This window comes from Pseudoliparis swirei, chromosome 20, assembly GCF_029220125.1.
Source record: "Pseudoliparis swirei isolate HS2019 ecotype Mariana Trench chromosome 20, NWPU_hadal_v1, whole genome shotgun sequence".
Taxonomy (NCBI): Eukaryota; Metazoa; Chordata; class Actinopteri; order Perciformes; family Liparidae; genus Pseudoliparis; species Pseudoliparis swirei.
This window is the reverse complement of record NC_079407.1, coordinates 20822672-20944567: the sequence shown is the minus strand read 5'-3', so window position 1 is coordinate 20944567 and position 121896 is coordinate 20822672. Positions and strand designations below refer to the sequence as shown.

At 43.2% G+C, this 121896-nt stretch overlaps 6 protein-coding genes across 7 annotated transcripts in view; 1 reads left to right on the top strand and 5 right to left on the bottom strand.

The window, feature by feature from the left end:
• Nucleotides 1–1660: 1660 nt before the first annotated feature.
• map3k10 (mitogen-activated protein kinase kinase kinase 10) lies at nt 1661–33404 on the top strand. Its single transcript, XM_056441022.1, has 11 exons — nt 1661–4497; nt 22940–23120; nt 24372–24520; nt 26656–26831; nt 27193–27439; nt 28151–28273; nt 28358–28496; nt 29276–29388; nt 29469–29728; nt 30199–30727; nt 31464–33404. The coding sequence occupies exons 1-11, from the start codon at nt 3492–3494 to the stop codon at nt 31835–31837; spliced, it is 3297 nt and encodes a 1098-aa protein (XP_056296997.1). The 5' UTR covers nt 1661–3491; the 3' UTR covers nt 31838–33404.
• A 5457-nt stretch (nt 33405–38861) lies between these two features.
• On the bottom strand, nt 38862–62175 carry ttc9b (tetratricopeptide repeat domain 9B; the record flags this gene model as incomplete). The annotated part of the gene is made up of 3 exons (XM_056441322.1): nt 38862–39385; nt 40540–40722; nt 61620–62175. Coding segments are annotated over 3 exons (834 nt in total), but the record flags the coding sequence as incomplete, so codon positions are not given.
• A 1400-nt stretch (nt 62176–63575) lies between these two features.
• Nucleotides 63576–71165, bottom strand: c20h19orf47 (chromosome 20 C19orf47 homolog). Of its 2 annotated transcripts, none has more exons than XM_056441410.1 (8): nt 71125–71165; nt 69902–69989; nt 69358–69472; nt 69073–69154; nt 67367–67492; nt 67112–67261; nt 65349–65422; nt 63576–65247 (listed from the first exon to the last, which is right to left on the bottom strand). In XM_056441410.1, exons 1-8 carry the CDS (start codon nt 71141–71143, stop codon nt 64675–64677), a joined length of 1227 nt encoding a protein of 408 aa, XP_056297385.1. In that variant the 5' UTR covers nt 71144–71165; the 3' UTR covers nt 63576–64674. The 2 variants fall into 2 exon arrangements, with proteins under 2 accessions (XP_056297385.1, XP_056297386.1); XM_056441411.1 differs by having other exon boundaries at nt 67187–67261.
• Nucleotides 71166–73560: 2395 nt separating this feature from the next.
• fosb (FBJ murine osteosarcoma viral oncogene homolog B) lies at nt 73561–80394 on the bottom strand. The gene is made up of 5 exons (XM_056441409.1): nt 80315–80394; nt 79731–79918; nt 77868–78242; nt 77289–77396; nt 73561–76913 (listed from the first exon to the last, which is right to left on the bottom strand). The coding sequence occupies exons 1-5, from the start codon at nt 80376–80378 to the stop codon at nt 76344–76346; spliced, it is 1305 nt and encodes a 434-aa protein (XP_056297384.1). The 5' UTR covers nt 80379–80394; the 3' UTR covers nt 73561–76343.
• A 13489-nt stretch (nt 80395–93883) lies between these two features.
• capn12 (calpain 12) lies at nt 93884–106970 on the bottom strand. Its single transcript, XM_056441866.1, has 22 exons — nt 106480–106970; nt 105532–105601; nt 103901–104019; nt 102232–102365; nt 101932–102103; nt 101763–101846; nt 100065–100150; nt 99904–99981; nt 99266–99441; nt 98918–99174; nt 98807–98818; nt 98600–98679; nt 97539–97661; nt 97150–97186; nt 96981–97052; nt 96841–96886; nt 95954–96015; nt 95622–95690; nt 95418–95496; nt 95199–95315; nt 94513–94565; nt 93884–94430 (listed from the first exon to the last, which is right to left on the bottom strand). Exons 1-22 carry the CDS (start codon nt 106678–106680, stop codon nt 94404–94406), a joined length of 2154 nt encoding a protein of 717 aa, XP_056297841.1. The 5' UTR covers nt 106681–106970; the 3' UTR covers nt 93884–94403.
• Nucleotides 106971–114621: 7651 nt separating this feature from the next.
• znf296 (zinc finger protein 296) overlaps nt 114622–121896 on the bottom strand; it is a 9436-nt gene continuing 2161 nt past the window's right edge. Inside the window, exons 2-3 of the mRNA XM_056441163.1 lie at nt 121257–121586; nt 114622–117959 (exon numbers count right to left, since the gene is read on the bottom strand). Coding sequence (XP_056297138.1) covers nt 116170–117959; nt 121257–121586 — 2120 coding nt within the window. The 3' untranslated portion in view covers nt 114622–116169. The remainder of the gene's footprint in view (nt 117960–121256; nt 121587–121896) is intronic.

The window sequence follows — 121896 nt, the reverse complement described above, 5'->3', positions numbered from 1 at the left end:
CTGCTATATATGCTATATACAAACTCTGTTTCGCTGCTCCGTGACGTCACGACTACGAGCGACGTCACCGCATCAAAGCGCAGACTGTTTCCATGGTGACTCAGTGAAGTCACGGAGAATGTCTTGTCCGCGAGCGCGCGATTAACATCCGCCAGCTAAATCTGCCAGTAGGTGGCGCTTTGAGTCTGTGAACATATTCATGCATCATGTGTCCCTTCGTGAAGTGTAGACCACGTCATGTAAATTCAATGTAAAAAAAAAAAGTGATGAAAAAAGGCAGTCACATTATTTTGGGCACGATGAGGGAGTGAATGTGCACCGTTGATCAGGGGGGCGTAGCCGGAGCGTAGTTCAGCACAGATGTGACATTTTCTCAGGGATTTTGTTCTTTATTTAATGTTTGTTCATTGTTGCGATCGTTGTTCTGTTTATTTGAAAGAAATTCAGTCTTGCAGGGCAAAATAGCGTTTGAAAGTTGAAATTCCGTTTTCGTGCAAAATCGTTTAAAATTTTTTTTGGGGGGGGGGGGGGGGCGGGCGCCACAAGTGAAGCTCGCCAAGGGCGCCAAATGTGCTAGGGCCGCCCCTGTGGCCATGTCTGAGTATTACACATAGACATACTGTTAGGTCAACATAAACATTACATAATATAATATACATACAATTAGGTGAAACATTATTAGTATTTATAATAAAGATACAATGAAAAACAAAATACAATGTATTGAGTTGAACTATACATGTTATGTCTAACTAACATTGTATAAATGTTTACAGAGACAGCCAACTGCATTATATCTGATATGCGGTCTGTTAAGCAACAATACAGTAGGAGACAACACCAGACCAAAGACGATATCCAGATGTCTGTATCTCCGGCAGTTGTCTCTGCATCAGAGGATGGTGTTGATAATGTAATAGCTTTGATAAAAGAGATGTCTCACTAAATGCTTTGTAATTCATCATTAGGCACCAGGGGTCAGTATAGCTTAACATATGATATCTGGGAATATACTTCTATTACTGGAATGTATTTTTCTGAGGAGCACATATAGTTTTATGCATATTAATACACATTATGACATTACATTTATCCTGTCCTTGCATAAATGAAATACTCTATAGTATTTATTTCGGTAAAGGTGGACATGAAACTCAGCTCCGGCGTATTTCAGGAATCTTAGGTACTGTTCTCCCGTTATTTGCCTCAAACTGCCCAAGTATCCTTCAGCAACATTTCCAAGCCTTGCAAGCGGGGGCTGTGGCTATTTTTAGCGGACCTTTGACCATGTGCATTTACCAGTGAGAATGAATCACTCTGTCGTTGTGATGCACTATCACTATATATTGTAGGTATTGACAAATACATGATCATGTTCATAGGGAAATGCCATATAGTGCAGAATAAATCAATTTGACAACATTCCTTTAAGATTGTAACATCGCTAATCATTTGGCCAAATGCGCTGCAATAAGGATGTAGGTCAGCAGGAGAGCCCTCATAAACTACATTACCCACAGTGCCGCAGCACTCTCCCACCACCAGGACAGTCTAGTCTCGCTCTAATCATCAGGCCGTCCTCCTCTCCGCCCTGCACCGTGAGCTGCGCCCGAATCTACGCACACGTGATGGGAGTAAATACGCACACAACCTGCGCGCTTCCACCATCGCTATGTTTTGTAGATCGGTGACAGAGGGAGCGCTTGTTCTCACGTAAGGGGACTGCGCCCCGGTGTCTTTGGATGCAAAGTCAGCGCACAGACTGACAGCTCGGTGCTCCCGACGTCACGTCTCTTTGGAGGAATAGCCTGTTTGAATACGACGGACCAGTGGACAGCTGGATGAGCAGCACCACCAACTAGGAGTCCCGGGGGCAAATTGAGTTACTGACCTGGATCTCTTTACTTGGATGTTCCCACACGCCCATGCGACGATATCGGTGGATCTGGCTGCCAGTGTCCAGGTTAGGTGACAGTAAACGCTAATTGTTTACGTATTAAAGTACGGCTGTTTGGAGCCGAAGACGTCAACTGGGACTGGATGAAACATCCATAATAATACATAATATTTTAGTAATATTACTTTTATTATTATTTTTATTATTATTATTATGCTATATTATTAAGAAGATCGGGGTTGGTCTATCTATAAGGGAATCATGGAGCCGTCATCGCCTTATATCATCTATTCCACTCGGATCAGAGAGAGCCTGCGGTAGGCTAATGATACAATGCCACCATGCAAACCTTCGTTGACAATATTCTCCGCCTTCCTGCCGCCGTGTGCTGTTTAACTGTCTTTGCTAAATAAGTCGTGGGCAATTAAAACCTTGACAACAAGACTATTGATTGATGATCAGAAACCGCTATGCGCGCTCTTGGGGCAACAGGATCTAAAAGCTGGCATCCTCGTTCCGTCTCCAGTGACGAAGAGTGTCTTCCCTCCCCGTGGACTCGTGCTCATCTCAAATGTAGCCCAGCAGAGGCGACTGAACCAGCCCGCTGCACAGAGACGGAGGCCGGTTTGTTGTGCTCCAACTTGGCTGGATGCTGAACATGGTGCCACTTTACAGCTCCCTATTGAATACATGCCGCCGGCTTGTTTCTGTAATTCCCCAGCTGTCTTAAAATGGACGGGCTCTTTCATAGACGTTGAACCGGCTCATGCGTGGAGGATTCAGCCTGGACCGGCTTTTTGGGGGGATGTGTGGCGAATATTCGCTGATCCTTCAAAACGTAATTTAGCAGAGATAACAGCCCGTGTTCATGGAGATGGCTGGCGGGGGAGGTGCATCTACACCGGGCTGCATGAGAAATAACGAGGACGCTGCTCAGAGGATTTCTCTCAGCTCAAACACAGACTGCTGTCTTTATTGGCAGCCTAAATAGTCCATATTCCATTCTAAGATTATTATATTGTGTCTCTGTGGCCAAGAGAGTCCAGACACCAGTCCCCAATGGGCTGATGTTAACTTCAGAAGAGGTCATGTGTGTATCGCGGCAAAAGATTCAAAGCTACAAATCATGAATCCAGATTTGTTTTTTGTTTAAATGGACTCTGCTGAATTATAACATCAAAGTAGGACACTGTTAAGAAGTATGTAACTGTTTTATTCAAATGAATGCAGCATTCGAGAGGCAATAATTCGCCCAGTGATCAGGAATCATTGAAGGCATTTTTCTGAAGGATTTCATCAGACCTGCCATTTCTTAGATAAACAAATCCTCACACCTCCTGTGACAACCTGTGGCAGCTTTCCTGTGGAAACAATCAATTGCTGTACGGTGTCCTTTAGTCAACCTGCCTTTGGGAATACATGTTACTTACACACTGGCTAGCAACAGCACAGCAGCAACCAGTGACAGGATTTGGCACAGTTTCTGCAGCGAGATGTGGTGATGGGGGAGAGCAGTTGCAGCTCTCTGATCCTCTGATCCCCTCTCCCCCCCACTGCTGGTGGAGGACGTCTCGTCTCTGTCAATGGGCCATGTATGGATTTTGTGCTTGAGTTGACCGAGGGCAGGCCTACAGCGTCAAACGGCAGTCGGGCTGCCATGAACCCATACGCCAGAGCGAGCAGCACGGCGGCCCCCCTGTCCTGCACCAGCTGTGGGGGCTGCTGCTCACCGCCTCCCCCTTGCCTAATCCCGCCCAGGCCCCCCTCTTCTACTACTCCTTCCTCCTCTTCCATTCCCCCGAATATGACCCCGCCGCCGCCGATGTGCCCTGCCCCGGTCCTGCAGGTGGAGAATGGCAGCATCTGGAAGTCTTCCACCATCTCCTCCTCTGGCTCCCCAGACTCTCACCCCGCTCACCGCTGTGGCGCCAACAACCCCAACCCCTACTGGACGGCAGTGTTCGACTACGAGGCCACAGCAGACGAGGAGTTAACCCTGCGGCGCGGGGATTTCCTTGAGGTTCTCTCGAAAGACTCCAAAGTGTCTGGGGACGAGGGTTGGTGGACAGGCAAGATCCAGGACAAAGTGGGTATCTTTCCGTGCAACTACGTCACAAGGGGGGACGCCACCAACTACCAGCAGCTGACCGCAGGAGGGCTGGTGGCAGGCGGGGTGGGTGACTGCCCCTTAGAAATAGACTTCTCAGAACTCATCCTGAATGAGGTGATTGGAGCTGGTGGGTTTGGGAAGGTGTACAAAGGAGTATGGGGAAGAGAGGAAGTAGCAGTAAAGGCCGCCAGGCAAGACCCCGATGAGGATATTAGTGCCACAGCAGAGTGCGTGCGGCAGGAGGCCAGGCTGTTCTGGATGCTCCGGCACCCCAACATCATTTCCCTGCGAGGGGTCTGCCTGCGGGAGCCCAACCTGTGCTTAGTGATGGAGTACGCCAGGGGGGGGGCTCTGAACCGAGAGCTCGCCGGAAAGAAGGTTCCCCCGAAGGTTCTGGTGAACTGGGCGGTCCAGATCGCCACAGGGATGGACTATCTGCACAACCAGGCATTCGTCCCCATCATTCACAGAGACCTCAAGTCCAGCAATAGTAAGTACTGCAAACACGACGCTTATCATCAGAGAGACTCTTCATTAGTGGATGGAGTTTGCTCTGTTGTCATGGTGATGTTTCAGCCATTATCATGTGACCGAAAATGATATAACAGGTGTTATTTACAGGTTGGGGATCCTAGCCCTGCTATCATATGACCGAAAGGTGGCCAGAAGCACTAGAATATTTAAACAAAGTAGACTAAGATATTCTTTGTCCCAGTATAATTTCCAGGGTCAATAATGAACCTAAAACTCACCTCGTCTCACTCACAGCTCGACGGCTCAGCACCAGGTACATATGTGAGGCAGCACATATGTAAAATAAATAGCTAAAAGTAATGCAGTGTAATGCAACAGTCCTTTAATATAGTGCACCTTCATAAAGGTTAAAGAGCTGTTGATTCAACTTTAAGGTCACATGTATAGAAATACGCTTCTTCTCAAGAGACGGATAAGAAGATTGATACCACTTTCACGTCTATACGGTGAATATGAAGCTATAGCCAGGAAGCAGTTAGCTTAGCACAAAGACAACAGAAACAGAGGGAAACGGCTATCGTGGCTCTAAAGCTCACTCAACAACATGTTTCAACTCATTTGTTTAGTCATAAAAGTTAGTGTGAAATCGGAATGTATGTTTGACAAGATGGCGAATGGACTATTTCTTGTCTGGGTGCTTTGAGTCAGCGAGATGCTGGGAGAAGATTGAGTTTGGACAGAGTCCGACTAGCTATTTCCTCCTGAATCCAGTCTTTGGGCTAAGCTAAGCTAACACTTATAGAATAGTTTCCTGGCTTTAGCACTATTCTCATTTCTTATTATTATCCGCTTCGACATTGCGACATGCGTATAAACATTAACTCTTTCAATTTACATTTATCATTTGCATAGAGAAAACAGTCTTTCCCTTATGCTTCATAATACATTCATCATAATATTCCTCCTAATATTTCCTATTATAATATCTTTCTGGGCCTATATGTATTAATTTAAAGCATACGACTTCAGAATCAAAATAAACTATTACAACCTAACAGTCTCCTGGCTTAAGCACTATCAATCTTCTCATTTCTTATTATCAGCCTTTAAAATGATAAAACCGTTCACCTTCTGCAGAGATACATTCTTTAACAGTACTTGATAAAAAGATGGAAATATGAAACAAGACAAGTACCCTATTCAAGGAACAAATGCACCAATGAAAATGAGGATAATCTGATATTTTGTTGTAACGATTTATTCGCGATTGACACTGACTTGTACTAGTTTCTTGAATTAGCTGGTATTAAATCCTCTGCGATAAATAAGTGGATGTTTACAAATGTACAAACAGTCATTCAATGACTTAACAGAAATGTGATTATCCAGTGTTGTCATTGAATATTAAAATATAGATGTTTTTTTCTGGGAGCTGACACTGGATGAGAAACTTAAATTGAAACCAGCAGGCAGACCTAAGTCCTGGAGAGCTGGTCCTCCGTATGCAATCTTTTCCCTGTCATCTCTCTCTGCACCTCCTCATGCTCCTCATCCTCCTCCTCTTTCCTCCCCTCCTCAAGGAGAGCAGATCTGCTCTGCAACTCACTGGGCTATTTTTGGTCCTTTGTTCTACTTGCTGTTTAAAGACACAGTTGCAGTTATGAAAGAAATAACACACCGCGAGCATCTTAAGTGCATGTGATCTGTGTGTCTATACGTGCAGGTCAGAGTGTGTGTGTGTGTGTGTGTGTGTTTATCCCAAAAAATGCGGGATAGAGTATCCACATATGGGTGGAGTGTGCGGCGTGCAGAAGAAAGGCCTTTTAAGTGTAACTTGAACGCACTCGCTGCTTCATCTTCCCAAATATGTCCTAATTTCCAATCCTTCAGTCGGTCTTAAACATGCATACCCTCCTTCCATGTCTCCCTCCTCCCAGTAACGATGGAGGATCAGATGCATATTGGACAGCAGAGCCTCGGCAACAACGCCATAGCGCTGCCTTTCCATGGTGACACGGGCACTCCTTCGGTGTGACTGACTCATACAGCTGCTCGCTGCTGTCAGCTGCTGCACAATATGTCAGTTCCCCGATGTAGAGTATTGTCTGTGTGAAAATAGCAACTGAACAAGTGCAGGGATTTCTCTCGAAGGGCTCGGACCCTGTTTTACACCCTGCAAAATGGCTGAAAATGTGTGGGTGCTAATTGTCAAGTGTGTGATTAGACTGTGACTCACACCCATGTACTGAGGGATGTTAGCCTGGTGATGCCCAGGAGGGTGAAGCGTGGAAAGAAAGTGAGAGAGAGAGAGAAACAGAGTTGGAGAGTTGAAATGATTGGGAGAATAACAGCGTGGAATAGATCAGGTTATGGCGGGAAGATAAGCTCGGGGACGAGAGAGAGGTGAGAAAGAACAAGAGAAGGAGCGCACAGGATGAACAGCGGTTCATCTCAGTCTTAGGTTACACCTCAGCTCATTGTCCAGGTGCGCTGGTCTCAGGTGTCCTCTTGAAACCGCCGACCACTTGGCATCACTGCGGTTACAGAGCGGCTCAGGCCCCTGAGCCGCTCCTCTGCCTTCCATCGGGCTTCTGCGCTCAGTAGAAACACAATCGTACAATAAGATGATGGCTCTATCTTCATTCTCCCTCAAAATAATTCATCAAGGCAAAACGTGACACAGCTCATCGGCTCTGAGGGTGGTTGAAGCTTTGCTAACATTTGACAACGTACGGATCTTTTTGTATTTTTGGCTCACTCGCATGCTTTCATCTAATTTTTTCACAGCCAAGATTTGAATAGGCGTGTCCACGTGTGAGACTTTATTCTAGTGTTGTAGGTCGGTTAAGGCGCACAGTGGGGAGTGAATCTGTGGAACGGGGATAATCTGATTACCATGACTTCCTTAGAGTGATGTCACAGCATGTCCGTGGGTTTTCAGGTCAGAGCCCCCGTGCTCATGCCTTACCTGACTCTCTGATCCCAGGTCAGCCACTTTTTCAAAGCATAGGGCACCAGTCCTCTTTGATTGGCTCGATTGACACGTGGGGTTAAAGATCCAGAGTGCCCTTGATCTCTATAGACATAATAGTGCGAGACAAGGCTGCAACTTTTGCTAACAGTTAGTCTGTTGTTTGTTTTCTTGTAAAATCAATTCATTCTTTAAATTGCTGAAAGACGACGGAATTTGACACGTTCAAATGTAATGTTGTTATCTGATCAACTGTTCAAAACCAAAATACATTCAGCTTAATATCTCAGTAAGAAAAGAGAAACTAATCACATTTGAGAAACTGGTGCAATTTTGGTATTTTTGCTAATAAAATGAGAAGTTATTTGATTGACTAATCAATTTATGAACTAATTAATTCAGAACCATATGAGAAAATATATTGATTTTGGAAATCCTTATATCCTAATATGAATAATGTTATGTTTGTTTACAATTGCAAGGCTACATAATAATTAATTAACATAGTTTTATGAACCACAACTAAGGTCAATTAATGTCACCAGCTTATATGCAATACTTAAATATATATATATATATATATATATATGTAACTCATGTTAATATGTTCCCAAAAGCACAGATTATGAAATGGAACAATATATAAAAGAATAATAGAATATATTGCAACTGTGTGTTTCCTACTGTTTGTGGTCACTTCACTCACATGAACTAGTTTGGATTTGTATACTTTTGGTTTTAGGCCACATTTGAAAATATGTAACTATTGTTTATTAATAAAGAGGTAGAGTGACAGCAAACTCAAACACAGATATGACCAGAGACCACCTTTAAGCCCATTTATTTACATGTAATTCAATGTGGAAGAGAAGTCCTATGATCAGAAACACCTACACGTCCATGGCAACTGAACAAACTTAATCTGCTGATGAGTACTGTGTGCTACAGTCAAAAGCTCCAGAACTAATGAGTGAGAGGACCTTGAGTTGATCTGCTTCATTACCTTCGCATTGAAAATGCGGAAGGTTATGTTTTTATCGCTGTGTATTTATTTATTTATTTATTTGTATGCGTGTTATTCGCATAACACAAAAAGTATTAAACCGAATCGCATGAAATTCGGTGGGATGATTGGTTATTATCCGGGGACTATTTGATTAGATTTTGGGATCAATCGGGTCAAAGGTCAAGGTCATGAAAAGGTCAAAATCTTCTTTTTACCATAGCACGGTCAATTTGTATCCAATTGGCATGCAACTAATGCCAAAATGTTCATAATTCATTGCCCAATCTTGTGATATGCGAAGGTATGCACTCTACCGAGTGCCCATTCTAGTTACCACTGCCAGGATATGGGACTGAGTCACAGTTCCTTTTTACGGTCGGGCCTTTGTGGACGTTACTGACACTTTATATCGAGGCTTTGAGTCAGCTGCAGGTAAGACAATACAGGTGAGCTGATCGCCTGTCGCAGTGAGACACAGGACAGTCATATAACAAATACCATATGGAACCTGTCTCACTGTGAATACACAGCTAATATTTGTATTTCCCTTCTCACTGCTGTTGGATAAAAATGTATCTTAACTCGTATTAATACAAATTTGAATATTAATTGTAATGGTATGCTCAGATAAAGCTTATGTGATGTTTAACTGTAACAGCAGAGTCTAAAAGAAACACTCAATAAAGACCCAGCGCGGTTGAATTCAGCTGCTGTTTTGACCGCTGTAGCTTCAAATGGACGCCATGTTTACACAGTCAACAATCATCTGTATAATGGCGAACGCCGTGTCTCGGAGCAGGCTCGTCAAGTAGGAGCCTATGCTGTTTGCTCATTGAGTTGTCCATGAGACCAATGAATGGAACGGATCTCTGAGGTTTTTTCTTTTTAATTTAGCTGCTACCATGACATGAACAACCGCGCACAATGTAATAGCTCGTTAACAGATTAGCGAGGCGAGATAAGGCAAACTTGCTGCCTTAGAAAAGCCTGCATCTGGCTGTGTGTGTGTGAGAATATGAGAGCGAGTCTGTCGAGGAAAGGATTAGCGTGGAGGGCAGATAATCCCTCGGAGAGACAGAGCGGTGGAGGCCGAGACTGTGACTAACTGAGCTCGCCACCCGACCAAATAGAGAGGAAGAAGCTGGTAACACAGTCTTTAATGGCCGTGGAATGTATATGTGGGTATGGCTCCTATCGATTTAGGGTGTAGGTTAGTTTCAGTTTTGGTCGTTGGGGGACATTTCTGCATTATACTGCACAAACCCAACTTAAAGGTTTCCGTGATAGTAACCAGGAGCTATTTACACCAGCTGTTGAGAAGTTATGTTCACGTATGTGGAGATTTTGGAAAATCAAGAGATCAACACCAGCTCTAACGGAGAGTTTATTCTTCGCTAGATTTTCACAACCAGTATCAAACTGCCAGTTTGTTATGAAGCTAATTGAACCAACTAACAAACCAAATGTTAGCTTGCTAAGATAACCCGCTTCGTGACATAGACAACACACCTGAAATAAATCATATTTCCCCTAAATAACACAACACAGCCCAACTCGAGCTCAAACATTTAAAACATGATAACAATGTGCATTTCTTTTCTTTTTTTATTACAATTCATAAAGATAATCATACTCATTACCTTCGCATTGAAAATGCGGAAGGTTATGTTTTGATCGGCATTTATTTATTTGTATGCGTGTTATTCGCAAAACTCAAAAAGTATTGAACCGAATCGCATGAAATTTGGTGGGATGATTGTTTATTATCCGGGGACCAGTTGATTAGATTTTGGGATCGATCGGGTCAAAGGTCATGAACAGGTCAAAATCTTCTTGAATCGCATGAAATTTGGTGGGATGATTGGTTATTATCCGGGGATCATTAGATTTTGGGATCAATCGGGTCAAAGGTCAAGGTCAAGGTCATGGAAAGGTCAACATCTTTTTTTACCATAGCACGATACATTTTTGTCCAATTGGCATGCAACTAATGCCAAAATGTTCATAATTCAATGCCCAATCTTGTGATATGCGAAGGTATGCGCTCTACCGAGTGCCCATTCTAGTTCTAAACTGTATTAATACTACAACATATCTGTACCTAAATAAAACAAAGGCATACTTACAAAAGATAGGCAGTTAAGTCTAATAGATAGTTACGCCATGGCTTGTGATGCTACTGTGATTTACAAAGGTGTAACATGGACCACATTCTAAGGGTTTTGAAATGTGAGGGCAACGTGCTCACTGGCGGAAATTAGGCTCTTGGACAGAATGATAACGCGGCAGGCTGTGTTTCCATTTTTATATTCATGTGGGAATGTCTGCAAGCTTGGTGCGCGTGCAGTGGAGTGTGAAGGTCGGACATCGGGAGATGCTGGCGCGAGAGCAGAGAACTCACTCCTACTACCACACGCATGTACGCGTACACATACACTCATGCACTCATGCACACGCCGCAACAGGGCAACAATGACCCCATTCTCACACAGCAGCCCAAGACACGGCGAGGGAACAGGACTCACAATGACGGGAGTCACTGCAGGGGGGAGGGGGGGGGGGATGGGAGATCGAGGCAGCGAGGGGCGACTGTAGGCCATGAATGACAGAGCGGAGAGATGGATGTAAGCGAGGCGGGATGGGTAGAAGAATGCAGTGGCTGTGGAGAAACCCCTGGAGGCTGGGTTGGGAAAGGGAATAGATGGATGGGGGAGGGAGGGAGAAATGAAGGCAGAAATAGGGAGAAGTATAAGGCCAGTTTGAGAGGAGGTCAAACCATTCTTATTTATCTCAGTGAGCGGGCTGCAGATTAAGGCTAACGTCCGTGATGGACTGCAGTTTGCCACTATCTGTGTCCGTCTGCACTGTAAGCCTCAAGTCAAAGGCACATTTTATATCCAGTCGTTTAAAAGCATTTTTTAGGTAATAATCTGACTACTAAAACGAATTATTTGTATTGACAAGCATTTTTTTTCAACAGTAAATTTCTGGGCATTGCCGTTTGAGTCAATATATTTGCAGTACTTTTTCGACCAGAATAAAACTTCCCAAAAACTTAAAAATGGATTGCTTACAATTGGGTGGAGATATATCAATGATCCCCATAGTGACTGACTGTGTGGTGATGCTCTTGATTTTTGTTGAATTCGTACTTTTGTTGGCGATATCCATTCAGACGAGACCTCTCCTGTCCTGTTGAGATTCAGCGTCTCCACGACTCTATTTTCAAACGTGGGTAAAAGTGTGTGTCGGGGCATTTAATTTGAGATTTACAGGCATTTCTCATCAGTAGTGGACTGAAGACGCAGGTTGATGGCTGATAACATCGAACAGTGAAGAGTGTCAGGATTATTGGAAGGACTTTGGACTGTTTTCAGTTCTCTGGCACAACGTGAATACGGCACACTGCTACCAGATGTTTGCCTCTCCCAGGCCGTCACATGGAAACACCGCTGAGTTTCAGTCGGTCTCGGTGAGTGAGAGACACGGGGAGAGCGACGGTAACACAACCCAACAGTGACACCCGGCCAATGGCTGCACGATGGCTGCGAATGAATACACATGCACGCCTCCACAAACACACACACCATGTTCTCCACCGCTCAGTATACAGAGTGGATTCGGCGCAAGTGAAGAATCCCCGCTGCTCTCATTCAATGGAGCTCGTAAACACACCACATTGATGTGTGCAATATATGTACTGCTGTTTGATTTGCACAGACACACACACACACTGTACACAGGTGGATTATGTAACTGCAGTGTAGTTGCATAAGCAGACAGAAGGCCGGAGGATCTTATAGCTTCTAGGTCTGCAGCAGCCCCAACAGTTTATTTAATTTGACTCTGAGTCAGGAGACAGGCCAACAGCAGTGCGGTCAACACCGACGCTGAACGGCACAGGCAGCGCCTTTCCTCATCATCGCCTCCAAGTCACTTCAGCTCTCCAGTCAGACGGAGCGTCTGAGAAGCATCGGCACGAGAGGTCGTCTGAAATGAAAGTCATGATGACGAAGTGAAACCACGGAGAAAATACATTTGTGTCTCTCTTTTGATACTGAAGCTATCAATTGAATAACGCTCCTGAATACAAGCCCATATATATATATGGGGGGGGGGGGGGGGGGGCTGTACATTTCAGTAGACAAAGCGAGGAACACAGTTATGTCACACATTCACACTCACATTGGCACCTCCGGGGCGGTGGTATGTTCGGTGGCTGTTAACTCTGCTCTTAGAGGGTCATTGTTGTTGGCCAGCAGCCTGGCACGGAGAGTGGGGAGTCGGGCCAAGCAGAGAGGGCGCTGGGTGGCCCCCGAGCCCACTTTCATCGTGCAGTCAAGTCCAGGACACTTCAGTCAGACATGTGTATGTTGAGTGTGTGGAGTTAATACTAAAGTCATGTTTTATGTTGTATTCCCTCTGGAGAGACGGTGTCATGTTGTACACGTTAACTGAGAGCTCCGGTCCTTAGATATGGATCTATGGATGTTAGATTAATTAAAATAACATGCAATAGTAAATACTGCTCCTTTTTCCAATGTGTTATTGCTTTCATCAATAACATCTGGTGCAGCCAGTGACTTTTCAGTTTTGTGTTCACGGAAGAGCCTTCTTTCAACAGGACTTTATTTTCATTTAATTCCCACTCATCTTAAGACGAGTGAAAAACTTAAGTCTGAAAAAATACGTAAACGTTAAATCAATCTGTTTTTGTTTGTGGGTGCATGTTTTGCATCATAATTAATAAAAAGAATAGACGGAGCTTCTGGTGAAAACGTTTTTTTCCGTCTTAATTGCAACTAACTCAACAAAAGGGTTTAAGACATAGAGTTGGTCCTGAATCATCTTTGCAGAAACAAAATGGTGATGTTGGACTTTGAGTCGATTTATAATATCTTTCAGTTGTCTTCTTTCACGAAAAAGAAAAAAAAGAAGCTTAAATCTCTCTATACATTCCAACACTGTAAGTACCCCCTTTTTTCTTACCACACACCATCTCTCCACGCAAAAAGAGCCAAGAGAAAGCCGACTCATTTAATACCTCAATCTCTTCAGAGAGAGAGCGGCTGTCTGGTCACACGAATCTGGCAGCTGTGTTTGTGAGGAGACAAAGTAAATGTCTGCAGGGGGAAACTGTGCCACTGCTCAGGATTAGAGCCCCGATGGCCTGTGGTGGTACCAGTGGAGCCAAACAGAGTATCAATGACATGGGAGCATACTCACTACGGCCTCCATATCAAAGCATGGGGGATATGTTTTTCACCAGTCAGTTTTTAGTCTTAATTGAGTGTTTATGAGCTCTAAAATATGCTGTAAATTTTCTTCAAGTTGTCTCTGCGGTGTCTCAGTGAAGCATTTTCCATACTTTGATATTACTTATAACTAAACTGAATGTTTTTAGAGAAACAACACCTTAGTTTTCAAGCTGTAAATCTACTATATGCCTCTGCGTTTGAATTTTTCAAACTAAATAGACTTTTATTTAAAGTTAAAGAAATGTTATGTCTTCCTTTGCTTAAAATCTTTTGAGAAACGAGAAACAAAGGAAAATGGAGAGACCTATTGAGAGACATCTGGTATGTACTGCCAGGAAAATGACAAAAGCTCTCCCTCCAGTCATCTCTCTTTACTTCTATCGGCCCGCATCTTTTCATCTGCTCATTATTACCTCCTTTCTCGTCGTGCTTGTTCCTTTTCTCCTCCGTCTCACTCTCTGTGTTTTGCCTTTTTCGTACTCTTCTTCCTATTCCTCCTTTTTCAGCTGCTTCTTTGCCATATTTCACTGCCCTCATTTCTGCAGCTCTTCCCTCTTGTCATTTTGTCCTTGTCTTGCCTCCTTCCTCTTCTCATCTTCTGTATCCCTTCCCCCATTCAGCATCTTCAAACCGCCATGCCCCCCCCCCCCCCCCACACACACACACTACCACTACCACCACCTCCCACATTATGTACACAGTATGTACCTCCTGAGTTGTTGACTCCCGCCTCTCTTGCTTTCCCTGCGTCTCTTCTTCCACTTCTCCTCCCTGGTGTGTTGTGATGGTGGCCGGGCTGGCGACAGCTGCAGCAGCAGACAGTCGGACGGTGGGCATCGGCAGAGGGAGAGAGGGAGAGAGGGAGAGAGGGAGAGAGGGAAAGTGGGGGTAACAAATGGGGAAAGGGGGGGATGTGAAGATGGAGCGTCAGTCGTAAGAATAAAAGAATATACACTTTTATTAATCCCCAAGGGGAAATTAGTTCTCTGCATTTAACCCCATCCTTAGTTATTAGGGCAGTGGCTGCGCGCCGCCCGGAAGCACTGTGGGGGGGGTTGTGTGCAAGGACACTTCACTTGCACAACCATGGGGAGAGCGGGGATCGAACCCACAACCCTGCGGTTGCAGGACGGCCCTCTTACCCCACTGAGCTAAAGCCACCCCACAAAAGGGCCGATGAGGGAGGTTACTTTTTTCTTAGGCAGGATTCTTTCTCTGAGACGGAAACAGGGGCGTGCTCAGCATCCCCCAGGCCCGTATCGTATCGGTGTTGATGCACCGTCGGCTCACCGTCACCTCCGTCAAGTTGCTGTATTTGTGACCCTGACAGGCGGCTGGGACCAGCACTGAGGTGGGGGTGTTGTGCCTAAACAACCAGCAGCTCTGGGCATGCTGGGGGAATGAGGAGCTGTGAAGGTCCTGTGAGCTGTGCAGAGTTTAGAGGGAGCTGGTTAGGACCTGATTTGCTGAGTTGGCGACACGGCAACAGCTGCTCCACCCTGCAGGCTTCACCTGTTTATGCATCCGAGAAGAAGGGGGGAAAGGGAAGAAGTATGGGTTAGAAAGAGAAAAAGGGAAACGTCTGCAAACAACTTGACGAACTCCTCTCACACACACACACACACACACACACATCTTGTGTCTTGGGGACGTTGATTCCTGATGCAGTATTAATGATTTGACATACGGCTACATTTCATTACCACTTAAATATTTTGTGTAGATAAATACTCTCATCCCAACAGAGAATCCACTTCATTTAAAGGGGAACTCCATCTCTTCAGTATTGGCTTTCCCAGAAAACTTGAAACAGGAACATTTAAAAAAGGTAAAACTAAAGCAATAGAACTCTAAAATCACTGGATTCATAATAATTCCCATAATGCATCATTAGACCCTCTCTACCTTTTTAACCCTCCTGTTGCCTTAGGGTCAATTTGACCCCATTCAATGTTTAACCCTCCTGTTACCTTTATATTTACTGACATATTTTAGCCTCGGGGTCAATTTGACCCCAGCAATTAAAACCTCCAGAAAATTATTAGAATTAATATTGTTTTCCAAGTTTAAGTGTGAGGTACTTTATGTTTGTTTGTTGACTACATAAATAGCCCTTTAAATATATAAAAAAGTTGATATTTCTTATAAGTTTGACACAGTGAAAAACAGCCTGGGGTCAAATTGACCCGAAAGAACACCGACATTAAACATTGAATGGGGTCAAATTGACCCTAAGGTAACAGGAGGGTTAAACTGCCAAATATTTCAGGCGCATGTCCACCCGTATGTCACACAGGTTTTTTCTTTTAACCCTTGTGTTGCCTTAGGGTCATTTTGACCCGAATCAATATTACACCCTCCCCCCGCCTTTGGGTCATTTTGACCCGATTCAATGTTTCACCCTCCTGTTACCTTTATATTTACTAACATATTTTACCCTTTGGGTTCAATTTGACGCCAGCAATTAAAACCTCCAGAAAATTATTAGAATTAATATTGTTTTCCAAGTTTAAGTGTGAGGCACTTTATGTTTGTTTGTTGACTACCGAAAGAACACCGACATTAAACATTGAATGGGGTCAAATTAATCCTAAGGCGGGGGGAGGGTGTAATATTGATTCGGGTCAAAATGACCCTAAGGCAACACAAGGGTTAAACATTGTGTCCAAGACCCACTCTGAGATAACCCTGATGACATCATCAATGTCCTGGACTGTAGAAAGTCACAGAAAACATTATACAGGTTTTTTAACAGGATGTAAACTTGTAAAATGCCCCTTTAAACAGAACACTAAGCGAGAGGAAAACAAAGCGTCCTCATGGAGGCATGAGGGTTGTCCTCTCTTCTTTCCCAGCGTCATAGTCTCGGTCTGTGACCTCTGCCCTTGTTACCATAACAACAAGTTAATGACACAGCAGACTGAACTGAGCCAAAATAACAGAAACAGCAACGGTTCAGCAGTCGAGCTTTGTGTCTCCTTCACTGTTCACGGTGAAGAATGAATTCATGAGTTAGCTCGCACTCAGCAGATTTGCATTTGTGAAGTTCATATTTCCTCGTTGGAAATATGAAATTCTCTGTACGAGTGGCTTGAATCTCAGCAGATCAAGTGCAGGAATACAGAATGTCTTAATATGTGGTGGGAGGGGTATTAGATTTCTAATTTCCCCAAAAGTAAAAGTGCAGTTTTATCGTTTGTACTCAATTCAGTTTTTCTGATTGGTTCATTATGAATATATATGTTTTATTAAACCGTGTGTCTCACCTGCAACTGCAGAAGACCAACAGCAAGACGTTCACAGGGAAAGATAGTAAGAATCACGAAAAATCGTCTTCTCATAGTGATATCTGATTTTTATTTGGCAATAAGAGGTCTTTGTTTGCTGATTACCTTCGCATTGAAAAGGTCATGAAAAGGTCAAAATCTTCTTGAATCGCATGCAATTTGGTGGGATGTTTGGTTATTATCCGGGGACCATTTGATTCGATTTTAGGATCAATCGGGTCAAAGGTCAAGGTCATGGAAAGGTCAACATCTTCTTTTTACCATAGCACGGTCAATTTGTATGCAATTGGCATGCAACTAATGCCAAAATGTTCATAATTCAATGCCCAATCTTGTGATATGCGAAGGTATGCGCTCTACCGAGTGCCCGTTCTAGTTAATTATGTTTTAGACAAGAACAGGCTACAGATAGCAGAATAAATAATAAGTTTATTCTGCATTGGGACGGTCTGTTTCATCACTGAGGGTTTTTTTTTCTTCAAGTTGTGGACATTAAGCTTTTTTACTTGTTAAAGTAACTGTAGAAAACATTAAAGTTTATTCTGCATTGGGACGGTCGGTTTCATCACTTTATTCAACAGTCACTACGTCTAAAAATCCTTCTTTGGTTTTGTTCCGTAGGGAGTTTCCAGATTAGCTAAACGTGTTTATGGTGTTATAAACGTTGACGTAACTGACTCTGACAGAGATACCGTGACTCTGAAGACCTTTTACTGCATTCCTCTGTGGGGAAATACCTGAGGGAGCTGCCGTGTCACCTGTGCTCGCTGCACTGACTACAGCCACTCTGGAGATCATTAGTGGAGTTGAAGCCTCCATCAGTGTTTGAACAGCGGCTCAAAGTTATTTCTCAACACTTAGCTGGGTCAGGGTCCAGGAGTGGAGTCTAAAGGTTAAATCAACAGTTAATCTTATGGGGAAGAAAGCTGCTGCTCTCTCTCTCTCTCTCTCTGTGGGCTGAACGTTGAACATCAGCAGGTGTTTGTGACGGCTGATCAAGAACACTGTGACAGGAATGCATCACGCCATAAAGATTCACACGCCGTGCCCTCCACCTCCAAGTCGTAAAGTCCTCCTCCAAGTCTGCACGCAACGACACACTGGGGTAGACCCACAGTGTCTTCACGAGGCAGCACACAGACTTTTTTAATACATTATCTGAACCCCTTTTAAATCTGGATAATGGACATAAACACTTGAAAAGTATCATTTTCCAATACTTAAAAAAAATTAATTCTATAAAAGTTGTTTCATTTCAAAATGTGCTTTGTGTCATCTCGCTATCTCCATGTATCCAGGTCCACCTGTTTGGTTTGGAGTGAACAGACTCAATAGCTGTGGGATGATTTGTCTTTAATTTGATGTTTCTTCATTAGGTCACAATTTAAAATTGTCCAGCGCTTTGGTTTATGACCAAATACCTGCAACACCAGTGACATCCCCACCAGCTGAACTGTAGTGAGCACACTAGGAGGCTTCATTAAAATGGTAAAACACAATACCTGATAAACATGAGTATTACCACGACTAGTTTTACTTTACCACAGAGGCTTGCGGTCAAAACCAAACTTCGGGCCTCGTTGTTTATCCGTCCTCCTGTTTTCATCACAGCCTCACAGAGCTGTTAACTCGTGTTAATCAGCTGGACTACATCTATGAAGCTGCTTTGATGGTCCCATAATATGTGTTGCTATGGAGGACTTTGTCGTAACCACGCAGCTTGTCAGCAGTATTTCTTGCTTTCTTCTCATCCGTGTGCATTACTCTATTTTGAGATAACATTTCCAGCAGCATTGCATTGTGTAAACGCCACACGATCCTCCGGGACTCTTTCTGCTGCCCGCACCGTGATGAGATGTGCTGCGATGCGGGGGTCATTTGTGAATCGCTGCCCTTCAGGTTTCTGAGCTTCCAGGCGAACATATGAACATGTCGATCTTTGGTGTTTGACGTATGGCTGGTAACGGGAAACCCTGTATCGCGAAAATCACGTTCCCCCAGAACTAAAACGTAATTTGCAATTACGATTAACTGAAATGTATTTCTCCCCCGATTCCCTTTGTATTTGATTTATTACAAATGCGTCTCTACTCAACGTATCTTTGCCATTTGTTCTACAATGATGTTATTAATTGGACAAAGCCTTCTCTAGTCTTATTTATTATTATTTTCCGTTCTGGGGGAATGTCATTTTCGTGATACAGGGTTGTACCAGGGGCATTTGTAGGATTCAAAGACAGGGGGGGCTAAGCCCCAAGGGGAGTATTATTTTTTGGGGGGCCCCAGATATCCATAGAGACAGAATTTCAGGGTCATTGTGATATTTTTGCACATTTGGACACTATCACTGAGATAAAGATGAACTAGTTCAGTGTCAAATATACCATTCAATGGAAAAATATATAATAATAATATATATTAATGCAAAGAGTAGAGATGTCGATAGTCATTTCTTGTATTTATAATTCGGTCGTTCACACTCTCGCTCACTGAAGACCCTTTCTAACAAAACAGCTAACAGCTAGCTGCTATTCCCTTTCATTTGCCTCAAGTAAATCTAAATGTAATCAGGTAAACATCGTCAACAACGACCGACAGTCACATTCTGCAACTACCTGGACTTACAAGTTCACTCCGTGCGTCATTTACTTTGAGCTAAACTCCTGTCTGTCGTTGAGAGACCTTACTTGGCCGAGTGAGAACGCCAGCGCAGCAGCCTCCCCAAGGTCCTAGTGCCCATGTATTATAATGTTAAGTATGATGTTAGGCTATTGGATTGTAATTTGAAAAGGGAACCAGAATGCACGCAAATATGTAGCACGTTAGAGTTATAAATGACGTGTCCGTGTGAGAAACAATAGTTTAATTTAATGACAGAAAAAAAAACGACGCCCTCGACGCCCACTGGCGGCAGTGAAAATCTGCGGCAGGATTAATGAATGAGCATACGCAGGTGGTGTTAAGAAGCAGCACGGAGGGGTTCTCGAGGTGTGAAAGTAACGCGATGATTTTCTAATTAAATCTGGAGGAGAGCAGGTTCCACTCGTTCAGTTTCTGTAGACGATCCTCCATTCAGTTTCAGTCTCTTGTTTCTCTGTCCTCTCGGCACCCCTCCCTCCTCCACCTACAAACCGCGATGTCCTTTTGCCCGCATGGATGAGCTCCATATTTATACACACAAAACAAACCAGGAGAGGTACACACCCATCGTTGCATGGAAGCACATTATCTTTCTGAGTCTGACTGGACTCCATATTTTGTTCTGCAGAGACAGAACGAGTTTGCCTCGAGGAGACAGCTGTCCCTCGCAGAGACGACAGCACCAGAAAAAAAGACGAGCCTTTAACTTTATACTTCTAGTTCACTACATTTCCAACGAAAATATTTAAAATTATAAATAAATAAATATTTAGTTTTATGACCTGCCAGATAATGCAATAATATGCTAAGTATGACAAATGTTAAATACGATTACATACGATTCTGTTTTTTTAAAGAAAAAAATAACACAGTAAACATTTGATGTTTTTGTGAAAAATTGTTCAATCAACTTTTTGTTTTTCTATAGCAATTAATATAAAAATATATATATAAATTAATTATTATGACAAGTTTTACCCATAAGAGGTGAATGAATTTATTTTTTAAATGCCCATGGTAGCTGTAGGTAACAATTCGCCGCTGACGCACCGTGAGTTTGTGGTTTACGCAGCCAAAAGAAAGCTTTGTCTATTCAGGATTCTGTTTTTCTGATCATTTATTGAACAAAAAAAAACAAGCAAACAAACAAAAGAACAAAGGAACTCCTAACGCTGCCTCTTAAAAAAAAACAAAGGTCGACCCAGGTGCATGCTGGTCCTGTAACAACCTACTACATATAACCACAGGTGCCCACAGTGTTACACAATTAGTGAACAAATAAACAATCAAAAGACTAGACAACAATGACAACAACAAATTCAACTAAATTAAAAACTACAACAAGAAAAAAATAGAAGCTATTCTAATATATCAAAACATCTAACCTACATAAGCAATCAACCTGAATGATTAAACTTGTCAAAAAAATAACTAAATATCAAATAAATAGCTCCAACAGTAGCCTTTACACCAGTAGAAGTATATCTGGGCCGTACTACACACTGCTGTTTTAAAATCTAGTTCATTCAACCAATTACAACATACATGTCACAGACATCACCGTCACATAGGGAACGCTAGCTTAGGTCACTTGATGCCTCCAACCCCGAGAACAAAACCTCCTCAAATGTAGTCATTTTTCATGCAATTACTGCTTGGAACAGGTAATAATCTGTCATTTAAAAAACAATTAAATGCGCACCTCAGGCCATTAACCACTTGGCTTGAAGCATAAAATCCTTTGAGAAACTGCAAAGGTTTGGCAGCTTTACTTAAAAAATACCTTAAAACGAGTATTTGTCGACTGGAGCGATGGTTTCAGCTGTAATGAAAAGTAGTTACAGCTTCACACAAAACTACAAACATATACACACTGATCACATGTTAGATAGATAGATAGATGGATAGATATGTACTTTATTAATCCCCAAGGGGAAATTTGTCAAATGTTAGGAGTTATGTAACACTGAAGAGGAGCATCTGCCAGAATAATATTAAATGCAGAACTTGTAACTTGTAGTGAGTGTATTTTACAGTGTAGTTCTGCTACTTTTTACTAAAGTAAAGGATCTGAATACTTCTCTCTGAAATATGTCCCGGCCGGTCGGAGAGCAGTTCTTTATCACTGAAATGTCTCCTAGCTTGTGGACAGAGCAGAGCTCAGAGAGACACACCTTTATCACGTGAAATGTTCTGTGTGTGTAAACAAAGACATCGCTGTGTGTGTGTGTGTGTGGCCTCTCTCCACCTCCCTTTGCATACGCCTGTAGGTACATGAGAGAGAGAAGTGAACTACTCCCTCCTGCCTCCCAGTGCCTGTGATGTACAGTCCTAATATTTCCATAGTCCTCACACGGAAATGAAGAAGGAAGTCGGACAGGGAAGAGAGAAACAAGAGCCCGAGGGATGAGGTTGCCTCTCTGTAAACACCACTGTGTTGTTGAACCTGCACAGCTTTTACTTCTTGTTTTTGAAGGATAAATAAACTTGACTTCATGGGTTGACTTTAACTGTTTCTCTGCTGTCAGAAGCTCTAAACATGTTGATGCTTCACCAGTCCGTCCTGCTCATTATACACGTTTGTTTAACGACTAATCCATGTGTTGCTTGGTTCATTAAGTGTCAGGAATAAGTGGAGAAAACGAGCATCACAGCTTTACAAAGACCGAGCGAAGGTCTTCAAACTGTGTTTTGTTCGACTCAAACAAAACAGAAAAGATACCATCATAAAGAAGTCAGAATACCAGCAAATATATACTTGAGACGAGTATATTTTTCATTCTTAAGTAAAGAAAAACCTGATAAATTCAGCTCTCTTTACTTCTTTAGTTTGACCTCTTACTTAAATACAATCCAACCATCACTTTCTGACCCCACTTCTCTTCTATGGAAGTAGATTTAATTCTGCACGTTATCCAGAGTAACAGTAAAAATACTCTTTAAGAACCTTTCACGTCACGTTTCAGTGAGAAAATACTGGAGATATGAATGTAACGAAGAGTACCAACTGTAAAAATAGCATTTCATTATTATGTTGTTAAAATTCTCACAGCCATTTCATCCCTCTGAGTTTTGATCTCAACAGAACTTCCTGATGTTAAACTCATATATTGTTTTATTATAAAACATGTACACAGTAGCAGCTCACATAATGATCCATGCTCCATCTTCTTTTGTGTCCCCTTTGTATCAAAACAAAAACAGGAAGGACAACTGCCCGAGTCACTTAAAAGTGTGTTTTACTTTTTCCAACGCCTTTGTCTTCTAACAAATCTTCGTCTGCTTCTCTTCCTCAGTCCTCATCCTGGAGCCGGTGGAGCGGGAGGACTTGGGAGGGAGAACCCTGAAGATCACAGACTTCGGTCTGGCCAGAGAGTGGCACCAGACCACCAAGATGAGCGCAGCGGGGACGTACGCCTGGATGGCCCCCGAGGTCATCAAGCTCTCCCTCTTCTCCAAGAGCAGCGACGTGTGGAGGTACGCCTCGTGTCCGTGTGCCGCCTTCCTGTTTGTACAGGGAACTGGCAGGATATGTTTTATATGTGTATATAAGTCAAAATCAGGCTTGAATTAAGGATATTCGTCTTTTTTCTCAATTACATGGTCAGAAGAGTTTTGTTCTGGAGATTTTTTTCCACCTAATTTTCTGTCCAGTTAGTTCAGTTTTTGCAAAGCCTGCAGAAATTAACATGAACTTTTTTTGTTTGTTATTAATTATTCAAGGTCACGATTTGAAAGTTTTTGATAATTTGATGTAATTTTCTGTATGCATCAATGGATGAGGAAATATTCAGATCATTTTAAGTACAATTAAGAATACTGGAATATATAAAATACTCCTTTACAGTTGAAATGTGTGCATAATTAGCAAACTGTCCTAAATACATCAAAAGTTACTCATTCTGAAAAAAATACTCCCACGTGACTGTTACTCTATCACATATAATATTTTAATATATGTATTATATTATTAGATTAACACCACTGATGCATTAATGTGTAAGCAGCATTTTGCTGTTGTCAATTTTATTCATCAAAATCGCAGACTTGCCTTTATACGGTCATTATTTGTTTTGTGTAAAATATATTTGAATAATATATTAGATGACTTGTAACTCCAGCTGTCAGATGGATTTTGTGGAGTAAGAAGGTCCATAGTCTCTTGACATTGGGGTCGGCTGTAGCTCAGTGGTCCCGTAACCGGGAGGTCGTCGGTTCGATCCCCGCTAGTTGCCTGTTGATGTGTCCTTGAGCAAGACACTGAACCCCCAGCTGCTCCCCGGGCGCTTCACTGCATAATAACTAAGGCTGGGTTAAATGAAGAGAAGGATTTCCCCACGGGGATAAATAATAGTGTACACTTCTATTTCTTAAATTTTTTTTTTTTAAAGTAGCATGAAACAGAAATACTCCAGGAAATACCACACATTTGTACTTGAATACAATATTTTGGTAAATGTACCAAGTTTTCTTTAATAACTCATTTAAAAAAGGACCTTTCTTTGCTGTTGAAGTTGACATTCGTCATACTAACACCGTGTTGCACCGAGTCATTTAAATTATATTTGAAGCAAATCATATAACGAAAAAAAGAAAATCCAGCTCAGTTCCTGAAAAGGAATAAATGCTTTCTGTGGTCACATCATGGACGGATGTTTTGTTGTCATCTGCGACATTGAAACATAGAAATGAATAGAAACACAACACGTTCCTTGTGTCTCTCGTTAGTTTCGGCGTGCTGCTGTGGGAGCTGCTGACCGGCGAGGTTCCCTACCGCGAGATAGATGCACTGGCGGTCGCTTACGGTGTCGCCATGAACAAGCTGACGCTGCCCATCCCCTCGACGTGCCCTGAACCCTTCGCTCAGCTGCTGGCAGGTAAGGACCACTGGACACTTTGACATATTTTAATACCCAGGAATGCCGATTCGATCCAGCCGAAAGGGAAATACAAGCTCCACCGTTGTTTGTGTTTTAATTGGTATACTACCTCCTGCTGGTCTCAGCTTTATGTTTTGTGATTTTACTGTACAACATTCATCAAATATGACCGTCGACATGTCACTGGTGGTGCATTTACTTTGGAAGAAGGCCTTTCGGGTGTTTACATCCACTAACTTTGAAGTGGTGTGACCTTCCTCAAACTTTTGAGGTTTCAGCTGTTGGAGCTGAGATGGACGCGAAGAGTTAAAATGGACGAGGGCCGTGAGAACGGTGTCATCACGTTGCTTTTTATACATCCTCGTGCTATCCTGCTCTCCTGGGCCGGATTTCTCATTTTCACTTTGCAAATAATCCAGACGGCAACTCTGTTAACTGTGTTGGAGTACGAACCAGCTCAGATCAGATGATCTCTGTTTAAACACACCTTCCTGATTTACATCTGCCTTAATGTCTTTTTTTAAGTGTTATTATGTAGATGGCTCAGCTGCCAGCCAGGTTTTTAAAAGAGCTGTTTCACACCGTCAGCCAACTTCGCCTCCCACTCTGCTCCAAAAAGCTTTTTTCCTCCTCAATTCTCCTTTTCTCTCCGCTTCATCTTCTCCATGTTCATCCCTTAATCTCTCCCTTGTCGTCCCTCGCTGCTCCCGACACTCTGTTTACTCCTGTCAGCATCTCACTTTCATCTCCTCTCCCTCCAACTTTTATTCACACACTCTTTATGCTAATGTGGTCTACCTGTTACATAAATGTTACCCGCTATAGACTTTTTTTTCCGGCCGTGATTATTTAAAGAGCTATTAAATAACGCCGGTCGTGGCCTTTTGATGGTTCTCTTGCCTCCCAGTAGATGTTATGGATGTGTTTAGTGTTGGAGAGGCAGCTCCGACCGATGGACGTGTGCACCAAGTTTCTGCAACACTGTCAGTCAGAGTTTGGCTCATGATGTTTTCCATATTCTGTCCCGTCTTGTCTCATCGTTGCCAACTCTACTGCCAGAATAATATATATTTTTTATTAACTGTATAACAATCTCACAAAAGACCAAAATGAATTGGCATATTAAGTCTCATTTGTGGAGCCAAACCAGAGAATCCTATTCCTTCGCAGCACATCGATGCCCCTCACATGTTGCTTCAGCCCCGTGAACATGCACCGCGTCGTTTGTGTTTGGCTGTAAACACTGACTGAGCACCACGAGTGTTATTCCACCGCTGAAAATAGTCCCCAACAAATGTACTTTTTTACTCCTGCTTGAGTAATGTTTGATGAAGACTACCGTGCCCAGTTGGTAAAACTAAACTTTATATTTGAGACGATGTTTTTAAAGATTTTTAAACGAATGGGCTTCTACAGACTAGGTGGGGGAACAGAAAGATGGATCTTATGTTTTTGTGTGTGTTTTCATGCCACATACAAACGTAGTTAAACACCAGCCTCATCCTTTAAGCAGGAGTGTCAGCTGAAAGTCCCTTGAGGTGTAAAACTCTGTGTTTGGTGAATTGAAAGGAGCACGCTTCGTTGTTCTGGATATTATGACAGGGTTCAAAGCCAGAATACAAAAACAGCCTCGGCTTCAGCTCAGTTTCAGAAAAAAAGAAATATTGACAAAACCAAGCTGATATGAAGGTTAACTATTCTGATTGTTAACCTCTTTAAAAAAGCATCTGCCAAATTCATAAAATGTACAACAATATGTGCAATATTCCAATCTGTGCAATATCCCTATATAACCTTCCCCCACCTCTCAACATGCAATATCCCCATATAACTGTCCCCTCCCCCCCCTCTCTCACAAGCAGGAACAGCACTCAGCACTAGCCTATCTCTTTATTAACCTCTCCTTTTGTCTCATGATAACCTGTTTTTTTAAAAACTGTACCAAATACTGTATATTCTACCACCTTATGTACAGTGTGTTTTTATATTTGTTCTTATTAATGGCAAATAAAAAACCTTGAACCTTGAAGCTTGAACATTATATAACACTGCATACCATCGGGATGGAACGATAAAACGCACAATACATGAATTTACCCCCGGTATTAACTTGAGCTCTCTGATCCCCTCAGAGTGCTGGAGCCCAAACCCCCGCAGCCGGCCGTCCCTCACCAGCATCCTGGAACGACTGCTGGCCATCGAGCAGTCGGCCATGTTTCAGATGCCTCTGGAGTCTTTTCACTCTCTACAAGAAGACTGGAGGCTTGAGATACAGCAGATGTTTGATGAGCTCAGGGCCAAAGAGAAGGTGAGGTCAAGTCAGAGGTCAATTACAGTATTGGCTTAATACTGTAACTTTAGAGAAATGTAAGTGTTTTAAAATCAGTGTTTGACAGGTTCAAATAATATACTGTATATCTGAGGGTGTTTACATGTTTCATGAGCGTTTATTTATTCAAACAGAAGGGGGATTTCAGCAGGAAGTCACATTTTATATTACGAGTCGGAGGAATCTCAACACAACCCGATTTGATCATCATATCCGTCTGAGGTGTTTCTGCAATCCCCTTAGCAACACGCCTTTTTCCAAAAGAGGTGTTAGAGGAGGCGCTTCTTCTCATCCTCTTCTTATTCCCCCCCTCCTCCTCATCTTCCTCTTCTCTCCTCAGGAGCTGAGGTCCTGGGAGGAGGCGTTGGCTCGAGCAGCCGAGGAGCAGCGGGAGCAGGAGGAGCAGCTTAAGAGGAGAGAGCAGGAGCTGGCGGTGAGGGAGATAGACATCGTGGAGCGAGAGCTGAACATCATCATCCACCAGATGTACCAGGAGAAACCCAGCGTGAAGAAACGGAAAGGAAACTTCAAGAAGAGCAGATTAATGAAGCTGGGCCGAGACGGCAACTGTATCAGTCTGCCCTCTGGTGGGTGGAAGAGGACACTGCAGTTCAAAGATCGTAGCTTCGTGTTCATCCATTATTTCTTCAAAATATCACCTCACTTATTCTCTTTTGGTAGATATGTTCACCATTTTATGAGAGTACATGTATAAGAAAAACGTTACTCTCTGTAAAGCTCTAGCCTGCAAACGTTTCAGATTTTTACTTCACAAACAAATGACTCCATTATTTTTACACAGTTATAAATTCCTTCAGTTTGTCAGCCAATTGATGAATGTGCTTGTCATTGTTTCAGCATCTGTTTATGTTAGTCAGTACGCTATATGTTACAGTCCAGGCAGACGAGAAGAATTCAGCAATTTACGGAAAAAGAGAAGATTCATAAACCTTGTTGAGGGTCCAGGTTTAGCAGCTCAGTGACAACCCAACAGGGCATGAGTGTGACAGGGCTGGATTCAAACTGCAGGGCTGATGAGAGAAAGTGGAGACAGGTGACCCCAGAGTCAGGTGACTGGGACAGGTGTGAAAGTCAAAGGGCATCAGATGTAGAAAGGCAGGAGATGGAGAAGAGGAAAGAGGGATGATGACAATAGAGTGAGAAGCCAGAGGTCATCAGGACGCCACTGTGTGACTCCGGGTGGAGCTCATACTAGTCTGCACCTCGCTGTTAGGACACGTCTGCCAAATGAAAAAAAATATAAATGTTATAACTTCTCTCTTCTGGCTCACCTGTAGGCTTCGAGCATAAGATCACAGTTCAGGCGTCTCCCAGCGTGGACAAGAGGAAGAATCAGGGAAGCGAGAGCACCACCCCGCCGGCCAGCCCCGGGGTCATCCCCCGACTGAGAGCCATCAGACGTGAGTGGAAACGAGTCCGATGGCGTCCGACGGGAGAGAAAGTGAGCGCACGGTGAGAGTGAAACGATGTCTGATGTCCTTCAGTGACGCCGAGCGACGGCAGTAAGACGTGGGGACGCAGTGCTGTGTGCAAGAAGGAGGACATGTCGACCAGCAAGAAGAAAGGACGCACCTGGGGACCGAGCTCCACCCTCCAGAAGGAAAGGGTCGGCGGGGAGGAGAAGTATGTGCACACTTTGTTTTACAGATCTGTTCTGAATGAGTTCGACTGATGAAGCCAGGGAGACTTCATGCAAAACCTTTACTTGTATTAAAACAAGATTATTTTGGGAAACGATTCACGAATTATTCCTGGTAAATGACGACATGATAAACAGCTTGTTTTACTCAAATTATTTGAAAATGCGGAAGGTTATGTTTTGATCGCCGTGTATTTATTTATTTGTATGCGTGTTACTCTCATAACTCAAAAAGTATTAAACTGAGATTTTGGGATCGATTGGGTCAAAGGTCAAGGTCATGAAAAGGTCAACATCTTCTTTTTGCCAGAGCGCGGTCAATTTTTATTCAATTGGCATGCAACTAATGCCAAAATGTTCATAATTCAATGCCCAATCTTGTGATATGCGAAGGTATGCGCTCTACCGAGTGCCCGTTCTAGTTTAAACTAGTTTTTGGACCCATTCTCTCTAATGGGGAGAGGATGAGTTTAGACTCTGATAGAAAGTATGCACAGCCTCAAGAATAAAATACTAACACTAAAAATAAATAACAAACAGTTTGGATCTAGTTTTGTGACGCAACCAAGAAGGTTAGCAGGGTTTTCCAAAAGCACTCACGTCGTCATGGAGACTGTTCCGTATGCGCGGCGCTGCCCAGCAAAAGGCCCGTCGTCCATGGGGCAGAGCTCGGTGTTGGGGACCCGGAGGAGCGAGCTGGTGTCCATGTCTTAGAAGTGAGTTCAGGTCGGTGGCGTGTTGATGTCCCGGTGTCTGTTCGCAGGTTGAAATCACTGGGCGACGGATGCAAAGTTTGGTCGTCCAGTGCACCGAATCTGGGCAAGTCCCCCAAACACGCTCCGATGACCGCCGGCTTCTCCAGCCTCAATGAAATGGGTGAGTCTTCACTTCCCATTGTTAGTTTGTGACGAGAATCATTCATCTTTAACCCCTCTTTCATTTCCTCTCTTCACCAGAGGAGTCCGGTGAGTTGGAGGAGTCACCAGGCTCCCTGCTGCCCTCCGGCAGCAACGGGGCGGCGGAGGACTCGGTGGCTAGTGTCGGGCTCGCGAGCTCCGGTCAGGGGCCCGGCGGGCCGGCGGCGGGGCTGAACCACCAGGACTCGCTCCGTCGCTGCAGCCAGAGGAAGAAGAGCGACGTGCTGCTGCTGGGTTGCGCCTCTCTGCTCGCGTCGGTTGCCCTCGGACAAGACCTGCTGCATCTGGGGAAAGTACAGGTGAGGAAACCACAGAAGAACAAGCAGGTCGAAGCTGCGTTGAGAGGAGGCCGCGAAGGGAAATCCAAGTCATGTTCCACCTCTGGTGTTATTCTCGTGATGGATAGAAGTCACATGATCAGTAAATGAGAAGGCAGAGCAAGCGTAGATTGTGCAGTCTCTTCATCTTAAACCAATGAAACTCCTGTGGAATGACACAAGCCGCCACATCCTCTGGACCATCCCGTCTGCGTGGACGCTTCCCAGCATTGGTTTTCAGTTTTGAGGTTTTTCCATCTGTTGTCAAGGCAGACGAGGGTCTCACACAATGTGTAGAGCGGGAGGATGAAAGAAAGTGATGATTGGGACGTCACCTCTGATGAAGGGATTGTCAAAGCGGCGTGTCGATGATGTTTTTCAGCTGAAAGCATTTGAGTGAGAGCGGCTCGGCGGTCCGACGGCTTGTTGATGTGACCTGATGTCGTTGTCAGGTGCTCCAGGATGAGCAGGACCTCCGAGAGGAGCAGCGTAAGAAGAAGGAGGGCCTCTTCCAGCGGACGGGCCGATTCCGGCGCAGCACCTCCCCCCCCAGCAGGACCCTCTCCCTCTCCAGGCATCACGACTCGACGCTGCCCTGCACGGACCCGTCTCCCTCCGTCACACTCCTGTCCTTGTCCTCTCTGTCTGACTGTATCTCCACCAAGTCCCTCCTCCCCTCCGACCCGGACGACTACCCCCTGACCCCGGCGACGGGGCTCAGGACATCGGCGGCGCCACCGGCTCCCGCCCTCAACCCGCTCTTGGATCTGCGGGCGGAGAGCTTTAAGAAGGAGCCCAACCAGTCGCTCACGCCCACCCACGTGTCTGCATCGATGGCCCTGAACAGAGGGCTGAGGCGGACCCCCTCGGAGGGAGCCATCCGGCCCCGAGCTCACACTCTGGGACACCACAGGACGCCGTCCGATGGGAGCATGCCCATGCCTCCTCCGCCGGGGGCCCCACACACCACTGCTAAGAAAGGCAAGGGACCAGTAGAAGGTGTCTTTTACTCTTCAGGGACACATCTTACACACATCTTACTGTTGTCATATTTAACCTGGAAGTCTGGCAGGTTAGCAGAAGGCTCAACTTTAAGCAACACGTGTTTTAAGACTTTCTTTGAGACTCTTCCAAATTCAAAATCTATATTTACACTACCGTTCAAAAGTTTGGGGTCACTTAGAAATGTCTTTATTTTTCAAAGAAAAGCACTGTTTTTTCAATAAAGATAACATGAATCAAAAATACACTCTATACATTGTTAATGTGGTAAATGACTATTCTAGGTGGAAGTGTCTGGTTTCTAATGAAATATCTCCATAGGTGTATAGAGGCCTATTTCCATCAACTATCACTCCAGTGTTCTAATGGTACATTGTGTTTGCTAATCGCCTAAGAAGACTAATATCTGATTAGAAAACCCTTGTGCAATTATGTTAGCACAGCTGAAAACAGTTATGCTGGTGATATAAGCTATACAACTGGCCTTCCTTTGAGCTTGAAGTTTGTAGAACAAAATTAATACTTCAAATATTAATCATTATTTCTAACCTTGTCAATGTCTTGACTATATTTTCGTTGAAATGTTCAATTCATTTGATAAATAAAAGTGAGTTTTCATGGAAGACACAAAATTGTCTGGGTGACCCCAAACTTTTGAACGGTCGTGTAGGTTATGAATATAATGATGACACGTTTTTCTTCTTGTCTTCCTCAGGTGCAAAGGTCCCTCTGGACGTCTCCCGCCTCCCCGAGCCCTCCATCATCCTCCCGGTCCCCCATCGGCGTAAAGCCCCCGCTCCACCCATCCCTGACGCGGTTCCTCTCTGCCTCATCAGCTCTCTCGAGCGACCCAAGACGCTGGAGTTCGCCCCGCGGCCTCGGCCCACCCCGGCCAAGATGAGAGCCGACCCCTGGAAGCTGGGCTCCCTCTCCCGGACCCTCAGCTCGTCGCCTGGCAGCAGCTGCGACAGCCCCCTCGGCTCGGGGGACAGCGGGGCGAGCGGCGTGCGACCAAACCTGATGGACATGGACGTCGAAGGCCAGAGTTCGGACCAGACGGCCACTCTGCGTGGACAGCAGTACGCATAGGGAGAAACAGCCACGCCTCCTCTTCTGCATTCAGACCGGCTCCAGGACGCCAGAGCTCGGCTGAGTGTCCCCGGAGTGTCCGAATACGGTGTGAAACTCTTCCAGCAAGGCTTTCCCCCGATAGTGCTCCCCAACCTGCACGACACTGAGGCTCCGAGGCGCCTTTTAAAAGCCTTGGAGTGTGCTCACCCACCTACCTTAGCCACTTCTCTCGTTCCTTCTTAGTGCTCCGCGACAAGGACACACTCACAACCTCCAAACACCATTCAAGTCTTCTTAAAAAGCCACTTTGCCACCTGTCCATTCCTACTCGTCTGCCTGTGTAGCCGCCCACTTCCTGCTCGCTTCTCTCACTCCAAAGAAAAGATGTTCATTCACATTTCACCTCAACTTTTTCAGGAGTGTTTCATTCGCAGAAAACAGAAGTCGGACTGTTTAAAATTCTTAATAGAGAGTGTCTTTGTTCTAATTTTGCACGCCACTTGTTCTGCCGGAGCACAAACATGTTCCTTAAACTCTGCCTTCATCTTCACACGAGTCATCACTCTGCACGGGGGTCATCGTCCTCGCCCCTCAAAGGCCGAGACAGGAAAAAGCCTTTTTTTAACTCACAGCACTGGTGGACCGGTTATATCTTTGTCTTGTACAGAAGGAAAACAACTCATTTAGTTTCTCAGTGCTGCCACCATCTCAACCGCAACCTGTTTGCATCATGTGTTTCTGTTGGTTTGGCGGTGTCTCTCTCTCTCTCTCTCTCTCTCTGTGTGAATGTGTATATATTACTGTACATGTGTGGAAGAACAAAATGGGTTAATTAGTTTGCGTGCCAGTGCTTCTCCATGTTGTTTTCCGTGTGAATGGTTCCCTGAAAGACGTGCAGCACTTCTTCAAAAGTAGATCTCATCCGTTTGTCTTGTCCTCGTTTTACATTCCTCACTCACAGCCAGTCCTCTGAGTGGATCCCGCTCAGGAAATGGACACGACGTCAGTGCACACCGAGGGATGACGCTTCCTGATTTCAACATCAACCTCATGTCAGACCTTCTGGAAGCTTCATGTTCTCCTCAGTTGTCTGACATCAGTGGCGCTTGAAGAGCCTCTGTGTGGACCGGTTGACTCTCCTCACGGCCGACAAATCAACTTGTATCTCCGCTCGGTGGTCGAAAGGTTTGTCTTGGCTGCAGGTGGTGTTTCACTTGACAGTGCAAATTTCTCTAGGTGAGTGTGTGTGTGTGTGTGTGTGTGTTAGTGTGAATATGCGTGTTTGTGTTAATATTTGTATGGGATGATGACAATCCCGTCAGTGAGCCCCAAACTCATTCTCCTCGTGTGGTTAAGAACACTGAGTATTTATTAAATTTATTGTTATTATTGGAAAAGATTAATTGTTATTGCAATGCTCTTCCTGGGATATCTGTATATATTTGTTAATATAACAGGAAAAACCAAGGAAAAAACCTGCGTACTGAAACGTCCATGTGGTCTCCTGTGACAGTCCTGGTTTCAATGAGGAATAAGTGTGAAACGTGAAGAATGAGAGACAAATAAACAAAAACTAAGAAAGATGCTTCAGTGTCAGCATCTATGTTTTTATTCTATATGATAGCATCTGAGCAGTGATGAAAGAAGTACGATCCTTTCCTTCAATAGAATTAGCAATGCAAGAATATTTATTTAATGTAATGTTTAACACGTTATTACAAGTAAAAGTAAAGAAGGAAATGTTCTCTAAGTATCAAGAGGAAAATACTTTGATAGATACTAATACTTGTTAGATACTGTTAATACTAATGCATCAGTGTTTTAGTATGATACAGTTGTAGCTGAATCTGAGGGCTTGTAAGATGAGTTCACTTTACTCTAATATTTAATGCCATTTCTTTTCTTTGAGCCAAGCACATTTATTTAAAGGAAGTTCTGAAACACCTCTAACAACTCACAGACATCTGCAACACGACAGGCGGCCCCGACTACACACCGCTTTATTACTAAAACAATGCGTTGTGTCTGATGAGTTATTATGTTATTTAATGGAAAATCTTTATCTTATAAAGAACCGGTGACAAAAAATAAATACTAAAAATATTAAATAAATATAGTGGAGTAAGAAGTATAATATCTCCCTCTGAAATCTATGATATGATACGATATGATTTGATATTCCTTTATTTGTCCCACAGTGGGGAACTTGCAAAAATCAGAGCATCAATGAAAACATATATTTAAAAAAAATCGTGCAGTTGTACGATAAAGTAGCATAAAATGAAAATACTGAAGGTAAATATAATACATATGATGTAGGTTTAATTACCTGCCTGCACCAGCAGAAACAAAGGCTGCTGCAGTAACAGAGACATTCCGCTAGGTGTCGTCACTGTGGCCGATGATGTCATGTCTCCTGTTATTCTCCATGTAATGAATTCCTGTCGTTGCTCTCTGACTGCAGTCACCAGGCAGTCGAAGCTGCTCTCAGCTACAGCTACCTCAGATTCAATTTGAGATGTCAAAGAAATAGTGGGAATAAATCTTCTAACTGACTAAACTAACATGTGATATTTCACACTGACGTGACAACATTGTTGAAGATGGATCCTCTGCACATGCAGTGTGTAGAGATGAGGGAAACACACACTCACACACTCACTCACACACACACACACACACACACACACTCTCACACACTCCACAGTTGTGTCTGTCGGTGTGACCGCCAATCAGACACCCTTTCAGACACCAGCCAGTTACCTAGCAACCCCTCTTCACTTCCATGCTATTAAAAGCCACAACAAAGAAACAAGCGGAAAAAAGGAAATAGAGAATAGAGAGAGGGGGGCGGGGGGGAGGAGAGAGTGTTAAAGAGTAAGCAGGTTCACAGCTCACACACACACACACACACACACACACACGACTGGTAGGAAGAAGTCAGTGCATATTTTCTTTTTCCTTGTTTCCGGGAGCAATCAGTCATATTGTGACTCTGAAAGGATTCAGGGGGGACAGCGTGTTGTCCCTTCAGAGAGGAGGAGAGGAGGAGAGGAGGAGAGGAGAGACGTGCTGTGTTACATTTCACCAGAATGCCTGCCGGGTGGCGTGTCCTCAGATCTGCAGACTCTCTTTGTCTGAATCTTTAAACCAGAGTGAAGCTTTATTCGAAAAGTATGCATGTTGAAACTGAAGAATAATAAAGTGCAGGATGATTAAAGGGGAAGTCCCAGGAGTCAAGCTACAGACTCTCCAGACAGAGCTGTGGAGTTTGGAAGACGTCAGTGTTTACCAGAACAAGTCTAACGAAGAAGATGTTATTAGTTGCATTATGGGAAATGTAGGATGTTTGATTGGGAGCGTCTAGTATTTGTGACAATCATATCACATGACTCCAATGCACAATAACAACATAATATAATATATATAAGATACTGAGGAGACTGACAGGTCTGATAGGAGCTCTTCTTCATAACTCCACCCCTCCTGACTGTTTATTTAATTTCTTAACTTGTATTTTTCGGCTCCAACCGACGCTGACTCAACAGATTTGCAGTAGTACTCCGTTATCTGTAAATAAAGATTTTTTTACAACAACAACAACAACATGATTCCTCTTTGTTTTAAACTTTATTCATAATCTTCATTTACCAGTCAATAGTGCGTTCCCAGGCTAGCCGGCCAGTAAAACCAGTGATGGAGGCCTGTGATGTTTGGATGTGGAATGGGAAAAGGCCTCTGGAGCGAGGCGGGACCAAAACAAAGTCTGAGCTTTGACGCCCTGAGCTTCTTGTCCTTCTGCTTCCCTCCATGTGCACAGGACCAAACAGGGTGGAGATCTGCGCTCTGACACGAGTTCCTCAGAGTTCACTCCTGCGATGCGTTCGTGTTTGTCTCGCAGGAACAGAGGAGTCACCTCAAAGGTCAAAGCATGACCTCTGAGCCGGTTCTGGATCCCTTGACGAAAAGGGACATCAACAGAAATACCAACGAGTACAGACGGCCACGACGCAGCTCTGTGGAGGAGCTTCACATTCTCTTTTACATCTCTTGCTTTTCTTTTCCGCCGATGAAGTCATTCAGTAAAGTAAAGCTCGTCGCAACCATAAAACTTTCCTTTTTTGTCATTTTTTGTTGTACATTTGTATCATATATTCACAGGAACTACTCTGACGTTTGACAAACATTTACCTCAAATGACATCAAAGCAAAAGAGCAAAAATAAGACACCCAGTTGGACTATTCCGTCTCTTTTTTGTGCTTTGTGTTTGTTTTTAAAGCCACACGGATGCAGAGATGGTGTCTCTATCTCTATTTGCACAGATTACGCTCACAATAACAGCCGAGAACTGATCGGCCGGAGATGAACTTCTTCTCTGTGGAGCGAGTTGTCCCGAGACGGTCGTAGAACACGTTGAGCTACGATGACAAAGCACAGCCAGACAATAACAAGATGGTGGACCGGTGCCATGGAGAGAGGACCATGGGAGGAGACCGGTCCCTGAGGGGCTCCTGAGTGAAAAGACGGAGGCAGCCACGGAGACCGAGCCGGCAGGTGCCATTTCTCGGCTGTTGTTTACGGATTGATGTCCTCTGGGATGCCAGAGCCCCGACCCCAGAGCTGGGTGATCACATGTTTTGGCCTCAATGTTTGTGAGAATTACATTCTGGCATTGTTGATAATAATCTTGTGCTTTACACCAGGGATTTGTTCTCTGAGAAATTAGTGACATCGAATTAATGTAATTCAGCTTGAACAGTAAGATAATGTGAAGCAGTAGTTTAACACTTTGGGGATTAATCCACTTTTTTTAACAGATTACACAAATAAAAATTAAAAAATATATATATATTTGTTAATTAGTGAGCCTTAGAGATGCTGGGAGGTGGATATTGTCCCCGTTGTCCAGAGCTGGGCTGGCTGTATCCCCCCGTTTCCAGTCTTTGTGCTAAGATAAGCTAACCTGCGGCTGCTGCAGCTTCATATTAACTTTTCCTTGAAGAAAACGTTGTTCCTGCAACACAGCCATTAAAAGAAACAATATATGTAATCTATTAATTTCTATTGATATATATCTCATATCACGGACACCTGGCCGGACAGTTTAATGTCCTTTCGGCTTGGCCTGCTTAGGGAAATCGTAATGCTGCAACAAACACCTGTGCTTTTCCTGCTTAGACAACTCCAAATGTCTGCTGTGAAAATATCTGGTCGTGTCCGAAATCTCTATTTAGTTTAGTGCACTATATTTAAAGTTGAAAAGTATGCACTTTATAGTGTCTCAGAACCGTATAGGTTGTCATGGTAGCAGATTAATACCTGAAATGTGCGTATAAGATGTTCAGCAAACATATATATATGATTTAAAGGCTCACATACTATCAGCCATATGATGCATGATGCCATCAATGTTTCCAGCTCCAAGTCACTTCTGCTGCTGGAGTGACTTGAAGCCGCCGCTGCTCGGCTGGGGGTGGGGATGGTGGTGGTTTGTGGTGGTGGTGGTGGACTCCTCCTCCACTGGAGCCCCTCTGATTCATGCCAGTCCCCTCAACACATGGTGCCGTCTTTCCAGAGTCCCATTGATACATTTACGTCCCTATTTACCTCCAAGCAGGTCACTGAACATATTGGGAGCATCCATCGTTTACAGCTTTCTTTGATTTCCTCGTCCAGATCCTTTTGAATATCCTACGCTGTGGAGTTATTACCTCTCATCTCTCACCTGAGGCGGAACGTGACCCTGATTTATTAAATATCTCTGTTTTTCCAGATTGATTTGATACCTATTCTACTGTTGTGCCCCCGTCTGTTGCCACCACATGTATTAATAAAGGGCAGAATGGATACAATGGAGGAATGAGAGGACAGTGTGGCAGCATGCCATGGCAGGAAGCAATAGAGCAGATATAATCCCTACGTCACACATCTGAAGGAACTCTCTGGAGCCGCACGTTACATGCAGGAGGTGGACTTGCACACGGGGAAGAGGAAACTGGGCTTCATAGCGTCAGAGAGAAGGGGAATTCAGGTCATGCTTTCACAAATCGTCAATCTAACCGTCTGCAGGACAGCGCAGGCAGATTACAGCCTGTGGTGAAGCTATCGTATGATATATAATGAAATATTTGCATTATCAAAGATTCGGCTTCACAAGTACCAAGAGAAGCTAATAGTGTATGTGTGGTTTGACAACTCGCCGTGGATATCCACAAACCAGTCGTCAAACAGGTCGGGGTTTCACCCATCGACAAACTGAAGGAGGAAGGAATCTCATCTGGCCCACTCGTGATGACCTGCACTAAAGCTGAGTGCTCCAAGATGGCGGTGGGCAAATCTGTGTGTGATTGTTTCCCCTGCACTAACCCGGAGTCTCCTCGGTGTGTTATCGATGTCTGGGAAGCTTCAGCATTAGAGATAAAAGGTCGGACCTCTGTTTATAAGTTTTAAAGTGTTTGTGCTGTGAAACTTTAAAGTGGATTTCAATCTTGCCAAACGACGGTGGATGGAACTCCGATCCCATTGGCTATTTCCCGTTGTGACATCATCAACGGGAGGACGGAGGGAGGAGGGGTGTGTGTGTGTGTGTGTGTGTGTGTGGGGGTGCTTCCACGTTCTCAATGGCGACGCTTGACAACACATTCAAGATACACCGGTTTCTACAATAGCACACCTGCTGACACGAAGGCGTTCAACAACAGATAACGAGAGTGTGATGAACACTGGAAGCAAATTAAAAATCCTAGTGACAGTTTACAAACACTTGAATTAGCCCTTGAATCTAAACAACTAAAACAGTCCAGAGTTACATGGCAGAGAAAAGTGAAACAGTAGCGTGATAGATTAAGAAGCGGGCGTTTTCTCTACTTGACGGAAGGTTTCCTGTGCTCGCCTGAGGAAGCCCGAGTGGGGGAGGATGGACAGTCTAATCAGGCTATGTCTCGATATGTGTCACACACACACACCCCCTCCTCACTATCCCCCTCTTATGGTCACACACACACTCGTGCCCCCATCCCGGTGTGGTCGAGCTTCCCGGCCCCGATATTCTCCTCAAGAGTTCGAAGAAAGACGGAGAGAAGGCAGAGAGAAAAAGAGAGAGAAAAGAGAGCAGACACTAAATGCCTTTTTTGTCTTTAAAAACATTTACTAAATCACGCAAATGACCATTATTCATATGTATGTTTTGAAGCTCCTTTTTCATTGAGTATAGTACAGTTAAAAAAAAAAAGAAGTTTTTAAAGTTTGCTCGACTGTCTGCGTCTCGGGAGAAGAACCGCAGCACCTGAGGGAGAGAAGAGGGAGAGGAAGAGGGACGAGAGGGAAGAGGAGGTTGGCTTGCAGACAGAGCTTGATATGTCTCCCTGGCGGGTGATTGCGTCTTCTGTCTTCTGTCTGTGGGCTGTGCTGCTGCCGGGCGTAGATAGAGGACCAAAGAGGGGGGGTTGATGAGGGGTCAAAGGTCGAGGGTTAGCCCTGCGTCTCTTTGCCGCTCTCTCGTTCCCGCTGGCCGCTCTTGTTCATCTTCATCTCCGTCAGCTGGATGTAGCGCAGCACGTTGGTGTCTGTGACGGAGAGACAACGTGCAGTAGATGCGAGGCAGAAAGGTGGAGAGCACATCTTTGCTTCAATCAATTTCATGAGCCGTTACTTGTTGGCTTCTTTCAATAAAAGCACAGAGACGACCTCGGCTATGACAGAGCTCAAAAGTTAAAGCGTCAATTATTTCCTCGACTGACATTTCATCAAATATCTAATAACTGGTATCGATGTATCATTCAGTTTGCCTCAAATTAAAACATAATGAGGTAAAAAATGATAATGCAATATATTGTTTAACATCAACTGTTAATTCACAAAACAATCAGCCAACAAAAGTATCAAGGACGTGACCTCATTGTCTCTAAAGGAGCACAAAGGTTTCACAAAGTCTGCATGTTACAGTTAATAATGCATTACGGTGTAGGTACACTAATTCAACTTATATTAAAATACTATAACCAACAACTAGAGTTCTGCTTCAACGTGCAGTAATACGTCACCTCTAGCACGAGGCACGCGAGTGTAACTAAATACTGTTAGGTTGTAGTAGTTTATTTTGATAACATGTGCAGAGTTCTGATGCTTTAAATTAATACATATAGAAAGATATTGTAATAGGAAATATTAGGGAGAATATTGATATTGTTATTAATGTATTATAGAGCATAGGGGTAATGTTTACTCTATGCAAATGTAAACGGCAAGAATTAATGTATGTTGCATGAGAGTGACTGTTAGTATTTCAGATTGTCGAAGCCGGTTGAAATCCGTGAAGTGACTTACAATAATAGACGGGACTTTTATTGTGAAAATACCTGTTTAGTGACTTGACCGGAAGTGACGTTTCGACCCGGGGTTCAGTGACATTCGACCCCTCCATTGTTCTAGTGGGACTTTGAACCAATCACTAGGTGTTAAAGGATGGACTAACCTTTGAGAATGATTGGCTGATTTTGCGACTGTTACTCTGTCCTGGAGAAAGAGCGCTGGGTGCTTCAGGCTGGACCTGAGGAGCCGGGACCTTTGAAGACCACGACCGTGAGGCCTTGAATGTTTGTTTACACTTCCTGTCATTAAATGTTGATGACTTAACTCACGCGCGTCTGGAAGCCTGTTTTCCATCATTTGCGAAGTGCCCAGTTTCAGAATTCCCTTATAATACACAGTTCATCCTCACCTGTGGGTTCGCGGTTCTTGGCGTCACGCAGGTAGCGGAGAGCACATTCGTAGTCCCCCAGGTGGTAGAAGGCGATGCCGGCTCGGTACATGGCCTTGAAGTGGTCTCTCCGGTGGCTCAGCACCTTCAGACAGTAGTCCTTCACCCGCTCGTAGTTCACCAGCTCAGACTGCAACAGGCACGCTGCAGGAAGGAAGAGGGGGAACAGGCAGTGGTTTGGAAGTTAAAAAAAGACTTTCATTAATTTGACTCATTATTCATTTAAAGCAGTTGCCTCGAGTCTCAGCCAACGACAATTATGCACGTAAAACAAAGACGGGGATATTCAGCTGACATCTCACTCTGCGCCTTTCAATAGAGCCATAGTGAACAGTTCATCCTGAGGATGGCAGCGACTATCGGGACGATAAATAGCTAAATACTAAATGTCTCCTGGCATAGAGAAGACAGAAAGCGGTGCGAGCAGTTTGAGCTCTGGGGCAGGAGACGAAAGTCTCCACGTGTTGAGCTCAACATGCAACAAACAAGAATAGTGGAGACGTTCGATCTCAAGAATGACGGATTGAACGCCGCCAATGCCGACTTAGCAGATATGTTGTACGCAGAGAGGAGACGAGGAAAGGAAGGGCAGGAGGATGCCGAGTGAAAGTGAGCGACGGACACAGCAGAAGTCCTTTGGGACGAGATGTGAGCGAAGCTTGAACCGAATAACACGCCATCATGCGATGTGGGAGACTCGGGAATAGGCTTTGTAGTTCAGTGTAGCTGAGATCTGCTGAGATTGTCATAACTTCATTAGTATAGACGCGCTCACGTGCACACACACACACACACACACACACACACACACACACACACACACACACACACACACAGACCGCTTTTAGTCCACCAAAGCTTTTAAATGCCTACTGATGGCTCAGATATCACTTTGCCCTCTAGCACTTGAGGTTTAGTTTCCACTCTTCTTGTTCTTTTCTTTCTGTGTCTTAATCTATCTGATGATACATCAAACAATAAATGTCTTTTATCCTTCCGTGTACAACCATTGTCATGTCTGACTCCTTTTTTTTTAACCCTCCCTCTCTCCCTGAGGGGTGTGGCTGCAGCAGGAGGAGGAAGAGGAGGTTCATATGTGGGAAGATGAAGGAGAAGAGATGAGACATGTGGGAGACTATCGGGGGAGTTTGTGTTCCTCAATCTGAACCCATCTCTCTCTCTCTCTGTGAATTTATCCAGATGTTTTCATTTCATTTTAATAATATGTATTCGTTGTGAAAAGGAACCTCACCATATCGGATGAGCAATATACAGACAACCTTAAAATCGTTGACATCTGGTGGAATGCATTGAACGCAAACATCTGTGTCAGTTTTGGTGTGGAAAGAAAAAAATTGATTAATAAAAACAAAAAAGTGTCATCAAATAATCTGTGTTTTCTTTAGTTTTATTCAGATTCGTTCCTCATGTGCGTTAAACACGGAACACAAAAGGAAACATATGATCCATTTCGTTTGTTTACAGCAGACATGTTGACGATGATGTCATCGTAAGAAAACTCAAGTTAGTCAGCAAAACACAAAATATTAATGATAATAATCATCTCAGATGGTGACGTTGCTCTTATTTCCTTAACTGCATTAACAGACATCCAGAAACATTGCGTTCATTATCATCTGCTGCAACCTGGGTAGTGTTATGCTCCATGACCATGTGCAGGTAAACATGGTACAACAGTGAGTCAGCACGAACAAGCATCAACCAGACAGGACCCTGGAATCAATCAGCCAAATATAATTCATTCAGTTTAAAGATTTACATCTGTGCTTTGCGTACACTGTGACATGTCTCCAGTGAAAAGGGTGTCTTACCAAAGGATCGCATCATATTCTCCACAACCCCACAGACATTTCAGACCCTGACTATTTGTATTTCGTAAACTGATAAATCTTCTATACATATTTCCTCCCCACATAGGAGATGTGGTTTAACATTATTATCGATTTAGTTGGCTGTTTTTTTCCACACTGACTAATAAATAGTATTGTTTCCTCCTATTAAGCCCTTTGACTTTCTTATTCAAAATGCAACACCATCATTACTAGATGTGCGTAAAGGATGGACACACCCTCAGAGTCAAAAGAACAAAAGCAAATCCCACCATCCTGTTATTTTCAGACGCCCTCTGGCTCTCTTGCACACCTCTCTCCAGACTCCACTCCTCTATTTGTTTTTCACAACCGTCCGGACGCGACATGACTACTCTCATCCCTCCATCATCGCCCTGCAGCAGAGGACGGCTTCCAGAGGATTCAGTTACAGTCCGTAATGCAGTTAGAGAGAGCTCACTGGCACTCACACACACATGAGACATTGAATACACACTACAGTGTTAGCAGCAGATACACAATGACATGGGCAGGGTTACACACACACACAGTAACACAGGTGACTGCAAACAATCAAGTGGGTCCTGGATCAAAATAAATGACGACACAACCACACACACAGTGAAACACACACTGGCTTTTAAATGAACTTTTGTTTGATGCAAACAATGGCTAAAAAGATGACTGTACAGATACACACACACACACACACACACACACACACACACAGGCAGTGTACACAAATGATGACTGGCCGGCCGCACCCTTGCCCATTAGGCAGAAGCCAGAGGAAATGTAGAGTGCGGTGAGATGCATTATGGGTGTGATAATGACAGGATCATCGGAGAGGGCCGGGCCCATAAAAAACAGGAGAACAATACTACTGGAGCCGAGGCGTCCGATGACAGGCAGACCAATGAGTCAGAGGGTCCCTGTTTGTGCATTAACATATCAGCTACGTCTGAATTCATTTTCTATATTCATGTTCATTCTGCACAATTTCAGAGTTAACGCAGGAAGTTGTTTTCATGCTGCGGCCTCCTGATGTTTTCACTCGATTGCATTCAGGTGAACACAATGAAGGGCCGCTCTGACGCAGCACTCCACTGCGGATTCATCAACACATCAGTCCACCACGGACCTCTGGCCTAAAACCGGCCTTGAATAAATCTATAATGCAAAAACTAAAAAATAATAATGAAAGCTGCAGCTCCTGTAAGACAACAACGGAATTAAAGAAGCGTGCGCTATTTATATAATCTAATTGATAAGTTATCAGATAAACTGAAACATTTTAACAGACATTTATAATGAGTTAGCTGCATACCTAGACACAAACCAAAAAGTCCTTCACAGTCTGCGGAAGTATAACAAGAGATGAGGGGAGGAATAATAATGTGACTGGATACAGGAAATCAGTGGCGCAGACGAGTTATAGATTTGTCTTCAAGTGTCAGCGTCGTGAGTGCGAGTATCTTTCTGTTCCTGGGGAACTTCTATCTCACTGCCGGATTTGACGAGAGGCGAAATGAAACTCAGGAAATTGGAAATAAATGGAACAGAAAAAATGCTTTTGAACGTCTAAACGCAGCAAAAAGCCAACAGGTGCGGAGCAGCCGTGGACTCGAGTGCGAGTGTGTGAATGTGAATGTGCGTTTCTGTTGCCTGAAGAAGAGGTGCGGTGAGTGGGAGTGGTTAACACACGCTCAGAAACCCCACTGGTTTGCCTCAACCATCACGTTTGAAAACACAGATCCTGCATTCGCTTTCATTTAGCTGACGGAGCGCCAATGCCTGGGAGGCATGAGAGAGAGAGAGAGAGAGAGAGAGGCAGGAAGCTGGAAAAAGACGAGAGACAGGGGAGGGCCGAGTGAGGACAGAGAGAAAGAGACAAAACACAAATCCAGACACAGCCGAGGGGAAAATAATGACACGGTTCCTGTTTAAGAACAGAGGACAAGAGAAGAGAGACAAACAAAGGGCAGGAGATAGAAGACAAGTAGCAGATTTACCTCTGTTTCTCTACATCACCTCTGAACCCCCCCCACCTCCCATCTTTCCCCATCTCCATCCCACCAGGCGTGACACCACGATAACTTAAAGCAAGCCGTGGCCCTGCTGATTAGTGTGCTGTCCATCACCTTGTAATTAGTTCTGTTGCAGGATGATAATTACAAATGGAGAGAGACCCGACACACACACACACACACACACACACACACACACACACACACACACACACACACACACACACGTCCTCACCTTTCCCCATCTCTCCTTTACAAATGTCAGAGACCTGCATCAGATGTATTTGCAGAGACAAATGAACCGTGCATCGTCATCATCACTAGAAAATCGCCTCGTAGAAATAACCTCCAAGCAAAATGCGATCCCACACACTGACGTCCCACCCGGACAGCGCCGCCGGTCTCTCCGGGCCCACTAAGAATAGCTCCAACCGGGGCCACAGCTCTCTGGCTTTATCACCAGGGCTCGTCTGCATTGTCCTGACACAGCATTACCCCCCCCCGCTGCATTGTCATCTATGTTGGGGCCAAAATAGCAGATTTTGTTCATATTGAATGAATAATTATTTCAAGAGCTATTATATTCTGATTCTCAGATGTGTATTGACAGATTTGCCACTGATCCTCATCGGGGATGTGGAATAATGAACAAATCCAGGAGGGAGTCTTTAGTTGTTTTGTCGTCTCTTTCCCCCTCGTTGTTTAAGAAGGTATCAGAATCCTCTTCTGAACATCAGCTCGTATCTATTTCACCGACTTTCACACAAACACGTGGCTTGCAATTCGTCTTTATTGCATTGGCTGCTTTTTGTAGGATATCTAATGGTGTATATATTATTTTGAAACAACAAAAAATGAACAAAAGTGCATTAAAACAACTCTTCTATAGTCGGGCCAGTGGCAAACATTTTTGAAACACAACAGTTACTATAATTTTTCTCCTCTCATCTGCTTGTGTCTCAATGTGGCTGCTTTTCATCTTGAACCCTTATTTAATTTCAATAGCTGTTTTTTTTTTTTTTAACCAAATGGAAGGAGTCACTCCCATAATGCAGCAGTTTAGTGTTTTTAGTTTTGTTGATATAATTCACAATGGGACATAAGGAATATGAAATAGGCTCTTTTCCTCAGAGGGAATATGCATAAGAAATGCTGTGATTTGTGTCTTTAAATACCAAATTTAATAGACGTGCTAATGATCTCTTTGATTATGTGTTATGATTTGGAGTGTTTCCTGTTTTGTTTTGAAGTCCCTGTCTCGTTTCCTGTTTCCCTGCGCTTCCTTCCTTGTGCTTGTTTCGTTCCTGATTGTCCCCAGCCACGCCCTGATCGTCTCCACCTGTGTCGTTTTCCCCAGTGTATTTAGCCTGTGTCTTTCTGCTTGTTCTTTGTCTGGTCGTTTTTGTTCCTGTCCGGTTCTTGTCCCTGTTCCTGTTTGTTTCTCTCCTGTTGCCAGACTGTGGTTCTGCTCAGTGAACAATTAAAAGAAACCTTTTTATTTGGAAAGAAAGACTCATTGTGCTGCTTTTGGGTTCCTGCCTTGCTCACCCCTTAACATTATGTGTCAATGAAGTGGAAAACATGGCGTCAAAAACATGCTCATATTTACTCTTATCGTTCTTGTTTGACTGTGTGGGTCTCAGAGGAGCCAGACGTGGAGAGTTCTGGGACCAGCTTTACAAACAAGTCAGAGCCACGTTCACTGAGCTCCAGAGAACAGGCAGGTAGAGATTGAGATGTGTGTATTTTGGGAGATACATGAAGGCAGGAAATCTCCATCATATGAGAGTTTGCAAACTGCAATTTTTAACTTGATGTGAAATGTGATTTTTTTATCTCTCTTGCAAAGAGTTAGATGAGAAAGATGGACCCCACTCTCATAATAATAATACAAATTATACAAATATGAATGAATAATAATACATTTGATTTGTATAGCACTTTAAAAGCTACTCAACGGCCCTTTGCATGGTTAAAACAGAAATAATATAAGAATGTAAACAAGAGAGATTACATAACAATCAGAAACAAAACAGAAATCTGAGGTTGGTGCAGGAGGTCAGAAAGGTCAGAAAGGTATGAAGGTGTTCAGGGTTGTGAAGGGCTTTGCATGTGATGGGGATCATATTGAACTGTATGGAGAGCAATGTCATGTTTATAATCTGTTCAATGCAAGTTTTTTTTTAAGGTTTACAGGCAGCAGCCGGATGGATAAATTCCCAATATTATCCCACTTGTTGAAAACCAGTGGACAAACGGCCACTATTATAATACACAACACGGCTATCTTTGGTCCAAAGCTCTTTGTTCAATCTGTACGAAAACCAAAGACTTTAAATACGTAGATTACAGGAGATTACAGTGTTACTTCAGTCGTCTTTTGCCACACATCCTTATCCTCATGCTTCGCCATCTTCTCCCGTGCTCCATCAACCACCCTCCGGAAATAGTCGCTGATTCAGGATTAATGCTCATCTCCTTAAATATTTATACAAGTGAGGAAGCTCATCTTCTCTATGACTATTTATGTTCTCCGTTGCACTTCGCAGTTTCCAGAAATCAAGCCGAGCAATGTCTTGTCTGTGGCCCCACGGTACTCAGGGGGGACCGCTGGGTTGCCCGAAAGAACATAAAGAGCTCATGTAGTTGTGGCTGTATTTATTAGATTACAATATTAATTTTACATCTTTGCTAAGGGCCAGAGGAAGATCGAGGACTTTCTATATTACTTTTACTCTCGTGAGTAAAACCATGCATTCAAATAAGTAGATAAGTGCAGTTTAATAAAGATTAGATGACTTTTATTGAGGTTATGTCTGTAGTTCAACTCTCTGACAGAGACATAAATCTGTTGTGGCCCTTAGCTTGGTCATTATTAGATTGGTGATGTCATCTGTGGATCCTGAGCAGACTCTTGTCTTTAGCTCAGCAGATCTTACCATCAAACAGCTTCTCAAAGATTGTAATGTAGAATTAGGGCTGGGCTTTTTAATATTCATCTATTTCTGGAGTTTTTTCATTTGTGTTTGGATAATAAGCATAATATCTGTAAAGAAACATGCTCTCTGCATTATACTGCTGTGAGAGACGAGGGAGTCTTTGGAAAGGTCAACGGAGACAACTGACAAATGGTTTGGCTCAGAACCTCAAAAAGTCTGCCAAAATCTGCGAGGCAGTAAAGCACCTGAAGTAAATTAACGGCTTTCATCATTTCCTAAAAAGAAACAACCACAAGTTTCCGGCCTGCTTTCTTTAGTGCTTACTCCGACTCTGTATTTACACATCCAGAACACACATAGCAACATTGATGGATGAAAGTCCAATATTTTCCTTTTGCTATGTTTTCTGTCGATTGAGGGAAATATCTGTCTCTTTACTTGCTAAATGCTCCACTAAGTTATACCTGGCTCCCCGGCTACCTGTGTCCGTCTGCTGTTTGGGGCTTCGGCCAAAACCTACGCTGATAAGAGCGGAGAGAGTTCATCAAAACAGTAAAAATGTGTTTCCTTACACTTGTTTTTTAGTCATGAAAAATAGAAGAAAAAAAGTTGAAATATCAACAACAAAAGAATCCAGGGCTCAGGTCGGTCAGTTGATGCATCTATTAAAAACAAAATGCATAAACGCCATTGACATGACAAAAACATCAGATCTGTGTGGAGCGATAAGGAGACTGCAGCGTTCCTTACATCAATATGCGAAACAAACAACAAAAAACAAGCACACACATAACAGTACTGGAGGTAGACACACTATTCCAATTTTCGGGAAAAGTGGTGAAAGTTTGAGCTCCAGTTGGATGTAAATGGGTGGACACTACAAGCTCTTTAGAGCTGCAGGGTTAGGAGACATGCTGGTTCACCACAAACAAACCCTTTCATCCATTGCAAACAAACAATTAGATCATCTTTACATTTAACATTTTAACTCATAATCTTTTTTTTTATTTGACAGTAGTGGCGTGGGAGGCTGCTAAATCTGCTCCACTGAGAATGACCGTCAGTCAGGCGCAGCACAACCTTTACATGTCACTGTCACCACCAACAGTCCGTCACGAGGACGGGCTTTCAATGTCAACATCAGCTGGATATCAGTTAGATGTGCACAAAAAGCTCATTCTCATTCCTGAAGGCTTTGCAATAGTCTATATTTCTATTTCTGTATTTCTCTCTCTCTCTGAGGTGTCAGAAAAAGCGCATCTGTTCATCTCAGTTTCTCTCAGCGGGCTAAAAAAAGGTTTGACGGACACTTTCAATTTATTCATTACTTAACACAACTGTCAGTCCATATCAGAAAACGGTTGCGGTCCAACGATCTAAATCCCGCACAGACATACTGTGTCGGAACCACATGGGCTCAACAGAAGCTTTCTGATAAATCCCTGAGGTGTCAGAATAATTTTCTTGAAATGTAATTATTGTATGTAAATGTATATTCAATTCAAATATTCGTTCCCCGTTAATTAGTACGATGTGCTGTGTGCACACTGTGGTGCAACCGGACCCCACGATCACCGTCGGCCCGTCAGAGACACGAACCAGAGCAGATGGGCCTTCAAGACTCTTCATTGATGACACCTAGAACATTGGAAGACATCTGACCCGGTCAGCGTTGGTCACATGGTCTATCTGCTTTGCTGGGACTTTCTTAGTTTTTCAGGGAAATGTCTCGAATAGATTGTCATGCAATTTGCTTTAATATATTTATGGTCCACAGTGGATGAATCCCAATGACTTCGTGACCCTGTGGCTTTTCCTCTAGTGCCAACATATTTTTAGTGGAACCTCTCGATTCTGAGAATGTTGGCTACAAACATTCATGTTCCCAGAACAAACTGTAATATCTCTCAAGATCCCTTAACTTTTCGTGTTGCACCATCTGTAACAGTTTAGCTCCACGCCTTCCTTTTTGTAGTAGTTGTTTTCATCCTGTCACTGACTATCCTGTCATTCCAGATCCTGCTTCCCATCTCGTCAATTCAACTCCCCTCACCTGCCTCTGATCACCTCGTTAGTCCCTCATTCCCTTCACCTGGTCCTCACGCCCTTCTCACCTGCAGCCCATCCCCTCATTAGTCCCTCACTATTTAGCTCCCTCACTTCCACTTGCCCTCTGCCAGATTGTCTTGTGTTTTTCCGACCAAGCCCTCGAGCGTTCCATAGTTTGATTATTACCTTCGCATTGAAAATGCGGAAGGTTATGTTTTGATCGCCGTGTATTTATTTATTTATTTGTATGCGTGTTACTCGCATAACACAAAAAGTATTAAACCTAATCGCATGAAATTTGGTGGGATGATTGGTTATTATCCGGGGACCATTTGATTAGATTTTGGGATCGATCGGGTCAAAGGTCAAGGTCATGAAAAGGTCAAAATCTTCTTTTTACCATAGCAAAGTAAATTTGTATCTAATTGGCATGCAACTAATGCCAACATGTTCATAATTCAATGACCAATCTTGTCATATGCGAAGGTATGCGCTCTACCGAGTGCCCGTTCTAGTTCTGTCTGTTCCGATCTTAACGACGCTTTCAGTAAAGAGTCTTTATTTGAATTATCTGTCACCTGAGTCGTGCATTTGGGTCCACCCTAATCCCGTCGTGACACCATCGTCTGAAAATGTAATTTTTTCTAATGATCAGATATAAGCATAATGACTGCTGATGGAGGTGCTTGGTGCTAATGACTAGGACGTAAACATGGCTGGCATTACTCCTGCTTGCATCAGCATGTTAGCAATTACTTCTCTATTGATTGTCTGTTTGTGTTGTTTACTGTGTTAATCTCTTTTTTTCTAGTGTACTGACTGTTTTCATGGACAATTTAACCAATGAACAGCAGCAGCTTCGTGAGCACTTTTTCAACTGAAGAAACCTAATAAAAAGATGTGCCTTTGTTCTGCCTCTCTCTCCCTGCCTGCCCGTCTCTTTCCTTCTCCTCTTGACAGATGAGTGAATCTTATTTACTCTTGTGACATGAGTCATCTTGGCCTGCCAGGGCTCTGATATAAACCTTATTAGTCTTGATTGGATTTCTCAGCAGCTCACAATAAAAACATCCCCCCCGCCTTAGAGGTCATAGGGATGAGCATGTTCCTGCTTTCCTTCCATACTTGTCACTTGTCCCTCTCCTTCTCAGTCCCCCATATCTGTCTATAATCCCATCATGTGTAATTCTTCTGTCCAATCTCTCCTGCTCCCTTAGTTTCACTGCCTTCCCCATTTCAGCCTCGGTATCTTTACGGCCTTCCCCCTTCCCCCACCCTCCAAATCTCTCTTTGTCAGCTGTGAGGTCATTCGTAGGCACAGAGAGAGCACAGTGCCGTGTGAGTGGTACAGTCGAGGGAGGAGGGCCAGTCGGACCCGACAGCAATGCCACGCCATCTGCAGCCCTGGCACATTATGGCTCTCGCTCGGCCCACCCCTCCAATGACAGGCGTCCACGCACAGAGGGAGAGAAGACTCCGACCTCCCCTCCCCCCCCTCCATTTCCCCTTCTCAACCTTGCACAACATTTCTCTCCTCCTACGAGCACATTGCATCGCTCGCTTCTTCTCTCCAAAGCACCAGGCGTGTCCTTTGCATCCACCCACTGCTAATCCCATTCAATTCAGTTTGTTTTATATAACCCAATATCACAAATTATGAATTTCCCTCAGAGGGCTTTACAATCTGTACACAATCGACATCCCTGACCTTTGACCTCACATCGGATCAGGAAAAACTCCTAAGAAATAGAAAAAAAACTTTCACAGGGAAAAAAGTGAAGAAACCTTCAGGAGAGCAACAGAGGAGGATCCCTCTCCAGGAGGGACAGAACAATAGATGTCATGTGACCAGAAGAAACATTACAGAGCTCCATAAACTCATAAATTCAACCCTACTTTCTCCACATCTTAACCCCTCCATCTCACATTTCTTCTCACTTTCATCTCCTGCCTTTATCTCATGCACTGCACCATGTCCCCTGGTGACGGAGCTGGCAGGAGATGAAAGGGAGGAGTTTTCTATTCTGTTCGTCTTTTGTAGAGAAGCCTTGAATGCTCACTAGGAGTCGGTTGATAATGGACTTGGGAAACCATCAGCGGGGTTACACATCACTGCCATGCTAATTAACACAGCCCCATCTGAATTAAGATTGTGCTTTGAGGCTGTGATGTGGGGAGCTTAAGGCGGTTGAGGAAGTGCACGACAGCGCCATGTCCTGTGATTGATGACGAAGGCACACAGATGTGGAGGCCACTAAAAGACTCATAACATCTCCAGTACGAGGCCTGTGGTTTGTACGTCGTGGTCCAGAAGTTCATTGATCGCCCCGAGGCTCTGACTCGAGGACACGTCAGAGGAAACACATTAACAGCTGGTACTCGCATGTGATTAGTGATGACATGAAAGCTGATCCATGTGTCTTTGCATTCGCACGCTGTATTCAAATGTATTCTCGTTATATCGATTATGGCGAGTGGGTGAAAATTGCTGGATCATCATGATGGTGCGCTGTTAGCTGCATCAGCTAAATAAAAAGGTCTTGATCTCACTTATTCCCTCCTGCTGTGTCTCTCTTAAGGCTGCGACTTATGACTCATTCACAGATTGAGCCCGTCAGGAGGAACAAAGGGAGATTTCAGAGAGAGATCAGAGCGAGCGGGAGCCACTGAATAGTCAAAGTGATCATCGCTTTCACATCAGGGTCACGCCAACCTGCTTTCTTTTTTATCTTCCTCACATTTCATAATGCACATTTGAAGGCGTTAAAACTTAGCTGGTTGATACAAGTCTGACAGTGGGCTGTTTGTGGTGGATGGACAGCTGAGGCGGGCTGAGAGGCCTCTGGCCAACATGTTGCACCACTGACCTGCGACAGACACAGTGGGGGTGGAACCCATTTAGACACATACAGCCTACAGGGACACGCAGACTCAGGCATCAAGGCCCAGCACAGAGGACATCCATCGTCCATCGTCTATCATCCATCATCCATCATCCATCGTCCATCGTCTATCATCCATCGTCCATCGTCCATCGTCCATCGTCTATCATCCATCGTCTATCATCCATCGTCTATCGTCCATCGTCCATCGTCCATCGTCCATCGTCTATCATCCATCGTCCATCGTCCATCGTCCATCGTCTATCATCCATCGTCTATCGTCCATCGTCCATCGTCCATCGTCTATCGTCCATCGTCTATCGTCCATCGCCCATCGCCCATCGCTCTATCGCCCATCGTCCATCGTCCATCATCCATCGTCCATCGTCCATCGTCCATCGTCTATCATCCATCGTCTATCGTCCATCGTCCATCGTCCATCGTCCATCGTCCATCGTCTATCATCCATCGTCTATCGTCCATCGTCCATCATCCATCGTCCATCGTCCATCGTCTATCATCCATCGTCTATCGTCCATCGTCCATCGTCCATCGTCCATCGTCTATCATCCATCGTCCATCGTCCATCGTCTATCATCCATCGTCTATCATCCATCGTCCATCGTCTATCGTCCATCGTCCATCGTCTATCATCCATCGTCCATCGTCCATCGTCTATCATCCATCGTCCATCGTCCATCATCCATCGTCCATCGTCTATCATCCATCGTCTATCGTCCATCGTCCATCGTCCATCGTCCATCGTCCATCGTCTATCATCCATCGTCCATCGTCCATCGTCTATCATCCATCGTCTATCATCCATCGTCCATCGTCCATCGTCTATCATCCATCGTCTATCATCCATCGTCCATCGTCTATCGTCAGTGCTGTATAGTAACGAAGTAGAAGTACTTCGTGACTTTACTTAAGTAGTTTTTTTGGGTATCTGTACTTTATTTTACTACTTATATTTCTGTTTACTTTTACTTTTACTTCACTACATTTTGCAATGAAAACTTGTACTTTTACTCCGATACATTTCCCCTGAAACAGTTTCGTTACTCGTTACTACGGGAAAAAATAATCATGAGAAACATCGGGGACTGTTGTGGAACACACCGCAGCGCACCTGAACGCAGCACGAGCACCAGGTTGGGACTCAGTGGTCCTTGCCGCGTGTTTTCTCTTCCCAGTGATGCCCAGGATGCTAGCGAGCGGCTACAGATACGACTCATTTCATGTGGAGCAGCAATGGAAGCTACTCGAACAACCACGGGGACCAAGATCAACGTCCGTGGCCATATTTGGGCGAACTCTTTTCTTTTGTCGGAGTGAAAGTTTCTTCCTACCGGATGAAGTGCCTCTTATGCCGACCGAAAGTACGGAGATATGGCCTTCAACAACTCACCAACCTCAGGAAACACATTGAGGTAAATTAAGATGAATCCCATGAGCCGCAACGTTAATGTTTAGTTTTGATAATCATCAGAAACCTGTTAAGATATCTAGCAGTGTTGTCCTCAGGATTGGAGTAAGTTATATCTTTGGCAGGAGAGGGGGAGACAGGTGTCTGATTGTCCTACACATGTTGTACGTTAGGCTAATGTTCGCTAGCTATCGTCAATTAAATGAGACAATTAGCGTGAGTGCAGCAGACGGATCGCTAGCGAGTTAATGAGCTGAAGAAGTGTTGACAGTTGTGAGAATTTGTTGATTTGAGTCGTCTTAGCTATAATATAATGCTAATCATTACAGCATTATTATCATTATTTGTATTAATATTATAAGAGTGACGGTCCAGTAATGGCGACGATATTGATTTGGGACTGTTGTTGTGTTTAACTACAGAGATACAAGTACATATTCACAAATCAACTCTGGATGCACGGACAGCGCATGAAACTAAATGTATAAACCTCAAATTAAAACAAACTATTTTGTATAAAACTGCTGGTTGGGGTCATGACATGTTAGGAAGTGTTATTAATTCTATCATGTCTATAATACTCTCACTTTATTTCAGGAATGGACTACATCAAGCAGCACATGGAAGAACCTTCCCTGCAGCTAGGGGATGCCACCAGGTCCAGTTCATCTGATGAAGAGGACTTCCTCTTCGTCATCTCAAGCGCATGACAGCAGCAAACAGCTGGATGGAGACGTGGATCACGTTGACTTGCTGAAATGCTTCCCAACTGTGTGCTGCTGTCTGTGAAGCTAGACACACTCTACCTGCACCAGGGCCTGTGAAGCTAGACACACTCTACCTGCACCAGGGCCTGTGAAGCTAGACACACTCTACCTGCATCAGGGCCTGTGAAGCTAGACACACTCTACCTGCACCATCAGGGCTTGTGAAGCTAGACACACTCTACCTGCATCAGGGCCTGTGAAGCTAGACACACTCTACCTGCATCAGGGCCTGTGAAGCTAGACACACTCTACCTGCATCAGGGCCTGTGAAGCTAGACACACTCTACCTGCATCAGGGCCTGTGAAGCTAGACACACTCTACCTGCACCAGGGCCTGTGAAGCTAGACACACTCTACCTGCACCATCAGGGCCTGTGAAGCTAGACACACTCTACCTGCACCATCAGGGCCTGTGAAGCTAGACACACTCTACCTGCACCAGGGCCTGTGAAGCTAGACACACTCTACCTGCATCAGGGCCTGTGAAGCTAGACACACTCTACCTGCATCAGGGCCTGTGAAGCTAGACACACTCTACCTACATCAGGGCCTGTGAAGCTAGACACACTCTACCTGCACCGGGGCCTGTGAAGCTAGACACACTCTACCTGCACCATCAGGGCCTGTGAAGCTAGACACACTCTACCTGCATCAGGGCCTGTGAACGGCTCTTCAGCATCGCAGGACTCGTCTTCAGCCCCAGAAGAGCGACACTGAAATCTGTCCATTTTGAAAATCAACTTCTTTTGAAGATGAACAAGACATTTTTCACTTTAAAGTGATGATTCTGGTTGTGACTTTTGGTTCTGCTTTTTTCTGTGTTAATCGTGTTTTTATATTTTAGTAATTTCATAGTATTCATATATTGCTAAGTTCATCCTAGCTCATACTCCTTGTTCATGGCGGCCACAGCACCCAAACAAATAAACTTCATAATTCTCAAAATTCTGACCCTTTGTTTTTTTTATTAACAGCATTTACTTTTACTTTTACTTTCAATACTTAAGTACATTTAATATCAGCAAATTACTTTTGATACTTAAGTACAAAAGAAATCAGATACTTTAATACTTTTACTCAAGTAGTATTCTCATAGGTGACTTTTACTTTTACTTGAGTAATTTTCCAGTCAAGTATCTTTACTTTTACTCAAGTATGACTTTTGGGTACTTTATACACCACTGTCTATCGTCCATCGTCTATCATCCATCGTCCATCATCCATCGTCTATCGTCCATCGTCCATCGTCTATCGTCCATCGTCTATCATCCATCGTCCATCGTCTATCATCCATCGTCTATCATCCATCGTCCATCATCCATCGTCTATCGTCCATCGTCTATCATCCATCGTCCATCATCCATCGTCTATCGTCCATCGTCTATCATCCATCGTCTATCGTCCATCGTCTATCGTCCATCGTCTATCATCCATCGTCTATCATCCATCGTCCATCGTCTATCGTCCATCGTCTATCATCCATCGTCCATCGTCTATCATCCATCGTCTATCATCCATCGTCCATCGTCCATCGTCTATCATCCATCATCCATCATCTATCATCCATCGTCTATCATCCATCGTCCATTGTCTATCATCCATCGTCCATCGTCTATCGTCTATCGTCCATCGTCTATCATCCATCGTCCATCGTCTATCATCCATCGTCTATCATCCATCGTCCATCGTCTATCGTCCATCGTCTATCATCCATCGTCCATCGTCCATCGTCTATCATCCATCGTCTATCATCCATCGTCCATCGTCTATCATCCATCGTCTATCATCCATCGTCCATCGTCTATCATCCATCGTCTATCATCCATCGTCTATCGTCTATCGTCTATCATCCATCGCCTCGCTATCATCCATCGCTCATCGTCTATCATCCATCGCTATCATCCATCGTCCATCATCCATCGTCTATCATCCATCGTCCATCATCTATCATCCATCGTCTATCATCCATCGTCCATCGTCTATCATCCATCGTCCATCGTCTATCATCCATCGTCTATCATCCATCGTCCATCGTCTATCATCCATCGTCTATCATCCATCGTCCATCGTCTATCATCCATCGTCTATCATCCATCGTCCATCGTCTATCATCCATCGCTCATCATCCATCGCCCATCGCTATCATCCATCGCCATCATCATCCATCGCCTATCATCCATCGCCCATCGTCTATCAACCAACGTCTATCATCCATCGTCCATCGTCTATCATCCATCGTCCATCGTCTATCATCCATCGTCTATCATCCATCGTCCATCGTCTATCATCCATCGTCTATCGTCCATCGTCTATCATCCATCGTCTATCGTCCATCGTCTATCATCCATCGTCTATCATCCATCGTCCATCGTCTATCGCCCATCGTCTATCGTCCATCGTCTATCATCCATCGTCTATCATCCATCGTCTATCATCCATCGTCTATCGTCCATCGTCCATCGTCTATCGCCCATCGTCTATCATCCATCGTCCATCGTCTATCATCCATCGTCTATCATCCATCGTCTATCATCCATCGTCTATCGTCCATCGTCTATCATCCATCGTCTATCGTCCATCGTCTATCATCCATCGTCCATCGTCTATCATCCATCGTCTATCATCCATCGTCCATCGTCTATCGTCCATCGTCTATCATCCATCGTCCATCGTCTATCATCCATCGTCCATCGTCCATCGTCTATCATCCATCGTCTATCATCCATCGTCCATCGTCTATCGTCCATCGTCTATCGTCCATCGTCTATCATCCATTGTCTATCGTCCATCGTCTATCATCCATCGTCCATTGTCTATCGTCCATCGTCTATCATCCATCGTCCATCGTCTATCATCCATTGTCTATCATCCATCGTCTATCGTCTATCATCCATTGTCTATCATCCATCGTCTATCGTCCATCGTCTATCATCCATCGTCCATTGTCTATCGTCCATCGTCTATCATCCATCGTCCATCGTCTATCATCCATCGTCTATCATCCATCGTCCATCGTCTATCATCCATCGTCTATCATCCATCGTCTATCGTCTATCGCCCATCGCCTATCATCCATCGTCCATCGCGCCCATCGTCATCGCCTATCATCCATCGCCCATCGTCCTATCATCCATCGTCTATCATCCATCGCCCATCGTCCATCGATCGCCTATCATCCATCGCCATCGCCTATCATCCATCGCCATCATCCATCGCCTATCGTCTATCGCCCATCATCCATCGTCCATCGTCTATCATCCATCGTCTATCATCCATCGCCCATCGTCTATCATCCATCGTCTATCATCCATCGTCCATCGTCTATCATCCATCGTCTATCATCCATCGCTTCATCGCCCATCGTCTATCATCCATCGTCCATCGTCTATCGTCCATCGTCTATCGCCCATCGTCTATCGTCCATCGTCTATCATCCATCGTCTATCATCTATCGCCCATCGTCTATCATCCATCGTCTATCATCCATCGCCTATCGTCCATCGCCCATCGTCCATCATCCATCGTCTATCATCCATCGCCCATCGTCCATCGCCCATCGCCATCATCCCATCGTCTATCATCCATCGCCTATCGCCTATCGCCCATCGTCCATCGTCCATCGTCCATCGTCTATCGTCCATCGTCCATCGTCTATCGTCCATCGCATCGTCCATCGTCTATCGTCCATCAGCCATCGTCTATCGTCCATCGTCTATCGTCCATCGTCCATCGTCTATCATCCATCGTCTATCGTCTATCATCCATCGTCTATCGTCCATCGTCTATCGTCCATCGTCTATCGTCTATCGTCCATCGTCTTTATGTTCGACCGAATTAGGTACCATACTGCCAGTGCTTATTTCTGTTTTTCTTCTCTTTAGACATTCACTCATTTTTTTTCTCTTGCCAGCATCTTTTCTATATTTATTTATTCAGAAATATTTCCTGTTTTTGAAAACATATTTTGTCTCTCTCTCCGCTTTTCTCTGATCCATTTAATGTCTTTTTCATCTTGTGTTTTGCATCCGTGAGTCAGCATTCAGCAGCTGAGAAACATCACAGATCCCCAAAGCCAGAGCTGACTGCTTGTTTTGACCGACCAACAGTCAAAAACTTGTGTTTGTAAATTTGCATAAAATGTAAATACTCCAGTAAAGTTAAAATAAACTCAACATTGTACAACGGGGAAATCTTTCACTTGTGACCACAAAGTCAAGAAGACAAGACCCACATCAACTCACAAATGCACACGCACACGATACACAAAATCAGCAATGTCAGCAAATACTGGCCGGTCCAGCAGCACGGAAAGCAACGCCGCTCGATTCTCACCTGATCATTTTTCTGACTTCCCTGAAGGAATGCATATTTAAAATAAGTAATTGTGTAAAGTTATTCAGAGTTGGATGGGAGAAAATTATTTGAAAGTAAAAACACAATATATATACTATATATATATATATATATATATATATGTATGTATATATATTTAAGTATTAATCACAAAAGAGCCATTTTCATCCCAGTGAGTTGAATGTTTAGTTTAATCGTTTTTAAGTAAAGAAAAATGCTCTTTAAATTAAATGTGGATACTCCAAACAAGTAAGAATTAGTATTTTAATTCTCAAGCTGAAACAGACTTCAGGTTATTTGTTATCATTTATGTGGGCATAAGAACTGTGAGCCAAGAATTGTATAATGAGAGTTATGTAAAGATGACGATGTTATTGAATTCATCCCAATGTGGAGTATTTCAATTTTATCTGCATTATTAATAAAAGGTACGGCTGTGATATTATTTATTTATCTTATTGTCAACAAATGCCTTTAAAAAGCTTACAATGGATTGAATTTACGAACAAATATTGCCTGTCCAGCTAAAGATACAATAATTCATTAATTAATCAATCATTAATAAAGCAGTCCCCATAAATGCACAATTTACTCTTGTTAAAGTAATTAAATAAACTCAGTGCCCAGTTGTCTTTGGAAATGACTTTGCTTATTTAAAGGGTTTATGGGGGTTTCATGTGGCATAAAGAGGAGCAGACATCAGTCGTTTAAAAGCACATAAGCAGGAATATGAATGCAAATATTCTATAAACGTCAAGTGGACAAGAATCAACAAAAAAACAAGTCGTTGGTGGCAAAGCAAGGTTGAGATGAGGGTTCTTTGTGTTCGTGTGAACACTGTTTGAAGCAGCAGTGAGGGGAGGGGATGATCAGTGTTAATGCAACAACAGGGAAAAGGCCCAGTGACGGTTGCCATGGTGAAAATGGTCCCCTGTCGAGTGCTCGCGGCCCCGTCCTCCCCCTCCTCTCCCCTCTCTGCTCTTCTCTCTCCTCGGTCGCTCGTACATCACTCAAACTGACTTCCTCTTACTTTCCACTTCATCTCCTGCGTCTTCCTTCCTGTTTCTGCCCCTATGCTTATTTCTTCCTTAACTCACTCTCCCTTCCTCCTCTTCTCTTTCCCTCCCCCATCCTGTCCTTCACCCCACAGTGGCCTTCAGGCTCCACTCTGGGCCCTGGACGCTGCACACAACAAGGTGACCTTCATTGCATAACGGCAGGCTGACTGGGCAACACACGGAGACCATGCAACGAGACGCACCGTCACTACTGCCCTCGCCAAGACATCACAACCCCGACACGGATCGTGATGTAACACCATCATGAGCTCACTCCGGGATGACAACGTTCACCATGACCTGCATCCAGAGCACAGACTGTTATATCATTATATTGTACAGCAGAGCTACTGGCAATTGTAATCGAGTATTTCTTGATGCAGTAAATCCTGATAAACTACTTTTGTTGTTACCTTTACTAAATAATTAAAAGGCATTATATATGATTTATTGGTTGAAAGATAGATTCTGTTCAAACTCATTGTAAACTAATAAGAATAACATTTTAATGTTTAATGGGTTGGGTGGATGATATTTGATTGTGGTGTATATTCCACAAATATAATATCAAGTATACAATAAAGCTTAAACAAATGGTTGTTTAATAGATTGATCGGCAATACGTTTTTCTTCACACTTCTATAGCTTCACCATTGTGAGGATTTGCAGTGTTTACTGCATTTCATATCATTTTAAACTGCATATATTTGTTGTTCTCTGTTGTTCCATTAAAACAAGATATGAAAACAAATACAGGCACTAAACACATTATTACAGATAAAAGCCCCCAAGGCACATTTGTGATTTTGCAATATAAATAAAATGTACTTAAAACGTTATTTATTTTTTAACTAAAATCTAACAAAAATCTATCAAAAACATAAAAAGCTGCTCCAACCATCTCAAATCCACCATGCTTCACGCCGTATGTTTTCCTACAATATGCATTTCAGTTGACAGACAGCATTTAGTCAGAGGATCATACTGCTTGTCAAACTAAATGAATGCAGCCTTCAGAAAAAAGGCAAAAACAACAGCTTGTCTTCGAAGCCTGCTGGACCACATTTCCAAAGGTCATATCAGAACTTGGGCTTTAGAAACTTGCGATGGATATTGTCAGTATTTTATGACGTACAGACATGGCATTAAAGATGGAAAATAAAATAAATCAGTATTTGCAACGAGTTTAAACGGCCTATTTGCGGAACACCCACATAGAGCAACTGAATGTAGTAACCAGTGTAAATACTACACAGTGATACAGAAGTCGCCTCATGAGTTAATTCATATTTTCAGTGCAGCTCAGTTAACCCTGTATGTCCCTGAAAAGTGGGGCCACCTTACATCACCCCTCAGACCCCTTGGGAAAAGATGATTACAACACAACAGCGCGATGAACTCTTCTCATACATAATAAAAAAACAACATGCATATTTCCTATGAGGCTTTGTGGCCGTGGGACAATTTATTCATTGCATTTTTAAAATTATCTTATTCTCATTCTCACAATTTAAATAATGGACCTGTATAATGCACGTGTTTGCTATTCTAAGTGATTTCCTCTGCACACATCCGACACCTGCAGAAACAAGCAGCCTACACAGGCTCGTGTGGACCCGGTGAACCGGAACCAACGATGGTGTCGGCAGCAGCAGGGGGTGACGGGGCTCTGGGGCTCTGGGCTCACCTGTCAGGCTGTCGTAGCACTCGATCTCGGTGCTCTCCACGGCTCTCCGCTGCTCCTCGGTCAGCGTGGCCGCGGGTGGGCTCAGCAGGTTGACCTCTGAGCCCGTCGTCCCGTCGGCTACATGGACCCCTTTGAGTTGCAGCAGCGCCCGGTGGTACTTGCCGATCGCTTCCCGAAATTTCTTCTCCTTGTAGCAGCGGTGACCCTCCACCTTGAAGTCGATGGCTTTCTGGATCTTCACCTCCATCTCCATTTCAGCCGAGCCGGCTCGATAGCCGCCGCCGCCGCCTCCTTCTCCGTCTCCTCCGGCTGCCGCTGCCAGGCTCCGGCCGCCTGTTTCCGGGTAGCTTTTGAGGCTCTTTATCGGATGTTGCTTGGCTTCCATGTCTCTCAGTGAAAGCGCCGGGAGCGGGCCATGGTGCTCGGACACCGAGGTGTGTGTGTGTGTGTGTGGTTGCCGGAGGACCGGAGCAGCGATGCGAAACGGAGCGGCGGAGACGGCTGAGCAGGCGGCACCGGAGACACGACGAGCCTCGAACAAACCGCCTCGGAAACGGGTTCAGAAACGTCTCCGCTTTGTTATGTCTGCGCTTGAAGAACAGCCGTGATGTGAAGTGAGTGAAGTTATGTTGTCGAGGTGGAAAGAGATGAAGGAGGCTAGAACAGCGGGCAGACACATCCCGACATTTCCCAGCCGTTAGTTTTCCAACCGTCGAAAACAAGGATTCCTCGTTCTGATCCTCTCGCGGAAGGATGCTCGAGTGGATTTCTATGGCACGCGCAGCTTCAGCACCACAAACAGCGCATGCACGAAATCCCGTGCCGAACAGCATTGTGGGTAAAAAAAAAAAGGTCTTGCGTTGCTGCAGTCCATATTTTACATGGTAAAAACGGAGGAAACGTGCAGAAATGTCCAACTCGATCGATTATTTAAAAACCTTTGATCTGGTAAAAACAAGTATACATAAAAAAGAATAAATGTCCATCAATAACAGCGAATTGTACCATTAAGGCTGCGCCCTATGGACATCATTCAGTCACACACATCCTGTATTTAGAATACTTAAATAATTTATTATCAGTCTTTGTGGCATAATATTTCACACTACGTCACGTCCATTGTTTGAGAGTCTTTAAACATAAAAACCACGCACACTTATACTTTAATTAATATCCCTTCTGTAGACATCAGATGATGGCCAGAGAGAAGCAGCTGATAACTTCAGCTGATACGGTCTTCAAGGAGACGGTCGGCAGGAGGCTGCAGGAACCAGAGGAGGGAGAGAGCGACCTCAAGGGGACATCGTCTGAATTACATCAATTATTTCTGATCGGGTGTGGGGCCAACTGTAGCCCACCAGCCAATTAGACAATCGCTTTCCTGCTAAATCGTGTGATCATAACAAGGTTGTTACATCATTTCCCTACAGATGTAGAAGCAACGGGGCCTCTGCGAGATGTGACTGGTGCACAGAGTACATCCTCACATGGACCCAGACCAGGAGAAGGCTTTCCTCTGTGAGTCATGTCCACTTCTGTTTCACATCTATATTGGTGTTTCAGCTCCTCCTAGGTTCAAACGTGTAAATATATATTCAGCACATACCAATTACATTATCTTACAACAGAAAATAAGCCGACACAACGCATACAAACACAAAAAAAAACCATTGGGACCCCTCAAATAGGTAAATAATCTACTCAACCTAACCAAAAAGTACATCTAAAGTACATTCAAGACGTATTGTACAGCCCCCGGGGCATTAACATATCACGCTAATGATGCAGCAGCAACCGCATTGTGAGGAGCGGGAGGTAAAGGGGTTTATTGATAAATGATCGTCTAAATGTTCCCCGGAATATATACATATTTACTTTGATGTCACCTTGATATGTAAAAGAGAACAATATGTGACGATGGCATGCGTCTCCTGTAGAGAGAGAAAAAAGAAGGAAGCAGTTTGGACCATTTTCCTCTTTTAATTATTTTCCAAGCATACTTTTTTCAGTTCCCGGCGTGTTTGAATCTACCTTGTTCTTTAAAACAATTCCATTTTGTGTTTTTTTTTTTTTTTACATTTAAAATATTTACAGTGTAACAAAGTTGTGGTGTGAAGAAAGACCAACAATGACACACAGGTGATGACGACCCAGACAGGATACAAGAATGTCCACATCGAAAAATATGCAGCAATAACTGGTTCTGTGCCGTGTGAAATCAAGTCTAACAAATCTATACATTGCATTTCGAAAGAAACAATATTCTACTGACCCGGCCTTCAAATAGGTAGCGATAGAAAACGTTCAGTACAATGGTAGAGAGGTTGACGTGGGCCTCTAGAGTTTAGAGGTGAGACGTTCTACTCCACGCAGAAGAAGAAGAGCAGTGTTTTCCCTTCAGTCCAGGGCGGTGACATCTCTTCAAGGAGGTACTTAAAGGTGTTGAAGGCAACTAGAAATAAAAAGATTTACCATCACTTCATGGCGAGTCTTCCATCGGACGATGTTCTTGTGTGTTAGTTTAAAGAATAAACTTCACTCGTCTAAAGTGTGTACCTTCCCCCCCCCCCATGAAAAACAATTCATTTTCAGGTAAATAACAAAAGGACCAATATTTCACCGTGGGGGAATATCTTCAACTTCTCGTTGTATTCATTCGGGTGGAATCTCAAAAAGAAGACGTTTAGGAAGCAGCATCTTTATATGTGGAGTTAATGGATCAAATAAAAAATAAAACCACCATTAGCAGCTCGGTTGATGTCATGCTCATGCCTTAAGTTCGCAAATATAGTTAAATACATTTTTTTATAACTATAATTGGCAGATATGATTGAGAACTTTGAGTCCTCAAATTAAAAGCGTAGACACTAAACAAAAAGTTCCTATGGCAGCGCGACTAAAATGTAAAAAAAGTATCTTTATCTAAGAGCCTAAAGCCAAAAAGCAGCAATACAACTGACCATAAACACACAGCACTCAAATCTGCAGTCGTGCATGTCACCAGGAAAAGGAGTGATACGATTCTATAAAGGACATAAAGTAATAGACTTTTGCATTAGGGTCTCTTGTTGCCCAGCCTCTTAAAAACACTGACAGCACTAATGTCCATCTGGGCACCCAGAGGCTCTGCTCCCCCTCCCCCTTCTTCGTTTCCTCCTCCTCCTCCTCCTCTTCCTCCTCCTCCAGCCCCGGTGCTGCTGCTGACCTTGGAGCTCGCTAAGTAGAGTCCCTCCTGGGCTTTGGGCCTCGTGCTCGTCACCCTGTTGTCCTGCGTGTCGGCAGCTGCGGGTGACACAGCGGCGCTCAGGTGTGTGGCGGGCAGCTTGCCCAGTCTCTGAAGCACGCTGACCTTGGCAGGGGGGAGGCCATTCGAGGACAAGGAGGAGGGCGTGTCAGAGGGAGGTAGTTTGCCTCCCAGGCGTCGCAGGGTGGTCCGCCGCAACTTTCTGGCGGGTTTTTTCTTCAGGACGGGAGGGGATCTCTTGAGGACGCCAGCATACTGGACGACGGAGCCTTCGCCATCACTGTCCACCTCGTCGTCTACGTCGATGCTGCTGGACATCTTGCCCGGCTGCGGCTCGTCTTCCGCTTCATCCCCTTGGCCAAGACGACTGAACACACCGGTGGGCTGCCAAACACGAGTCTTATAAGCACAGAACTTATCTTCACGCCGGCGTTTAATACAATTGAACACAACGTGAGCCGTTGCGCGACACCGACGGGCCTCACCTTGGTCGTGCTTGCGGTCGTGTCTTCCTGTGATTCAGCCCCAAGTCTCGAAAACACAGAGGTCCGCTTCAAACCTGTTCAAGGAGCAGAGCAAACATTATTGTGACAGCGTGACTGGGGCATGTTCATGTTTGACAACTCTTTAATAGCGATGGAAGAATAATCCACATAATCCTTTTGAATATATTTAAAGTAAATCTTCCAGAATTATGGAGACAAAACTGCTGCGACTGTTGCAGTGTGCTCGTCTCTTATAACCACTTTACACTCAATTAGGAGATAGATGTAGGTTGTTTAAATGCTATAAAACCTTCTAATAGGCAATAGACTCCTTTCCCACTGTTAGTTGATGGGTATATCTCCGTTTTGTTTTATTATAGTGTCATTTTCCATTTTCACAAAACAAGCCAAAAAACAGGATTAGTGAACAGCACAAATCGTCCTTTTTTTATATCGGTTACTTATTCAGTCCGGCTTCAAACTCAGTGCAAACTATCTTGGAACGATGTTTAAGCGCTGCTCGGAAAAAACATCGATGGAATTTGTGGCAAAGATGACAAAACGCTGGAAGGAGCAAAAAATAGCGCGTCTACCCGGGTGTCATGTTTCCATCAAGGGTGACTGGAGCGGATACAAATCCATGGGGAATGAAGGTCAATTGTACGGTAGCAAGGCTTTCGGTTTACAGCTGTTGGAATCTAAAGCCGTGGTATAGAAATATATTATTCATTCCACACGGAATGACATTACATCCATGAAATCCATGGATGCGGTCCGGTGACAAAGACGTCTTTTGTTTAGAAACCTCTAACTAGCAGGACTTGTTTTCTGTTTTGTGACTCGGGTCAGAAAGACAAATGAACATGTACTTTGCTGGATAAGTTTTGATCATCACAGTGGAGGTGTCTCATGGCAGCATTACATTTAAAGAAGAAGCTTGACATGGAGCATAGAGGTTCTTTCATTAAATACACTAACGTTCAAAAGTTTGGGGTCACTTTGAAAAATAAGGACATTTATAAGCTTCTTTTTCTCAGAAAGGCACTATTTAAAAAAAATTAAGATACATTAAATTAATCAGAAATACACTCTCTACATTGTTAATGTGGTAAATGACTATTCTAGGTGGTTTTTAATGAAATCTCTACATAGGTGTATAGAGGCTCATCTGCAGTGTCCTAATGGTACATTGTGTTTGCTAATCGCCTTCGAAGATTAATGGATTAGAAAGCCCTCGAAAACCCTTGTGCAATTATGTAAGCACAGCTGAAAACAGTTATGTTGGTGAGAGAAGCTATAAAACTGGCCTTCCTTTGAACTAGAAGTTAGAAGAACAAAATTAATATTTCAAATAAAAATCATTATTTCTAACCGTGTCAATGTCCTGACTATATTTTCTATTCATTTTTCAATTAATTTGATGAATAAAAGTGTGAGTTTTCATGGAAAACACGAAATTGTCGGGGTGACTCCAAACTTTCGGCTCTTTCCTCAGACAGAAGCCACTTTTAAAAGAATTTAATGGGAAAAAAGACCAGTCGATGATTTTGGGTTGGGTGAAAACGTAGGAGATGTGAGACAAGGGGGAAACGATTGTTGGTGCAAGACAGAATGAAGGTCAAACAAGCAAACAATGAGCCGTAAGTCACCTGACTCAGTTTTAGTATGAAAGAAGTCGATGAAAGTGTTTAGTATTGATTAGCTGTGGTGAGCAACAGCCTAATTGGGGCAAGTTGCCGGCAAGGCCACTGGGTCAGGCCTACCTTTCTTGGCCTGCTGGGTCAGGATGCGGCGTGTACGAGGTGTGGAACCTTTGGGCATGTTGATGATGTACTTGCCTTCCATCTCAGCTGTCACACGTCGGCGCTTCACTGCTGTTAAACTGTTCCCCTCGTCAGCTGACTGACTTACAACTGACAGGGGGATAACCAAATGTCAAAAATAAGGTAGGTCTCATGCCTCCACAGGGTGGGAAATAAGGTACGTATGGGGTGAAAGATACTTTGCACGATATCTACCTGCTTTGCCGTTCTTGTTTGCTTGCATGTTGGACACTGTGACCGAGAGGTGGTTGTCAGGTCGACGGGGTGGAGTGGGCGGTGGGGAGTCCTTTCTCAAAGCATTGGCAATCATACGAGTGGCAGCTGAGAAAAAGCAGAAACATTTTTTTAGTACTTGTGATATTGCTTTCTTTCTATTGGGGCTCTTCTTTTTCTGTCCCCAAGATGAGATCAGAAGACAGCTGGGCTTCTCAGTTGTCCTGGAGACTAGCCCAAATTAAAAGTGTGCATAAAAATACATGTTATAGAACTGAAGTAGGTCACGTACAACTTGACACCGAGACCAACAAACTAAGTGAAGCAGTTTGTTCTTGTAATATTAGAATATCTTCTAACGATCTTCTAACGGCAACAATTACCCTAAGTATTATATAATTTTACATGACAAATACAGCCAGTAAAAATGTTTTGTACAGTTCGTTATCCCTCAAATTAAAAACCGGACAGAAACTCTTTACCTCCGCTCAATCACTGAGCAACCTCAGTGATCCGTGGCGGCTGGGGGTTCCTACCTCCTGCTAGGTGTTGGCATAGAGCCAGTCAGATGCTCTACTCCTGATGTTAGAGAGCTGTCTTCACATCTGTAGTACGAGTACAGGTGGAAGTTGTTTTCTGACTGGCGTACAGTTCAGAACTAAGACCCAGTACGGCTAACCTTGAGTTTCCCTCTACCCTGAGGGTGCATGTGGCAGCATGCTCGGGTCGGCAATGACACAGTGGGGAGTCAAAGGCTGGTGTGCCACTTCTAAAAAGGGGCTCCGAGGTTGGGTCCTCCGAGCGCCCGAGGACTACTGCATGAGACAAACCCCTCGTGTTGGACCCCCTTGTCTCCCTTTAAACTCTTGGCGCAGGCAGAGCTGAGGAGGCTGTCGGACAAAACTGCTTTTCTCCTTGCCATCAGTAATCAATGACTGAGGTGGAACTGGCGTGGGTGTCACTTTTGGGTCAAATACTGTGTTCCTCCATAAGGTGTGGGCAAGCTCACATCTTAATCAGTCTATCCAGCGTTCAATCCCCGCTCTCCCAGTTAGTTGCATGTCGAATTGTCCTTGAGCAAGGCACTGAACCGCCCAGTTGCTTCACAGCAGCCCACTGCTCCTTAATAACTAAGGATGGCTTAAATGCAGAGAATACATTTCATATATGTATGTAACTATATGTAATATGACAATAAAATAGGGTTTTAATTTTTTTCTTCATTTGACATTAATACAAATGAGTGTGTGCGAGACAAATATGCAACATGTGTAAAATACTTTTGTTTATACTGTACATTTTATAAACCATCAATAAATTGCACAAGTGTTATATCTAGCCAGGGAAAGCCTTCTGATATTAAAGCATTGATTTGTTTTAGTCACACCTAGGATTACTTTCCTATGACACTTTAGACATGTCAGTTTTATTGATTTAATAACAGCAGGTATAGTATATTATCGTGCAACTGTGGATTCATAGTGTTTCTTGCCGGGCTGATATATAGATCACATGGTACAATTTAGCAACGGGGTACATTGGTTGAAATGAGTAGAAACAATTCCTATCCAACAGGGTTTAAATAAAAAACTAAACTAACCTCAAATTAGAAAATAAATCCATATCATTTATGGCCACACAAATATATTTCAATGAGCAATGTGGAAAATTCAAATTGAGATACTTACGAGAATTGGCAGTTCTCCTGAGATCAGCTTTAACACTGGTCTGTCCTGAGGAGATGGCTTCTGTGGCCATTTTGCACATGTCCTGAAAAGGAGATCCACGTTACAGTGGTTATGTAAACTCAGTCGACTGCAGTGGCTTTGAAAAACATCCATTCTCCATGACTGCATTCACATTAACACTGGCTATATTCCACAGATATTTTGTTTGCACCAGCAAAGACAATCACACCATCTTTTTCAACATTTCCATACTTCAGAACGTTAAGCAGTTCAGTCTGATCTCACCTGCCTGTAGACCAGCTTTGCATGTTTAAGAATGGAAATTATGTCGCCAATGACTGTAATGCCGAGGTCCATCATGATGTCTTTACTGAGGTCCATCAGCATGTTCTTGTGAATTCTGCAGTGACATGAATGATCTGATTATACTGTACGTACTTATGTTGGTACTTGGTATGGATCAAAGAAAAACAATATGCATTGTTTGCCATTTGTTCACATCAACCTACTGCAAACAAACCAAGAGTTGCACAAATTCAATCCTGTGGACTCATAGCTAAATTATTCACTGGATAGTTTTAATTCAATGAAAGTTCCACATGAATCAAACACATTACTGATTTAATAAGAAATATTATTATTCGACTGCATCTACTGGATTATCACCAGAAAATATATAAAGAAAAATAGACAAACAACTCAGTGTATTTGTGATGCCATCGCTAAGCTGATGAAAGAAACTGTCAATGCTTCGCTTCTTAGCAGAACACTTGAACAAAACTAAATACATTCACAAGATCAAGCCTATGAAAAAGAAGCATTAGGTTACCTGTTGTCCACAAAGGAGACTGCATAAGTGACTGCGAGGCCAACCGGGATCCCAGCATCCTTAAAAAACTGAATCCACTCCGAGGTGGCTTAAGATTATAAAAAATTTAAAAAAAGATCATTAGCAATCGTACCACATAAAAAGATTTTATGAACACTCAGCAACTGTTATCAACCTATTCATTGCGTAGTGTTTTCAGTGGGAGAAAATGTCCATCACAATCCAAAAACCAAAACAATTTCAGTAATCATTATATAAAACAGTCAAAAGCTGAAAATGTGCATAGGTGAGAAGCTGAAACCGGTATCGGTCCACATTTCTGATATATTTGTCCCAAATCTATTGAGCCATTATGTACATTTGTTATACACGTTCCAATGACCGTCTAACACGTTCACAGTTTTCGCAGTACTTGTGCCCATTTAGACCTCTTCAAAGTAAATACAATCTAGTTATACTGCAGACTAGCGAGGGAGAAGGGCCTGGCTCGAAACCTGACGTTATAACCCGGAGCGGAGAGCAGCACGCTGAGGTCTGAGGCTGACCAGCTGCAGGCTAATTATAACCCCGATCATGACGCGTCGTGCAGTCGGAGTTACAGATCCAGGGTGACGAGTGTTCAACAGCTGCCTGGACCATGGTTCCGTCCAACATGTTCTGTGAACTCAGTTAACGCTACAGAGACGAAACTCACAGGGGGGGCAACAACCTCGTTTTGTACTCGGGAGCCTGACACGACAGAACCCACAATCAACGCCGACCCTGCTTTTGTTTTAATGTTCACGTGGAAAACGGAAACGCAGTGACTCCGACCGCTAGAACAAGAATCTTAAGATTCAGAGCTGGTTAGGTTAGCGTACATTAGCATCAAAAGATGACCGGGTCAACTTAAGCCCAGAGAATACAAGGACACGGATTCAAACACGACTGGCCATTGAAGCCTGTTTACAATGAATGAAAGTGAAATCACGGTGTGTGGAAACAATACAAGTCCGCAAATAAGAACCGTGTGTTAGCATCCCAGGGTATTAGCTGTTAGCGGTAGCTAGCGTTGACTTAAACAGACATTTTCGGCATCCACCGCGAACATAACCGGCTGTAAAACATCTGGACACTGTTCACAGGTCGTGCGTCAGACGTGTCTACGAAACAAGTGAAATACCGACATATTTAAAATGTTGCCAAGAGGGAACGTGGGCTTGCCCGGGCCTTTCTGCTCTCACCTGTTATCACGGAAGCCATGTTTACAATAAATGTCTGATGACGTCAGTTACATCCGGGTAGCTCGCGCTGATTCTGTGACGCTTTTCACTTCCGGCTGAACCATCAGGGTTTTGGGCGCTAGAGAGCAGCATCGACCGCAAACTCACAAGCAACACCACGAGCAGGGACTTATCCCTCGAATAAAGCAATTCACCATCGAACTGTTAGATATCAGGCATACTGTAGGCTACTGTGTCGACAAATAAAAGTAACCTAACCTAACTTAGTACACATTTATACTACTGTATCGGCCTAGTTCTGCACTACATTTCAGAGGGAAATAGTATTCTTGTTATTCCACTGCATTTATTTGACACCAATGGAAGAACGAATAAATAAATATACGTACACGGATGTGCTTATATGATGATATGCAGTACTAATCTACCCAGTAGACTAAACAGTAGTCTATAGTAGCTCCATGTTTAGCAGCAACATGTATACATGTCATTCATTGTTGATAACAAGCAATATAATAAAATATGTTATCATAATATAGCTTAACACTGTGAAAGCATTTATTCTGCTTCATGAATACTTTTTACTTTTTATATTTCTGTACATTTACTTAAAATTGAAATTGTTAAGTTTTTCTACTTTGACTTATCTACGTATCTCATTACCGAAAAACACAGAAAATAAAACTGTGGTAAATAAAGTACCGTACGGAAGGGACAATCTAAATAAAGAGTTAAAATACACTTTCAACCAGAGGGGAGATATAAAGGCAGGTGATTAACCTCAATGAGTTCATCACAATGAATATTTGCACACAAACAGTCATAAAAGGATACATATTGTGATGTTGTTTCCTGTTTCACTGCCCATTTTTTGATTGAATGTAATATATACTGAGTAACATATTTTCTAATATTCTGAAGAACTGTGGCCTTTTCCCAATTGTATGGGTTAACAACAATGAATCATGAAAATAATTCTTACACACTTGCAAAAAAACATGTACAAATTCAAAGAGTGCAATAAAGGTCAAGCATTTAAAATTGAGAGACATACCTTCATAATAATATGTTGTTTATTTATGTAGATTTGACACATTTGAAAAGAATGGCATTTGGTCAAATCATCAGGAGACAACCCACCCAGCTTTTGGAGTCTTACAAATTGAGAAAGAAAACTCTTGTCATACTGTCAACTCTTGTAAGACCGCAAAAAGGGTCAGAAGCTTAAATATGGACACAGAAGATCAGTAACTTGGAAAAAGAGACATGGCAAATGTGTCATACACTTTGGTCCTTTTCAAGTTAAAATTAAGTTATAAAACTATGTAAATGTTATTAAAGTATGTTAAATGATATGCAGTGAAAAAATAGACAATTTGATATTTGAGCACCTTTTTTTAAGTTATATGCATGTGATCTATACGCCCTAAATCACGTCTTTTAAGCTTTCAATTAAATACCTCAACATGTAAATCACATATCTTAATGTTCCAAATGTGACACAATTGAAACTTTTTCTTCCAGACAAAAAATACAGAGTAAATAAAGACAAGTAAGAATACACATTGTTGAAAGGAATGCATCAGTAAACATCAGTAAACAAGCATTGATTTTTTAAATTGTGCACACCTTGCTAGTGTCTGCACATCATTAATAAATGAAAAATATCTTTATGATCAATTGTAACACCATTTCTTCAGGGAGATCAAAGCCAAATGTTGCAATACTTTGTATGGATAATGTTTAATATTGTAACAAAAATGTATAGTTAAAGCAATATATCATCACACTCAACATAAAGTAGCAGTCAGTTTGAGCACTGCAGGATTTGCTACATTATGTTTATCCAAGAGGATAATAAGTATTACATTTCATACCAGGGAAAATATGGAGTCGAATGTATATGGGACTTATGGAAAAATAGAAATATATACTGTAGCAACATTCACCTCTATAGGAAAATAAGAAAGCTCTTGTTCAGATAACACTTCTTTCTCTTTTTTTCTTTTATGTCACCTCTTTTCAGTTTACAGTAACCCATTGTGATTGTAACCGGAGAGGAAATAATTATTTAAAGCAAATTAAATGAAACCCAAAGCAAGGCAATCAGATGAAAGACTCAGTCTAATATATGTTGTGTGGTGGTCTGAGTGTGGAATGCAAGTACAGTACAAGGACCCTCTGAGATTTGTTCATCACACTTAAAGATGTAGCAGGCAATTGCTATTAAACCTTAATGGAATCACACTGATTACTGAGCTCTCAGAGCTTCAGCTGCTGGGAATTCACTGTGTTATTGGCCGCCATTCTGTATTAAATGTCCTGATAAGACAAGCGGTGTGTTCATTTGTATGAAGCCTCAGCAACAGCAGTGTGTAACCTTCTACCTTACAATGTGTAACTAACTTGCTATCATACTATAATAAGCACCACAAAAACTATTGAACATGTTTTATGCTTATTCTGACAACAGAACATATTCTCATCACATTTGCATTTAGAGAGAAATCAAAAGCCTCTCCGACATCTGTACAAACACAGTCCTTATTCAACATTTAAAAAATTAGATCTTCCCATTGTCTGACCACCAAGAGCCACGTTTAGACCATTAAGCTAGACATTGTTTTTGAATAAACATGTTTATTCATTGAAAATAAAGCTTCTTATCCAGCAAATACAATCACAAGAAATGTTCATCTCAATTAGACAACATATTCGTTTGAGTACAAGAATGGATTAACATTAGAATGTACATATGAAGGCTAAAACTGCGGTTACCTTTAAACACATGTTTCAGTTGGTAAATAACAATGTTATTGACTGAGATCTTTATACTTGTCAGAAATGCATACTGAAATAAAACAGTTCAGTCATTATCTTATAGTCTGAAGGCTTTTAATTTGTGTACCGACATTCAATAACACTAGTTTGTTTCCTCATTTTGCATCTGCTAACGATCAAGTGGCATTAAGGTGTCAGTAGCTTTGGGACAGACCTCACAGAGAAAGAACAAACAAAACAAAGGCACAACCTTCGAACATCGTAATTATAAACATACATTTAATGTAACTTGGATAGTGCTTTATATTGTTTTTAAAACATAAATACACCTTGATAGAGGCAGTGACATCGTGCTTCATGGGACAGGGCAGGACTGTAAATTCATTATATATCTTTGTAAGTTCCTTTAGAAAAATATGTATTTTAAACCTCAGTAACATTTTATCTTGTTCTTCATTGACAAAAATATTCCATTTAGATCTGCAGACATTCATACTTTACAATCATGGTACATACATTTATACCTGTATATATGTATGTGCATATAGATTTATAATTTGATTTTTTTGTAGTGCACAACATGCCTCCAAAGTTGCCAAATGAAAATACAACAAAATAATGAAGCAAATAGTTTTGATACAATAATAATAGTAACAGTAATGAGAAAATCACCACACGAAAAAAAAGAAAAAGAAAAAAAGAAACGGCAACAGTGAAAGCAGAGGTCAATGCAAAACAATCAAACACACAAACAAACATAAACACTAAAATATATAACAATTCTTACTCAAACATACAGAAAACAAATTGTACAAATTCACAGGCAAAGAAACGCTCACTCCACGACATCGGCCCACATGTTCGCCCCTTTTGTTTCCAGGTCTCGCTTTGCGCTCAACCTCCACATCAACCTCAATAAAGAAAGAAATAAACGGGCCAGGGGCCTCAGAGAGGACACACTCACAATAAACGCACCCCCAACTCTTCTCCACTGAGAAAACAGGGGAGGTACAGAGACCACTGAGCCCAAATGTTTAGAGGTTGTCTTAATCACTACAAAAGGTCCCTTGTCTGAAGGCCACGGTTCACATCCCATTGATTCTGAGCAAAACACAGAGCTGGTGTGCTGCAACAAAACGTCTATCGTCAGCTCAGAGACATGAAAGCAATGGTGTGAATATAGGCACGTAGGCCCAGGGTGACGAGGCTCTGGTATGGAGGTGTTTCCACCGAGGCTACTCTTCCACACAGTTGGCAAGAGCAGGGTTTCTTTTCCCTTATCTTCTTTGTTTTTAACATTTGGCTCTTTCTGCATTTTCAACACTTGGGACCGAAAATGGATGGTTAGGACGGGAGTCTCCCAGCCTCACTTTTAACCGGCCCCACAACACGAGAGGTGTCTTAATTTATATTGTGTGAACATTGAGAAATGGCTCAGCAGAAGACAGTGGCATCCGTCTAGCATTTTGTATTCATCAATTATGCCTATGTGCGTAAGTGAAGCTAATTAGCTGCTGTTCACGAAGGATCCACTTTGAGCAAAGCGCTCCAAGAAAAGGGTCTTCCTCATGGAGGTGGTGTCCATGTCCTTGCATGAGAGGGTGCAAAAGGGCGTGTTTTAGCTGGGCCGTCATTCACTCAAGGTCCCAGGGGCTGGAGGGGGTCTTCGGGCTCTCTAGGGTTAAAGACTTCAGAAAGAGGGAGAAACACAGAGACAGAAAAGGGGGAAACAGACGGGCAGAGAAGGGTCGCATGGCACATAGTCAGACGACAGAAGAATAAAGAACCAAAAAGAGAGGAAAGCAGAAGATTTAGGGGAGACTGCATCAATCAGATCCCCAACATGTCCAAAATGAAGAAGCAAAGGGAAGTCGAGCAGATGAAAGGTTAGAGGTGACGTGTCCTTCAATTTCTGATTTGCACAAACATTCAGCGAGAGGAAGAAGCGAGTAAAGAATGGAAAAGAATGAGAGCAAGAACACTGGAAAGTCGACCGACAGAGGGAACAAGCTCGGGGCACTGTTGCTTGTTGGAGTGTTTGGCTTGTGGTATCTTACTCAATGTACTGTGAGGTTGAAGATTGAGAATATTCATTCTGAATCCATCTTTCGATTCAGAGCACTCAAGCTTTGCAACTTGAACATGATTCTCTCACTAAGTTTGTATTCACTTATCTTGTCCAGCTGCAGGTATTCTCATAATACAAAACAAGTACTGAGTTCTGTATCGTAGTCAAAGGCGAGATCAAATGTAACTATTTATATGGCTCTTGATTCGAATGCATGAATATGTCAACTTTAACCCAATCAGAAACAAACGACTGGTTCTTTTCTCCCAATCTGCGAGACTGATGGGTACTCTGCATGTGCTGGCCTCAGCCTCTACTTCCAACCAGCGTAACGTGTGCTTGTTGATATGTGTGTGTGTCTGTCAGTCAGTCAGAGTGCCAACAGTGAAGGCGAGTTCAGGGAATCAGAAGACTGCTCGCTACTGCTGTTCCGCTGGTTGGCACTGACCCCGCAGGCTCCCTCTGGGTAGGTGAACACAAATGAAGATGTGTATGAGGTGTTGTAGCTGCCAATGGCCGCGTCGTCATGGTTAACACCACCACCACCGTCGCTGGCTATGTGGCACGGCCCGCCTGGTGCCGACTCACTTGAGCCATAGAAAGAACTAGAAAACTCTACCTCCTGCATTATCCCTTGCTGAGGCTGCTGCTGGACTTGCTGCTGAAGCGGAGGCTGGGACTGTGCTGAGGCCGGATAGGCTGTGTACGCAGGAGGCAGATAGAAAGAGTCTTCCTTCACAGCCAAGCCCACAATGGAGACCGGAGGTTGTAAGGTCTGAGGAGGGAGCTGCGCTGAGCTCTGCTGAGACTGGTCCTGGTATGGGATCTTACAGCTTGGCTGGTGGGTCACCAGGACAAACTCCAGACGCTCCTTCTGCTTCTGCAACTCAGAGATCTCAGCCTCCAGCTCTGCCTTCTCCTCCTCCAGTATGTCCGTTTCCTTTTGGCAGGAACAGAATGAAAGAAACGGGGACAGAGGGACAGGGGAACGAGAGACAGGTGGGTGAAATGGGTAGAGGAAGGAAGAAGAGAGAGAAAAGGAGTGTTACACCAAACCAGTACTTGACATTGTGTGGAGGTGGATGTATCCATTCCTCACCTGCAGTTGGATAAGTAAGGTGGTGTAAGAGCCCATTAATTAGGCCGTAGATATCATAGGTGCAGTAGTCTGTCTTGAGGACTATAATTGTCTTTACCCACAGCTAAAAACCATTACCACAAGCCATAATCTCTCTTACACACGCATGTACACATAGGAGGTAACTTTAAGTATGTCATTATGATAATTACTCTGCAATAACAAGGTCAGGCTCACCGATTGCAGCTTGTCTGTGAGTTCTCGTCGTCGGTTTCTACATTTTGCGGCAGCCAACTTGTTTCTTTCTCTCCGAACACGCCTCTTCTCCTCCTCTTCTGGTGTTAGCTAGGACAAAGAGGAAAGAGATGAAACGGATTAGGATAATAGTGTAGTCTGTGTTCTTAAAATATAGACATGTTGTCCATGCAGCAGTGAAGGGGGCGAACTAGATGGGCAGTCAGGGTGGCAACGCCATGCAGCGATGGCTGTCTTGAGAGCCAATTTGCCCTTTTTAAAAGAGAAATGTTCCTGACACTTTGGCAGGATAGTTTATCCTAGACCCAAACTCCTACAGACCTTGTCTGCCTCTAGTTCCCTGTTTAGTTGGTCTGTGCATGATGAGAAGGGCCGATAGTTAACAGTGAGGTGCCCTTTTTTTATAGTAACCATGCCGCTAAAAGTATTTGCACACACCACTGCTTAAACAGCACAGCACACAGTAGTTGGATCTCATACTTTTGGCACTAATGTAAACAATATACCTTCACTGCATGTGTAACAAGTCAAAAAACAAACTGTTCAAGAACACACACTTACCAACACACCAACATCTCCATCGTCACTCACTGACTCTTCTCGTGGACGGCGGCTGCGGGCTCTGGACAGGCGAATCGGGCCCGGAGCCGGGCCCGGATTGTCCGAACTCGCAGGGGTAAATGCAGACCCTGAGGAATAACTGGGGCCTGGCATGTCATATGGGTCAAGCAATGACATTGACTGGGTCATGGTTGTGGACCCACTCTGCCCAGAGGCCTGGGAGGAGACGAGGGTCGGCTGTACCATCCACTGCAGTTCCTGACTGCTGGTGATGGCGGTGACGGTGGGCACGAATGAACCGGGCATCTCTGCTCCGACACTGGCCCCTGGCCCGCTGCCCACGATGCTTAAGCCTGCTCCCGCTGACACACACTCCTGCAGGAGACATGAACAATAACACACAATGTTAAGACAAACAGAGGCTGATAAACAGGCAGGAACCAGCTGGGATCCCCTGCTTTTTGACAAAGTTGTTGTTATATTCACTATAACCTATTCCAGCCATCATGCCAACCTCATACAGGCTAAACTTGACCTATACAACCAAGTGCTGCCAGTAAGGTTACTTTTAATGGACTGCAATGTTATACTAATTGAGGGCATATTTTTTATTGTAACAAACTACAATTCTTTAAAATGTATCAATATCCTTGAACTTTGTATTTAATTTACATAATAAATGTGCATGTGCCTTTACAAGTAACAGACAATAAAAAAAGTGTGATAATTTTGTTTCTAATCATCTCATAATTAGAGGTGTAAGAGCAAGGGTATAAAACAACAACAGTTGGATACATTTAGTGGATCCTGAATCTGTAATTCATAGTTTTGAATGTGCTGCAGGTCACAACCTTTCTCCGGGTTTCAGGATATAAATATATAAATAAAGAACTAAAAACTGTCGCTTGTCTTTCTGGTTTTATTTTAGAGCCGAGGAGGACAGTACTGAACTCCATCAATATTCATATTAAAGTGTGAAAAGACTCCGTGACAGGCGGCTCTGAAAGAGGCCGCCTCGACCAATTGTATTTCTCCCCCGCCTTCTTCCTCCTCCTCCTCCTCCACCCGTCACACCCCCGGTGTTCCCCTTGGCAACGCGAAGTAGCGCTCCAAAATAGAACCAGTGTTTACGTCACGGCGAGGCCAGTGAAGGGAGAGCGGAGCGCGTGGAAGGAGCGAAGCGGGGAGGGGCGGGGCGGGGCTTCGGCGCTGACGTAGGAGAGTTCCAGCGCCGTCATCCGCTTTGCCTCAGCGTGCGGTGAGCCGAGCCCGCTGTCGGAGCGTCGCTACCGGGGATACTCCAAGCAGCAGACAGCGGTACATTTATACCGACTCGTTGTTCTTAGCGGGACTATTTATATCTGATCACAGTAGTATACAAGTAATGGCTTACTACACGCGCTGCGCCATTATAGGTCACCAGCCTCAGATTTAAATTAAAAAAGAAAACAAACATTTATAAAAAGTGCGATTAAGAGTCATACTTTCATGCTTTTCGTATTGGACTGGCTGTATATGTTTTTTTCTTTTTATATGATTTGAGCTACTTTCATATAGCTTACATCAGAATATATGCATGTATATCATACTATTTATGATGTTGTTTTGCCGTTTTTGACAGCCTACATCTAATATTGTTTAAAAACATATAGTGTTGTTAAACGACATGTAAGCGCATATGCCTTATTGATCCTATTGCTAGACAGTAAAATACGAACAGGTTCATCTGTACTTGTAGGACAATAAGCCAGCCCTTTTTCTTTTTATGAATGAATAAACAAAAACAGCATGCCATTAGTTGTTTTTGTTTTAAGGTACATTTCCATATATTCTCATCATCATTTTAATTAGTCTCAAACGTACCTGCGGAGCACTGGTGGTCGGCGGGCTTCCGAAGGAGTCCACGGAGGAAAAGTACTGGGACTCTATAGATGGAGAGGAGCTTCCACGGGAACCGCTGTCTGGATCGCCGGGAAACCCTTGGTACATCTCCCCGGAGGGACCGGGAGAGAACGCGACACCTCCAGTAACTAGAGAGCCCGCGATGTCACCTGCAACGGCAGGACAGTGGCGCGCACACGATTACTAAAGAAGAGCAACACTGCAGGAGAGGATGACTTTGTTAGGCAGAGCATTTTACAGAACCCAACTCATCAGGTTACATTGATTGGTTTTAAAGAGGATATCAAAAGGTTGGATAATCCCCTAATGTCTGTGTCTGATGGATTCATTCGTCATTGAAGTAACCATTGATCTGCTATGATAAACAGACCAGTAAAGTTGTGAATGCCTGCAAGTTTTGAGTTATTTAACCAAAGCAATATCAAAAGGGAAATATTTCATAAAGCAGCTTATATTAAGCAGTCTGACAGATGTTTCCGACCTGCTTTTAAACGGTGTAGGCTACTGGAGTTTATATCATCCACATAAAATCCATATTGACCTACCGTTGCTGATGTTTTTACTATTCCCCGACGAGGTGCTCTTGGTCTCTTTCCACAAAAGTTGCATGAAGAAGTTTAATCCAGTTCCCCGCGTCAAAGAGGAAGCGTCCCAGTTCAGTCTGTGAAGAAGTCCTCTCGTGGTGCTTTAAATCCTCGGAGCGCTCTCCTTCATCCTTCGATTCGGCTACAGATCCATAAAGTCCGCTCACGGAATGCCAGAGGACGTGAGTATTACGGTGCACGGTAGCAGATCCTGCCGTATGAATGGATCCATCCTCCTCGAGTCTAACCAGGACATTTCTAGCTTTTAAGTCCCGCCTCGGAGTTCCGCTGACGTACATGCCCATATTTGTGCCTTGGTGTTGTGTTTGGTATCCTTGGTGACGTTGAGGGAATCCCTCTCCCACTGAAATGGACCACGCTCACCTTGCCGACGGATAATAGATGTTTTTTGTTTTATATATATATATAAATCACAGGCACGAGATATTTCTCACCGTCTGACAATTTCTGAGAGGAAATTTTAAGAAACTTTAGATAAATAAATATGCGTCTAGATTGGGACCTTTTTGGCGAAGTCAAGAGAGACATTCATATTCCTATAATGGCGGTATGTAAGCATTTCTGGAGTGGTTGCATTCTATAGTTACTGCCGTTATACTGTACAGAGGACATTATGCATCTTGTTCTGAACATGTAGCCTATAGGGCTCGAGTATAACACCGGAAGATATAATAAGGCTTATTGCACACTGAGAAATCTAAGTCACTCCGGTACGGAATCCCACCAGCGAGGGAAACCCTGCAGTACAGCTTCTCAGGACACGCCCTCGGGATTCCTCTGAGTGTGAGAGCTCACGTGTAAGAGGAAAGGCTGCTTTCCCTCTGAGTCTGAACCGTCTGAACACTCCCAAACCTCAAGCCAGGCGCGGTACCAAGTAGACCGAACTGTCGTTTAATGTGCTCCAAATGCACCCAATCTGCCCCTTTCTACATCATTATAGATGTTAGTGTAGGTAAGATATGTGTCACACACCAGCCCCATTCAACCCATTAAATAAATAAAAACAACAACGGTAAACAGTGTAATTCTGTCATGGAGAGTGGGCAGCAGTGGTGGAAATCTGCGGCTGAATCATTATTATGGGATATAGCCTATAGGACACCATGTGGGAATGTGGCACATTATGAATGAAAAGCTCAAACGAACTTTGATGTGATGTCAAACCACGTTTGACGGGGCGGGCACGCTGCAGTGTACAGGCATACAGCAACAGCCGATGTGTGAAAAGGCGTGAGCCGAAAGGGACGAGTTGGGGATAACAAGTTGTTAGTCAGAGCTTCGACAACGTCAGAGACGAGGAGACGTGGTGTCCCATCCGAGCTGCCGTTACCGGCGCTCTGCCGTTTGAACCGGGATGACTAACTGCGTCGATGTGAGTTGTTAATGGCGAGGAGTTATTGAGGTGAATGGCTGACAACGCGGGCGAACAGCTAGCCCACACTGACGGGGAAACGCACGATAATAGCAGGACGTGATGGGGGTGGGCAGGAAGGATCACGCACTATATAGGCTCGCGCTACTCGATACCTGCCGATGGTTAAATGGACTTCACCGGGACACGCTTCACCTACACGGTTCAAACACAGCAGTCACTCGGCGACACAACGTGTAAAGGAACTTTTGAGAATAAACCCAATAACCTAATAACCGGGACCACGTGCTGTCCACGGATCCAATGCGTGTGTGTAGCGTTCTGTCGCCATGGAGATGCCGTCGCCTCTGACGCAAGCACGTATAAACTTGGTCTTTTTTGTTGTGCCGCCCAACAACAGGTTTCCACGGTAACCGACTCTGAGTGACAGGCGGCAACACAACACAATGTGGCTTCCGGGTTCCTTCTGCGCAGCGAGCAGCAGCATATCCGAGGACACTGAGACCAGTGTTGCTGTTTTAACGCAGTTGAGCTGCCAGCGGCGGTTGTTCTGTAACCTCGGGCACCTTCGTGGAAAGTTATGAAGAAGTTGTTCGCGTTTACCAAACTCGTAAGTCTCGTGTTTATCGTCGTAGCCTGTAAAATGATAATTGTTCGCTAGCGTTACAACGCATATAACACTCACACGCATCTGGTTGGGACTCTTGTTACCATGAGCAGGGCAGGGAGACTTTTATTCATTTCCTGTCGCTAACAAATAGATTTAAAATAAAAACAATGCGATAAAAAAAAGCCCCTTTTTTTTGGTGGACAAGCAGCTCTGCAGCTGAAATGTGGAAATATGTCAGTAATTAAGTTATGTTCTAAATTTTGAACTGAGACTGTAATCCTCCCCTAAACTATTGTGTTCCTTGAGAGTTTGTTTGTGCACATGTTGTGGTGGTCTAGACTCCGGTCAAGTCAGGTCAAAAATAGACCCAGTGTTGTCTAATGCCTTGATGTGCTTTGTTTTGCTTGCCCCTGTTTCTTAGCGTATTTTCGGGAAGCCACTAACTTGCAGTGTGCTCATGAGGCCAGCCCCTGTTTCCCTTTGGAAGGCGGGCCGGTTCTTCCTGCTCAAAATATTTGTTACCAGGCAACGGTTAGGCCTGTCCCACTTCAGAGCGCTGTTGTTTACACCCCTTCTGGCTCCATATCCCAACAACATTGCATAAGTCTCACAGGCTTTCCCCAGCTCACTGAGAGAAATTTGACCGTTTTTCTCTCTCCAGCCAATCAAAAGGTCTCATACTAAAGGGTTTCCCTCAGTTTGCTTCGGCCTTTGTCTGCTGAATTCACTTGGAGCTGTTCTCAGAGTAACTCATCCAAGACTAAGTGTTTGTAAAGAAGACGCTTAATTTGACATTGAGAATCCATAAAGCTCTTTATTGCATGCTCTGTCAGGTGGGGGTTGAGTCTGCCCCATAACCGTTTAATAACACATCTATTGTCGTCTAAATCCAGTAATTCTTTCTTGGCAAAGTTGAAGGCCTCGCTGCACGCCTATATGTAAACATCGCTTGCGTACACTGCATTCACTGAAATGCTTAAATTGAAATACAAAAGTGGAGAGCTGATTTTTATTATTATTTCAGTTCAGATTAAACTGTTGAATTTTGGGACATACTCTTTTTTAAATGTCAAATAAGCTGTATGTTGAAAAAGAAAGTTAATAGATGTGTCTTTATTATTGTGATTTATTATTAGGAACATGGTTTTTCGGAGACAGAGCGGAGACCTGATGCCCACATCATCTCAGTTATCGCCTTTTGATACAATATGTGCAAACGTTACTCTGAGTTTTCTTTTGGATTTATAAACTTCTCACTCTGTACCAAAAGATGACTCATTTCAATTCAATTCGATTTATTTTACATAGCCCAATCTCACAAATTACGAATTTGCCTCAAAGGGCTTTACAATCTGTCCACATACGACATCCCTGACCTTTGACCTCACATTGGATCAGAAAAAAACTCTCTCCCCCCAAAAATATAAAATAAACTTTCACAGGGAGAAAAAATGAAGAAACCTTCAGGAGAGAAACAGAGGAGGATCCCCCTCCAGGATGGACAGAAGCAAGAGATGTCATGTGACCTGAAGGAACATTACAGAGTTACATAAACATATTCAATGGATATGACGGAGTGTATTTGATTTATTTAGTCTTAAAAGAGACTAACGCTTCCGGGCAGTTTGCAGTTCATGCCATATAAAAAGGTACATAATACCTGAAATCCGCTCTGCCAAGGTTAGTATGCAATATGGAAAGTTATTAGATCGTGTATTAAAATAAAATAAAGAAAACTATATGCTTTCAGCCTCTTGTATCAAGCTGCTTATCATTTAGCCACTGACCTTGTGACTTAAAGTTAGGAGTGTAAAACATTCAGTAAATATAGCTTCCTCTTTGCCTTTATGGTCCACATTTGCTCGACTTCAAATGCAACAAGGAGCCACTTCTATCATAATCAGAATCAGAATAAGAAACATGTATTTACTATGTGTGTTAGACAAATGAAGAATTTGACTTAGCTATCTTTACTTGTGCACTTTTTGAACACAAACCCGAGCCCCCTTAACGCCCTCACTGAAGCAGCAACCAAAACAATTGCTTGACTTTCTGCTGCAGACACATCACAGGGATTAGATGTCCTGGAGCAGCATCCCGTCACACGTTAAGCCCCCACAAACTCTCAATCGACAGTTAAGACCACAACACTCGTGGGGAGTGAAAAGGGAAATTCCCGTTTCCCTTTCACTGTCTGTGTGAAGAGCCGGTTATGTTGTTTACACATGTGACTTTCCAGTTTTTCTTGTTCCCTGCTTCAGCACACAGCTCCTGAGCAGTTCCCTCTTGTCCTGTTTCCACGCTAATGTACTTGTGTTCTTTATTAAACTTTTTGATTATTATTCTATTTCTTCCCAGTCCAACTATTGTTCTTGTCTTTATTTAAACTTTTATTATTCTATTTCTTCTGTACCTTTTTGGTCCTTCTTCTTCTCCTTCATATATTCAGCTATTTAAACAATTCAAATATGAAAAAATTCAGCTTCTTCAGCAATAGAGGGGAAATACTTTTCATATTTCAAATGTTTCAAATGTTTGTATCTTTAAATACTTTAATGTTATTTTTAATTCATCAGATCCTATGGAGAAAATCTTCAACTTTAAAAAGCTTACAGTATCTTCATATTTTGGGCAAATTCAGCGATTTAATTCTTTTAATGTTCACATAGCCTTCACCTATTACTGGATATTTTCAAATATTTTTTATCTTTTAATGTCTTTTTAACTTTTTGTAACTTTTTTATAACCTTTCATACTTTTTTACTACTTTATTATATGGAGGTTAGTTTTTTAGGATGGATGGGTGGGGGCTGCTCCTGACTGAAGATTAATGCAGACTCATACCAACTAAATTACTTGGTTATTAGCTGTATTTGTTTTTCATATTAGTTGAGAATGAACCTCGCAACTGTATAACTTAGTTCCCTTCTTTGTATTACTTTATTACTTTTTAAATTGTTTATAGTTTTTTAAACTTTTTTAAACTTTGTAATTACTTTTTTATAACTTTTTATGACGTTTTAGTACTTTTTACATTTTTAAAACTTTTTAATTACTTAAAAAAATATATATAACTTTTTAGTACTTTTACTTTTTTATAATTTTTTATAACTTTTTTATAATTTTTTATAACTTTTTAATAACTTTTTAGTATTTTTTACTTTTTACTAATTTGTATAACTTTAACTTTTTTATGACTTTTTAGTACTTTTATTATTTATTATTTTTTATTACTTTATTACTTTTTTATTACTTTTTAACTTTGCATTACTTTTTTACTTTTCATTACTTTTGTACTTTTATTACTTTTGTACTTTTTATTACTTTTGTACTTTTTTATTACTTTTGTACTTTTTATTACTTTTGTACTTTTTATTACTTTTGTACTTTTTTATTACTTTTGTACTTTTTATTACTTTTGTACTTTTTATTACTTTTGTTCTTTTTATTACTTTATTACTTTTTTATTACTTTTGTACTTTTTAATAACAGTTATATTTTTCCAGTTACAGCACTCAAAGAACGATTCAAGCCCTGCTGAGAGATGACACATTTAAATATGGTTTGATACATTTAATTAAATTAATTACACAAATGAACATATTTATATTTAATGGATGTAACACAAAATGTAGGAATTCTTTCTATTATTAGATTTTTTTAGGTTAGATGGGTGGGGCTGCACGGCGGTGTAGTGGCTTGCACTGTCGCCTCACAGCAAGAGGGCCGTGGGTTCCTTCTGTGTGGAGTTTGCATGTTCTCCCCTTGGCAGCGTCGGTTCCCTCTCCAGCTTCCTCCCACAGTCCAAAGACATGCTCATGTTAATTGATCTCTAAATTGCCCATAGGTGTGAATGTCAGTGTGAATGGTTTATAATACTTTCTTACATTTTAACTTTTTAACATTTTTTATAACGTTTTAATAACTTTTTAACTTGTAACTTTATAATAACTTTTCATTACTTTTGTACTACTTTTTATCTTTTTTATTACTATTTAACTTTTTTATATGGAGGTTAGTTTTTTAGGACGGTGGTTATAGTGGCTAGCACTGTAGCCTCACAGCAAGAGGGCTGTGAGAACCATCTTCAGAGTTTCTCAGGTCACATTTAAACCACAAAAATAACAAACATATCGGCGCGTTCGGCTGAATCTTTCCTCTCTATTGATTCTACTATTTTGGTGATTTGATCATGTTTTGTTGACAGGGTTTAACAAATGCTTTTGTAGAAAATCCACTCAGTGTTTAGATCTCGTCTATCCTTTCACCCTGGTTTCTCCCTCTATTTTTGTATTTATCTTTCTCCTTCTGACTCTCAATTTCTTTCTCTCTCTTGCTCTCATGTCTGACAATTTACACTGAAACTAATGCTGCATTCTTCGTCAGCTCTGTTTCAGAAATTGTATCACGGTGGGAAATTAAGATGATGTACTTCCGTTTGTTTGCTGTCATCCCAAACCCATAAGTGTGCGACTACAAGTAAGATCATCTAATTTCATTGTCTGATATATGGGCCAACGCCTGTAAATAATCATCTTTAACAATGTTTCCAGCATCAGAACAGTTTGCATCCTTTCTTTTGTGAGTGCAGCCAGAAATGTCAGCATTGAGGTGCAGAAAGCAGAGGGAATGGCTCTATTGTATCCTGTATTGAATGGAAGTCAAATGCCTAAAGTTGAATGCAATCAGTGGGTTTAAGTATCCCACAGCTCTCTGTGAGTCAGCAGCGCGTCAATCCTAGCCTACTTCCAACTGGCTGGCTGCCAGACTAAGAGGCACATTGCCAGAGAGAGGAACAGAGAATGAAGGGGAGATCAGAGGTGGAGAGTAATTCAGTATGTTTAGTCAATTATGTCATGATTAAATACAGTGTTAAACATAAATGTACACATATTTGCTACATTTTAAACATATAAGTCCACTTTATTGTCATAGTTGTAAAAGCACAGGTGTCCAGTGTACCATGACAGTGAGGCAGTCAAACCAAAAAGGTTTTGGTCTCAGCATTGGGACACTGCCAGTGGAATTAGAACATGTTAAGTAAATATATCATCATTTTAATTGGACAGTGCCTTGCCTCCTGCTGTGTTTTAACCATTGCACTTTGTAGTTGGGTGTGAACTGTTGTTTTCTCCAATGCATTTGCTGTTACAGCTGATGGTGTGCTTTACTCGCGTGATGGCGGTTAAAGCTTTCAATGGCATTTTTCCAATTACTATAACTATTTAAGCAGAAGGCTGGGCCATTTTGTTCCAGAGTGGTCTTTTTGTTGCTTTGATACACTCTAAACAAAGTACCTGTTTCAATGTAGGGCTGTAATGCCGCAGCCACAGTTACTGACTAACACTTTGCCTGAAACCGTAACTTAATGTGCTGAAGTTGCTGTACTCTGATGCATTTTGGATCAGGCTGGTACGGCTCACTCCTCATGTCCAGGTCACTGCTACACTGACGTCATGACGTCACTGTCACTCAAACTGCACTGGTCTCTAAAAAGAAAAGAAAACGTAGCCTTGTCTGCACATGAATGTTTTAAGATAATAATAATTCACTTAAAACAGGTAGACAATGTTTCCACTGTCAGCCATGGTAATGCACAGAGTCAATGTAAGACCTCACCTGAAGCCCTGGTGGTCCAGCTGCTGCTACTCAACCTGCACTACATCTGCACTGTGACCTGAATGCACTTAAAAAATAATGCCTTAATGAATACATGTAGATCATATATGAGTAGTATATGTATTTATTTTGAAAGAAATTTAAAATACTTAGGTATAATGGGTTCAGGTTTTATGGATCAACCTTTTTTTAAAAATTCAACATCACATAATTCACAATAGAAAAGTGCTGCCATAAGGTCAGTTTCCCCAAACTAATGCTTGGTAATTATTAACAAAATGCCATGAGTAGACCTCACTTGAAGCAGACTCGAGGGCGCATTGGAAGACATGGAAATGTATTTTTCTTTTGAGCGATGAACATAGTATAGATAATAATCCAAATGAGTTTGCAAATATATTGTACGAAATAATTTTTCTAACAGCCAATTCAAATTAACAAAATATTGGTGGGGACAATTGTGTCTTTCCCAAACTTTGGTTGTGACTTGTCCCTCGGGACCATATGCAAACCTACGCCCTAAGTATACGCACAATACCAGGATCCTGAAACTGAAGCAACTTAATGGGATTCAGTCATCATTGACTTAATGAAATATAACTGTGCCTCCTGTCCCATGACAGATGAAGTAGCAGAATGGTTTATTGTGTGCTCTTTACTCAAACAAAGCAAATAGCAGTGAGTTTAGTGCTGAATCAGCTTTATTCTAATGCAGCATGCAGACATTGTGGTCCTTTTACACACAAATCCCAACAGTAAAAACACTTTCAATTACTACACCGTTCGACTAAGGTCAAAAGTATGTTTTATTTGAGTGGCTAAATAATAAATATTCTCCATTAAAAATAAAAGTCCCGCAATAAATATAGTTGAATAAAATGTAGATTATTTTCAATACAGCCCAGTGATGTAGATGTAAAGTAGAATGAAAAGAAAATAATCAAGTAAAGAACGTCAAAGTACCTCAAAATTGTACTTGAGTGCAGTACAGTGCAGTTGTGTTTGTATGCTTCCCTCCAGAGCATTGTTAAGTCATGACTTTATTTATTTCTATATTTTTCTTCTAAATACATACGTAAAAAGAAATTGCCATTTTTGTACCACCTAGGATAAAAGGCCTACAAATACCTGAAACATCACTTTTTCATTTGTTAAATAATATAATACAACCGACACTACAAAATACTTATGCTCTAATTTCAACAATGAAACTGTGAGATAATTAGAGCCAACACAGGGATAATGTAACACCCTGACATGGACTTGAGAACTGGTGCTTATCTTTAACACTCAGTTTTGAAAGCTGTACCGTGTTTAATTATTTTATTTTGTTATCACATTGCAGTATTTTTGATGTTATTTAACATTATTTATCTTCATTATTCCCCCCACTCAGTATCTCTCTGCTTGTTTCTATCCAGAAGACTTATTTCCTCTTCCTTACACAAGGGCTGCCCTATTTGTTCAAGTACATTAGTAGGAATAAAGGGAGTGAGTGGGTGAGGAAGAGGTACTGAGACAGAGAGAGATGGGATAGAAGAGAGGACTGCGTGCACCATTCCTCATTGTATCCCTCCTCCTTCTTTACATCTATCTATTGTTGTGTAACCAGCTATGAGGTGCTTGAAACCACAACTTGAGCGTGACACACAGTGACGGAACATGTTTTCGCTGTGTGGCGTTTGAGTAACACACAAACGACTGACGGCAGCAGTTTGATGTTTAGGTTTTCAGCATGTTTATGTCTCCATGTCGTGCATTATTATTCATATTGTTCGCTGTTTTCACATAATTGCTTATCAAAAGCAAAATCACTTTTTTTTGGCCCAGTACATACAAAAAATTGGTCTCTGTTTTTCTTCATCTCTGAAAATATATACAGAAAATGCAAAAACATCTGGTGACAAGGAAAATAAAGCTAGACAACTAAAGATAAAGTGTAGACAAGTCGTGAAAAAGTATATATAAATATATATATATGTATAATTTAACATTATATACATTTATTTAAAATGCACCAATGACCAACATTAAAAATAAAAGGTAACATTTCTGTAAAAGTCAAGTTTTATTATGGCAAAGAAATAAATACTGTAAACAGCGTATAGGATTTATATTGACATTGACAGATGATATACTGTATACATAAAACATGTGCATTAAAAACATTATCCTAACAAATTATAATCTATATATTTTGATATTTTGGTGTTATTTCCAGTGTATGAGGGATGAACTGTTCATCAGAATGACGGACTGTGGGAAGAAACTGTTCTTGTGTCTGGTTGTTTTATTGTAAGGTGGAGCCCTAACGGAAGGAACACGTTTCAACCGGTTGTGTGTTGTGTCACCATGTGAAGCGTCTGGATTCTTCCTGCCCGTTTCCTGACTCTGAAAGTCTGTGAATCCTGAATGGAGTGCAGGCTATCAGCGCAGCTCCTGCAGCTGGTTCAACGTCCTTGACTGAAACAGGAAGTACATCTTCTGCTAGGACCTTTTCATGATGGCGTTTATGTTGGAGGTCCACTTGAGTTCTTCAGGGTGGTGATGGGGGCCTCCTGAAGTTCACTGTCAATCTCCTGTCACTGCCGCGGATGAAGTTATATTTATATTTATAAATATATATACACACATATATATATATAAATAAATATATATATATATATATATATGAATATATATTTATATATATGTATATATATATATTTATTTATGTTTTTCCCAGTGGACAATCAAAGGGAACATCTTTTTATCTTTGAGTTTAATCTGTTACTGTGTCACTGAAAATAACAACAATGTAATATTTATTTAATTAAAATGTGCGTTACATCCTGTTACGTCGCTGTCAAGCCTCGTTCCCTGCAGCTGGCTCGTCATGATTCACAGAGCCGTTCGTTAAACTGTCAATGGATTCAAAAAAAGAAAAAAAGTCACAGAAAAATAGAGAGTTTAATTCTGCGTGAACGTATTCCTTAGCTTTCACTGCCAACGATGCTGGCTTGTGTGCTTTATATGTGACAGGATGGTTAAACATGTAATGTTGAAAGACTCTTCCACAACGAGCACAAAGCATTTACTGAACTATTTTGTATTTTGTATCAAAATACATTTGAAATGTTTATCTATTTTTGCACTTCTCTGCCTGTGAGCTGAATAGAACTTCTCACCTGCTCTTGTGGTACTTTGCCTGTGGCCAGAAGAATAAATCAACTTAAAATATAAGTTGTTTTACCGTTATTATACACCACCGGGCTTCCAATCCTTGATTCCGCTTTTACTCTCCAGCGCTCTGGCACAGCATCTCTGCAGATAAGTGTGTTTGACGATGTCCTGCTGCCCGAATGCAGAAAGGTTGTGGGCCACTTAAACTTCCTGTGTGGGTAACTGCTCAACCTTTTTCTTTCTTTGACTGAGATTCTCCCAAAAGAAATCCACAGACTTTACAGACTAAAAGGTACCCTGCACAGTAAATTACAGCTGTGTACTTTATTTTGTGCTCAACCACTTAACCCTCCTGGTATGTTTAGGGTCAAATTGATCCATTTCAAAGTTTGAACATCGAGGAAAGATATTTTCTCAGTACTTTTTCTGTATAAAACGTCTTCTGCTTACCTAATTTAGTGTAATCAACGTAAAATGTAAGACCTACATAGTTGTCTGATTAATTGACCAGTGTATTTTCTTTCCCTATACTTTTCATAACAGTTTGATTTTCACAGTCAATTCCAGCTGTGTACTTTATTTTGTGCTCGACCACTTAACAAATTAATAAAACTTATTTAACTTATTTCGTGTAATCAACGTACACATACACACACACACAAATATACAGTATATATATTATATATTTATATATATATAGATATATTATATATATCTATATATATATTATAAATATATATATAATAATAATAATAATAATAATAATAATAATAATAAGAGACAAGACAAGCAGAACTAAGACAAAAGTTGAGCTCTCAACATCAAAGATGCTGCTGCAATGCAATCACAAATCCTGAGCCATCTTCACGGCTTGTAAATCAACACGCACAACAAATACACCGCATGCACCGTGCCAACACACGCTCGCATCTTTAAATACCCTGGCTCTGATGACTGAGGTAGTACTGCTCATCAAATGTATGTGTGAGTGAGCGACTTACGCATTGCTCCCTGGTCTCCCTCCTGTGTCTACAATCTCACAGCTCTGAAAGCATCCCGGCCCTCCCTAGATCCCACTCCCACACTACACACTACAACTCCGGCACTATTCCTGAAGCAGCCCCCGCCGCTGTGGCACAAAAATACCTCCAAGAACAGACGCCGAGCCTGACAGAGCATCATCACATCCCACAGGACAGCTGGGGGAGGAGGGAGGGAGGGAGGGAGGGGAAGAGCAGGTGGAAGGATGGGCACTGACGCTGTCGGGAGAAAAGAATCAACACAGAGAGAAAAGAGAAAACCAACAGAGGACACAGTTATATCCTGGTAGTTCAGCCACAAACTGTTTCTCTTTCTTTTGATCTGTACAGCTGGTGCTCTTCTCCGGAGGGTTGTGTTGTTACATTACAACATTAATGGGGACCACAGGAGCATAATTACTGTTTTCTTATATATATTGTACACACATCATCCCAAAATAATAGATTTTAGGTAACATTTTGTATTTCAATGCCCCATTTAGTATTTATTTTTGGCATAATTGTCCAGGTTACAGAACACTATAGTGTAATTGTAAAGATATCCATCCTCAATGCTGGTGTATAAATAGATAATGAGTTATAATATCTTAGAACACATAATAGTACATGTTGTTATATGTCTTTATTGGATAAGTTATATTCATTGACAAGTGTTCATTAATAAAAACTTACAAATGTCCTCATGTGTGTATAGTAGTACATCAGAGTGTGCAATTAACTATTTAGTAAATGTTTAGTGGCGATTATAAATGCTAATGTAAATTTTGTTGTCTGAGGTTTATTAATAATTAGTACACTAAAAAGTTCATCTTTCAGTTTTTCATCAAAGCTCATTATAGATTTAGTGTTCAACTTGAGGTTAGTTATTTAGTGGTGAAATGGAAACTTTTTTGATGAATTAAAATGATATATGGCATTGTCGGATTGTTCCATTCTGAAATATCTTAACAACTATTGGATGGATTGCCATGAAATGTTGTCCAAACATTCGTGGTCCCAAGAGGAAGGATCCTAAAGACTCCTGGTGATCCCCTGACCTCACCTCTAGCGCCACCGTGAGGTTGACATTTATAGTTTTGAGACTTTTGGATCGATCACAGCCACGTGGAGGCCACAGTCGTCACCGTGGGCAGGACAACGTCTACTCACCTGACGGCGAACAGGAAGCGGTGTGTGAGCAAAGGTGCTATTAACAGCAGCATGTGTAGACATTTGCTCGATGATGTGTGTGAGTGTGTGTGTGACCGTGAGGAGGAGGAGGAGGATGCAGACTCAGACAGTTGCTAGAGAGAACAGGTGGGGGGAGAAAGAGTGAGGGATGGATGGAGGGGGAGAAGGAACATGGTGAGTTGTTGACGCTGTACGTGGCGTCAGTGCAGTAAGAATAGAGATGCTGCGTGCAGCGAGGCTGAGACATAAACCTCACACCCTCAGCTCGCTCTGACTGTGTGTGTGTGTGTGTGTGTGTGCACAGATATTTCCCAGAGTACGATCATGTGCACATAGATGACTAAACTCTTGGGCTTGCAGTGATTTTGCAATGTGTAAATACAGTTATGTGTGTCGGCTACCACAGGATATCTAAAGAGCAACTTGATGAATGATAATCACTTTGAGAAAAAGTGTAATAATGTGGACTCTATTTCGACTTTTGAAATCACTTTTTTGTTAGTGACCAAAGGAATAAGGACACCTTTAAACTCACATACTTATGAAATCCCTTTTATTACAATGCGGAATAATAAAAATAACAGTATTACATGATTGATGGTGCTGCATACGCTGTAATAACTGTTTATGTTTGTATGTGTATGTAACTATATATATTTCTAAATTCTATAATTTATTTTATAATATAATTTATTTTCTATATTAATTCAGTTTATCTTTTTCTTTATTCTTTTAGTGCTACTTGTATGTACTTTGTTCTCCTTTATTGTTTTATTCTAATGTACTTATTGCGTGTGTAATGTGGGCTACAAGTGCATCTCACTGGTATATTGAGCATGAAGCCAAACCTTAAACCTTGAGCTGTATGAAGGCTGTAAGAATGAGAAGGAAGATGATGAAGCAAGAATAAAACAACGACGTAGCAAAGCATGACGAGGCCACGTTGCTTTGTAATAAGCCACACATGAAGGAACAGTTTTAAAATTAATATAATAAAACCAGTTGCGGTAGAATCAAGAGCGAGCGGTGGCTCAGCTGCTGAAGTGGAGACGCTCCTCACACCACCAGGAACTGAAGCAGCCACTGTGGAGGGACAGCAGCAGAATGTAAAGGGTCCAGTTTGGCATATGAACACAAATCAAAGAGGATCTGAGCAGATACTCACAGAGTTGATCCCTCTGTCTTTCACCTCTCGACTGGTCTCTGATTCATACAGAGCTGAGGGGGAGAGAGGGAATGACTGCACAGTGTTCCTGCAAATGCTTTTCAATGTAGCCACCCATATAATCCTGGACATGACCTTATTACCGTCGCATTGAAAATGCGGAAGGTTATGTTTTGATCGCCGTGTATTTATTTATTTATTTATTTGTATGCGTGTTCCTCGCATAACAAAAAAAGTTTTTAACCGAATCGCATGAAATTTGGTGGGATGATTGGTTATTATCCGGGGACCATTTTGGGATCAATCGGGTCAAAGGTCAAGGTCAAGGTCATGGAAAGGTCAAAATCTTCTTTTTACCATATAGCACGGTCAATTTTTATCCAAATGGCATGCAACTAATGCCAAAATGTTCATAATTCAATGCCCAATCTTGTGATATGCGAAGGTATGCGCTCTACCGAGTGCCCATTCTAGTTAGATTTTGTTTTTATGCTTAGTGCAGACGGGTCAAACATAGAAACAATACTATTATAGAGCTTTCTGAAATAATCAAATGAATCTGGAGAAATGTCATGGGTGATGTGTTTTTACCATCGGTGATGTGTGGCTGAAAAGATGAATGTGTGTGACAGTGAATGTGTGTGTGTGTGTGTGTGTGTGTGTGTGTGTGTGTGTGTGTGTGTTACCAAAAAGCTTGTGCATCCTGGTGACACATGACACGAAGCCGTGGAAGGGCATGTGAAGCTCTCCAGATGCAAAGCGCTCGGACAGCAGCTCGACCACCTTCGTATCACACTGCAGCCCTGGGAAACAAAGGAGTGAGCGATGGTGTGAAGACCATGCAGCCGGAACCGCAAGCATGTGTGTGTATGTGTGTGTGTGTGTGTGTGTGTGTGTGTGCATACCAACAGCTTGCAGCGTTGCACTAAGCTCAAAGGGGCTCATGGTCCCAGATGAGTCCTCATCAAACTGGATAAAGATGGACTGAAAAAGAAAGCAGCATCAGAATAAGTAATGATGGCAGAACTCAGTCTATTTCTGTCTTTAGCACACACACACACACACACACACACACACACACACACACACACACACACACAGCTCCCCACCTGCAGGTGGCGCAGGCTGGACAGCAGGGCTCCTGTTTGTTCACGGCTCAGACTGCAGCGTCCCTTCGTCTTCCCCCAGAGTTAAGGACGTCTCAACCGGACAGAAGACGGAGCCATAAAGTTATGAGGAAGCGGAGTGAACGCAAACAGTGATGCAACCGCAGGGCCGGGGATTTGAACCCCTTTGTCAGCGAGCATCAGCCTCGCTTGACTTACAAGGTCACAAGGTCTCAAGGTTCATTTATTGACAGGATTGTTCGTCCAAATGCATTTTACACACAAAGTCAAGATTGTGATTTCTATCGAAGAATATACTGAGGACAAAAGGATACATCCTCTCCGAAGATGAGCTGTCTGCATGTCTCCAGTGGCAGATGGTAATCTTTCTCAAGAGCTATGATGACAGGAAGAAAAGCAATATATGATGCAGAGGAGGGAAATAAAGGTTTGAATTGGATTTGAAGATGAGGACAAGTGCAGTCACTTATATAACTCAACCAAGTGCAATGTCCTCCATTTGGCTGCAGCTATGCGCCTCTGTCTAGACCAGTGGTTCTTAACCTGGGTTCAATCGAACCCCAGGGGTTCAGCAGGGGTCAAGACCCACACGGTACAGCCCGGTTCACACGAGTGATGTCGGGCCTTTTTGTCGGTCGTAAGAAAATTGGCTGTGGAAATTTTGGCAACACACCATTTTTCTTCGTTCCAATCCTTTTCGAGGATGGTAGACATGAAAACAAAGAAAAGGAACAGGTGAAGCCGTGCATTTCTGAACTTATTTCTGAAAGGCAACAGCAAAAGTCACATTGATTTTGAGTAAATATTCATTAAGTTATGTTTTTGTGTGAAATTGATGTTTTGTTGGTTTTGTTCTTTGAACACAGGGATTTTATGTAGAACCGATGCGTGGTTCCTTTCGTGCACTAATAGAATATATACCTATGTTTTGAAGAAATCATATTATATTTTTCCAATTACGAAGGGTTCGGTTTATGCACTGATGAAGCTTGCAGGCTTCAGTACCTCCAATGAGGTTAAGAACCACTGGTCTAGACTGTTGACCTCAGTGACTCCTCTGGGCCAACCACTGAGGGAATGTGTCACTACTTCGCTCCCACCTAGTGGCCATTGCCGGTATTGTATAGTCAAATATCACGAGGCTTGTTCTTTTCAGATGCAGCTAAAACACGAAAACACCTGATATATTGGAGATTTTAACCTGTGTTGAAGAGCTTCATGAGCTCCTTGGCGTTCAGTCTGTCATCCTGAGATAGAAAGAAGAAATCTCAAAACCAAAGGCTCCAAATTTATACTTTCGTTAAATAAAGAAAATGTAGAACAATGATGAGGAATTCTTACTCCGCCAGCCTCCTCATCAAAAGTCTTCTGAACTCTCACATGATCCTCTGGGGAGACCGGAGTAGCCATAACCTTTTGGGAACAAAGACACCAAACAAATATAAACATACTGTTTTCTAAGCCGCGATTGGCTGTTGTTTTAACACGTGGACGAGACCACTGAACACACCTGGAGGAAGCCAGAGGAGCAGGTGAAGTCCTGAGTCCTGGAACACAAAGTTCACACCAGATTACCTCTTGAAATATACTATGTACTTACATTTTTCAAATAAAAGTTAAAATAAGTTAAAATAAAAAGTAACAACTGCAACATATATTAAAGTATTAATTGCAATAACAGAAATATTCCAGTAAAGTATCTCAACAATGTACTAAAGTACAGTACTTGAGTAAATGTTACTAAAAATAAAGATAATAAAGATGATTTGTATAGTGCAGCTGTATAATTCACAGTTTTTTGAGGTTTGAGTGGAGGAGCAGCGGAGTGTGGGTGGCTATGAGGAGGGAGCAGGTGATTCAGGGCAGTGCCATAACATTTACACTTCCCCTCCATCTCACCCCAAGGTGTTTCCGGTCTTGGAGAAAATGCGGAAAAAGAAGTCTGCTCGCTGGTTGGGTCGATAGGTGGACGCCATGATGACGTAGTGACCCGGGTCCAGATGCAGCTTCCTCCACGAACCCCTGGGGCACAGCGTTTATGGATTTATGTATGAAGACGACATGATTCATGTGTGTAATATACACTACCGTTCAAAAGTTTGGGGTCACCCAGACAATTTCGTGTCTTCCATGAAAACTCACACTTTTATTTATCAAATGAATTGAACATTTCATAGAACATATAGTCAAGACATTGACAAGGTTAGAAATAATGATTAATATTTGAAGTATTAATTTTGTTCTACAAACTTCAAGCTCAAAGGAAGGCCAGTTGTATAGCTTATATCACCAGCATAACTGTTTTCAGCTGTGCTAACATAATTGCACAAGGGTTTTCTAATCAGATATTAGTCTTCTAAGGCGATTAGCAAACACAATGTACCATTAGAACACTGGAGTGATCGTTGATGGAAATGGGCCTCTATACACCTATGGAGATATTTCATTAGAAACCAGACACTTCCACCTTGAATATTAATTTACCACATTAACAATGTATAGTGTGTATTTTTGATTAATTTAATGTTATCTTTATTGAAAAAACAGTGCTTTTCTTTGAAAAATAAAGACATTTCTAAGTGACTCCAAACTTTTGAACGGTAGTGTAGACACCACCATCGGAGCAATAATAGTTCCTCCTGAATACGTTTTACATATTGTCTCTTTTTTTTTTTTCACCCCTGGACCAATTTTTTGGGGGTTTATGAAAAACTAACATTTTATTTGATTCTATTTGAATTTTCTCTCCAGATGAAGAAAAGTACTTATCAAACTTTGCATTTATTTTGAGAACTAAAACTTGGTTGTGTGTGGACACAGGTCTGTGAGGTACAAATATAAGGAATAGAATTGGGATTGTACTTGATTCAGTGCACCGGTAACCCCGGATACAGGATGTTGTGCTCAGGTCTACAGTCCCTACAAAATAAAAGCACCGGAAGCACATGCTCTGCCTTTACCTCTGAGCCCTATATTTTCCAGAGCGACCCACAGGGCGATTTGTCATGAAGAATTTGCGGCTCAGACACAGACCCTGAAGCTGCATGAAGAAAGACATAACAAGTTCTTACTTTAAAAAAATACATTATCAACAATATAAGATTGTTCCGATGTTAATTTAAGCATCAAATAAAATACACTGTGCAATCTATTGCCGATATACTCACCTCAGGAGGAACCTAAAAGAAAGGAAAAAAACCACAAAGATGGGTTTATTAAGAACATAAAGGTGCAGAGACTCACATTGTTCAATAAGTAATACATGACGTAGATTTGACCTTGTAGACGTGGAAAGCGATGTGAAGGAAGTGGACTTTATCCTTCTTCCTGCGGTTTTTCTGCATCAGCTCCACCAGCACAGTGCACTGTTTGGTCTTCTCCTTCTGTCTCTCTGCTCTGTTCTTGTCATCTGGGGTTATCGCTTCGTCATCCTCGTCATCTTCATCCTCATCTTCATCATCCTCGTCCTCTTCCTCTTCCAACTGGTCCTGCTCTGTGAGAACCAAGTGGAACTGAGGATTCTTCCAAAACGATCCTATGGGAGAAAAAAATATGATGAATAATTTAAATGATCCAGGTGAGGTTTAGGAATGCATATTTGTGCACGTACATATTCATAAACGTACGGTTGTATTTGCGGCTACCACCAGCAGAGCTCCCCGGTACCCAGAATCCTTCATGTTCACTGATGGTCCAGGTAGAGGAGAGAGAGGCAGGTGAGTTTTCCTCCACGAGGGTATCAGGATTCACACTGCAGAGCTCCACGACGTCAAACAGGCTGCTGAAGTCCTCAGCACTGATCCTAATAGAGACGGGCATTTATATCAGTGAGCGTATTGCATGTGAGACGCAGTATTTACACTGTATGTACACATTTAATGCACTTGTACTTCCGTTTTATACTTCATCTCAGAGGCAAATATTGCACTTTTTAACTGCACTACCACTTGACACCTGACAGATTCAGCTCCTACTTTGGCATTTCTCTTACTTCTTAGACAAAAATGAATAATAAAGGAGTAAATTATGACATAAACATTAATACAGCAAGAATATTAATTTTGGATCATCATATATAATCGTAAATAATTGACAGACTGAGTACTTTTACTGAAAGTACTTTACGATTTAGCTGATGATACTTTCATGCTTGAAGTATGGTTTTAGATGCAGGACATTTACTTGTCGTGGATAATTCTCACAGTATTAGTACTTTTACTGAAATAAAGGGTCCGTACACAAGTTTGTATCTTGTATTACGTACCAGAACTCTCCATCTTCAATCTTTTTCAGCTCAATCCTTGCCTTCTCTTCTTTGGCCACACCCCCCCACTCTTTACTCCTGCAGTCACACAAAGAGAAACCGAGTGAGTGTGCTCAGGCTCTGCCCTGTATACAATGTGCACAAGCAGGAAGCTTCCTCACTTGTCGCTCCAGGGTCCGCGATATTCAATAAAACCCCAGGGGTTCCTCAGCTTCAGCAACAAAATCTCATCTGACGCTTTTGTGACCTGAAAAGTGAAGAGAAAAGCAAATAATACACAAGCAAAGTCTCAACAAAGTAAAGTTTCACTCACAACTTGGCGCATCTTCAAAGTTCTCGAAAAATGAATACAATAAAAATAATTATTTTTCTCATTGATGATATATGATCAGATTAGATCAGGGATGGATGATGAGATTTGAATTTCAGTGAGATTATCAAAACATCCAAAAGTTCTCAGATGACGCTGCCCAGGTCGGTCCACTCACCCGAGGCAATGACCTCAATGACCTGGCCTATAAACGGGAGGTTGAATCTTTTGTCAGTTGGTGTAATGAAAATCTCTTAAAACTAAATGTTGGAAAGACAAAAGAGTTGGTTATTGATGTCAGAAGGAAGGAGGAGGAAGTCTCCCCAGTGAGAAGTGTGGGTGAGTAGATAGAAATGGTCCAGTCATATACATATCTTGGGGTCTATCTGGACAGTAAATTAAACTGGAAAAATAACACCAGTGTTGTATTTAAAAAAGCTAAGTCGAGGCTGTTCTTCTTGAGGAAACTTATAGATTTTGATATCAGCAGAAAGCTTCTTCATATTTTTTTCCCCAGGGGATCTTAGCTGGTGTCCTCTTCTACGCTGTGCTCTGTTGCAGACGTTAAAAACAGGATCAATAAGATGATGACCAGAAAGGCGTGTTCAGTGATGGACCTTCCCCCGGACTCACTAAGGTTACTGTAGACAAGAGAACAAAGGCCAAGCTAAAGTTCTTTTGAAGGCCGCCCACTACACTGTGTTTTTAATGGACTCAGGAGGTCAGTCAGTGAGACCCAGGAGGCCTCCATGTTCTCCTGAACCACTCAGAGGTCTTTTGTTCCAGCAGCAGCTCCATTGTATTAATGAAAACTGTTTTTTTAGATTCAGCATCATTCTGATTTTATAAGGCATTTTCTGGTGTTGTTTGTTCCTTGTAATGTGTGTTGTGTGTCTGTTGTGCACTGTGGACTGTGTCTGTTGTTGTCTGTACGAATGTTCGGTGGCAACTGAGTTTCTCCACAGTCTAATCTAATTGTCTTCAATTAAATTCTGTTTTTTAATTACACTGAAGCAATAGGATGAAATGGTATCACATGATTTCAATGACACGGGATAATTAGATTACATTAAATGCTATTATTATTGTTTGGATGAGATGGGATTGGATTAGATTAAAAAAAAGATTAGATTAGTTGAGATTATTTGAATGAGATTAGATTACATTCAACTATGTAATGAATTGAGTGGTGAGCAGGTTCGTCCTTTCATGAGAGGCTCGGCGGTTCGATCCCCGGCAGCCCTGTGAGTGTTGGCTACTCCTGATGTTCAGTGTGTGAATGATGACAACAAGTAGTGTTAAAGCGCTTTGAGGGGTCAGCAGACTAGAAAGGTGCCATACATGGACCGTGTACCATTTATGAGATCAAGTTTCAGAGTTATTATATGATATGAAATTGAATGACATCCTTGGACGTGACCTGGGTTTGTGTTACGGTCATTGGGGAGAAAATGACCATCGCAGTAACACAAAGCCCATTAAACCACGTCATGACAACGATGCAACAATAAACAATGACAGCAGCTCCGTGCCGCGGTGTCGTACTCGCCTTGTCGGTGTCGGTGATGGCGTAAGCGTGGCCCTTTACCAGCCCGTCTCCCGTCACTTTACCAACCTCGCGGTAGCTGCTGGCCTGAGAGGACAACGAGAGGAACTCAAGTGTCTCTAAAGGAGCGTCCGGCTGTGTGTCGTGTGAACCTCGTGATGTGTGTCCACACCTGGATGAAGCAGCTGAGCAGGCTGCCTCGAGACAGGGCGGCCGTCAGACACCTCCAGAGGACTCGAGGGGTGCGAGATGAGATCTGCAGCGAGTACGCGATTCCTCCTGTGAAATCCTCCATCCCCTCGGAAATGTTGCCCCCCTTCAGGCTTCCGTAGGATCCGACTAACCTACATCAGATGTGGTGAGAAAGTGTATTCTTGTCCCATCACTGTCGCTACACACACACACACACAGAGAGAAAGGGTGATCTCAGACATTACAACCCAGAAGCATATGCTTGATAGTGGAAACTGACTTGGCGTAGGCTTTCTCCACCAGGGCGCTCCAATACTCGTGGCGGGTGTGAGAGTAGCTGAAGAGCAGCCGGCCTTCGCGTGTCGGCAGCCTGTCATCCACGACCACCTCCACCCACTCACCATACTGCCAGAACTGCACAGGGACACGGGGGGAGAGGATGTAACGATGGAGGAGGAACGATGACGAGGAGGAAGACAAACAGTTACGGGACCCACAGCCTGAACTCTATGTCCCAAATGTTTCCCTGTTCACTGCAACAACTGTTCACTGATGGTCCAGGGAGAGGTTGTGTTTGTGTCCACTTGAGGAAGTCTCTCCACCTACTCCTGAGAGAAATATTACATTTTTATAGAGAATTAAATATGTCTAAAGTGAATCCAAACTGAATGAAGGAGATAGTGTATCAAAGGATAAAGTTAAATAAACACACCGTCCATTAAACTACCTCCGGAGGCAGTTGCTCATGACTAGGGGTGTGTACTGTACTGCTAATCTGTGTGTACTCAGCGGCGGCTTGGAGCAGGCCTGCACTCGCCTCGCTGTGTGTGTGTGTGTGTGTGTGTGTGTGTGTGTGTCCCAAGGGTAGTCCCTACCTGCATGTCTGGACTGCTCTCCCATCAGACTTTCCAGTCACATTCTCTCTAAGTCTCTACAGGTCAATCGCTCCGGGGCAAAAGAATCACTCAGCAGAAGCTGTAAATAAAGATCTTTATCCAACTGTTTGACACGATTGATACTTCTAATAGCGCGATCATTTATTGATCGGTGCCGGTCAAAGCTTGAGTATGATGAACTCTAGTTTAGAATCACTTCTTCTAATAAAGGAGATAAGGGTGAGACAACCACGCAGTGAAGATGAGTTGATACCTGTTTGATATATTCATGAAATACCAGAGCTGTGACTGCACCACTACTCACACATAGGGAGAGCCCAATCAGAAGATTCGCCAGAGACATTTTTCTGACATGAAGTAACATCAAATAAGCATATGTGAATGAGGGATATAAATCAAACTTAATGTTGTATGTCCATAACACACACAACACAAACTGTGTGTCATATTTGGTACGTGATCGGCATTAATTGAGTCTCAAGGTAGTTCAGACATATGCAGAAGGTTGTTTTATAGTTGCATGTTCAATAAAAGACTAAATAACATAAGACCATAATGTTTCTACCTCTAAGTGTATCGTGTACATTCTTGGCCCAGGTTGGCTTCATGGTTTATTATCTTAAACATAAATAGCAAGTAACGTCACTATCATCTGCAATAAATGTCATGAAACTAGATGTTCACTTCGGACTTGGCCTCAAGGTAAGGTAATAAGGTGAGGAACCGACCTCAAAGAGGAGTGAAATGTAACATTATAGGTGTTAGAGGTTAGACTAAGATGCATGTTATATTTGCAATAAATGGTTAAAAACTCATCTTATAATATGTGTGCAGGCTAAGATTGGGCGAGAGATGAGGTCGAGCTACAGCATGTATGTTACACTTAGAGCATAAGAATATGAAAAAGACTGTTTATAAGTGCGTGTGTTTTATTTTTCAGCTGCTCAGCAGAAAACAATGTTTGAGTGACAGCCGGATGACCGGAACTCTAATGAGGAACTTTATTGATTGAGAGGCGGGGAGTCAGAGATGGTTCTGTGTTTGACATCTTACCCTGAAATGGAAGATCCCTGCGTACGGCTTGGACAGGCTCTGGTGGGGGGGCACCACCTTCACAAAGAGGGTGGGGTGCATGGTGAGACAGGACAGGGCGGCGAGCAGCCAGCAGTCACCTGAGAAACACAAAGAAACACGTGAAGCTGGAACGGACACATCGGAAAAGAGTCTTCATGTTCTGTAATCAATGCTTTTAATGCTGGTGAAGCTCTCTCTCTCTCTCTCCCTCTCTCTCCCTCTCCCTCTCTCTCTCTCTCTCTCTCTCTCTCTCCCTCTCTCTCTCTCTCTCACTCTCTCTTTGACACACACGTATAATAAGCCACATTCCTCTGCGACAGCAAACACCGGTTCTTTGATGTTTCTCAAAGAACAAGGAGAAGAACAACAAGAAAAACAAGGAGAAGAAATAGGAGAAGAAGGAGAAGAACAAGAACAAGGAGGAGAAAGAGATGGAGAAGAACAAGAACAAGGAGAAGTAGAAGGTGAAGGAGAAGAAATAGAACAAGAACAAGGCGAATAAGTAGAAGAAGAAGGAGACGAACAAGAACAAGGAGGAGAAAGAGATGGAGAAGAACAAGAACAAGGAGAAGAAATAGGAGAAGAAGGAGAAGGAGAAGAAGAAGAACAAGAACAAGGAGGAGAAAGAGATGGAGAAGAACAAGAACAAGGAGAAGAAATAGGAGAAGAAGAAGAACAAGAACAAGGAGGAGAAAGAGATGGAGAAGAACACGAACAAGGAGAAGAACAAGAACAAGGAGAAGGAGAAGTAGAAGGCGAAGAAGAAGAAATAGAACAAGAACAAGGCGAAGAAGTAGAAGAACAAGGAGAAGAACAAGGAGGAGAAGAACAAGAACAAGGAGAAGTAGAAGGTGAAGGTGAAGAAGAAGAAGAAGAAGAAGAAGGAGAAGGAGAACAAGAACAAGGAGAAGCAGTATAAGGAGAAGAAGAAGAAGTGGAAGGAGAAGAACAAGAACAAGGAGGAGAAGGAGAAGAAGAAGTCGAAGGAGAATAACATAAACAAGGAGGAGAAGGAGAAGAACAAGAACAAGGAAGAGAAGTAGAAGGAGAATAACATAAACAAGGAGGAGAAGGAGAAGAAGAAGAAGTAGAAGGAGAATAACATAAACAAGGAGGAGAAGGAGAAGAACCAGAACAAGAAGTAGGAGAACAAGGAGAAGAAGAAGAAGAACAAGAGAATGAGACGTGGTATTGATCAACACATCTGCACATCATGGTGGCCCAAAGCCACCCGAGAGGGAGGAGCTCTTCCTGCTGAAGACAGCGACGCGTTGACCACCAACAGGAAACCGCCTGAACAACTCAGATCTGAACCGCCTGTTAAAGAGCGAGCCGTGACGGCATGTGGACCCCTGAGGGAACACTGTCACTCCTCTTTTCCCCTCAGAGAGTGTTTGAAGTGTGGCCCCTGAGGCTGTTATGAAGTCACTGCATTAACTGGAATAAATAAAACAACTAGAATAACAGACAGGGTTGCTGCCGCGTGGATTTAACTTCTCAAGATGTTCTGCAAAGTGAGTTTAAGACATTTCATCACGTTCTCACTGCTCTGTGCGGTTAGAGGAGCAGTGGGCGGGAGAGGCAGAGGATGAAGTCATCCTGATGCTCACCCAGTTGGCCCTGACAGATGTCAGTGGTCCCAGTCGTCCCCTCCACAAACAAAGCGTTCTCACTGATTTCCTGCAGAGATGAAGCAAGAGGAGGACAATGTGAGCACAACGTGATAAAACACAACACATCTGTACATGTGAAAAGGGAAGATCTTTAAAGTGAAGGTGAGACGCTAAAGCTTAAATCTTGTATATTTTAAATCCTTCTTTTAAAAAAGTGTGAATATTTATCATTTGTGATATTACACTCGACATATTTGGGTTTTGGACTGTGAAATTGAATCAAATGTGATGATTTATAATTTCTACAATTTTAATGACAAAACAATTCACAGAGAAAGTAAGAAATCGCTCATTAAAATAATCGTTAGTTACAGCCACAATCATGTATCCTGTTTTCATCCTAAATCTTAATTTAACCTAATGCAGTTTACACACGTTGTCAATGTATTATATCAGTTGAGGTCATATGTGACTGATGTCACTTGTTACCCTCACAGATCTACCCTTGTGGCTTGGAGATATATGTGTTAGTGTGTGTTACTAACTTGGCCTCTTAATAAAAATAAAGCTTTGTCAGAGCCACACCTGGTGGTAATGATACCATAAGCGTCAACAGCACACTGCTGATAAGAGTTCCTGGGAAGAAGCAATGCCAAGAAGTAGGAAACACATTTCACATCACTCTTGTGAAGACATCTGATTTAATATGTTCAAGTGACCAAAACAAATACAGTCGACTTTCCTTTACCTCAAACTACATGGTGTGCCTGCAGAATATGCTTTAAACATGCATTTCGTATGCTGTGGACGTATAAATCTGTACCAGGACGTGAGTATTGATTTTTTTTTACAACTTAATTCGCTGTGTCAATTGTTTGAATAAAGACCAACAACCCCCTTCAACATCTGGCACGTTGCACGTATATACGCACAACTTGTGTCTACCTTGGGTCGTTTCCACTTGATCGCCTTTTTGGGATCCGGATCTTCCGGCGTCCCGATGGACGTCTGCTCAGGTGGAAAGGTTGGATCAGCAAACAGCTCTCCGGACTTCAGACATGCTTCCAGGAGAGACTTGAAGTCCTGATCCACGAACTTGATGGGGTTCGCGATGGAGCCCAGAGGTGCGTCCTTGTCCGTCGCCATGCTGTCAGAGAGTCTGAACGATGTCCGTCTGCGACGCGCGACGTGAGCAGCCGGAGCTTAAATACGGAGCAGCGCGCCCACTGGGAGCGCCTCCCCGGCTCTGCCCTGACCGGGAGAGGTATGCAGAGCGCCGGGGGGCGAGCCCAGCTGGAGTCGGGGTAATGACACAGTGCCAGCAGCCTCTTTGATGCCCCTCATGTATCATCCATCCGCCATCATCATCCAGAGAGGCCAGAGAGAGGCAACGTGTCTCCAGGAAGAACCCGGACTGTGCAGCTGTTCGGGCTTTACGCACGCTCCTCTACTTTTCTGTTGAATCCGGGAAGCTGCTTTCATATAAAGTAGATTAGAGGTCATTGCCAGTTGCCTCAAACTGACGCTAGAGGTCAGTCGACTCCACGTGAAGGCGCCAGAGTGCAGACCGCCACATCAATCGAGGGGTTTAATGGTAAGTGTGGTGGTGATGATGATGATGATGATGATGATGAAGATGGTGCATAAGCCGGTGAGGAGAAAGGCAATAAAACCTTTTTTAAAGCTCCGTTTAACTCACTGAACTAATCACGTTGTAAATATACTTACTTATAAAGATGTAGAGAAGAAACACACAAGTCATGAATTTAATTACGATAGTAAAAATAATAACGAGAATAATAGTAATAACTGCAATTCTTAGTATTATTTGTCATCTCTAGAAGATGCCTGAGAATGTGGCTTTTAATTTATTTTTTTAATTTTCTGTGCTTATTATTATCATTTTGGATGAGATGATCGACAAATGTTGATACACCGTCAGTTTTCAGTTGTTACATGAATATGTTTGTTTTCGTAAACTTGGTATTGAACATCATCCAAAGATAAGGCAATACAGGACTGGGCTCTTTGTTATAATGAGGCTGATATAATGTTATTATTTCAATACAAACTCTTTATTAACAGGAGCAAATATGATTTGAACTGGAATTAATGTTTAATAGCTACTGCAATGGATAGAAAGATACCAGTTGTATCATAATGTGTATCTTATTTTAATACAAGGCGTTATCAATGTTAATACATCTGTTAAATATCATTAATGAAAACAAATCGTTGGTTGCCACGTTTTGAATCTTTGTTCTTCTTTTCAGTTCATCAGACTGCTCCAACAAACCTTTGATGGACTGGAAATGTACCAACATTGAGAATACATTAATATTAATAACTGCGTTGTGAGACTAAACAACCAAATACATTTTTACAACCTGGCAAACCAAAACAATGTTCTTATTTAAGGTTTATATTCTATCATGAATGCTTTATTATTATGGTGTACCCTAAACAAAGTAAACAACTTACAAAAATGAGAAAAAATGATTTCTTAATTTTCCAATACAACTCTTCGTTGTTGTGCAGTCTTATTTACAACACTTAAAACAACTTAAAACATTACCTTGAAATAAAATAACCACCTCGAATGGACAGCTTTTTCGAACTTGTTTTCAGAAGACTGAAGGTCAGCGTTGATACCGGTGTCATAGACTATTCACAGAGACTTGTTTTTGCTGTGATGACCAAATTGTTTTTGGATGAGGTGCTTTGGCTCCCCCCTATAGACCACTTATGAACTCTGCTCGGGACTCCAATAATCTGAAGTGGACATCCAATTACCGTCCCCCTCCTTCTTCTTCTCTTGTGTCTTTCACTCAATATATTTAGTTGGATATCCATCTCTAATAAACTGTTGTCCTGCGGTGCTCAGTGCGGGCCTCTTCAGGCGTCTCCAGGCATCTCCGGGCGTCTCCGGGCGTCCCTCCATCACACGCCTGATTACACTGAAAACGTGAGACTGACCGGGACTAAACAAACAAGAAGAATAGCGACACAGATCTTCCTAATGGTCACCATTTAACTCCATTCATGGGCTCTCCATTATGTCCGTATGGTCTTTGAGGACGGGATTATAGGAAGCCTCAACGACAAAGGTCAGAGGGCCGAGCAGACACTCCCACACCTCCATGACCCGCTCTGATCCCACGACTCCGGCACCAGCATCCCCCGGGCCTCTCTCACTCTCCCCCCTGGTTAACCGGCTTTGTCCCAGCTCGTTTTCTGCCGCATCACTCACACGAATCCCACCGGACGGACCGTGTCGGGAGATAATCAGCAACACCAGGAGAAACTAACGGAATAGACCTGTAGCATGTTTGTTTTATCTTTCTAAATATGTTTTTTTTATTATGTCTGTTGTCTTATCTTAATTATAAATAGACTTCTTATATCTTGAGTTTTTATTTTGTTCTTATTTTTTTGTACATGCTTTTTGTTACTGAGGCAAATGTATAGACAAAATATATTTATGGATTGTTTTTATTTAATTTTAGATTAAACTCATGTTTGATTTTTAGTCACATTAATAAATTCTGCCGGTTTTCAGCGTAGGGAAGAAAATAATCACTAAATATTCTCGTTGTTTTTCGCTTTAATGTGTAAGATCTCGAATGTGATTGGATTTTATAGTGTTTACATATAATGGTACCTCATCGATTTACTCAACTTTAGTGGAAGATGTATTGTTGTTAATCAATGACATTCAATTGACAGAATTAAGAATTAAAAAAACCCACATGATCAGTTTTAAAATGTGATATATTGTGATACACCAAGCAGCCCAACCACATTTAAAGTAGTTAGAATGAGCTCCCCTGAAGCCAAATGCTGTTTACATGTATATGCATGAGTAATACTGATTTAATAATGACAAATATCACAATAAAACTCTGATGGGATCATTCTGCAGCATAATGAGTAGTCACCACTTTGCCTCCATCTAGTAACATCAAGGATCCGTTGTGGAGATGCACAGTTTGAAACATAAAGACCCCAATAAGCCGGCTGACGGTGGATAATTGTTCTGTGTAGTAGACTCCACTTCAGCCGACCTCATGCCTGCAGCATACACACACATGAAAGCATTTTCACCTGGCATGGGCCTAAGCGCTAACGTTTAACCGTACTAGGCATTCTCGCAGGTAACACCTCTGAGGTCAGTCTGGGGGGGGGGGGGGGGGGGTCAGTGAGCGTGGTCAAATCCAGTTTTTCTTGCATTTTTGGACAGTTCTTGGTTGAACGAGAAGAACTGACTGACCTGAATATATGTGTGTAATTACATGAGCAACTGACTAACTGTCAGGTTCAAAAGGAGGGTCACCAGGTGCAGCAAGTACAGAGTTAAGTGTGTGCGTGTGTGTGTGTGCGTGCATGTGTGTGTGTGTGTGTGTGTGTCTGTGTGCGTGCATGTGTGTGTGTCTGTGTTTATGAAAGACAAAGAGAGTAACAGCCGTTTGAGGAACAGTTTGTCAGAGAGTGTTTGAGCCTGCAGATGTTTGATTACCTCATTCACCATCTACTAAAGATTGTGATTTGGTTGCACTTTTGTTCACCCTTGAATCTCTCTCTATGAACAGATTAGTGCAGGTATAAATTGTAAAGAGACATTTGCCTGTAAACAGGACGTGTTGTATAAAAATCACCTTTTGCCAATATTCAGGTCAATAATGACGAATATTCCAACAAGCTACGAGGAATCTTTGACTGTGAAACAACTGTCTGCAGTATCATATTGTATTGTATTATATCTTATCATTTTATATTGTATTGCATCTTAACACTTTGTATAAAACAAATTGTATTTGATCATATTGCATCATTCTATTGTATTGTATTGTATCATAATATATTGAAAAGTAATGCATCACATTGATCTGTATTGTACAGTATCCTATTTTATCTCATATATTGTATCTATTGTATCATAACTCATTGTTTTGTATCAAATTGAAATGTATTGTATCATATTGTATATATTGTATCATCTCATTGTTTTCGTATGATATTGTATATATTGCATTATATGGAACATATTGTATCATATTGTCACGTTCGTAGTTCAAATGTACCAAAAGACTACAGTTCAGTTGGGACTGGGCTTGTAAACACAGCTGATTTCAGAGATATGGCTCACCGAGGCCGTTTGGTGTGTGTAAAGAAGCATTGTCTCCACCGCGTGTGTTTCTCTCTCTCTACCACACCCCGTCTTTGCAATCTGTCGAAAGACAACTTCACTGGGATGAAAACGAGCCCATGGACGTCGCTCTGGGAAGAGCCTTATTTAGGTTACTTTTAAAAATGTATTTTTCACCATCATTATCTGGCAACGGCTTCTTTTGCCTGTTTGATGCAACGCCGTCTCACGCTGGAGGGGGAAAAAGAGAAACGCCTGAACTTCCTCTCTTTTGTTTTTAAACCGACCCGACTGCAGGCTCGTCAGTGCTTCCTTTTCTCAAACCCGACCAAACAGACGATCCTCCTCCCACAGGACTCGTCCTCGGTGATCACTGACATTATATCACCCCTTATATGAGCTCTCCTTGTCTTTCCATCCTTTCATTATCTGAAGGTATTGAATGGCAACGAGAGGCCCTGGATTGAGGGATGGCTGCCCGTGGACGCGTTGCCCCTCAACCCGTCCCCACTCACTCTCACTGTTTAAAGGTTAGGAGGGTGAGGGGAGGGGGAAGGGAGGGGAGGCGAAGTGGGTGTAATTCCAGGGTTCAGATTTCACTCTGCGGTCATTGCGGGATGAGGGACGGGTGAGAGAAGGTGGGGATTGTGGGAACTGTGCAAGGATAAAGAGCAGAGAGGGAGTCCTGTGGTTTGTCTGATCACCCCCGAATGCATCTTTCTCCTTCTTGTTATCCCTGTCTCGGTCTGCTCCGCTGATGATTTAATCCTCAGCCTCTGCATTCTCCTTCACAACTATCCTTGGGAGGATGAGGACAACAGGATAGGGACTGCCGACATGATTGGAGGCTACGCGCAGGACGCCATGAGACATGTAATTAAAAAATCCCAGTTAATTGGCTTTTTCCATGATAAAGCACAATCTTCTCATACATTAGTGAGAGCCTCTCATGGCCACAGGCCTGGCCTGTAGGAAAGCAAACATAGAGCTCTGACATTCCCTTTGTTGTGAGCATTTCCAGAGCTAATCATTTTACGTTTAATCTGAGTTTGTGATTGTGCCACTCTGCTGACAGAAAATTGGACTTTGTGTCTATAAACACCCCAAGGTCGAGCTGTCAGATGGCTCAGTCAGCCCATTTATACGGTCGGTCTGAATATTATGCAGGTGAACACCACAGAATATTTTCATCATGATATGACAGTGAGTAGTTTCTCACTTACTTTGGGTGGAGTCCTAATCTAAATATTTGGATTGTGGTGTTCCCTTGTAGGTTCCATCCTTGGTCCAATTTTCTTTTCCTTTTACAGAGAATAAGTAATTTTATTTATTTTTGGGCTTTAAATATACAGAAATGAAAAACAAGAACAAAATAACAACATTAAAAGAAAGAAAGAAAAGCATCTGGTTTGCACTGTCCTCTCAAAAGCAAGATACATCGTGGGAAACATTCAAGTGTTCATATCTTGTGTTATGGTTGTTAACATCGTCCTTTTCTCCCACTTCTCACGACGTTGCTCCACTTGAGCTATTACTCTATTCAATTCAGTTTATTTTGTATAGCCCAATATCACACATTTGCCTCAGAGGGCTTTACAATCTATACACATGCGACTTCCCTGTCCCAGGACCTCACATCGCATCAGGAAAAACTCCCAAAAAATAGGGGGAGAAAAAGTCACAATCAGTCACGATTTTCAACCATCCATCATGTGATGGTCAGCTTGTGCCGTCTCTTCTTAATAGTCTTTTTAATAGCTGCTGGCAGAATGTTCAGCAGATACTCGTCTTCCCCTAACACAGTATCTGTTGTCATATTACCAAAGTAGAGAAACATACACGACTGAGATCTGTCAGAGAATAGAATTTTGACAATAACCTTCTGGTCATTTCCCCAAAACGGTACAATTTCTGGGCATATACAAAATATATGGGAGTGGTCTACATTTACCGTCCCACATTTCCTCCAATATGGATGATATATTTGTAATATAATAAATAATTTTAAAGGTCTATCACTACTATGCAGATAAAATGCAATTGTTCACTTTACATAAACTGTCTCTCTATTTAAAAAAATGAAGGCAGACATTTCCACTGCTTTACGGGAAGGTTTGTAAATTCAGTTAGTTTGAAATAAATAAATGCTCAGTCACATTTTATGAATTTTAGATTTAGAAAATTGTCAGACAAAAACAACATTTCAGTCTCAATAACTTTATAACAAGTATTGATAATGTATTGTACTTGAATGTAGCTGCCAAACTCAAAGTTTTTGTGAATATTGATGTAAATCCGCCACCATGATATAGTTGTATTATATATATATTATCTTGTGAAATAAAATCAATGGAATATAATAATGTGAAATGATCACACTTAATATTTCAAACATCGTGGCTATGGCCCTGGGGATATGGAAAGCAAATAAGTAGGCCTACATTTGTTTTTTTAATTTTATTTTTTGACAAACAGACCATAAATGTCAGAAAACAGTATTTATAACCAGCATTACGGCCCTTTAACAACATTTAAACTGCTGCACAATGTTACATAAACCAAAGATTCTTCCCCTCACAACTCTATAGAAGTAGAATGGGTTTCGTAAAAGTAGGTAAAGTGTGTATATTTAATTAAAATGCCCTGTAACAGTCTCTATTGTGCTTCTGTCCTGAAGCGACCTCTCCCAACTTCAAGTCCAACAACAGATTTATCCGTGGAGACACAAGCATTATATCTCAAAGTCCAAGTCACTGCTGCCCAGGGGAAGTCACTGGTCAGAAAACAGCCTCTCTCTCCCATTGGTCGACATTATAAACTCTTGGTGTTGATTGGCTGCTGTGGGTGCTGATATCGTCCTGTGCAGGGTTGGACGGCGCCGCAGAGAGGTGTGGACTGCAGGAAGACAAAGGGCACTCTGGGACGTGGAACAGATATCCGCTTCTTTAAAGGGGCTCCTGTGCAGTGTTCGGCCGTGGATCACCTTACCTACATAATTGGGGCCATGCGAGCACCAAAGGGCGCTTTCTTTGGCGCCCATCAGACAGGGAGGGCAGAGTTTACCAGAGGGAGCGAGGCTGTCACATGTCCTCCCTCCCTGTTTGTGTCTGTCTCTGTGGAGAGAAACGGACGAACTGACTCATCTGGGTCCGAGGGGCTTCGGTCTTCACTTCCTCCTTATTCTCTGTAACACAATGGTAATTGGTAGGAGGGGGCGTGTGTGCATCTGGTGCAATAACCCCCCCCCCAACACACACACACACACCATCCAACCCCACAGCCCCCCACCCTGTTGAAAGCTCATTAAAAGACCTGCTGTTAATGAGCTAGAGGGATCATAGAACTTCATTTTCATTAGGGGGGGGGGTTAAGGCCAGAGATGCTGGTGCAGAGGTTTTTATGCCCTTAAAATGGAGTCAGCAATTATTCCAACCCCTTGACACTCCCCTCCCACCCTGCGCTGCCTCCTAACATGCCCACAAACAATAACCAAACCGGCCCTCCTCGACGCCGTGTCCCCTGAGGACCCCCGGTCGCCCATGTGCCATCACAACTCACTGCACCTGCACCTCATAAGCTGCAGGAGGACTGACACCAACTCCTCAGATGCATCTGCACACAAACAGTAGAGTCCACATACGCACCACGCGGGCATTCACTCCCGGGCTTCTAGACAAAGCCAGGAACATCACCAGGATGGAAACGAGGAGTGAGGGTCCCGAATCCAAACACTCGCATTCAAAATGAATAACTCAGCGCTGAGTGGTCCTCAGAGGAACGACCCACTCTAACTAAGACTACATCATGGTGGAAAAAAGACACTTATAAATAGTTTCAAGAGCTTTGTTCTGGGTACCAGAAGAAGAAAAGGGGGAGGTGGGGGGAGGAGATATATTCGGAAAAGCAACCACAAGCAGAAAAGACTCCACAGTACAAACATATTTAACCTCAATTCTTTATTGAGGCTCCTTTTGAGAAGGTGAATTACAAAACGGTGTCAACTTTACAAAGACAGCGGAGCGTCGCGACAGCCGGGGGCTCAGCGGGAAGGAGACGACGCTCTGGAAAGTGGAGGCAGTTCATATTATTAATAACAACAATAATAAGCATAGCAACGGCAAGAATGTCAAACTATGTACAAAATCTTCTCCCTGAACAGTTACACTGCAGTCGATCACGATCATTCATGACACAACACACACCGGCGTTTCCCTGACGTGAATGCAAGTGGATCAGACGTGATCTCACCGAGTCGTCGCAGCGGTCAGAGCATGTGTGCAGCTCTCTACTCGTCGACCCGTCTCTTTGCTAAATACGCAGGTTCTTCTGCCCCCCCTCCCCCCAATATGTACACACAAAAGACATCCACGCAAGCTCACCCAAGTGCTTCCTGCTAAACTCCACCAATCAACCAGCTACTCCATCACCTCTCAACCTCTGTAGTTCGGCAGTTACACAGTTCCCGACATGCAAGCATCCATAAATTAGGAATAATTCAAACACAGGCAACCAACAAAAAACAAAAAAACAAAAAACAAAAAAAAAGGACAATTGCAATTGGCTGCCAAACATGCACGAGCCTGGCACTTTACAAATGTAAACGATGAAAGAGAGAAATGACCATCACACGATAATAGGTACACACAGAGAAAATCATACACACCCGTGTCACATCTAGATCTGTGATGCATAGAAACGAACCATGAAAAAAACAAAACACATCAGTAGACGACACATTAAAGTCTCCTTATTCACATTTATAAAATTAGAAAACAGAAAAAAGTCCATACATGCCGTCACAAAGTCAGGAGCACAAGCTTCGCCAGGCTCCTGGAGCCCTGTAAACGTTACATAAGCGACACGTGTTGTGACAACCAAGCGCCTTGAAGAAGAGGAGGCGGACGAACTGCAGGCGCTCGGTGTTTGGATTCATTTCACCCTCATGCCTGTTGAAACATTGATAGTCTTTAAAAGGTCTTCTCAAAAGAAAGCCAGCAACAGCTGGAAAACACAACGTGAGCTTTCTCCCTCGGCTGGAGATATATTAATATTGTTCTATTGCTAAGCATTTTTGTCATCGAATAGAATCCCTTTACGACATTATCTGCCGGTGAATATCCGTCTCCAGCTGTCGGGAGAGACAAATCCCTCGTCTCTTGTTGCACTGCGCTGCAGCGTGGCGATGGGCTTCCTGTGTGTGTGGACTGCGGCGGTTCACTTCCTGTTCGAGAGCTCTGGTAATCTCCCTGCTGAATGTCACGGCCTGGTTCTACTCTCTGTGGTCGCAGAGACCTGGAGGCACTTCAGCTCCAACCGGCAGCGCTGCAGCTGAACAACGTGGCTGCTGGGGGCCTCGGAGAGGGCGGGGCCACCGCTGCTGCCGCCGCCGCTTCTCTAAACTAGGTTTCTGTTTTACGCGACTGTCCGTTCAATGATGGGACGAATTATTTGTATATGAATGGGGGGCTTAAATCCTATAGGGTGCTATATTAAATGTCGACAGAGGTCAGCGCCAAGTTCACCTCCGCGTTGCTCTCAGGCGGCAGATCAGCCGCCGCGACCGGGCCGCGCTCCTCGCCCTCCTCCAGCTCCATCCTCTTCACCACGTCGCTGGGAACTCTTCTCTCCGTCTCTATCCGATCCAGACTGGCCTCGTCCTCCTCCTCCATCTTCACCACGACGGCCGTCTCCTCGGCTTTGATGGCGGCCAGCGTGTGGGCGGCGCTGGCCTGCGCGTGCGCCCCCACGCTGGCGTGGCTCAGGCCGTGGACCTTCTTCAGGTGCTTCTCCAGCGTGGCGTACACGGTGAAGGGCACCGAGCACAGCTGGCACAGGAAGGAGGCCTTGGCGCCCTGCGCGCCGTGCGTCTTCATGTGGCGCGTGAGCTTGGAGCTCTGGGCGCAGGCGTAGTTGCAGAGGCCGCAGCGGTACGGCCGCTCCCCCGTGTGGCTGCGGCGGTGCACCGTCAGGTTGCTGCTGTTCCTGAACTGTTTGCCGCAGTACTCGCAGGCCTCGTCCTTCTTCTTCTTACCAGCGCAGCCAGCAGTAATGTTGCTGTTGTTGCTGTTGTTGTTGTTGTTGTTGTTGCCTCCGTCGCTGACACCTCCTCCGACACTCCTCCGCTCATTCTCCCTCTGCCACTCGTGCACCACCTCGCTGACTTTGGTGGCGCTCCACTCCGTCTCCCTCTCGATGACTTCCCCTCTCTCGTTCTCCCACTCTCCGACCCCCCGCGCCCTCTCGCCCGTCTCCGGCCGCTTGGGCGTGCAGTTGCCGCTGGCGATGCCGCTCTCGCCGCTGCCCCCCGTCTCTCCGCTCTCCAGGGAGCCTTCAGAGGGGCTGGCGCAGGGCGAGGTGTGCCGAGGCGCCCCCGGCCCCTCTGCATCCTCCTCCCCTCCCGCGCCCCCCTCCCTCTGGTACAGCCTCAGTCGCTCCCGGTCGGGCGGTCTGACCTGTGAGGTCGGCAGCATCAGGCCTGAAGCGGGGGAGGGGTGTGTGGGCGGGCTCAGGTCTAGCTCGGAGGGACCGTGGGCTCTGACTTCGGCACCACCCGTTCCCTTTCCCGTGACGCCTCCAGCCGGCTGCATTTGGAGCCTCCCTCTCATCCCATGCCTCCCCACATCCTCCTCCATCACGACCATATCCACCGCCTCATACCCAGCTCCTCCGCCTCCGGCCTCCCGGTGACGGCCCCGTATGTGCCGGGCCAGCTGGCCACTCTGGGCGAAGGCTTGCCCGCACACGCCGCAGTGATAGGGCCTGTTGCAGGAGTGAGTCCGGCGGTGGGTGGACAGGGCGTGGATGGACAGGAAGTGCTGGCCGCACAGCTCGCAGTAAAAGTCGGACTGGAGGGCACTGGTCTGAGAAAAGGGAGAAGCTGCTGGTGGAGAAGAGGAAGGAGACGGCATCAGGCTTCCGGCGGAGCCGCCGGTGTGGTTGGCGTTCCCCTCGGCGAGCTCCCGGAGCCGCACGGAGAAGTTCAGAGCCTGCGTGTTACTGGGGGAGGAGGTGGAGGGGGGGGGTGTCTGATGGGAGCGACTGAGGCGCAGGGCGGAGGGCTGAAAGGCCGAGGCGAGGGCGTGGCTCAGGTGGCGAGGGTCCAGAGTGGCTGTCGTGGACTTGTGCCCTTTAAGCCCTCCTCTTCCTCCTCCTCTCACGTCTTCGTCCTCTTGGTAGATGCTGAAGGCGTGTGTGTGCTGAGCGTGCTTTAAGAGCGCCCATGCTGATGGAAACACGGCTTCACACTGCTGGCAGGTGAAGTAGGAGGGCTCCACCGTCACTGGGAAACAAAGACAGACAAAACTGAGTTGAGACATTTCTTGAGTCCCACTAGGAGTGAACCAATGAGGAAGACTCAGAGATTAAAGACGCAATGACGGATTTTTTGGCAGAGGAAACAGGCTGTGAAAACAACAACGGACATGTTTTTTTACACATCCAGCAGATGCGCCAGTTAGAAATTCAAGTTGTATTTGAGTTCACTTGATGAATTCAAGTCACTCTCTTTTTGTTCCATTTTTGGTCTCCACCAACTCTGGGAAATATCTGGATCTTTACGATGTTCAAGATAGCTACTCGCTTAAAGTGTCTGCACAGTCAGGTGTCAAAGACAATCAAAACAATGACTTAAAAGACACTACAACGTTATAAACACGGAGTAGCAGCACGATGAAAGCCACGTTTACCAAAAGAAAGGCCCAGATAGACAGATATGAGGGTCAGGTGACGAAGAAGTCATGTCAAAGTAAGGAAAAACGTGTGTGGAAAAGTAAGAATCAGAATAGTGAAATGGAGGTGCAGAATCAGAAAGACTAACAGAGATGCAGTCGTGTTGCAAAGTACATCTGGAGATATTTTTATACGTGGATAGCTTTGTCTCCTAACTGAGAGCCACTCTCCAATTAAGCTGCAAATTGCTAATTAGCAGAACGTAGAAAATGAACGCTTTATGCAAATCAGGCCCTGACTCAGCCTGCTTGACAAATGAGGCCTTTCTGCATAAATCAAAATTGGAGAGAAGATCCCCAAATTGAGGGGGAAAACAGTTCATTTTTTTCTTTTTTGTAAAGAGGTTCAAAGCAGACTGTGGTATAAGCCTCTTTCATGTTTCCTCAAGTCAAATCCTTCTGTATTTTACTGGAGGGGGGGAGGAGAGTGAAGATGAAAAAGAGAGCAACTGTTTCTCTTCCCCCCCCCCCCCCTCTCCCGCCCTCCCTCTGTCTGGAGACGAGAGGAGCTGTGGTGTTCATGTCCTTTAACCTAGCCTGAGGAGAAACCCAGGAGAAGTTGAGATACTTCTTTTAAAAATAGGGTGAAGAGTGAGAGAGAGCGAGAGAGAGAGATAGATAGGTAGGTCAGGGCTCAGGAGATAAAAAGAAAATGAGATAAAAAGATTATAATGTCGTACGGGGGGCCAAGAGACACCACAAAGATATGTCACCCCTCAGGATTGTACTTGAGACCCATCCTCCAACCCCAGGCCTCCTCACCCCTCTACCCCCTCCCCAAGGAAAAACTCAAAATCTTTCCCTGAGGGGGGGGGTGGGCGGGGGGGGGGGCTTTTGTCTCGGGGTCCTGGAGTGAAACACAATACCCAGCCGGTTTCTCTTTCCTTCCCTCACTCCCCTCGCTTTCTCTTTTTTTCCTTTTTTGTCAGGATTCCCATTTGGCCTGGGGTAGCACTTGAATATTAAGCAGAAGCAATAACTACTAATTAAAAATGCAGATTGGCTGGGAGCACTAACGAGCAGCAGGCAGAATCTCTTCTCCCTTGGGAGGCAGAGGGAGGAGAAGAGAGAGGAGGAGGAGGAAGGGGGTGCGCGGGCGAGAAATTGAAAGAGGGCAAAGCGAAAGTGTGTTGAAGATGGGGGGAAGAAACGAGGAGGGGGGGGGATGTTGGAGAGGAGGGAAAAAAAACAAACAAGGAGAATAAATAAAAAGGAATGAGACAGATGCACGCAGCTCTCCGGTAATCCATCCCTCTCTTTGCTCCTCGCCGCTTCTCTCTTGCATACAGAGAAGAGATGGAGGACCTTTCTGTTGTGGGATAACTGCCGTTTCACTTTCAGTCATCTCTGAAGCTCAGTTTCCCTCCAATGAAACAACGAGACCTGCTACGACCTCCGAGGCTGCAGGGCGTCCACATCAAACTGACCCGTTGCTGCACCAACGAAGAAGAACTCAAACTTCATAGAAACACTCAAAATCGGGCGAAAATCGCTAATTACCAACTCCACACAAATGCAAGCTACATTCTCTTATGAAACTTCAATGCAAACTTATCCACTTTTTATATTATGCACAGGCTTTCATGCTCTTTCCCCCTCGCCTCGTGCACACATGTTGGGCTTGTTGTGTAATCCTGTCGGCAACATAATTACCAAACTTGTGCGTTCTCTGACTGCAAGTGAGGGATGAACAACGGACTGAAATAGAAAAACAAAAGAGATTGTGGACCGACGGAAATTGGTGCTTGCACCAGTCCCCTGAGCGTTACACAAAGGAAGGAACTGCTAACGTGTGTGCACACGACACAGAGGGTTTCAAAACGTGCAGAGGGGCACTCGTGCCGACGAAGAGCGTGCAGACAGATGCTGTCAATCTGCAATCATTCACAACATCCCGCTTTCTCACCTCAGATACAGCATGACCTTCAAATACATCGGACATCTGACCTTCAAATGCAATAACTCTCCTCCATCTCAAACACATTGGACGTGAAATTTAAAAATAAATAAAAAATTGTAATGAGAATTCATGAATTGCTGATCGACTTCCACCGTGTGGTATCCTATTTGGCATGGCCATCACGGGGTCTGCACTTCTTTCTCCCAAAGAAAAAACGCAGCAGAAAAGAAGAGAAGAAAAAGACTGTCGGGAAAACCGCTTCTAACGTCGGACGCGTGGAATGAGAAGAGAGGGATGGCTTCAGACGCCAAAAATGTGACAACAACAGAAAGGAGGAGAAAGCGACGCATAGGGTTCCCAGGAGCTCAGGTGGCTCGGCCCAGGGCGGAACAGAGGGCGACGGCAGAGGAGCTGCGCATGACGCAACGCCCTCCATGACAGCGAGGAGAGCGGCGCCTCACATTCACTCGGCTGACCGCTTCACACGCCGACAACCATCCGACGCCTCTCCACCAGGGCGGCCCTAAGAACACTGAGACGGTGTGAGGAGGATGTGGTTCCAGTCTCTGTTGTCCAGGGCGCAGTGGGAGACAGAGATGCAGAAACATGTTTACCTGGCCATTCCACCTCAGAGACTGACAGTCAGGGAGATGAGAAGGAGCTCAGGTGCTCAGTGCGGGGCCCTCGGGGCCCCTCTGTGCCCTCCGAACGCTCCTGACGCCTACCCTTTCCACACAATTAGCCTGTGCGTCACTAACTCACGCAAGTCTGCTAATGGCAACGGCTAGCTAATGAGCTGGACTCGGGAAGGGGGAGGGGGGGGGGGGACAGTTGTTAAATTAAGAGGGAGGGCGGGTTGAAAACATTTATTTTTTTACAAAAACAAAAAACAGAGTCACTAATTAGCAACCTGCCTTCTATTTATTTGTCTCCATTGTCGAGGGCTCACCTGCTCTGCCGTGTTCGGCCTTCACTTTCAGGCCCGGCTCCTCCCCCAAAGCTGGGCCCCCTCTCCTCAGCTCGATGAAGGCCGGCCCGAGCGAGTGCTGCGCCTGGTTGGCGGGGGAGGGGGGCGTGGCGTTGGCGCTCGGGTCCTGGTTTCGAGAGCGGCAGCCCCCCTGTTTGTGCTGGATGAACGCCAGGATGTGGGCGAGGGGGAAGGCCCGGCTGCACTGGCCGCAGGTCAGGAGGTCACGACCCTCGCCAGGAGCTTGGACCTGTGGTGCAGGAGGAGGCCGGTCGCCGGAGCAAGTGGCGCCATTCGCCATCTCAGTGACATCTGCCAAACATGACATGAGGCAGAGGGAAGAGAGACAATTCAATTACCAACTTTTAATGTTAGCTACTTCTAATGTTTCACAGATAAACTAATTAACACAGACGGAGACACAAGGACAGTTCATCGCACATGGATTTCAAAGCAGCTAACCCTTTATTTTTAATAAAGCTACAACCACAAGTGATTAGTCAATTGACAGAATCTTAATTAAGTAATTTTTCAAGCAAATATTTACAGGTTCCATCTTTAAAAGGTGAATATTATCTAGTTTTCTTGGTCTCCTATGACAGTAAAGAGAGTTGTCCTGACA

What these genes read in the sequence shown, in the direction of transcription:
- fosb (XM_056441409.1), bottom strand. Translation starts at nt 80,378, where the DNA reads ATGCAACTTTTGTGGAAAGAGACCAAGAGCACCTCGTCGGGGAATAGT. An exon ending in TAGTAAAAACATCAGCAACG is followed by an intron (nt 79,919 to 80,314) that starts GTAGGTCAATAT and finishes CTGCCGTTGCAG; the next exon opens with GTGACATCGCGGGCTCTCTA. An exon ending in CGACCACCAGTGCTCCGCAG is followed by an intron (nt 78,243 to 79,730) that starts GTACGTTTGAGA and finishes TGTCTCCTGCAG; the next exon opens with GAGTGTGTGTCAGCGGGAGC.
- c20h19orf47 (XM_056441410.1), bottom strand. An exon ending in GTCTCCTTTGTGGACAACAG is followed by an intron (nt 69,473 to 69,901) that starts GTAACCTAATGC and finishes ATGTCACTGCAG; the next exon opens with AATTCACAAGAACATGCTGA. An exon ending in GACCCAGCAGGCCAAGAAAG is followed by an intron (nt 65,423 to 67,111) that starts GTAGGCCTGACC and finishes CTCCTTGAACAG; the next exon opens with GTTTGAAGCGGACCTCTGTG.
- capn12 (XM_056441866.1), bottom strand. Translation starts at nt 106,680, where the DNA reads ATGGCGACGGACAAGGACGCACCTCTGGGCTCCATCGCGAACCCCATC. An exon ending in CATCTGTCAGGGCCAACTGG is followed by an intron (nt 104,020 to 105,531) that starts GTGAGCATCAGG and finishes TGTGTTTCTCAG; the next exon opens with GTGACTGCTGGCTGCTCGCC. An exon ending in AAGACAGAGGGATCAACTCT is followed by an intron (nt 94,431 to 94,512) that starts GTGAGTATCTGC and finishes GTCCCTCCACAG; the next exon opens with TGGCTGCTTCAGTTCCTGGT.
- map3k10 (XM_056441022.1), top strand. Translation starts at nt 3,492, where the DNA reads ATGGATTTTGTGCTTGAGTTGACCGAGGGCAGGCCTACAGCGTCAAAC. An exon ending in CTTCGCTCAGCTGCTGGCAG is followed by an intron (nt 24,521 to 26,655) that starts GTAAGGACCACT and finishes TGATCCCCTCAG; the next exon opens with AGTGCTGGAGCCCAAACCCC. An exon ending in CTGTATCAGTCTGCCCTCTG is followed by an intron (nt 27,440 to 28,150) that starts GTGGGTGGAAGA and finishes GCTCACCTGTAG; the next exon opens with GCTTCGAGCATAAGATCACA.